A 121,896-nucleotide genomic window follows, 5' to 3' on the forward strand; every position below is an offset into this window, starting at 1 on the left:
GGGAGGCCTCTGGGTAAAGGAAGTGGGAGCGAGGACTCGGATCCTTTCGCTAGCCCACTTCACCGGGGTGGTGCAGAAGCCAGGAAAGTTCCCCACAATAGCGGGACCATTCCCCCGCTTACACCTGCACTAAATCCCCCGAATCCACACACACACACACCCGGAATCCCTGCCCCCGACCTCCCTGTCCCCGTCAGTGAACGCTGCCCCCCTTGGCTAAGGCTTGGAGATCTCTGGTCCGTGCCGAGGGCCTGGGTTGCCCTGGGGGAGGCTGTCTGCTCTCACGCTGGATGATCCGCAGCGACAGCCTCCCGCGGCAGCTCGCCCCCCACCCGCCCCGCCCGGGTGGCTAACGCCGTTGTTCAGATGGAGGCTGTGTAAGCTCGGGGCTGAGCCCTGAGTGCCCTGGGCCTGCCTGGCCCCTAACCCGGATGGATGGCAAGTGGGGACAGAGCTCGAACTCCGGCTCACTGAGTGCGGGGCTGAATCTAGGCCTGGTGGAACCTGCTGGCTGGACAGCCTGAAGCCCTGCTTCCCTGTCCAGGGAGGATCGCCTCTAGGCCTGAGCGGGGAGTCCCGACTGTCGGGGTTGCTTGATCCCTGAGGGGCACGTTAATGGCAAGGCAGATGCTCCGCTGGGACCCGGGTGACTCATTTCACACTCACGGCTGTTTGCCAGGAGCCCTGTTTGGTTTTTACGGCATTAGTCTGTGATGGATTTGAACTGGTGATCTAGAGTCTAAAGGTTCAGTCCCCAGCCCTGGATGCGTGTGTCCGGGCTCCCTGCAGCTCCTTGTAGAGTGATGGAAGGGTTTATTATTTAGAGGAACAATGATGCACGCTGGGAGGTTCCTGTAACGCGTCTCCACACCCCGGCCAGACCCTCTCGCTGCCAGAGCTGTTTACTGTCAGGTTACTGTATAAACCAGGCTTCTCCCTGCACAGACCCGCGGGCTCCACCTGAACCGAGAGCGGGGCCGGGAGGAGAAACACCTTCTGGGGCTTTCCACGTGGAGCGACGCCAGCCCTTCTGCAGCCCTTTCACCCGCATCGGCACTCGGGAGAGGCCAACAAAGATATGTCACCTGGGCCAGGACTGTGTGACGCGGCCTGGGGCCATCTCATCGCCAGCTGATATTTAACCCTGGAGCCAGGCACATCTCCGGCACCTGCCCTCTGAGGAGCCCACCAGCCCCCGGACAAGGAGAGCGTCAGCCTCCCAGCCCCTTTTCACACCACGGGAGACTGAGCTCCAGCCAGGGGTGTGACTTGGCCCAGGCTACCCGAGGGGCTGTGGTAGAGCCAAGAGACAGCCTAGATCTGACCACTTTCCCCACGGGAGCCTCGTTCCCCATGGCGTAGCACATGCACTCCACTGGGGCAGTGGCAAACAGCGGCACAGCGTGCGGATTGCAATATACCCTGCGGAGAGCCTCTAATGGGATACAGATCCTTCCGCCTCTAGGATGCCAGTTCATTCTAGGCAAGGCCAGAGGCGGCCGAGCGCTGTTATGGCCTGACCCCTTTCGGGTGTCCCATGGGGAGTGGGCCTTGGTCTGGTTTTAGTGGACAGGTGTCCACATCTCAGCTGGAAGTGGCTGGCTCCTTGCTGGCGTTCCCAGCCGGGCGGTGGGGCGTGAACAGGCCAGAGAGGCTGAAGTGCCTTGCTGACAACGTGGGGGCATGCAGCTCTCTGTTTAGGATGGACAGCGCAGTGAAAGGGCACCCGGGGGCCCTGCATGGTACCTGCACCCTGACCTGGGGAGATCCGGCTCCGGGGACCACTCACCACGTGGTCGTGCCGTGGAACCACCAATAGGCAGTGCCCATTGCCAGGGGAGAACTAGGAACTGGAGTGAGGCTGGCCATGGAGTGGTCATTAGGTGGCAGCGAGGGCCAGCCCTGGTGCTCCTGGGCCAGACCAGAGCCAGTGCTGACGCACCAGTTAATGTTTGATCAAAGCAATAACAGCAACAAAAATCCCCTTTCCCCCTTTGTGAAAGAGAAAGTAAATAGCATCGGTGTTAGCACAGGGCTGGGGCCCGTGGCGATAGAGATTGGGGTGGGGCTTCATCGGAAAAGGTGCGACCTGGCAGCCAGATGGCATAGCCATAGCGAAAAAGCTGGACAAGCAACCCCTCCTCGTCTAAACACAGCTTACACGAGTGGAATACACCTCTCCTGGCATGTAACTGTCTCTCCACCTGCCACGGGAAAATCACCCCCTTGAACCACATTGCTACAGTGGCACAGATCTCTAGGGTAGCCCTAGCCCGGATGTCTCCCATCTCTGCGAGGAGCCGGTCACTCTGGAGTGCCACTCTTGCTGTGGCGGGGGCATGAGCTGGTTCCCCAGGCACTGCCCACACGGCTTTGCGCTTGGGGCGGCTGCCCACGGTCAGGGAGATGAACTTGCTGCGCTGGTTCCCACGCCCCGGGCTTTTCTGAAAAATGTTTGTCGTTCCCACAAAACCAGCGCGGGAGCCAACGAGCGAACACATGGGCATCTCAGCCATGGGCCAGCACAGCGCGAGACAGGGTCCCCACCGCTGAGCACTGTCCCTGCACCTCCCCCAGCTGCTGCTCGGCCACGGAACCTCCCCATGGTGCGGGCAGAGGGGAAGAGGGCTGTGGAAGGGGCACCCCTGGGACACGGAGCGGCTGAGTTTGCAGATGGAGGGAGGGTGACTGGGACCGTATGTCACTGGCTGGAAAAGAGAAAATTGGGAAGATTGCAGAGGGCCTGAATACACAGCACTGCCGTTCTACCCCGCCCCATCCCGTTACCCCACCGTGGGGCAAAGGTCCCCCTGGGTCACAGAACACCCTCGCAGCCCTGCCGCGGTCCCCAGGTTGAATCCAGCCTAGGGCAAGAGGGCACATATGGCCCCACAGCTCTAGGACCAGCCTCCAGGCTACCACCCAGCAGCCGCTGTAACTAGCCGTAGCTGTGCGCACAGACCACGGGAAGTTCCGCCTCAAGGGTTTGACAGACAGCAGCCTCGTGGCTCCTGATTGACTCCCTGCCCTCTATAAACCCCAGGGGCATTCTGGGAAGTGTCCAGATAATGGTGTGGCTCTTCTGTTGCTGATGTGACTGTTCCCGCTCCTGAATTCCTGGCTTTGACTGTGGCTTGATTTGGACGTCACCTTGGTATTGACCGTGGCCTGGAACCTGCCTATGAATTCTTCCACTCCTCCCAGCCTAGGGTGACCAGGTGTCCCGTTTTCGTCCAGAACACCCGGTCCAAAAGAGATGCTGGGGGCTCTGGTCAGCACCACTGACGGGGCCGTTGACTGTCTGGCTGGCAGGGTCCCTGCTAGCCTCTGCGCCACACAGCTCCTGGGAAGCAGCCAGCATGTCCCCCTCCCCAAGCTCCGCTCCCGCGGCTCCCATTGGCCAGGAACCGCAGCCAATGGGAGCTGCAGGGGTGGTGCCTGCGGACAGGGCAGCGTGCAGAGCCGCCTGGCCGTGCCTTCACAGAGGAGCTGGAGGGGGGGACATGCCGCTGCTTCCGGGAGCTGCTTGAGGTAAGTGCCGCCCGGAGCCTGCACCCCTGACCCCCTCCCGTGCCCCAGCCTGCAGCCACAGCCCTGATTCATCTCCTGCCCTCCATGACATTGACAAGAATACCAGCCAACAGCCGATGTAAGGAACCAGTGTCTGCACCGGGGTGGGCAAACTTTTTGGCCTGAGGGCCACATCTGGTATGGAAATTGTATGGCGGGCCATGAATGGCTGGTGGGGGAGGGGGACTCTACGGGGTATAGCATGGGAGGGTTCTATAAGGGATGTTACTGCAGGGGGAGGGGAGACTCATGGGGTGTGGCACGGGGGGGGGGGGGCTCTACCGGGGACTCCTAGGGTCCCTGCTGGCAGTGACACCAAGGCGGCTGCACCAGGCACCATCACAGACAGAAGCAACAGAGAGTCCTGTGGCACCTTTAAGACTAACAGAAGTATTGGACCATAAGCTTTCGTGGGTGAATGCCCACGACAAACAGAGGCACCCTAGCTGGGATGGGTGCAGCCCCTGGGTGGTTTTGAGGCTCTTGAGGGTGGGGCCAGAGGAGACTGGGAGGGGACTGGGTGCGCTGCTGCGTAGGGCCGGGGTTCCGATCCCGGAAACAGCACGATGAAGTCGCACCTGTGCAGTGCGGCTCTGCGTGCCGGAAGATGGAGCGCCGGGCGAGCGGAATGGGGCAAGCCCCCGATGAGATGGACTAGATGACCAGTTGGTGCCTTCTGGGGCTTCATTTCTGGGAGGCTATGATTTTTGTTTAGTTTGAGTAAAAGCATTTCTTTTGGTTTTCATTTCTTAGGTGAGGAAAAAGGAGGGGGAGGGGGAAGAAAGAAAGGGAGGGCAAAACACACCAAAATCCAAACCGCTCATTGATGGGAATGAAATGAGATTGTTTTTTTCTCTTCATTTAGTTTAATTGAAAAATCTCATGAAAAATGTTGAATGAAATGAAACATTTAAAAATTGTTCAAATGTCCGGCAGAAAACCCTTCGTGCTTTCCGTCCCAGTGGGCTCTGTTAGAAAAAAACATCCAATCTTGATTTAAAATTTGCCAGTGATGGTGGATCCACCACAACCCCTGGTAAATTGTTCCAGTGGTTAATCACTGTCACTCTTAAAAATGTACCCCGTATTTCCTGTCTGAATTTGTCTAGCTTCTATTTCCAGTCATCGGGTCATGCTAGCCCTTTCTCTGCTAGACTGACTAGCCTATGAAATATTTGTTGATTGTGATCAAGTCACCCCTTAACCTTCTCTTTAAGCTAAAGAGACTCAAGGAGCTCAATCTAAAGGTTTGTCAATCCTTCAATAATTTTCGTCACTCTTCTCTGACCCCCTCTCCGATTTACCACATCCTTCCTGACCTGTGGGCACCAGAACCTGACCCAGGATCCCAGCAGCGGTTGCACCAGTGCCAAACACAGGGGTAAAATAACCGCTCTGCTTCTACTCGAGAGTTCCTGGTTTATGTATCCCGGAATCACATTAACCCATTTGGCCACAGCTGGGAGCTTATGGACAGCTGATTATCCATCCCACCCCTCCCTATCTTTTCAGTGTCAGCTCTTCCCAGAATAGAACCCTCCAAACTGAAAAAACAAACCCCAGCGCCGTTCCAGCCCAAGCTGGTTAAGAGAGCTCGCTGGCCAGGGGGTTCCCACCTCCCCATCTGGGGATCCAAACACACGTTTACGGCGCTCTGAGCTTTTAGTTCTGTTTCTCGGCACCCAGCCACATTCATTTTTGTTTCAGCTTCTGAATATTGGCTTGAGTCCAAACATAACATGGGAAAGGGAGCGCACAGAGATGGCTGAGCAAGTGGGTTATCCCTTCCCATGGCCAGGCTGAGGAGGGTCCCTACCATGGCTCCGAGGAGGGCCGTACCCGGCTGTGTGCCCGCCCTGGGGTTAGGGAATAGGATGTGCTGCTCCCTTGTTCCTTAAGGAAGTCAGGAGCACACAGGGCTCGATTATGATGCCGGCTGCTCCTGGGGCCAGGGGAATACTCCGGGAGACCCTGCCCCGTAATGCAGCCAGCAAGAGGCAGCCGTCATGTTGCAGGTGGCGTCTGTGCAGTATTTTGTAAGTGGGGTTAAGCTGGAGCTCTGCCGTCAGTGGGTTTGGGTCTGGCTAGCGAAGGGCAGTGTCTGGGCTTCGTAGCATTATTCCTGGAGTGGGAGGAAGGGGTCTGCCCCAGAGTAGCATGTCCTGGTTGGGCGAGCATTGGCTGTGGCCCGGCCTGCCTGCACTCTGGCAAGAGACTGTGCCGGGGTAGTAGGGGCCTGCTGTTCTACTGTCCTCCCATGGGGAGCTCCCCCCGCAGCACTGCCCGTGTCCCCACTGGCATCCCTGGCCTCCGCAGGCCTCACACCACCCAGCTGCGCTGCTCAGCCAACGGCCTCTCTTCTCCCACCCCTCAGGGGGTAGCCCAGGCCCGTGGAGCCAGGCCCGAGCCTACAGAGCATGGCATTGGGACTGGAATCGAATTCACCGACCTCCTGCTTCGGAGCATGGACGCTGAGCGCAGACACTAACACGGTCCCGGCCGTGCGTCGTTTGAGCCAAGAACGCCCTTGAATGAGACAGACCCGGAGCCTGGACCTGCTCAGTGCTGGGGCCGCGGATGCGGTCTGGAATCGGGACCTGAGCCTGGCTCTGCCCCGTCCCCCCTTCCCCCCTGCCTGTGCAGGACAGCAATTCAACCGGAGAGGAGGGAAAACCTCTCACAGCAGCAAACACGTTTGTGTGTGTGGGGGGGGAACAATAGCAAACAAATGTCCTGCTGCCAAAACCCAGCCTGGAAAGTACCTTCCCGGCACCTCCCCTAGGAGCCTGAGCCTCCAGGAAGTGAGGACGGGCGGATCGGGAGAGCGCACCCAGCAGAGTTCCCCTCCCCGTTCCCGCCAGATGCCGCATCACATGGGCCCGATGGCGATGCCAGCTTGTGTTGCAGTCCTGTCAGTGCCCCCGTCCCTCCCACAACCTTGTGTCTCAGTCCATTGGGGTCCCCACCACCCAGGACACCCCTCCCCGGTGCCCCCGCAGTCCCAGGGCTGGGCCCAGGGCCCACTCACTCCTTGGTCTCTCTGCCAAGACCACCAACGAGGAGGCCTGCTGGAGGCACTTATCACTGTGGGATTTGGGATGTGGGGACTGTCACGGAGTATTGGGGGACTCAGGGCCCTGCACCCCCGGCCTCCTGCGATTCACCATGACTCTCAGCCAGCCAGTAAAGCAGAAGGTTTATTTGGATGACAGGAATACAGTCCAAGACAGGTCTTGCAGGCACAGACAACAGGACCCCCTCAGTTAGGTCCAGCTTGGGGTCCCAGGGCATCCCAGCCCCCCTTGGGAGGTCAGAGCAATCTCTGCCTCCCCACCATCTCACCACCCAGCTTCCCAGACTCTGCCTTCAGCGACCCCTCCCACAGCCTTTGTTCAGTTTCCCGGGCCAAGGTGTCACCTGGCCTTCAACCCCTTCCTGGGTTCTCATGTTACACACTCAGGTATGCGCCTTCGGGCAGTCTCCCATCCCGCAATGCAGACTATCCCAGCCACACTCCCCTGTCAGCATTCACAGACCACAGTAAGAACAGTCCCAGTTCGTCACAGGGACACCCCCCCCACTGGGAGCTAGAGGGAGACCCACAGACTCATTTCCCACAGGGTTTCCAAAGAAGCGTCGGTCTCAATGATTATTCCCAGTCCGGCCAGCTTGGAGCCGGCTCCCCAGTGGTGAAAGGCTCCCCAGTGGTGAAAGACTCCCTGTGCCATCACTGCTCCCCTGGGACCAGCAAACATGGATCATTTAATATCCCATTCAAAGAAACGGTGTGTGTATGTGCAGAAGGAGAGAAGCAGACCCCTGAAACTGACAGCCCCTGCTAGAGAGCGGTTGATTGCCCAAGCTTCAGCCAGTTATTCAAAGCACGAGATCCACACGTGTGCTGCTGCCACTTGTGCATTCACAAGGAGCCACTAGGGGCGAGAGGACTAGAGAGGGGTAGACGGAGTATGGGGGGAGAGAGGGGAGCAGGTGGCTGGGACGGGGCGGCTGCAGATGTGCTGGTTGTCTGTCTGGTTTTTCTATTGGCAAAGTGGTTAGTGCTCCCTGGTCTCTGGAGCTGCTTGGCTCTGGTTTCCGTCTGTTTTCGAAAAGGGGAAACTGGATTTCATAGAATCATAGAATCTCAGGATTGGAAGGGACCTCAGGAGGTATCTAGTCCAACCCCCTACTCAAAGCAGGACCAATTCCCAACTAAATCATCCCAGCCAGGGCTTTGTCAAGCCAGGCCTTAAAAACCTCTAAGGAAGGAGATCCCATCACCACCCTAGGTAACCCATTCCAGTGCTTCACCACCCTCCTAGTGAAATAGTTTTTCCTAATATCCAACCTGGACCTCCCCCACTGCAACTTGAGACCATTGCTCCTTGTTCTGTCACCTGGTACCACTGAGAACAGTCTAGATCCATCCTCTTTGGAACCCCCCTTCAGGTAGTTGAAAGCAGCTATCAAATCCCCTCTCATTCTTCTCTTCTGCAGACTAAACAATCCCAGTTCCCTCAGCCTCTCCTCGTAAGTCATGTGCTCCAGACCCCTAATCATTTTTGTTGCCCTCCGCTGGACTCTTTCCAATTTTTCCACATCCTTCTTGTAGTGTGGGGCCCAAAACTGAACACAGTACTCCAGATGAGGCCTCACCAATGTCGAATAAAGGGGAATGATCACGTTCCTCGATCTGCTGGCAATGCTCCTACTTATACAGCCCAAAATGCCGTTAGCCTTCTTGGCAACAAGAGCACACTGTTGACTCATATCCAGCTTCTCGTCCACTGTAACCCCTAGGTCCTTTTCTGCAGAACTGCTACCTAGCCATTCGGTCCCTAGTCTGTAGCAGTGCATGGGATTCTTCCGTCCTAAGTGCAGGACTCTGCACTTGTCCTTGTTGAACCTCATCAGGTTTTTTTTGGCCCAACCCTCTAATTTGTCTAGGTCCCTCTGTATCCTATCCCTACCCTCTAGTGTATCTACCATGCCTCCTAGTTTAGTGTCATCTGCAAATTTGCTGAGAGTGCAGTCCACACCATCCTCCAGATCATTAATAAAGATATTAAACAAAACCGGCCCCAGGACCGACCCTTGGGGTACTCCGCTTGAAACCGGCTGCCAACTAGACATGGAGCCATTGATGACTACCCGTTGAGCCCGACAATCTAGCTAGCTTTCTATCCACCTTACTGTCCATTCATCCAGCCCATACTTCTTTAACTTGGCGGCAAGAATACTGTGGGAGACCGTATCAAAAGCTTTGCTAAAGTCAAGGAATAACACATCCACTGCTTTCCCCTCATCCACAGAGCCAGTTATCTCCTCATAGAAGGCAATTAGGTTAGTCAGGCATGACTTCCCCTTGGTGAATCCATGCTGACTGTTCCTGATCACTTTCCTCTCCTCTAAGTGTTTCAGAATCGATTCCTTGAGGACCTGCTCCATGATTTTTCCAGGGACTGAGGTGAGGCTGACTGGCCTGTAGTTCCCCGGATCCTCCTTCTTCCCTTTTTTAAAGATGGGCACTACATTAGCCTTTTTCCAGTCATCTGGGACCTCCTCCGATTGCCATGAGTTTTCAAAAAATAATGGCTAATGGCTCTACAATCTCATCTGCCAACTCCCTTAGCACCCTTGGATGCAGCGCATCCGGCCCCATGGACTTGTGCACGTCCAGTTTTTCTAAATAGTCCCGAACCACTTCTTTCTCCACAGAGGGTTGGTCACCTTCTCCCCATGCTGTACTGCCCAGTGCAGCAATCTGGGAGCTGACCTTGTTCGTGAAGACAGAGGCAAAAAAATCATTGAGTACATTAGCTTTTTCCACATCCTCGGTCACTAGGTTGCCTCCCTCATTCAGTAAGGGGCCCACACTTTCCTTGACTTTCTTCTTGTTGCTAACATACCTGAAGAAACCCTTCTTGTTACTCTTAACATCTCTTGTTAGCTGCAACTCCAAGTGTGATTTGGCCTTCCTGATTTCACTCCTGCACGCCTGAGCAATATTTTTATACTCCTCCCTGGTCATTTGTCCAATCTTCCACTTCTTGTAAGCTTCTTTTTTGCGTTTAAGATCAGCAAGGATTTCACTGTTTAACCAAGCTGGTCGCCTGCCATATTTACTATTCTTTCTACACATCGGGATGGTTTGTTCCTGCAACCGCAATAAGGATTCTTTAAAATACAGCCAGCTCTCCTGGACCCCTTTGCCCTTCATGTTATTCTCCCAGGGGATCCTGCCCATCTGTTCCCTGAGGGAGTCAAAGTCTGCTTTTCTGAAGTCCAGGGTCCGTATTCTGCTGCTCTCCTTTCTTCCTTGTGTCAGGATCCTGAACTCGACCATTTCATGGTCACTGCCTCCCAGATTCCCATCCACTTTTGCTTCCCCTACTAATTCTTCCCGGTTTGTGAGCAGCAGGTCAAGAAAAGCTCTGCCCCTAGTTGGTTCCTCCAGCACTTGCACCAGGAAATTGTCCCCTACACTTTCCAAAAACTTCCTGGATTGTCTGTGCACCGCTGTATTGCTCTCCCAGCAGATATCAGGGTGATTAAAGTCTCCCATGAGAACCAGGGCCTGCAATCTAGCAACTTCTGCTAGTTGCCAGAAGAAAGCCTCGTCCACCTCATCCCCCTGGTCTGGTGGTCTATAGCAGACTCCAACCACGACATCACCCTTGTTGCTCACACTTCTCAACTTAATGCAGAGACTCTCAGGTTTTTCTGCAGTTTCATACCGGAGCTCTGAGCAGTCATACTCCTCTCTTATATACAACGCAACTCCCCCACCTTTTCTGCCCTGCCTGTCCTTCCTGAACAGTTTATATCCATCCATGACAGTACTCCAGTCATGTGAGTTATCCCACCAAGTCTCTGTTATTCCAACCGCATCATAGTTCCCTGACTGTGCCAGGACTTCCAGTTCTCCCTGCTTGTTTCCCAGGCTTCTTGCATTTGTGTATAGGCACTTAAGATAACTCATCGATCGTCCCTCTTTCTCAGTCTGAGACAGGAGTCCTCCCCTCTTGCGCTCTCCTGCTTGTGCTTTCTCCCAGGATCCCATTTCCCCACTTACCTCAGGGCTTTGGTCTCCTTCCCCCGGTGAACCTAGTTTAAAGCCCTCCTCACTAGGTTAGCCAGCCTGCTGGCGAAGATGCTCTTCCCTCTCTTCATTAGGTGGAGCCCATCTCTGCCTAGCACTCCTCCTTCTTGGAACACCATCCCATGGTCAAAGAATCCAAAGCCTTCTCTCCGACACCACCTGCGTAGCCATTCGTTGACTTCCACGATTTGACGGTCTCTACCCCGGCCTTTTCCTTGCACAGGGAGGATGGACGAGAACACCACTTGCGCCTCAAACTCCTTTATCCTTCTTCCCAGAGCCACGTAGTCCGCAGTGATCCGCTCAAGGTCATTCTTGGCAGTATCATTGGTGCCCACGTGGAGAAGCAGGAAGGGGTAGCGATCCGAGGGCTTGATGAGTCTCGGCAGTCTCTCCGTCACATCGTGTATCCTAGCTCCTGGCAAGCAGCAGACCTCTCGGTTTTCCCGGTCGGGGCGGCAGATAGATGACTCAGTCCCCCTGAGGAGGGAGTCCCCGACCACCACCACCCTCCTCCTCCTCTTGGGAGTGGTGGTCGTGGAACCCCCATCCCTAGGACAGTGCATCTTTTGCCTTCCAATCGGTGGAGTCTCCTTCTGCTCCCTTCCCTCAGATGGGTCATCTAGTCCACTCTCCGCATTAGTACCTGTAGAGAGAACATGGAAACGATTGCTCACCTGTATTTCCATTGCTGGTGCATGGACGCTCCTCTTTCTCCTTCTGGAGGTCACATGCTGCCAAACCTCCTCACAATCCTTCTGTCCCTGCTGCGCCTGCTCTGAATCTTCAGAACATTGTGGCCATAGAATCATCTCCTGACGTCTGTCCAGGAAATCTTCATTTTCCCTTATGCAACGCAGAGTCGATACTCGTTTCTCCAGCCCTCGAACCTTCTCTTCCAATATGGAGACCAGCTTGCACTTTGTACAGACAAAGTCGCTTCTGTCCTGTGGAAGAAAGACAAACATGGCACAACCTGTGCAGGTCACAACAGCTGATCGCTCACCTTCCATATCACCGTCCTCTTAGGAGCTTCCTCAACTCTTGCAGGAACTACTCAGAGAAACCTGCAGATGAAAGCCTCAGTGCGCTCTCCCCACGCGAACTCCCAGGCAAACTCCCGCTGTTAGCCTCTGCTGTTCGCCGCTCAGATGGTTTGCTGCTGACTGCCCTTATATACCAGTCAGGCCCACTCAAGGCCCATCTGGAACAAAGCACTCCCAATTCACACTTTTCAAACAAACAAGCAAGCAATCAAGCACACGGTCAAACTGACCAACTGTCCCGGCAGCAGACACTCAGATATTCACCAACACAGCCCCCCAATGCAGCACTTAGCGTACCTCCTCTTGGACAGCTCCCAGGCAAACTCCCTCTGTTAGCCTCTGCTGTTCGCCGCTCTTAGCCTCTGCTGCTCGCCGCTCATTGATAGTAATTTATTGCTGTAGGAGGAAACTTCTACTCCTCCTATTTCAGTAGGAGGAAACTTCACTTTCAAGGGAAATTATCGGAGGAGCTCCAGGCTGCCCTGCTACACACACTGGGGGTCCCAGGTGGCGGCTGTGTTACCCTTTCCTGGATGGGGGAAATAGAACCAATACAATACAAAAACCAGGGGCCACGCAATGAAACTGAGGCAACAGGTTTAGTAGAAACCCGAGGAAGTACTTTCTCACACAACGCACCACTAACCTGTGGAATTCATTGCTATGGGATGTCATGATTGCCAAAAAGTATAACTGGGTTCAAAAAAAGAATTGGATGAGTTCCTGGAGGATAGGTCCAGCAATAAATTACTATCCATGACCATTAGCCAAGAGGGTCAGGGATGCTAAACTTCTGACTGCCAGAAGTTGGGAGTGAAAAACATGACTGGATCTCTCCAAATTGCCCTGTTCTGTACACGCCCCCTGAAGCTCTAGTACAGGCTACTGTCAGAGACAAGGTCCTGGGCAAAATGGACCATTGGGCTGACCCAGTGTGGCAGCTCTTAGGTTAACCATGGTCCCAACAATGACCTTCCAAGGTGGGACTGAACGGCTTGCTCTGACATACGTTTTCGGTACCAGGAGCACGGTCAAGGTACACAAAAGCTGGGGATTGTAGTGTAAAAGCCATGAAGGAACCTGGATCTCTGAAATCATACCCTAAGAGATCACCCCAAATCGTACACCCAGGGCACACATCTGAGCTCCGAATCCCAGTGTTAGTATGTAGGCCTGCATATTTGTCTGAGATAGAATTTTGGGTTTTTTTTCACCTTTTAACTTTTGATACTTTTATATGCTTAATCAATTCTTGATTTAGTCCTAAGTGGAGCACAGGATCTGGACCGCTTGGTAATAGTGACCATAATATAATGAAATTTAACATCCCTGTGGTGGGAAAAACACCACAGCAGCCCAACACGGTAGCATTTAATTTCAGAAAGGGGAACTACACAAAAATGAGGTAGTTAGTTAAACAGAAATTAAAAGGTACAGCGCAAAAAGTGAAATCCCTGCAAGCTGCCTGGAAACTTTTTAAAGACACCATAATAGACGCTCAATTTCAATGTATCCCCCAAATTAAAAAACATAGAGAACTAAAAAAGTGCCACCGTGGCTAAACAACAAAGTAAAAGAAGAAGTGAGAGGCAAAAAGGCATCCTTTAAAAAGTGGAAGTTAAATCCTAGTGAGGGAAATAGAAAGGAGCATAAATGAAGTGTAAAAATATAATTAGGAAGGCCAAAAAAGAATTGAAAGAACAGCTAGCCAAAGACTCAATAAGTAATAGCAAAAAATGTTGTAAGTACATCAGAAGTAGGAAGCCGGCTAAAACAACCAGTGGGGCCACTGGACGATCGAGATGCTAAAGGAGCACTCAAAGACGATACGGTCATTGCGGAGAAACTAAATGAATTCTCTGTATCCTTTCTTCACAGTAGAGGATGTGAGGGAGATTTCTAAACCTGAGCCATTCTTTTTAGGTGACAAATCTGAGGAACTGTCCCAGATTGAGGTGTCATTAGAGGAGGTTTTGGAACAAATTGATAAATTAAACAGTAAGAAGTCACCAGGACCAGATGGTATCACCCAAGAGTTCTGAAGGAACTCAAATGTGAAATTGCAGAACTACTAACTGTCATCTGTAACCTATCATTTAAATTAGCTTCTGTACCAAATGACTGGAGGATAGATAATTTTTAAAAAGGGCTACAGAGGTAATCCGGGCAATTACAGGACTGACTTCAGTACCGGGCAAACTGGTTGAAACTATAGTAAAGAACAAAATTGTCAGACACATAGATGTACATAATTTGTTAGGAAAGAGTCAACATGGTTTTTGTAAAGGGAAATCATGCCTCACCAATCTACTAGAATTCTTTGAGGGGTCAACAAGCATGTGGACCAGGGGGATCCAGTGGATATAGTGTACTTAGATTTTCAGAAAACCTTTAATAAGGGCCCTCACCAAAGGCTCTTAAGCTAAGTAAGCTGTCATGGGATAAGAGGGAAGGTTCTCTCATGGATTGGTAACTGGTTAAAAGATAGGAAACAAAGGGTAGGAATAAATGGTCAGTTTTCAGAATGGAGAGAAGTAAATAGTGGTGTCCCCCCGGGGTCTGTAGTGGGACCAGTCCTATTCAACCTATTCATAAATGATCTGGAAAAAGGAGTAAACAGTGAGGTGACAAAATTTGCAGATGATACAAAACTACTCAAGATAGTTAAGTCCCAGGCAGACTGCCAAGAACTACAAAAGGATCTCTCAAAACTAGGTGACTGGGCAACAAAATGGCAGATGAAATTCAGTGTTGATAAATGCAAAGTAATGCACATTGGAAAACTTAATCCCAACTATACATATAAAATGATGGGGCTAAATTGGCTGTGACCACTCAAGAAAGATCTTGGAGTCATTGTGGATAGTTCTCTGAAAACATCCACTCAATGTGCAGTAGCAGTCAAAAAAGCAAACAGAATGTTGGGAATCATTAGGAAAGGGAGAGATAATAAGACAGAAAATATCATGTTGCCTCTATATAAATCCATGGTACATGCACATCTTGAATACTGTGTGCAGATGTGGTCGCCCCATCTCAAAAAAGATCTGTTGTAATTGGAAAAGATTCAGAAAAGGGCAACAAAAATGATTAGGGGTATGGAACAGCTTCCGTATGAGGAGAAACAGAAGCAGGGGTAGTCTTTGCACATTGGGTGGCAGCTCCCAAGGGGGTTTCTGTGACATCATCATAGGACCTAATCACGTCAGCCATACCATCAGGGGCTCGTTCACCTGCACATCTACCAATGTGATATATGCCATCATGTGCCAGCAATGCCCCTCTGCCATGTACATTGGCCAAACCGGACAGTCTCTACGCAAAAGAATTAATGGACACAAATCTGACATCAGGAATCAAAATACTCAAAAACCAGTGGGAGAACACTTTAACCTGTCTGGTCATTCAGTGACAGACCTGCGGGTGGCTATATTACAACAGAAAAACTTCAAAAACAGACTCCAAAGAGAAACTGCTGAGCTAGAATTGATATGCAAACTAGACACAATCAACTCCGGTTTGAATAAGGACTGGGAATGGCTGAGCCATTACAAACATTGAATCTATCTCCCCTTGTAAGTATTCTCACACTTGTTATCTAACTGTCTGTCTGTACTGGGCTAGCTTGATTATCACTTCAAAAGTTTTTTTTCTCTTAATTAATTGGCCTCTCAGAGGTGGTAAGACAACTCCCACCTGTTTATGCTCTCTGTATGTGTGTATATATATCTCCTCAATATATGTTCCATTCTATATGCATCCGAAGAAGTGGGCTGTAGTCCACGAAAGCTTATGCTCTAATAAATTTGTTAGTCTCTAAGGTGCCACAAGTCCTCCTGTTCTTCTTTTTGCGGATACAGACTAACACGGCTGCTACTCTGAAACAAAAGGAAGTATTTCTTCACACAATGCACAGTCAACCTGTGGAACTCCTTGCCAGAGGATGTTGTGAAGGCCAAGACTATAACAGGGTTAAAAAAAGAACTAGATAAATTCATGGCGGATAGGTCCAGGCAGGGATGGTGGCCCTAGTCTCTGTTTGCCAGAAGTTGGGATTGGGCAACAGGGGATGGATCACTTGATGATTCCCTGTTCTGTTCATTCCCTCTGGGGCACCTGGCATTGGCCACTGTTAGAAGACAAGATACTGGGCTAGATGGCCAGTATGGCCATTCTTATGTTCTTAAGGTCTTATTAATATGTGTGAACAAAGAACAAAGACACTGTGTGTTGCATTTCTCACAACCAGATAGGGAAAGATAAGCACAACGAGGAATGATAAGAAATAGAGCTAAAGTGTTGCTGGGTAGTGGGAATGTAACATACGAGTGCACACTTGAAGGACAGTCCTGCCTCAAACTCCTCTCCCGAGATAAGGTCAAGCAACCAGTCGGGAGGGGCAAAGAGGATGGGAGGGGAACATGTAAGAAACATGAAAAGGCCAAAGAAATGCCTGTCCCTGACCGAAGCACAACTTCACTCCCTACCCCTGCTCTGGCGTACAAAAGAGGTGGTGCCGAAGCCCCCAGACTCAAGACCCTCCAAAATGGAACATGGCCATAAATGGTCAGGGGTGGGACTAGGCGCGTGCACTGCTGGTATAATTATGCCTGCTAAGGAAGGGGAACCTGGGACAAGGCTCTTCTGCGTCAGAGCTATGGATAGGTTTGCTTGAAACTAACCCCAATAAACATCCCATTGCCTGTACTTCGGACTCCGGCCTTCTGCTTTCAGCCTGCGTGACAAGAACCAGAGGAGGGATGAAGGGAAAGCCTCGAACACCCAGTGACTGCCCCAGTGACGATGATTTGAATTTCTAGACCAATGGAGCCCAGTGTCCACATATCGATGAGGATGCGTGTTACCCTGGCCCACTCTGCGTTTGCTCTTTCAGGGTGCTGCAGCCACGCTGGGGTATTTGAATGGCGATGATTCATGGAGAGCGGATCCAAGACAGTGCAGACAGTGCAGCAGATGGCCTTGCTGGATGATTGCTGCTTGTTTGAAGCAAAAGATCTCATGCAATGTAGTGTCTTTCATAACGATGTAGCTAATTGGCAGACTAATTTACATTTCCCACCCTTAGCAGCTCCAGGTGTTTGCCGGCTGTATCCAACAGAAACTCGAAGGCGAGCACGGGGAGGCAGGATGTAATTAGTGGAGCTGGAGTCTGCCTGACACACTTTTATTGTTACAAAAAGCAACTCTGGATCTTTCGTGTACAGACTTTCGGTTTTCATTCTCCTGCAAAAGCTGACACATCCACTGGCACCGCGCCCCGTGCCTCATAGAACAGCGAGGTCCAGATGGAATCGGGGAAAAGAGAACTCCTTCCCAATCGGCCAGTACGACGCTCGGAAGCCTAGCACCCCCTCCCCGCCCCCCGGGCTATGCAAGGGCATTGGGGTCAGCATGAATCGCAAGGGGAGCACTTCCCCTACTGAGCCCCCCGCCCCACTCCCTGCAGCACAGTGCCCCATAGTGCCACACTGGGGCGAGCACCCACTCTGGAATCACTCCCCCCCACACCATGCAACAAAGCAAGAGCGGCAAAATTGCAGGGCCATGTATTTGGGGTACAGGTCGTGGATGGCTAAGGACGAGGCTCCGGTTGACAGCCACACAGGCTGTGTGGTGTTCAGGCTGGTTCATTACAGGAACAATCAATTATTCTGTGGTTTGGTCGAAAAGTCCAGCTCTTCTGGGAAAGCGGGATTGAGCCAACCAGCGGGTTCCGTAAAGGAGGAATGATCCCGGGAGGCTGTGTCTGCACTCAGCCCCTCCCACCAGCTTCCCAGGGCAGATCTCCAGATGGGGCTAGTGTAGGCAGGGCATGGGCCTCTTCATTGCCCTGGGGTGCCAGCCTGCTCCCAGCCGCTCCAGGCCTTGCGCGGGATTAATCCCAGTTCCTGTACACGAAGCTGGAAGGGGGCAGCTGTAAATCAGGGCTGGCTTCTTCACTGCTCCCCAAGCAGCCCCGGGCTGTCTAGGGTGAGCTGGCCCAGGGGTGGGAATCGGAGTAAAGCCGTGCCATGTGTGAGCTGAAGGGACAGTGGATGGGATTCCCTGCTGTAAGGTGAGTGTAGGAGGAGTGGGTTAGCTCTCAGCTCGCAGCTTTCTCTAATGCCTGTTGGCTAGGACAGGGGTTCTCAGCCTGGGGGTCCCAGCTCCCTATCAGGGGTTGGGACCACCCTGGCCTCCCCATATTGCTGCATGGGAGGGAGCCTCCCTTGGCTAGACAGAGGGAGATGCTCTGCTAAGAGTTTGGCTTCTGCTATGGAGCCAAATACTTGCCTTGATTAGCAGCCGCAGCATGACGAGCAATAACTCCTAGAGGCCTTGGCCGAGATCAGGCCCCACCGTGCTGGGCGCTGCATAGGCACGCCGCAAGAGAGCTGCGGCCCTACGCTGGTGTCTCCTAGCTGCCCTTTGCTGCATCCTCCTCCCGCACCACTCCGACTGGCACCAAAGTCTTTCAAACCGCACTCAGACCGCGCCGTCCATGACAAAGCCCTGTGCCCCTCCCCGTCCGGCCCATCGCTGAACCAGCACCTCACTGCGGCAGCTGGGGTCACTGCGCTGCCAAAGGCACGGGCCTTTAGGGAGGACGTTCAGTCAAAATATGGCCCCCTGAATGGGCAGGCAAGGATCTGAGGCACTCTGAGGAAGCGTTAAGCTTTGCCTTGGCTAAAATCCCGCCTGGAATCCCAGCCGGCCCAAGTTCTGGTTGGAATTTAAATGACGTGGGGAACAATGTCCTTTCCTCATGCCTGCCTCTACATCTTTGTCCTCTGGGAAATGTGCGGCGGCCATTTTGTGCCTCTATCACAATGTTTCTTTGGATTGTCTTAGGCCCAAGGCAGGCACATTTTTATCCAGCCAAATACATAGCGTGCCACTGTCAAAGGCACAAAATAGCTGGTGCCATGCAATCTGGGAGCCACCGACACTCCAGCATCTGTGAAGTGATTCTAGCCCTTCGGCTCATTCTACGTTGCCCCATTCTCCCACGAGAAACTTTCCTCCAGGGAATCACGGATGTTGCAGCTGGAGAAGACCCTATGGCCTTAGGTCCTATTTTGTCCATCTCCACCTCTGCCGATGCAGGATTGTTCCTTTCATAGAATCATAGAAGATTAGGGTTGGAAGAGACTTCAGGAGGTCATCTAGTCCAGCGCCCTGCTCAAAGCAGGACATGGGGATCCGTTGTGGATTTTGTTTCAATTGCTCAAGCAATGAGGCCCCCAGGGCTCTCTTGAGAGAAAGGTCCAGAGCCTGGTGGACCTCCCAGTGAGGAATTTTCTTATACTAATCAGTGGAAGAGTTGGCTTTGAGTGAGAACCAGCCATTGTCATTCCTCCGCCCATCCTTCTGTTCCTTCCTTGTTTATCTGAAGAAGCTTCTGTAATGCACCTTTCAGCTCTACTGCGATGACCGGCCCAGTGCCACTTCAAAGGAAAGGAGAAGTGTCATCTGGAGATGCCTGGAGCTAGAGTTGCTTTCTTTGCACACCACTGAATAGTTCCACTTTCTTTTGGGGGAGGGATAGCTCAGTGGTTTGAGCATTGGCCTGCTAAACCCAGGGTTGTGAGCTCAATCCTTAAGGGGGACACTTAGGGATCTGGGGCAAAATCAGTACTTGGTCCTGCTAGTGAAGGCAGGGGCTGGACTCAATGACCTTTCAGGGTCCCTTCCAGTTCTGTGAGATAGGATATCTCCATTAACTTATTTTCAGACGACTCAGCAGTTCCCCAACCAGCCCCCTTCCCCCGCTCCCCGCCAGCCAGTTGGAGGAGGAGAAGAGGGTTTCTATACCCCACTGGAAACAGAAAGCAATGGTTTCAGTGCCAAGACTCTCTGAGCGTCCCGAAGACCGTGTCCGCACGGGACGCTGGGACTGAGCAGGCGGGATAAGATGGGTGTAAGCTGCTTTCTCCAGCCAGGCCTATTAGGCGGCTCCATCGCCAAGAACAACAGGCCGTGCGTGCCCGCGTACGAACCCCCAACCCGCCTGAGTCAGCCAGGCGCTCGCTCCCGGGCACGGAGCAGCGAGACGCTGTCCTGTCCTGCCTGGCCTGCTCACTCGGCTGCTGCCAGCCGGGGTCTCCGCAGCAGAACGTGGGAGTTGTGGGGTATAAATAATAACCGGAATATGCAGGGGACGGGATGCCAAGGAGTTTAGCATCAAAGGCCTCTGGACTGCAGCTGCAGCACTTCATGCTGGGATAAATAAAGGCTGCATTGAGGAGGGGGAGCTGCCTGGCAGGACGCTCTGTTCTCATAGCTCTAGACCCTTTCCCTGCCCCTGTCCCCCCCAGGCCGGGGGTTTGTTCTGGAGCCTGCAAACCAGTGAGGTGGAGCCATGGCAGCTGTGAATGGCTCATTCCAGATGCCAGGCTCCCCCCGTGTGTGTGTGTGGGGGGGGACACAGCTCCCCTTGGACCACCTGGAACCCCCAGCAGAAAGCAAACAGGAGGGCGCACGCCCCACTCTCAGCTCCTGCCCGGCGCGGCTCACGCAGGTGGCTTTTGGCCCGATCCTGCCCAGCGAGGTAGACTATGCTGAGCAGGACGGGGAGGACATCTGGTATTTAGCACCTAGAAGCCCCCGCTCAGATCAGATCACCACGCAGACCCGGAGGGAGACAGTCCCTGCCCGGAGAACTTGCACCCTGAACTCCTCATTTCGGGCCCCACCCCGGAGCCCTCACCCCCTCCTGCACCCCAACCCCCCGAGTGAGTGAGTGAGGGTGGGGAGAGCGAGCGACAGACAGAGGGAGGGCGGATGGAGTGAGCGGGGGCGTGGCCTTGGAGAATGGGCGGGGCCTCAGAGGAGGGGTGGGGCAAGGGTGTTTGGTTTCGTGCGAGTAGGAAGTTGACAACCCCACTGCAGGCTCAGGCCCTGAGGGGGGCGGGGGTCTGGCCTGCGCGTGGCCTGGAGAAGGAGGAGGCCTTGTGCATTTTTCTATTTAATCAGCTGGCACGTCCCAGTATTTCCCTTCCCTCGCACATATCTTGGGGACTTGCCTTCCCCCCCCGAGGCCCCGCAGGCTGAGGGGTGGGATATGTTCATTGTGAGCTCCACAGATGACTGCGAGGTTATAACAATAACCGAGCTAGGCTTGTGCGCCCCTGAGGCTAACGGCAGGGTGGTGCCAGGGTCTCATCAAATCCCTGGGGAGAAAACAACCCTACACACGGGAAGGGGCGGGCCATGAAAGAGCCAAGTTCTCTGGGTCCCTGGCTCTTCTTGTGCAGAAACCTTAAGTAAACGCTCTTGAGTGACAACTGTGCCTTGCCAGCCAGCCTGGGCAGCGCCGACTGCCAGAACAAGCCATTGTGTGGCGGCTGCTCCCAGCCGCTTTTGTCTTCTTTGCGTCATCCATTTTATTTGGCAGCGTTTTCCACTCTGGGGATAAACATGCACATGTAAAGATCCACTGCTCTCGGGCGAGAGGTTAAACCAAAGCCCGGAGGGCTCCGTGAACGTGAAATGGTCCTTGGTACTTTCTGAAGGACACCCAGGGCCAACGAGGGGGGGGAAGCCGGTACAAATTACCGGGCCCCGGCGGTCCAGAACGGGGCCTGGGGCCCGGCTTCCCCCAGCTCTCGTCGCCTTACCGGGGCCCAGTGGTCCGGAAGGGGGCCCGGGGCCCGGCTTCCCCCCCCCCCTTGTTGGCCCTGTTTAGCTGGTCCGCCCTTGCTGGGGGGCCCGAACCCGCTCTCGGCGGCCCTGAGGACATTGCCCTGGCCCAGCGGGAGTAGTGACATTCTCCCTGCCTAAAATCCTCTCCACAGTTTCAGTTGGCTATGGGATTCTTTGTGGGTTTTTAATTTAAACTGTGGTCTGGCGTTCCTCTGCCCTGTTAAACAGCTAACACATTCTCCCCTACAAGTGGTTGCATATCTGCGATGAGTGATGGGTGTCTCTCCGTCTCTCGGTGCTGCTGTCTCATGCACACAGAGTAGTTTCTGGAGTTGATTGACTTCATTGGTATTTTGGGTGCACAATGCAATATTTCAATGTCCATCATTATCTCTTGTCATGGCTGATGTATTCCTCACCCTCCCAGGCCAGGCTGCCCTGACGGTCCCAAGTGAGATTGTTCATCAACCCCGGGCAGAGGGAGCTGCATCATCGCTATCTGAGCATCCTTGAGTAGGGATGTGTCCAAGGCTGTGCAGCCGCTCGATGGCTGGAGGACACGCTATGGCCTGAAGGTGGAGGAGATTATTGGGTTCTGGTCACCATCTTCTTCTCAGTGATTCCGGGGAAGGTGGCATGCCCAGTGTGACCTTCCTGAGAGCTGATAAGCCCGCTGCGTGTCTCAGCCTGGTTGCAACTCTGGATCGTGGTCTGAGGAGCCCAGGGGGATTTCTCCATCCATTAGTCACAGGGGTCTGCTTCCCAGAGAGTGATTCAAACCTTCCTGCAAGTCCCTGTCTGTGTGATGGAGCCATGCTCCATGAGGAGTGGGCACGGCGTTCTGCATTACTTCGCTTCTTTGGGCCTTCTGGTGTTTTCATGATGAGAGACGCAGCTACTAGGGGATGGGAAAGGCGGAGGAGGATGACATTGTCCAGACCCCAGCCTTCTGCTGTCCCAGCAAGGTTCCCCTCCAAACAGCTGTGTTACTCATGCATCCATGATCTTTACTCCCTCGTGCCATATTAGGATGGAAGAATCCCATGCACTGCTACAGAGTAGGGACCGAATGACTAGGCAGCAGTTCTGCAGAAAAGGACCTAGGGGTTACAGTGAACGAGAAGCTGGATATGAGTCAGCAGTGTGCCCTTGTTGCCAAGAAGACTAACGGCATTTTGGGCTGTATAAGTAGGGGCATTGCCAGCAGATCGAGGGACGTGATCATTCCCCTTTATTGGACATTGGTGAGGCCTCATCTGGAGTACTGTGTCCAGTTTTGGGCCCCACACTACAAGAAGGATGTGGAAAAATTGGAAAGAGTCCAGCGGAGGGTAACAAAAATGATTAGGGGTCTGGAGCACATGACTTATGAGGAGAGGCTGAGGGAACTGGGATTGTTTAGTCTGCAGAAGAGAAGAATGAGGGGGGATTTGATAGCTGCTTTCAACTACCTGAAGGGGGGTTCCAAAGAGGATGGAGCGCGACTATTCTTAGTGGTGATAGATGACAGAACAAGGAGTAATGGTCTCAAGTTGCAGTGGGGGAAGTCTAGGTTGGATATTAGGAAACACTATATCACTAGGAGGGTGGTGAAGCACTGGAATGGGTTCCCTAGGGAGGTGGTGGAATCTCCTTCCTTAGAGGTTTTTAAGGTCAGGCTTGACGAAGCCCGGCTGGGATGATTTAGTTGGGGATTGGTCCTGCTTTGAGCAGGGGGTTGGACTAGATACCACCTGAGGTCCCTTCCAACGCTGATATTCTATGATTCTGTGATTGCATGTGGCTTCCCCAATGTGCGCAGCAGAAGATGCCAGCAGTGGAGAATGAGATTGTGCAGTCGGGCTCTATAGTAGGAAAAAGCTCATCCTGCTATGATTTTTTGGAGCAGTGGGGGTGGACAATGTTATCCTGGCTGCCTTCATGGCTAGAACGTCTCCCATTGCTGTCGATGGGACTCAGAACAGAACGGATGCCCTAGTCTTCTGCCCTGTGTCAGTGGTCCATGGACTGGTGTAGGTGACCGAGGGGTGGAGAGAGCAGACGGTTGTCCTGTTCTGCTAGCTACTTGGCGTGTTGCTCTTGAAGCTGAGTGAATTTCTCCTCCAGGCTGGTTTGGACGATTCCAGGGTCTAGGCGCCTCTTGGGAGTCAGCTCACTGTCTAATGGGACGGTTGAAAGCCTTGATCTCCATGTCGGAGGTGATGGCAGAGGGAGGAGAGCGATAAGGTTGTTTGTGTCCCAGAAGTCCACCCCAGGGTTGAAGATCAGTTCCCTTCTCAGATTTGATGTAATGTCCTACTCCCGATCTACCCAGCACAGAACGGATCGAGCAGAGCAACCCCAAAGGCAGCCTGGCCATTTAAGACCCTCCAGAGGGACACTCCAACCAGACCCGCGTTCCCCTCTAGGGGATGCCAGGGGCAAAGCCTTAAGACAGGAAAGGAGGAAGAAGCCAACACAATGCACACCTGGGCTGAAGAAGGCTGCGAGGATATCGCCATGCAATCAGAGCCCAGGCTAGCGTTCATTGCGGCATGACACTTAGATACGGTGATAATAGAAAGACCGTAGATAGACAGTATGTGCATGGCTGAGTGGGAGACAGCCAGACAGCGAGGTAACAGGGAGAGGAAAGAGAGAAAGCCCCAGGGAACTAGACCTGCCAGGCCGAGGGGAGACCACCCGGAGACAGGGAGAGGAAGGGACGCAGGGGGAAGGTCCCTGGGAAGAACACAGTGTCCCAACACCATGTTATGGCATTTGGTGTTTGAAGTCACCGGGTGCAGTGGCAGAACTGCGGAAAGTCCCTGGCCTGCTGTTCCATGTTTACTATTAAACTATTTACTATTCTGATATGCTGGACTGGCCTGGCACCGAGCAAGGAGCGACTTGCTCCTGGATCCTTTTTACAAGAAATGGAGGAGAGAGACTTGTGATTAACCCCTTAGCAGGACCCTGTGCTCAGCTGCTGATCTCGTGCTGCCCCCGTGTGCCTGTGGCCAGCTTTAGGAACCATTGCCGAGCTAGGGACAGACCTGCCCGCTGGGGCACCCTCGCGGCTAGGTAGCTTTGACTAGGAGCCTGGGGCTGGGTGGTCAGGGGTGCAGGCTTCCACCAGAGTTGGAATCGGTCCCATAGTTATGGGGAGCGGTCAAAGAGCAATGGGCAAATGGAAAGGGAGTGGGACTCATTCAGTCTGAGTGCTCAGACAGAGCTGTGAACCCCTCCAGCCAGGCTTTGCTGGCCCAGGAAAGCGGGTGTGAGGTCTGCAGGGCAAATCCACACTTGTGAGTATCGGTATTATGGCATATGTTTGCTTGCAATGTATTATTCACACACTAGATGTCCCTGCATGCTGGATCAAGGTCCAGACAGGGCATGGACCCTGGCGAACAAGGGAGACCAAACTGGAACTGATCTGTTTGCAGCAGGCCAATCATACTAAACTTTCGGACTTTTTTTTCAGGTTCTCCTGCTCTAAATTCATCAGAACTTGTAAATTCTCCTTAAATCAAGTGACATACGCCCCTATGGGCTGTCCTGTTTCCTCAGTATTGCCCTCCTAAGAGCCACCAATCAAATCTAGGGGTCCCCTCCCCTGCCTCCCAGACAGCAGAGCAAAGGGGGCAAAGCCGATAGATTCTTGGGGAACACTTCTGTAGGCAGATAGAAGGTAAGGGAGAAAAACATCCAAATCGTTCTCATGCCTGGACACAGAACCTACTCGGTTGACTAAAGCTGTAGCCACTGTTTCAGCTTCAATACCTGCTGGCTTCACGGTATCTGGTGGCAGAATCCAGCACAACAGAAATATCTCTCTCCATTCCTGGAAGGTTTAGTGAGAGGTCCCACAAGATCTACAGAGACTGGCAACGGCCTGTTTAATAATGGGCAAAGGGTCCCTTTAATCTCTTAGACTTCTGGCATAAGGCACTACTCTGACAGTCATCTTTTCCTGTCTCCACTTGGCGAGGCCAATAGAAATTCTGGTTCAGTCTGTCACAGGTTTTGTCCGCTCCTAGGTGCCCTGCAAATGGACGATCATGAGCTACTTGGGACAATTCCCTCCTGTATTCTCAGGTACAATTGCTTGCTTGCAAACCTCCCCAGGATGCCTCTTTTTCCTAGCAGTAGTGGCTGTCTGGATCGCTGCTCACATGGGCTCTTCCTTTGATGATGGGAAGTGAGGAACGTGTGTAGAGTCTTCGAGCGCCAAGTGCCACATACCGTGACCACTGGCTTTGAAATTAGTCTTTTTCTATTAAAGTTCTTCATCTGCCTTCCACAAGGCTTCTCTCTCACCGGATGGGTTATCTAGTGACGGGGGTCTACACCACGTACATGTTTGCTCCTACCTCATACCAGGATACAGCTACGTGAAAACAATGCATGTAACATCCCGATAGTTTTCATGAAGTTTTAACACCAAATGCACGCTTATCCGTTCAGCAATCACGTTGATCTATCTGATACATAAGTGAATGGGGCTGGCTTCCAGCCGTGCATTTGTAAGCATTCAGTGAGACCTGGGGCTTGGGCATGAGCTGGCACCTGGTCTGCCAGCATCACAAATGCTTCCCGTTTGAGGACTGCTGTTCCAACGTAGCATGCCACAGAGCACCACAACCTGCCTGGGGCGGCTGAGGCCGAGAATAACCCATAGCCCCTTCATCAAAGAGCTCCCAGTCGAGGCAGGAAACAGAAAAGCACATGGACGGGGAGGGGAAGAAATTGTCTTGTCAACCCCACCAAACCGCCGTAACAGGGGGCATAGCGCAGGGGGGAGCCCACGGCTGGAATAGTCCCTCCCTCCCCCGCCTGTGGAGAACTTGGCTCATCCCCAGGGAGCTGTTCCATTGCAGAGAGGCCCCCGAGCGCTATGAGAACACTATGAGACATTGCGTTCTGGAGACAGCAGGGTAAACCCAGCCCCAGCCACGCTAAAATCCCCCCTGGAAACCCCAGTCAGGCAGAGAGAGCCGGGCCTCCCCGGCGGAGGAGCAGAACGGTGTTTGGGTGGGCAGAGCTCAAAGCTATCCCGTTACCCAAAGCCATTACTGGCCACGCTGTGTGCATCCCAGAGCCCAGCCAGGAGCTGACAGCTGAGAAAACCAGCCCTGGGAAACAGCTCACCTGCCCACTCACCCCTGGGGGCCTGTGGCTGGCTGTGAACAGGCATCTCCGGCGCCCCAGGGACTGAGGAGAAGGGTTTTGCAGTGGGGCGGCATGGTCCAGCCTGCTCGGTCATGTGCGTGAGTGTGCAAGGCCAGGCCAGGCTGAGTGGGGCACAGGAGGGCTTGTTTTCGTAAGAACCCCGCCTCAAGGGGTTCTGATCCGAATTCTGATCTGACCCAAAACGAGAGACTCCCTGGGGTCCTCTGGAGACAGCACTGCTGCTGTTGATTTTACGTGGAAGGAGCCCAGATGCTGTGGTGATGGGCAGCAGGCTAGAACCCTAAGATAGACAGACACGTTGTCACCAGTTACAGTGGCTGCATTTAGCAGGCTGGTTTGACAACACATGGAGACTGTCCGATTTATCCCCAGTCCAGGCCCAGCCGCACTGCAAGAGCGTTTTACTCCAGCGCTCCTTAGCGTCTCTGCTGCCAACTAGAGAGGCAGTTAGTGTCAATTGCAGAGCGGATTTCTGTGATCTGGGTGACTGAGCCCCGCCAATGCCTCACCCATGAGTCGCTGAACAGCCATCAGATGGGACCAGCTCACCTGGCTGGATTAGAACTGGCGACCTTATCCCTTGTTACTGCTTCAAGCGGTGTTCTGCCCTGTGACCCCAGGAGTGCGAAGTGCTGGAGCCCAGCTGGAGATGGCACTGTGGGGTCATTGGATGCACCCCGCCAGCACAGCAGGGTGGAGGACGCACCGGGCGCTGGGGAGAGATGGTGCAGATCGAGCACACGACTGGAGGGCAGCAGCTCCTGGGGTGCTAATTCCTCCTCTGACACCGACTCGCTGTATGACCTGGGTGTGACACGGTATGGAATATGGGGGACATTTTACGATATTGTTGACACCGACATTATAAAATTGCAAGCGTGTGCTGTGTTTCTGGGTGACGCCCCAGACAGATTGGCATCCGCACTGCCTGGCCTGGTCGATGGCCCATTAAGGGTCATCAGCTGTACCATGAACTCATTGAAAGGAACCAGGGATACACCTGAGTACTCAGCAAAGCATGCAGCGGCAGGCCTAGAGTGGACAGAGGACTCTAAGACTTTTCCATGCCATGTGCTGGACAGTTTGTGCTGGGGACAGAGGAAGTACCAACCACATGGCAAAAGGAATATAAAAGGCAGCTGCATCGTCTCCATCTTATCTTCAATCCGGCTTCTTACCTCTGGAGCAACTTCTCTACACACCGAAGCTCTGAACAAAGGACTGAATGACCCATCCCGGCTGTGGATGTTCCAGAGGGACTTTCAAGCCACAAACTCACCAATCCTGCGAAGAACCTGATCTGTGGACATTGATAGTCTCTGGATGTATGTGAGTGCTTTATCATTTAACAACTCTCGTCTTTCTTTTTTCTTTATAATAAACCTTTAGTTTTAGACACGAAAGGACTGGCTGGCAGCGTGGTATTTTGGGTAAGATCCAAACCTAGACTGACCCGGGACTGTGACTGTCCCTTTGGGGTCAGAAGAACATTTTGTATAGTGAGCAGAGTTTTGAAATAACTTCTCACTGTTCTGCACCGAGGTGCTGATTGGGAGCCAGAGAGCTGGAATGCAGTAAGGAGGCTGTGGGACTTATTTTCTTTCTTCTTCTTCTTCTTCTTCTTCTTCTTCTTCTTCTTCTTCTTCTTCTTTTTTGTGCTTCTTGATAACCAGTGGGGGGGATCAGAAGCACAGTTTGTGACTGGCTGGGGAGTTTAACTCCAGTGTTACTCACCAGTCTTGGGAGTATCTGCTCTTCTTTTTGCAGCCTGCCCTGACTTTGGCATTTTCAGGGAGGGCTACCCCAGGCACCCTGGGTCACACTGGGGCAAGTCACTTCCGGGCTCTGTGCCTCAGTTTCCCTTGCTGTTGGATGGGGATGATAATACTGTCCTCCGGCAGGAAAGGGCAGGCTTGATTAATGTGTGTGCAGTGCAATGATTAATCATCTATTATTTCTTGTTGCATTGAAGTTAGCCAAAGAAGAGAGGAGGGAGCTCAGAAGGAGATCACACTAGAAACACTCCTGATGATTTCTATCGTAATTAGTTGCTGCTCCTAGTCTTAGATTTGCCTGCTGGATGCTGGGAGGAATCACCCCTGAGGCACGTTAAACTGTGGAGAATTTACAAGCGGGCACAGACTTGCTGAGCATGTGGGAGTGATGGGGATCAGCTAATTGAAATATTATTCAGTTGGCAAATTAGATCTTCTTGGTTTGCCCTGAATGCAGGTGTCCTGGAAAGCAGCGTTGTCTAGATTAATATTACATAGAAAAATAACAATGCTCAAAGAACACGACTTGGGGGGGCAAGTCAACAGTTAGGAAATTGCAGCATTAAGGCTGCCTGCGCAACCTTAATTCAGCCCCCTTGAGCATACGCACTATGATACAGTCGTCAGTGACATGATCCCATACCGTTTTTTCCAGAGGTCCCCTGCCTCAGTCAATGCATGGGACGGGCGATCTCAGGTGTTCTTAGCAGAACAGAGCTGAGAAGGGCGCCCTTTGGAAAAGGAGAGGCACGCCGGCCTAGATCCTCAAAGGTATCGTGATGCGCAGCTCCCACTTCAATCAAAATGCTGTTGGGGACCTGCGCCTCAGATATCAGCAGACGGATGCGATTTAAAATGAAGAGAGAGCGTGGACAGACTAGAGGAGTTTTCCATGACAATGTCCCTTTAAATCTAGGCTTTGGATTATGTAATTCTGAATATTTAAACAAGCACCACACAGCTGTATACACCGCAGCCCCGTACAGATGGTAAAATGACTAACAAATGCAGTGCTGCAGCCAATTTAACGTCTTCCTTTTGTCTCTTTTCTTGGAAACATTGACGGTGCTTGTGTATCTTGTACCCAATAAAGACATTAAAAGCCCTTGGATCAGCCGCTAGGTCATCAGCCAGCCAGCCGCACCAGGAAGCTTATCTGCAGATGATATTTAAGCATTAACTGTGGAACTAATGAACAACACTTACGACCCAGCCCGAGGAAAGCAATTTTGCAGCTCCCTGGGGAATTAGCCACAATCTCATTGCACTAAGGCATAAATCGCTGGTGATATTTGCTGTCACATCTCCTTACAGTGAGACACAACCAAATACAATGCAAACACACACCCCCATGGGCGCAGGAACACACCCACCCCTCTGAAAATCATGTCCTTTTTTTCATAGAGTCACAGAGTTTAAAGCCAGAAGGGACCATTTGATTAGTCTGACCTGTAGGTCACAGACCAGGAAATGTCATCCAGGGACCCCTGAAGCAAGCCCGTGGCTCTCCTGAATTCGAGTGCATCTACTAGGAAGCCCTCAAGCAGCCGTGGCGATGAAGCAGTTAGAACTAAGCTGACGCTACGTGGCTCAGAGGAGAGCCCAGGTCACTCTCCCAGAGCTGTGTGGACCCGGGACGGAAAACATGTTTGTTCACGTCCTCACAGGAAAGTCAGAAGCAGCCGGTTGTCCAGCGGCACTCCTTGGGCCAGCAGTGCCGCTCCAGAAACGCGTGTCCGAGAGGGGTTCGACGTGACTTCGATTTGAGCACACCTCATTACCTCTGACTATCCTTTCTGTGACTGTCGCACCAACAGCCCCCACCCCAGACTGCAGCCCCACAGTAAGAGACAGGCCCTGCCCCGAGGAGCTTACAATCCAAACCGAGCGGCCCGGCCAAGAGAAGGAGACTAGAAATGTTACCCCGCTGTACACCTAGAGAAGAGCGACGTGACAGGGCCAGGAACTGATCCCAGGTCCAATGCCTTGACCACAAGCCCAGCCTTGCTCTCGGACAGAGTCTAGACCAGGCTCCTGGGAGAGAATTTGCAAATGCAGCTCCCTCCCAGATGAGAGGCCAGAGTAATGCTCATCCGAGGGGCATACCTGTGTGCGTGCGTGCAACCATCCTCATGTCCTCTCTGGGGGCCTTACATTGATAGCGTCAGCCGATCGCCTGCCTGGCAGGGGAGTGCGTTTGCTCTGGGGTTAGCTGAGGAGGCTGTGGCGGCTTGGAGCTTGGATGTCTTTCGAAAAGATCAAACCGTCCCCTCAAGCTCCAGGGGACGGTAGGAGCTGGAGGGTCAGGGTTAGGCTTACGTGGGAGGCCAGACGAGATGATCAGGACGGTCCCCACTAAAGAACGGAAGGAAGCCGCAGAATGAGGAATTACAGGAGAGCTATAGCATGTGCGGGTGAATTTCACTTCCTTTCCTTGTTCGCCCCAAAATCTGGGTACTGGCTGCAATGGGCAGCTCAAGGTTGTGACGTTACCGCTGGGGATTAGACCCATAGAGCCCTAGGATTAGGAGGGACCGCCAGGGTCATCCAGTCTAACCCCCCGCCAGGATGCAGGATTCTTCCTTTGTACTGTCTGCCCCAGACCGTCCTGCCCTGGCCTTCAAAGGAGAGGAGAGCAAAGGCATTAAGAATAAGCCTGGAGCAAATGTTGTGTTCGGCTGGGAACTCCGAGCCGGCAGAGAAGCCGGAAGGCAAACGGGCGTGAAATGCCCTTGGACAGGGAGTTCCTGGACCTGCTCTTTGAAGGAGACACAAGCAGAGTTTCTGGGAATGGCTTCCCCAGTCACTTACGATCCCCCTCTTTGTCTTTCCCCGAACTCGGAGGTGTTTGGAGCCGGCATCTTTGGTTGGGGCGTATTCTGCTATCTGCAGGCAGGCTGCAGCCACATGGGAGTGTCAGTCCCGCGCCGAGAGGTGGGAAGCGAGCAGGGAAGAGGAGCGTTGCCTTCTTTTCCTCTTTGTCAGAGGGATTTAAGGGCTGCAGGCTACCCATCCTGCAGCCCCAAACCTCCCTGTTTGGCCACCGAATTGGCACAACACAGGCAGCAGGAGTGTGAACTGGCCTCTCTCTCTCTCACACACACACACTTCCCCCCTCCCCTGCCCTGGAGGCCAGAGAGGAGAGTTTATTCTCCCTCTGTCCAGTCCTTGACCTCTCCGTGTAGGTTTGTGGTTGATGCTCCCAGGGGCATTATTACAGGTTACTGAATTAAAGAACAACGGGGGGACAAACTAGTGCCCGCCAGGAATGGAGACCCCAGCAAACCCATTTCACAAAGAGCTGTCGCCCTCTGAGGATGCCTTCCAGCCCCCAAGAGTGCACTGGAACCAGGGAAGGAATTTTCCTCCAGGGTCTCTGCCAATGTGCCCTGGAGATTTTTCGCCTTCCTCTGCAGCGTGAGGCACGGGTCACTTGCTGGAAGATTCTCTGCACCTTGAGGTCTTTAAACCACGATTTGAGGACTTCAATAGCTCAGATATAGGTCAGGGGTTTGTTACAGGAGTGGGTGGGTGAGATTCTGTGGCCTGCGTTGTGCAGGGGGTCAGACTAGATGATCATAATGGTCCCTTCTGACCTGAAAGTCTATGAGTCTATGAGACCTGGAAGTGAGAAGCTCCACATCCCACCGGGTTCCTGGGTCTGGCCCCACCGCCTGGCCCCAAAGGCGGGACCGAGCGAAAGGAAGACACAGGGCGGGGGGGGGGGAGGACCTCAGCAGATGTGAACCCGGGCAGCTGCATTGAAGTCTATGATGCTTTGGATCTGGCCTGGTAGCTGCAAGGGTTATGTACAGAAGCCACAGCCCCCGACTGAAGTCAAGGAGAGGGACAGGGCAGGGAAGCGCGTGCTGGGCTCACTCCAGGGGCGAGGGGGTGAAACTCTCTGGGCTGGGCTGCACCCGAGGTCAGACTCGGTGACAGAATGGTGCCATCTGGCCTTAAAATCTGTGACTCTCTGAATCACTCTCCCCCCACCCCCACCCCCACCCCGCCACTGCAGTGCAGCCACCGCTGGGCTGGGATGCAGCAGCTGCTTAAGGGGAACGTGTGACCCCTGTGCCACGGGTCCTGCAGGAGGGGACGTTGGGAATCACATCTCCAACTGGCCGCAGGTTACCAGGGAATTTTAAAAAGCAACAGAGGGTCCTGTGGCACCTTTAAGACTAACAGAAGTATTGGGAGCATAAGCTTTCGTGGGTAAGAACCTCACTTCTCAGGGAATTTTAGTTAGACGTCCTCTTGGTTCAACCAGGGCCCTGGCCCTAGATCTAGACTCATCTTTCAGAGGGGCCCTGGTTCTGCGTTCCCCAGAAAGGGCTCTATAGCTCCCAGCAATGGCTGATGGGACGCCTCACCAGTGCAAAAACCAGCCCCTGCTGGCACCATCTCCTGCTCCTGCTCCTTCTCCATCTCTGGGGATTTTGCCTTCCAGTGGGGAGGTGTTCACGTCCCACAGCCTGTGTGGGCCGGGCCACCCTTTGCACTGGGGTGGGCTGCCCCCATCCGAGCATGAGTCTGCATGGGACCCGCACATGTTAGAGGGGAGTCCTGCCAGCCTTGGTGGGGGTCTGTGGGGAGCCCTAAGGTGCCCGTGGGGAACCCAGTCTGCTTTGTTCATGGCTGCACCCCGGACACCCCGTTGCAAAAAATCGGAGCGTGCCTGTCCTTTTGCCAAGGCCTTTGGCCTGAGTGGGGCTCTGTGCTGGGTTTCGCTGTGAACTCAGCCTGTGGCATGTCAGTTTCTATTCTCTGACAGTCCTGCCCCTTCCTTCCTTTTCCCATAAAGAAGCCGCTGGCGGGGACTTCCCGCTGAGAGAGAGGCCGTCCAGTGTCGGGGCCCCTCTCTTCCTAGCGGAAGCATGACCTCCATTCAGGAAACCCGAGGGAGTTTTCCCAAGCTGGACTAAACGATCCAAGTAACATCCTGCAGCAGGAAATGTTTGAGGCAAAGCCGTCAGCCTCAGAAGCTTCACCCAAGCATTGCTGAAGGGGTGGGATCACTCACCGCACTTGGAAAGGAAACGTGGCGGCTGGGTTTCGTTTATTAACATGTCAGGTGGTTTTATTAGTTTCAGCCGCAACGTGAACCCAGCCTAAGGCATCTCTCCCGCGGCAGAGCATGCCTCTTCTTTGCTGAAACGATTCCTGCTTTGGCATTGGTTCACACAAACACGTACACTGTCTCACCCTGGAGGGCTGTGTTGCATCACCCCTGTGCCTGAAATTCTCTTTACTGTTTCAATTGGAAATAAAACCCTTCACTTCCCAGCCTAACATCCATGAGCGTTGCCGGGTGTTGCTAAGCAGCAACGGTGTTCCATCGCCGCACTGGCGGCTAACGCTGCTCGGTGAAGCGAGCCCTGGCTCTTCCGAAACCCAACGCACCGTGTTTGTGTAACCGCCAGGGCCTCCTGGAAATCCAGCCCTGGCTGGGGCAATCGGGTGTGACCTCCGACTCACGGCTTGCACACCCGATTCTGCGGTGTCTCTTTGCAGGAGAAAACATCCGTACTGAAGTTCTTCTTCCCTGCAGAGCATTGGAGGCGGTAGCTGCAGGTGGCCACAGCAAACGACCACCTGTGTCCATGATCATTGAGCTTGGCGGGAGTCTGAGCATCGGTCGATGGGTTATTGCTCATGTGCACTGCAGCCTGTACAGAGTCCTGGGTTATACCATCTACCTCCGGGCCTTTATCCCCAGGGTATGAGCTGGAGAAGTCTCTAAATGGGACGAACCCCAGCTGAGAAAGGCCACAGGCCTCAGGCCAGCCGGGTGCTCATGGTCCAATGCAGATCTTAGTCCCCGAGTGTGTATAAAGCAGAATCTCCTCCCATGGGCCGCAGCTCCCCTCATCCCTCTCCAATTGGCTTGATTTGTCTTTCTTAAACATTTACCAGCCCCAGTTACGTTCTTTAATAACTTATGGCCCAGTGTGTTTAAATATGCATCGATAACGAGCAATGAGCAGCTCCAGAGCCGGATGAGAGTTGGTAGAAAGACATCAGTGCATGCTCATTACCAGGGAAGGCTGAGCTGCCCCAGAGGGTCGGCGGGATAAACGAAGGCGAGCCTGGACGTTTATATGAACCGAACTGGCCTTCTGAGGGATGTGCGCCTCTGAGTGTGTGTGCATGCTTGGGAGGTGCGTGCAAGCCCCAGTGGTGTGTGTGCACACTTCTGAGATGTGTGCACCCCTGATTGTGTGTGCACATTTCTGAGGTGCGGGCAACCCCCCCTGATTGTCTGTGCACACTTCTGAGGTCCGCGCACCTCCTCGATTGTGTGTGCACACTACTGAGGCACCTGCATCCCGCAATTTGCACACACACATACCTACATGTGCAGGGCTGCGTGCGCACACTGGAGTCTCCATGAACACAGGTCGAAGTGTGCGCACTTGTGAAAATCTGTCCCTTTGAGCCTGCAGAACGGGTCTAGAAATTTTGCCCTCCAGGCTTTCCCGTGAGTCCCCGATTCTGGCCCCGCTGTCAATGCCATGAGAACGGGCTCCCCAGAGGTACCGCAGTGCTCCAGGCTGTACCCCGCAGTGTCACGGACACCAAGAAAAAGAAGAAGAAAGTGACTGGAACTTCTTTGATTCTCGTAAAAGCTGCAAGGTTTGGCTCGAGCTTGGAGCCAAGGTTCAAGGTGTTACAGGTGTCCCAGTTGATCTAATCTAAGCTATTTATGGTACTTCTCAAACGCCTATCACAGCTTTATCTGAACCCCGGAGACTTTGTTACGCCCGGTCCCACTCTGCGGCTTTTCACTCTTGGGGAAATTGCTCCAAGTGCCCAGGGACGTTGCTAGACCTGGCTAGAGCAGCTGGCTGCCGCTGGCCACCTCATGTATTTCAGCTGCAGGAGGGTTTTATCGGAGCCGCAAGATGCTACTTGACCCATGTTCATTGCTTTACCTCCAGGAGAGTTTTCTCCTTAGCCTCTGCTCCGAGCTAAGGGAGCCAGCGTCTGCAATCGATCGGAAGGGACCGTCTGCCATCTAGTGGGCAAACTGACTGCAGAGGGTAGGTGTACACTGGAGCTGGAGGTGTGATTCCAGTGTGGGGAGACCCCAAGGCTGAGCTAGCAGGTGCACTGAAAGGCTGCGTGGGCAACAGGTGGGCTAGCCCCCTCCAGTGCACACCTAGGCTTTCAGAGGGGGTCGCACTGACCCATCCCACTGCCGGTACAGCTGCACCAGCTGTGCACTAGCTGGATCCGAGCTGGCAGGGGTCTGGCTACCCAAGCTGGGAATCAGAGCTTCGGCTTCGGTGTAGACATACCCTGAGAGGGGCTCACAGCACCATCCCTCTTGTCCTGCTGGGACATTTCTAGGGGCGGCTTTAGGATTTTCTTCCTTCCCCCCCTCACCATTCACTGGCCCATAGGGATTGCCGGATGTAATGCTGCCTGCAGTGACGCATGTGCGGACACCAACCTCAGGCCAGGCTGGCAGGACGCGGGGCACAAACCCCACATTGACTGGGAGGTCTATCGTATGAGCCGCTCAAGCATTATAACAGCCTCACCGTGGAGTCACAGAGGGTCCCCGTGGGTACTCCGATCTGTGGCACCACCAGGTGGGCCTGCCTCTGCGATAGACCAAGGATCACAGCAATCTTCAGGTTGCTCCCAGCCTCAAAGGACCAGTCATTTACTCCCGGTCAATTACACCTTAGATTTCACACCAAAGACAAGGCTTGTAGACAATCCTATAATAAACTATATACAGATCTATTTAATAGGGAAAGGAACTAAAGTTATTTGCAAGGTTAAAGCAGGTAAACGTATATTCACAAATGAGTTACAATCTTAAGTTTCAAAAAGTAATAGAAGCTTCTATAATAAGCAAGCTCTATATGTCCTTTAGAGCTAACCCAGGCTAGGCACTGGGGATCTCTTGCTTATGCTTAGTAAATCTTGCCCCCACTCCCCGAGTGCAAGCAGTAAAGAGATCAGTTCCTCCTTGTTAGGGGTTTTCAATCCCCTTTCATCCTTCTGCTCTGAGCTGCAAACTCAGCTGATGGGAGGAATCTGCTTGCATAACTTCACGGGGGAAGGGCAAATCAGTGCCCTTTGTCCTCTTGACCATCCCACAATAGTCCGTCCGGTGTTGATGGATCTTTCCTGTTGAGCAGGACATAATGCCTCCTGTTGGAGCTCAGCCCTTCCCACTACTTCTCTCCTGCCTGGTGATTTACACAGTCACAGAGGTTCGCCATACCACTGCTCATCTATAACCTTACAATAAGGGATACAGCTGTTATAAGTGAGATTAATGCCAGCAGCAACTCACCAGCATTCAATAAAGTCTAAGCACCAAACACAGGTTTATAACCTTTCAGGGGAGCCAGCCTGATCCCAGCGAGGTATTTGTCAGGGCTCAGGGGCGGCATGGGGACCTTGGCATGAGCTGGCACCCGGTTTGCCAGTGTCACGCCAGACTGGATCAGACCCAGCGTCCATCCCGGCCAGTCTGCCGTTTCCAACGGCGGCAGCACCAGCTGCTTCAGGAGAAGTAGGTGCTTGTGGGGTAATCTGCCTCCAGGGAGAGTTTCCTCTTAATGAGCTTTAGGCGTGAAAGTCCCCAAGCCTCGCCCGCACCTCTCTGCGCTGTTGGCATCTTCACATCCCAACACAACGGCAGCAGCACCCTTGTGAACTGACGGTGCTTCAGTACATGCGGACGAAAGGCTCCTAGCACGGTGAAGCCCCAAATACACATAGGCCTTTATAACTCTTCCCGTCCAGCTGCTGGCAGGAGCCGTGGCAGACCCGGGACAACTGGGAGCCACCCAGGAATTTCAGGATGCAGGGTGAGTGCCCTGGCAGATTCTCATGGCCTCCTCATGGCCTCAGGAAGGGTGGGTGCCTATTGCCTGCCCTTGAGGGTTTCATTTCCAGGGTGGATAACCGTTAACCCTTTGAATGCTGACATTTTCCTGGCTCAGGAGGCTGTGTGGACCTGCACATCCTTCCTTCCAATGAATGGAACCCAAATCCCCAACTGATACGTACTTTTGAGCGAGTCTCACGCGGGACTCAGCTGCGCTCGTGTTAGTAAATACATAGCCTGAATCAAACAGTCATACAGCACATCCGCTAGAAATCGCAGCATCCCTGAGCAAAGGGCATGGGTTTATCCAGGGGATTTACTACTGGAAGAGGCATCCCACATATTGAGTGCAGGGGACTGGACTAGATGACCTCTCGAGGTCCCTTCCAGTTCTCTGATTTTCTGATGTAAAAGGAGATAGAGAATAAGATGGAGAGTATCTTATTGCCCTTATATAAATCCATGGTACGCCCACATCTTGAATACTGCATATAGATGTGGTCTCATCTCAAAAAAGATATACTGGCATTAGAAAAGGTTCAGAAAAGGGCAACTAAAATGATTAGGGGTTTGGAACAGGTCCCGTATGAGGAGAGATTCAAGAGGCTAGGACTTTTCAGCTTGGAAAAGAGGAGACTGTGGGGGGATATGGTAGAGGTCTATAAAATCATGAGTGGTGTGGAGAAAGTGAATAAGGAAAAGTTATTTACTTGTTCCCGTAAGAACTAGGGGCCACCAAATGAAATTAATGGGCAGCAGGTTTAAAACAAATAAAAGGAAGTTCTTCTTCACACAGTGCACAGTCAACCCGTGGAACTCCTTGCCTGAGGAGGTTGTGAAGGTTAGGACTATAAAAGGGTTTAAAAGAGAACTAGATAAATTCGTGGAGGTTAAGTCCATTAATGTCTATTAGCCAGGATGGGCAGGGATGGTGTCCCTAGCCTCTGTTTGTCAGAAGCTGGGGATGGGCGACAGGGGATGGAGCACTTGATCATTACCTGTTAGGTTCATTCCCTCTGGGGCACCTGGCATTGGCCGCTGTCGGTAGACGGGATACTGGGCTACATGGACCTTTGGTCTGACCCAATATGGCCGTTCTTATGTTCTAAAGTGGGGAGGGTGGGCAGAGGGGAAAGATCCTGAGGAATGATGGTAAAATCCCTCAGAAGGTGGGTCAGCCCAGACCTCCGAGATTTGCCAGGAGAAGGCATGGATGGGGGCTGGGACTAGCTAAATTACAAGGGCTGGAAGGAAGAATTGCTTTCATCAACAAACAGGGCCAGGAGAAGAAATGTGGTACAATATTTTTTAAAATGTATGAAGTCTTGTTTTAAAATATTGTGAGGCGCTCCGAGCCGGGGTTGCCAATCTCTTCCATGCCTGGGCCCCACTCCCCAGGCCCCGCACCCATCCAGCTGGGTCCCCCGCCCATTTTGCCACTCTTGACGCCTGTTTGTGACCCCCGGGGAGGTCACAGCCCCCAGGCTGACATGGGCTAGAGCTTGAGACAGGAATCACTGAAGCATCCAGCCCGTGACTTACGGGGGCCAGACACGCAGACAGTCCCAGGCTGCTCCCTGGAGCAGAATTTGTTAACGTTGAAGAGATCGTCCCCGTCACTGACACAGGCCCTGCCCAGCACCCGCTTGCTGTGTGTGCCCTGCCCCGCGGGGCTGGCGCTGTCACGGGCACACAAGCCGGCCACTTCCCTGCGGGGCGCTGGGGGCGGACGTCATCCGGGACCATCCAGAGCCCTGAACTCAGGCCCCGGCAGGCTGCAGCGGCCCCCCAGTGCTCCATCCCGGGCCCTGTCTCTCTTGGGAACCTCAGTGCTGTGACCTCAGCGCCTTGGCGACAGAACCCCGGCACAGGGAACCCTGCAGCTCCAGCGGAGGCCATCTTGGGGTCTCCCCTTAGCGGCCCCATCTCCTCCCTGCTCCCAGAGAGGCCCCAGGTCCCAGGGAGCCGTGTGGGTCGGACGGGAGCTCCTAGCCGCCAGGTGAGCGCCTGGCCCTGGCACCTGGAGCTGGGCTGTTTGGTTGCCAGTCCCACCCTCCCGCTGCGTGCCCATGGCCGGGGCAGGCCGCGCTGCCCGCCAGCCGTGAAATGCATGGAAACCAGGGGGCTGGGGGGGGCTGTTCTGAAGGGACATGTGGCGCCTCCTGCTGGCAGTGGCCATCTTGTGACGGTGACACCGGACAGGCCAGTGCCAGCGGGCGGAGCGCGGGGCTGGGGGGCTCCGGCAGTCGGGCACGGGGTGAGATACGGCTGGAGCTTTTCTCAGGGGCTTGCGCCCAGCCAGGCCAGTCAGCGGGGAGCCAAAGTCCGGACTCGAGGCGGGCGGGACCCAGAACTTCAGATCCAAGCCCCTGGAGGTTCAGATCTGGGTTCGGAGCAGAACCTCCTGGGTCGGGCCCATCTCTGGCCATCACCTCTCGCTCGGGGGCTTATGTGAAACGAGTTGTTGGGTCTCAGGCCATTTCACCGGATCACCACTGGCCCCACCGAGAGAGGCCAGGCCCCTGGATACCTCCCTTCCCGCCGCATCAGCAGGGGGCTCAGACACACCCCACGTCTCATGAGACGCACTCCGGCCCCTTGCCGAGGTGCAGCCCAGGCCCCAGGGATCGCTCATCTGCAGGGCACAGACGGGTGGTGGGCCTGGCCTGGATTCTCCACCCTGGCTGTGGGTGTCTCCTGGAGTCTTTGCAGGCCTGGGAGGGGTGCGGGGAGCACGGTACCCAGGACCTTCTTGGGACATTACAGCCAGCACTGCCAGGCAGAGGATGCAGGTGACCAATCGCACAGTGCAGCCAGGGGCCCGGTTCCTTGGGGCAGGAGCTGTGGTGGGTTTTTGGTTTGGCATGTCTACGGCACCTATCCCGATGAGATCCGGGCCCTGGCTGGGCGTCGCGATGCTACGGGCATACAAATAACAGGACCCGTTGGTACCATTCTCCGTCGCCATCTCAACCCGTAGCCATGGCATGTGAGCTGACCAGAGCCTTTGCCTGCCTCAGGAATTTCACTGGGCCCATCGCCCCGGGCCACGGCCGGGATGTACCAGCTCAAGGTCCAGGCGGAGCCGCCGGCCCAGTCGGGGTCTGACATGAGTGGCCAGGAGCTGAAGGAGCTGCTGTGGTCGGGGGGAGAATGTAACGCCGCCCTGATAAGAGATGGCGCCTTCCAGGTCAGTGGGCGTCAGGCTGCAGCATGGCCAGGCTGGGCAGAGAGAGGGCGCAGGGCAGCTTGCCCTCTGCAGGGCATACGGTACCGTGGCTAGCAGGGCCTTGTCCTCACAACGGCTGCAGCTCCCTTCCCCAGGAAGTCTCCCGCTGGTGCCCTAGCAATGGGGGGAGCCCTAGTTTAGGCAAGTCCCTGGTGTTCTTACCACCACGTCGCACCATTCGCACCCTGCTTGGCACAGGGCTGACTGGCACAGGCGTGAGTACGCCAGTGCCGTACCGGTGCCGACACCAGGGGTGGGGCTGTACTGGACCGTGTTAGCGCTGAGAAAAGGTGGGGTTGGAACCCAGACTTCAGCAAAGTCCTGACCCAAGTGCCGACAGGCACGCTACAGACCAGGACCAGGGCAGCCGGCACTCGTTGTCTAGCCAGCTCCCTCGCCCTGGCGCCACCCGTAGCATAGGCAGAGCCCGCTGACTTTTTAACTCAGTAATGACTCCACTAACGAGGCCCCTTCCTGACCCACGTTACAGTCAGAGCTGGTCCAGCAACAGTTGTGACTGCACCATGTCCACCACCAGCTGGCTCCAGCCAGCATGACCCAGCCCAGCCACTCGGGACGTGAACACCCCGGTGCCCGTATAAAGGGAGCCCCAAGGGAGGCTGGCAGGCGACGCGAGGCAGAGTAATGTCTGTCTGTCTAGATGAGCTAGGTGATACCTACCAACCAGCCATGTACTCTAGCGGCTGTGACACAGAAAGGGAAATGCCCACGCGGGCTCGGTTCAATCCCAGTGTCCGAGCCCTGTCCCCGCTCCCCTCGCCTGGCTCTCATCGGCCATGGCCTCTCCTTTCCCTGCAGCAGAAGAAGCTGGTGCGACAGCTGGTGGAGGGAGGGGAGTGCGAGGAGCAGCTGATGGCAAGAGAGCAGCAGGTAGGGCTGGGGGCGGACGGGGTCTCTCCTCCGGTCTCCCTGCTGGGGACGTCCCCCCGCCCCCCTGGGACGGGACTCTAAGCATTTCTCGCTCTGTTTCAGCCTCAACTCTTCCAGAGCGGCTTTGAGGAGAAGCTGGCGTTTCAGCCGGAGGCGGAGGGGAGAGAGCGCCGCCCCAAGGCAGGGGAAGCACTGGCGTGGCGTGGGGAGGGAGGGGGTGGCAGCATCCAGGGGACAGGACCATGGAGGGCCCAGGTGCCACCAGCAGAGGCAGTGCAGCGGGGTGCTGTGAAGTACCCGGGGCACCGCACGAGCTCGGAACTAGCCGACCCTGCATTTCACCACCCCCCTCAGCGGAACCCAGCGGGTGGAAATCTCTGAGCTCTTGGGGCCCCAAACACCTCGCTTTCCAGGCAACGCCCGCAGAACCCGACCATCCCTCCCTGGGGGTGCAAAGTGCAGGGCTTGCTTGGAGGGGAGAAGGGCAAGTCCCTGCAAGGTTCATGGGCCTGCCACATTGCTAGCTTTGTCCCACCCCCAATCATGGGGGGGGGCGAAGCCCAGGCGCCCCGAGCAGCGCAGGTGGATGGCAGGAGGCCTCACGGATACCCGCCTCGCCAGAGGAGGAAGGGGGTCGAACCCCAGAACACGAGGATTAACCACCCCCACCCACGGCATCACCATGAAGGCAGCAAGGGCTAGTCCCAGCTCTCCTCCTGCCAATAGCCGCCAGGCCCCCTCCCTGCAGACGCTGCTGCTCCTGGCAGCACTGTTGAGGGTGCCCAGCGCTCAGGGAGGTGTTACCCTGCCCTCCGCTGCACGCGTGCCCTGGGATCAGCTGGCAGCTGTCCCTGTTGGCAACAGCAGCTGGTCCCCAGAAGGGCTGTGTCTCCCTGAGCTGGGCTGGCCGGGGCTGCGGCACGTGGGTATGGCTGGGCCGCTGCAGCTCTCCTGTCCCCCCCGCCCGCCCATTGACCCTGGTGCAGGGAGCTGAGCACTGACGCTGACCACGGTCCCTGCCTTGCAGAGGCTGGTGCGCGGCCCGCGGGAGGCCTATCGAGTGATGGACGCGGCTCTCCAGTGTGTGAGTGGAAACCTTCATCCCAGCTAGCGTCTCGGAGGAGCCCCCCGCCCGGGCAGGGCCGGCGCAACCCATTAGGCGGTCGCCTAGGGCGCTACAATTGGGGGGTGGCGACCGCAGCGGTATTTCAGTGGCGGAACCTTCCGCCGCCTCTGTGCGGGCGGCATTTTGGGGTGGGACCTTCCACCGCCTAGGGCGGCAGAAAAGCTGGCGGCGCTCCTGCGCCTGGGGGCCTCTAGAAAGTCCCCTCCTCTGCTCTGCCCTCCCTGACCCCGCTGGGCCTGGCGCTTGCTGTGCCCCTGGCAGCCCCCCTGCCTGGCATCGACACAGGAGAGCGGGGCCAAGCTGGGCACCCCTGGCAGCCCCTTCTCCTCTTCCCTGAACCACGGGGCTATCGGACAGCAAGGCCTCTCCGGCCAGGCCACAGCCCAGCTCGCTCTCCTCCACGCAGGGAGCTGTGCTCCTTCACCCGGCTCTCAGTGCCCCCAAACCCGCTCTGTGCTCTGCCCTGCCCCGGGGCACGCTGCAGGGACAGACAGGGCTTAGCCCTGCGGGTCATGGCGCGGCCTGGGGAGATGGCTCCTCGAGCCGCTGCCAGGCGCCGGGTGCCCCTCTAGGAGAGCTCTGTTCTACAGGCAGGAGAGCTGATGGCGGGGAAGGAGGAGCCGGGGGCAGAGCGCTGGCAGCTGCCGGGGGAGCCCGACGAGGAGGAGTGAGTATCCGCTAGGCTAGCGCGCTGTCAGACGGGGCGGGGGTGGAGATACTGTCACAGCCCGGCGGGTGCGGGGTCTGCCGCTCCCAGCGAGCCGAGGGCAGGTGTGTGATGATTCGGGTGACCAGCAGGGAGGGGTCAGTACGGCTACTCATTGCACCGACACCATGCCCAGATACCAGGGGATGGGCGCCCGGGCAGATGTGCAATCCATGGGGCGCTGGCACAGATCCCAGGACCCACTAGCGCAGCCAGCCTGTCTCCCGACTCGCCCCCGCTGTAGCGAGATGGGTGTTGTCTAGCTGGGCTTTAGCTGTCCCAGGTGTGGGGGACCCCATCATTCCCGTTGGGAGAGGGGGGGCCGCAACTCGCTCCAGCCTGCGTTCGGGCCTGAGAGGCAGATCCATCCAGCTCCACCCACAGATCCATCCATCCAGATCCACCCACAGATCCATCCAGCTCCACCCACTGATCCGTCCATCCAGCTCCACCCACTGATCCATCCAGCTCCACCCACAGATCCATCCATCCAGCTCCACCCACTGATCCATCCAGCTCCACCCACAGATCCATCCATCCAGATCCACCCACTGATCCATCCAGCTCCACCCACTGATCCATCCAGCTCCACCCACTGATCCGTTCATCCAGCTCCACCCACTGATTCATCCAGCTCCACCCACAGATCCATTCATCCAGCTCCACCCACAGATCCATCCATCCAGCTCCACCCACAGATCCATCCAGCTCCACCCACAGATCCATCCATCCAGCTCCACCCACAGATCCATCCAGCTCCACCCACTGATCCGTTCATCCAGCTCCACCCACTGATTCATCCAGCTCCACCCACAGATCCGTCCATCCAGCTCCACCCACAGATCCATCCAGCTCCACCCACTGATCCATCCATCCAGCTCCACCCACAGATCCGTCCATCCAGCTCCACCCACAGATCCATCCAGCTCCACCCACTGATCCATCCATCCAGCTCCACCCACAGATCCGTCCATCCAGCTCCACCCACTGATCCATCCATCCAGCTCCACCCACTGATCCATCCAGCTCCACCCACAGATCCATCCATCCAGCTCCACCCACAGATCCGTCCATCCAGCTCCACCCACTGATCCATCCAGCTCCACCCACTGATCCAACCATCCAGCTCCACCCACAGATCCATCCAGCTCCACCCTCTGATCCGTCCATCCAGTTCCACCCACAGATCCATCCATCCAGCTCCACCCACTGATCCATCCATCCAGCTCCACCCACAGATCCATCCATCCAGCTCCACCCACTGATCCGTTCATCCAGCTCCACCCACTGATCCATCCAGCTCCACCCACTGATCCATCCATCCAGCTCCACCCACTGATCCATCCATCCATCCATCCATCCAATAGTATCTATCTATCTACAGCTAAAGAGATGTCAGCACCTGCATCCAACCAAACATATATTGCCAGCTCCATGGGGCAGGGGCCGTCTTTGCCCTATGGCTGTACAGTGCCTAGCACCGTGGGGTCCTGGTCCATGGCCGGGGTTAGTAGGCCCTACAATAATTCAGCTAATAATAACATCGTTTTCTCCTGCCTGTGGATTTTCCAGGATCTACTGGGGCTGCTTTTACTTCTTTCCTTGGCTCCGGACGTGGAGGAGAGAGAAGCGGGTGCAGCCGTGAAGGGGTACGTAGTGACTGCCTGGCCCTGCACCCCCCCCCCACACACACAGGTGACTCCCCGCTGGGGAGGGGAGGGGAGGCAGGGAACGAGGGGAAGGGCGGACTCAGGATGTAAGGGGCAGCATTGACCTTTCCAGACCCAGCCAGAGCCCTGTGTCCAGACTTTCCCCAAGTGCCAGCTGGGAAGCGAGACCCCAGTGGAGCCCTGCTGGAGGGCTGGACAGCAGCTACCAAGAGGGGGGGCAGGGGCGACCTGCTCCCACTCCCCACAGGGGCACGCCGCGGGCGGCCTTGGCTTGGCTTGTGACCCCAGTGTGAACTAAGTAGCCCAGGGGCTTTTCTGGAGTGACCTGACTGCGCTGGCTCTGGCACTAACTAGCCAGGCCTCCGTCCCCGAAGGGGGGCCGTGGGGCACAGGGCTGGGAGCGGCTCCCCAGATCGCTGCACTCCCGCAGTGTGCCCCCAAGGTGCGTTTTAATCCAGCTCAGTGCAAACGTATCCATCTGGGAGCAGAGCCCCTTGGCCACACGTACAGGGTGGGGCTCCCCCGGGAAGCAGCAACTCTGCTAAAGATTTGGGGGGCGGGGCGGACAATCAGCTGAACAGGAGCTCCCAGTGGGACCCTGTGGCCCTAAACCGGGGAATCGCCAGTAGGAGCGGGGAGGTGATTTTCCCTCTGTACCTGGCACTGGTGCGACCGCGGCTGGGATCCTGGGTCCAGGCCTGGGGCCCACAAGTCCAGAAGGAGGTTGAGAAATTGGAGAGGGGTCAGAGAAGAGCCCCGAGGAGGATGAAAGGATTGGAAAACCTGCCTTAGAGGGAGAGAGCCAAGGAGCTCCGTCTGGCTAGCTGAGCATGGAGGTGGTTACGGGGTGACTTGATCCCAGTCTGAGAGCACCAACATGGGGACTATTTATTAACGAGCGCCTCAGTGCAGCCGAGGCCGGGCTAACGGCAGGCAGTTGAAGCCAGCCAGATTCAGATGGGCGCTGAGGTGTACATCTCTGACAGGGAGAGGAATTAACCATTGGCGCAAGTTACCGAGGGCCGCGGGGGCGTCTCCCTCCCTGGCGCCGTGTAACTCCAGATGGGCTGGGTGGCTAAGACCGTGTTTCTCAACACGGAGTTGGGGTCGTGGGAGGGGCTTGGGGGGGTCACAAGCCGGGCTGGCATTAGGGGAGTAGGCGGCAGGACAATTGCCTGGCTCCACATGCCGCAGGGCCCCCCCAAGCTAATTGACGTGTTTCAGCCCCGCACTGGGCTGAAGCCCCCAGCCCTGTGCCCCGGGCGGGGGGGGGGGTGAGGGGCTGAAGGTGAAGGGGGGTCAGAATTTTTTCTAGTGGGGGGGCATGATTTTTTTTTTAAGTCCAAAGGCGCTCGCCAGCCCCAAAGGCTGCGAAACACTGGGGTAAAAGCTCTGCTCTAGCGAGTCTCTGGGGCAGGATGGTGGGTGCTGGGCAGGGGGGCAGCCTGCCTGGGGGTCTAGGACTCTACTAGCAGGTCAGGATCCTGCAGGAGAGCCAGCGCTGAAGTGCTGCAGGGACGGGGGTTAAGGCAGCCCCCCCCCCAGCTGGGGACATGCCCTCACACTAGCACTAGCCTCCCCAGTGCCCTGGGCGTGGTGTGTCCCCCACAAGAAGGGGTACGTGGAGGACCCGGGGTGCTGGGAACGGGCCCAAGGCAGGGCCTGGGGTAGGGGGGATGCTGGGGCCAGGGAGAGGTCAGAACTGGGGCTGCTTTAATGTCTCTTCCCGTTCTTTACAGCTCGCTGTGACCGGGGGCGAGCAGTGGGCCCCGGGTCCACAGCTCCAGGCCCCAGCCCCTCCCCCAGATTTATATGCAGAGCCGTGCGGCTGCCCTTGGCCCAGCCGTCTCTATTTGCATCTCCACCGCCCCTGATGAGCGCAGCATCCGCCCCTCGGGCCACCGTGAGCCACCGCCCGTGGCACCCCCAGGATTAAAGCACCTGACACCACAGCTCGTGCAAGGCCTCGTGCAAGGAATCGGGCATTGTTTCTGACCCGTCCCATGCAGGGCTGCAGTACCTGCCTGCTCCAGGAGGGGGAGGCGCTGGGCTGGGGCATCAGCCGCTGTTTGGGTCCTTGATGTTACTCTGGGTCCGAGGTAAAGCGCCCTGTCTCTGGGCTGCTCCCCACGGGGCTTGCTCAGGTCTCGCCTCCTCTTGTCCCGTACGAATGGGACGTTTCCAAAGCGCCCTGACTGTATATATACCGGGCGAGTCCGTGCCCCCCTCACACGCTCCCCACCGCGGGCTCTCTCTCTGCTAGGCCGATGGTCAGGCCTGGAGCCCGGCTACGTTCCAGCTTCCTCCAGGGAGATGTTGTGGCCCCTGCCATAGCCGGCCCCCTCCCGCGCCCTCCAGATGTGGGCGGGGGATGGCCAGAGAGCTGTCTGAGGGAAGTCCTGCCCACGTGGTCCTGTCTCTGGGCGTCTAGTGGCCTGAGGGGATGAGCTGAGCTGGGCTGGGGGGGTCTCAGCCCAGTTCTTCCTGGGCATGGGAAGCCCACCTCCCGTGTTGGCCAGCTCAGCCAGCAGGCCCGGCAGGGAGTGATGGGGTCCCAGGGCTCGGACACCATTCCCCCGCACGGCCAGGCCACGTCGGGGTTAGCCGGGCAGACAGCCCTGCCGCCAGAGCTGTTCTGCAGCGAAGCACAGGACTTGTGTGTGCCCAGGGCACCCGGCACGCTGTCCCCCCGCCCCACTGCGTCGCTCACTGGGGAAAGGGCACCAGCCCACAGCTGTAAAACTGGCATTTGGGGAAGGGAAAGTACAAGGCTGGGGCAGCCAGGAGATCCTTCCGAAAGCCGATGGTGCCTGGCGTGCCTGCCTGGCGGGTGGGCCCGACTCCGGTCCCCCATCAGTGCGCACTTGGCCAGACAGCTGCCCGCCTGCGAGACGCCACACTGACGCGCCACCCGCTGTTCAAACAGCGCGGGCCCAGTGGGCAAACCGGCCCCTCCGGCTCGCCAGCAGGACTGAGACCGTCGCAGGCCCAGGCGAGCCAAGGATGGGCTGGTGCACTCTGGCGATTCGCTGGCCGACTCAGAGATTTGGACCCTGCCAGAACAGTTGCTGAGCGCTGAGCGGGGCCCATTTGAGACCCAAGCCTCAGGCAGAACCAGCTCACGAGCCTCCCCAGTGAGCGGTGTCCCAGGGGCCCTGCAGAGCTCAGCTGGGTAAGTGGGCAGGCTCCCAGGAGAGCTCGTGTGCCAGGCTGCCCAGCGCTCTCACACCGGGTGCAGCTGGGAGCTGGCACATGGGAGCTGGCCCGACGGTGCTCGGGGGGCGGGGGGGTGCACCGGGTCGTTGGGCAGAACCTGCCCCCTTTGGGGCTCTAGGACAGTTTGCCAAACCATCCGACCGCGGTGTTCGTGGCTCATCCCAAACCAAGCGCACAGACCTCGGCTCCGAGATGCCCAGTTCAGGGGCAGAGTCTCAGCTGGCAGAAATTGGCACATCCCTGGCGTGCTCGGAGCCAGGCGGCTTACCCCATGCACTGCGGGCGGGTGCTCTGTCCCTAGAGTCTTCCTTCCCCGGGCTGAGGGCTGCTTGCACTTTGCAGGAGCTGCCAGGCGGGCGCCCCGTGTGCCAGACACCGCGGGGGTCCCGGTGGGCCATGCCTGCCGCCAAGCCCTGCCAGTTACAGTGATATAGCCCTGTAAAAATGTACACGTGGCTCAGGCAGACGGGGCTGTGTGGGCCTCACGCTACGTTTATAAGCCAAGCAGCTTGGCTGCCAGGAAGGGGTGTCAGGCTCCAAGCCAGCCCCAGCTGCATGGGAACAAGGCTCGGCTGCTGGTGTTTGAGCAGGGGCCAGCGTGCCCAGCAGGGTGGAGTTCCGGTGCCCCCAGGTGTGCTGGGGCTGGACAGAGCCTTTCCAGCCAGGCCCCGGCCCCGGAGAGCTGGCAGGCTGGAGCATGGCCGGGCCAGGAGTGAGGGGGATAGACACGAGCCCAGCCAGGACCTGCCTCCCATGGTGAAGGAGTGGGGAGGGCATCTGGAGGAGGGCCGTGGCTGAGGAGGGGGTTTAGGGAGGGTTTCCACGCACGGGGGGGGGGCATGGCTGGTGATGGGGGGCAATGGAGCACCGAGGGAGGTGGCACCAGCAGCCCGGGGGGCAGGAAAGGCCAGCGCTGTCGGGCAAGCTCTGGGCACGTGACTTCGTCATGCCTGAGAGCTGGTCTTGCCTCACAGCTCACCAGCCGAGCTGTGTGCACGTGCAGGGAGGGCCCCGGCCAGGCGGGAGCAGGAATTCGCACATGGTGGCTGCATGCTGGGTGTGCCGGAGCCCGTGCCAAGGCAGCGCACGTGTGCTCACTGACGTGCCCAGCCTCGCCGCACGGCAGAGGGCGCTGGCTGCACAAAGCCCAGCTGCAGCCACGTGGCATGTGGCTCCCCCCTAAAACCTGCAGCCTTTAACGAACCGAATCGGTCCTAGTGCGGGAGCACGGCCTGGCCCCAGGCCCCACTGTGCTGGGTGCTGTAACACTCATGCACATGCACACACATACACAGACACACGTGTGCACACGCATACACACACGTGCACATGCACAACATACAGAGAGACACGTGTGCCCATGCACACACACACACATGCGACAGACTCACCGCCTCCCACCCAAGGTCAAAGGGGACTATTTGGGGTGACCTGGGGGCCCATCCCCAGGCTCGGTGTCCCCCTGCCCCTGCCTGAGGAGCGCTGGCCCCAGCCCGGGGGGGGCGGGGCGTTGAAGCGTTTGGCTGGGGCTGGCCACACGCCGGTCAGCTGTTGCTCTGTGGGGTCCCAGCTCGTCCTGCCTTGGTCTGCGCCCTACAGACCTCTCCGCAGGGCACCGGCCGGGCGACGGTGAATGGCCCAAGCGATGCTGCTCATACGCCTCTGCCAGCCTCATCCCTCCAGGAACCCCAGTTCTCCTAGCGCCGCCCTTTGGGGCGCCAGGAACAGCTCCCCGTTTCATGGCACCGAGCCCAGTCACGGCCTTACCCTCTGCTCAGAACGCTGCAGCCCCCTGCGCCAGCTCCCCTCTGGACCCCCCAGCTGGGCGTTGGCCCTCTGGCACGCAGCCACCCAGCCCCGGGCGACGCACCATTGCAGGGGGCTGCCCCCAGCGGCCCCTCTAACTTTCCCCACCCATGTGTGCAATGAATTCTATGTGCGGCACCATGGAGGTGACGTGTGACACATCCCTGTGTGACACATCACCTCCATATTGGTGCACAGAACAAAAGTCATGTGGTGGGGGTGGGGCCGAGGGGTTCAGAGTGTGGGAGGGGGCTCAGGGCTGGGGCAGAGGGGTGGGGTGAGGGGAGTGAGGGCTCCAGCTGGGGGGTGGGGCTGAGGGGTTTGGGGTTCAGGCTGCCCCAGGGCTACAGCAGGGAGAAAGGATTTCCCGCCTCCCCCCCGGGGCTCTCTCTCGCTGCGGCAGCTCCAGGGCTGGGGAGGGAGAGGCACCTTTCCCCCGGCCGTGGCAGCTCCGGGGTTAGGGGAGAGGAATCCCACAGCCCTGAGCGCCTGCGTGGCGCGTAATAGGCTGCTACGCGGCTGCACGACTCCGCGGCTGTGCAGCTTAGAGGGAACTTAGGTTGCCCTGACTGCGCTGGGAGCCAGCACCCAGGACCAGTTGGGTGTAGTGCCTCGCCCGGGCTTTGCTCTGTGCGTACAGCGCTGTGCGGGGTGCTCCTGGCGCTCGGGTGAGCAAATGCCCCCGGCTGCCCTGCGTGCAGGGGCCCCAGCCAGGGGCTCATATCCGAGCGACAAGCGAGAGCCAGGAGCCAGCCTGCCGGGCGCAGGGTTCTGGATCCGCGCCCATCACCGTGGCACGGAGGGATGGCACCTGCTGGTAGGGGCTGCCCTGGTCCTGGCCCGCTCAACGTCCCCAGTCTGTCACCAGCTGCTCCGGCCCGCTGGCCCCTTCCCGCGCTACCTCGGCCGTCGGCTCACTGCCCCCACGCACACCAGGCTGACGCCCAGCGGTTACCGGAGCCGAGGCGTGTCTCCAGCCAGGAGCAGCCCGAGATTCCCACTCCCAGCACCCCGTGGGGCTGGGGCACTGGGCCAGGCTGCACGAGGGTGATGCAGCGTCCAGCAGAACGGGCAGAGCAGCATTGCAATGGGCCTTGCGGGGAGCAGGGCGCTCGGGGCACTGCGCAGAGCTGGGTCCCCAGGGGGGCTGGGCTGGCCAGGCACAAGGGGTGACTCGGGGTGCTATGCTCAGGGCTGGCGCCCGGCTGCTGGCTGAGAGGAGCTCTGGGGAGCTCTCCAAGGAGCCAATGGCATCTGAGAGCCCCTCTATGCACACCCCAGCCGATGCCCATGTCCACACGTCTCTGCTCAGCGCTTCCTTCACTGCAGCGAGGCCCCCAGTGCAGCAGGGCCGAGGGGGCTGGGGAACAGTCAGTGCTGGGACTGAGGAGAGACCCCTGCCCGTGAGCACTTGAGGGGCTCTAAGATTGTCCCAGCAGCATGGGGCATAGTCCTGTCCCGCCCCACCAACTGCACCTGAATGCCCTGCACTGGCAGGGGAGGGGCCGAAGTCCTGTCAATCATAGAATATCAGGGGTGGAAGAAACCTCAGGAGGTATCTAGTGAACCCCCTGCTCAAAGCAGAACCAATCCCCAACTAAATCATCCCAGCCAGGGCTTTGTCAAGCCGGGCCTTAAAAACCTCTAAGGAAGGAGATTCTACCACCTCCCTAGGGAACCCATTCCAGTGCTTCACCACCCTCCTAGTGAAATAGTGTTTCCTAATATCCAACCTAAACCTCCCCCACTGCAACTTGAGACCATTGCTCCTTGTTCTGTCATCTGCCACCACTGAGAACAGCCAAGCTCCATCCTCTTTGGAACCCCCCTTCAGGTAGTTGAAAGCAGCTATCAAATCCCCCCTCATTCTTCTCTTCTGTAGACTAAATAACCCCAGTTCCCTCAGCCTCTCCTTGTAAGTCATGTGCTCCAGACCCCTAATCATTTTCGTTGCCCTCCGCTGGACTCTCTCCAATTTGTCCACATCCTTTCTGTAGTGGGGGGTGTCACGGAGTATTGGGGGACTCAGGGCCCTGCACCCCCGGCTTCCTGCGATTCACCATGACTCTCAGCCAGCCAGTAAAGCAGAAGGTTTATTTGGATGACAGGAACACAGTCCAAGACAGGTCTTGCAGGCACAGACAACAGGGCCCCCCTCAGTTAGGTCCAGCTTGGGGTCCCAGGGCATGCCAGCCCACCCCCCTTGGGGGGTCAGAGCCATCTCTGCCTCCCAGCCATCTCTCCAGCCTCCTTCCAGCCTGCTTCCAGCACTCTGCCTTCAGTGACCCCTCCCACAGCCTTTGTTCAGTTTCCCGGGCCCCGGAGTCATCTGACCTCCAACCCCCTCCTGGGTTCTCATGTTACAAGCTCAGGTATGTTCCCTTGGGCCGGCTCCCATCCCCCGATGCAGACCATCCTAGTCACACTCCCCTGTCAGCATTCACACACCCCAGCAAGAACAGTCCCAGTTCGTCACATCTCTCCCCCCTTCGAGACCGAACTGAGCAGGGTCACTTTAGCCAGTGACCCGGGGAAGTTCGAACCTACCCCCGTTCCCATGGATGCCCCCGCATCCCTCCAGTTCCTTGGTGAGAATTACACCAGGCCCCTCCAGTTTCACGCCCCCCCTTAGGTCGGGGGTGCTTGATGGCACTCGCAGTTCGCATGTGGGAAGGTTTATGCGGCCTGTGCCCTTTTCCCACCCCCATACCTCTGGGGTTCCAACTGGGCTGTGGTCTTCTCCCAGCGCTCCAGTCTGGAGGTCTGTGCTTTGGGCTCTCTTGGTTTAGAGCCGCCCTTTTAACCTTGGCCACCCTCTGGAAAGGATCCTTTATGCTGGGCAAGGGTCCTAAAGCTGTTTTCCCCTTGTCCCAGGCCTTCCTCCCCCTCTGACAGGGGTCACAGGATCCGCAGTACTGTCGGACAGTAACAAAGACCCCAGGCCAGTAAAAGCTCCGTAGCAGCCTCTGCTGGGTACGCCAGGTTCCCTGGTGCCCTGAGAGGGGAATGTCATGGGCCCGGCACAGCAGCTGGCGGCGATACTTCTGGGGTACCACCAGCTGCCTCCTGATCCCCCCTGACTCCATTTTCCCTGGGGGAGCCCATTCTCGGTACAGGAACCCCTTCTCCCACAGGAACCTTTTCCGGCCACCTCGTCCCATGGTCTGTACCGCATTGAGGTCGGCCAGGTCCCTTATCTTCCGCAAGGAGGGGTCTCTCTGTAACTCGGCCTGGAACTCAGCAGCTGGGACAGGGATGGCCACCTGCTCTTTCTCGCCCGCTGGGTCCGAAGCTGCAGCCTCCCTGAGCCGCGTCCCTGGGCGTTCCCTCCCCACCAGGTTAGGGTCCTGCGCCTCAGGCAAGGCACCCCCCCCAAGGCCAGGGCGCAGGGCCCCTCGCCGGCTCTGACTGCGGGTCACAACCAGTGCCTTTTGGGGGTTGCTTGGCCAGTTCTCCAGGTCCCCCCCCATCAATACCTCAGTGGGCAGATACGGGTGTACCCCCACATCCTTGGGGCCCTCCTTGGCCCCCCACTTCAGGTGTACCCTTGCCACGGGCACTTTGACTGGTGTTCCGCCCACCCCCGTCAGGGTCAGGTAGGAGTTGGGCACCACCTGATCTGGGGCCACCACCTCGGGCCGGGCCAGCGTCACCTCTGCGCCCGTATCCCAGTATCCATTGACCTTCCTCCCATCCACCTCCAGGGGAACAAGGTACTCTCTCCGGAGGGACAGTCCCGCGCCCACCGTATAAACCAAAAACCCTGAGTCTGGGGCATCCAGCCCCCTAGAGGAGCTGGCCTGGGGCCCTTCTCTCTCTTGAGCAGTTGATAAGCTGCCAGCCCCTCTTGCGTGAGAAGCCTGCCCCTCGTCCGTCTGGGCCTCTACCAAGTTAACCCTATGCGGGTTCGGTCTGCTCAGTCTGTCCTTGAGCTTGGGGCACTGGGCCCGAACGTGGCCTCTTCGGCCGCAGTAATAGCAGCTCATGTCCTGTGGGTCCCCTCGAGCCGGTCGGTTGTCCCTGACGCTGGGCATTCCCCGTGGGAGGGGATTCCCCATATTCCCTCTTTGGGAGGTCCCAGGGTGACTCTCTCTCTGCATCACGGCGGGCCTGTTCCTTTGGGGCTCCTCCCTGCCACCCCCTGACCGGCTCTTTACAAACTCATCAGCCAGCTGCCCGGCGTGTCGCGGGTTCTCTGGCTTTCTGTCCACCAACCACAGCCTCAGGTCGGATGGGCACCGCTCATACAGTTGCTCCAGTACCAGCAGTTTAATCAGGTCCTCCTTCGTCTGGGCCCCACCAGCCCACTTGCTGGCGTATCTTTCCATACGGACGGCTAGTTGCAGATATGAGATCTCAGGGGTTTTATCTTGACTCCGGAACCTTCCCCGGTACATCTCAGGAGTCAGCCCAAACTCACGTAGCAGGGCCTTTTTGAATAGTTCGTAGTCCCCTTTCTCTGCCTCTCCCAGTTGGCGGTACAATGCCACGGATTTGGGGTCCAGTAAGGGGGTAAGGACCCGGAGTCTGTCCGCGGGATCCACCCGGTGCAGCTCGCAGGCCGTCTCAAAGGCCTCCAGGAAGTCATCCATGTCCTCCCCCTCCTTGTATGGGGCCATGATGCACTTATCAAAGCTCCGTGCAGTCCTGGGTCCCCCCTCACTCACCGCAACCGGGGGTTCGCTGCCCTTCAATCTCGCCAGTTCCAGGTCATGCTGACGCTGTCTCTCTTCATGCTGTCTCTGTCTCTCATTCTCCTCCCGTTCATGCTGTCTCTGTCTCTCTTCACGCTGATGCTGTCTCTCTTTCTCCTCCCGTTCATGCTGATGCTGTCTCTCTTTCTCCTCCCGTTCATGCTGTCTCTGTTGTTCACGATCCTTCAGCTCCCTCAGTTTTAGCTCTTTCTCCCATTCCAGCCAATTCCGCTCCCCGGATGCCGAACGTCGCCGGGAGGATCCTCTGCTGGCCGGCGAGCTTCGCCGGGGGGACCCCCTGCTGGCCGGGGGGGTCACAGCGCCTTCGGTATTTGCTGGGCTCCTCCCCACCCTTCCCCTAGGCATAGGAAGGAGGGGTCTCGGGAAGCCCTCAGCAGCGGGCTGACCACTCCCAGCTGGGACAGACACTGGTGCCTGCGCTGCATTTGCCAGGCTGCTTCCCTGAGACACAGGGATCAGTTCATTCGCGCGATCTTCCGCCTCCAGCTGGGCAATGAGCTGTTCTTTGGTGAGCCTCCCAATGCGCAGCCGCCTCTGCTTGCACAGCTCCACCAGGTCGCTCTTAAGCCGCTTGGCATACATCTTCCTGCTGGCCACTCACCGGCCTGTGTGCTCACAGCTCCCCCCAGTTCCCAGGGGGACCCCTAGTGTGCCAGCCCTTCTCGAGGTCACCACCTCTCTGCCAGGGTCGAGCTGCAGACTCCTCCGCCCCTGGGACCACTCGCTGCGATCCCCCCAGGGGACCCTGTTACTGCAAAAGTCCTTCTCGCTGGTCACACACTCCCAGGGGTAATAACCGTCTCTCTCCCACTCTTCAGCGTGCCTGGTCCCCGTCAATCCCCCTTCGTTTTACTGCTCCCCAGTCACTTACTGCAGGAAGCGCCGTCCACGGGGTGCAGTATATCCCACCGCTGCCACCAGTTGTCACGGAGTATTGGGGGACTCAGGGCCCTGCACCCCCGGCTTCCTGCGATTCACCATGACTCTCAGCCATCCAGTAAAGCAGAAGGTTTATTTGGATGACAGGAATACAGTCCAAGACAGGTCTTGCAGGCACAGACAACAGGGCCCCCCTCAGTTAGGTCCAGCTTGGGGTCCCAGGGCATGCCAGCCCACCCCCCTTGGGGGGTCAGAGCCATCTCTGCCTCCCAGCCATCTCTCCAGCCTCCTTCCAGCCTGCTTCCAGCACTCTGCCTTCAGCGACCCCTCCCACAGCCTTTGTTCAGTTTCCCGGGCCCCGGAGTCATCTGACCTCCAACCCCCTCCTGGGTTCTCATGTTACAAGCTCAGGTATGTTCCCTTGGGCCGGCTCCCATCCCCCGATGCAGACCATCCTAGTCACACTCCCCTGTCAGCATTCACACACCCCAGCAAGAACAGTCCCAGTTCGTCACAGGGGGCCCAAAACTGGACATAATACTCCAGATGTGACCTCACCAGTGCCAAATAGAGGGGAATAATCACTTGCCTTGATCTGCTGGCAACGTGCCTACTAATACAGCACAATATGCCATTAGCCTTCTTGGCAACAAGGGCACACTGTTGACTCATATCCAGCTTCTCGTCCACTGTGACCCCTAGGTCCTTTTCTGTAGAACTGCTACCTAGCCATTCGGTCCCTAGTCTGTAGCAGTGCATGGGATTCTTCCGTCCGAAGTGCAGGACTCTGCACTTGTCCTTGCTGAACCTCATCAGATTTCTTTTGGCCCAATCCTCTAATTTGTCTAGGTTCCTCTGTATCCTATCCCTACCCTCCAGCGTATCTACCACTCCTCCCAGTTTAGTGTCATCTGCAAACTTGCTGAGGGTGCAATCCACGCCATCCTCCAGATCATTAATGAAGATATTGAACAAAACCGGCCCCAGGACTGACCCTTGGGGCACTCCGCTTGATACCGGCTGCCAACTAGACATGGAGCCATTGATCACTACCCGTTGAGCCCGTTGATCTAGCCAGCTTTCTATCCACCTTACAGTCCATTCATCCAGCCCATACTTCTTTAACTTGCTGGCAAGAATACTATGGGAGACCGTATCAAAAGCTTTGCTAAAGTCAAGGAATAACACATCCACTGCTTTCCCCTCATCCACAGAGCCAGTTATCTCATCATAGAAGGCAATTAGGTTAGTCAAGCACGACTTGCCCTTGGTGAATCCATGCTGACTGTTCCTGATCACTTTCCTCTCCTCTAAGTGCTTCAGAATCGATTCCTAGAGGACCTGCTCCATGATTTTTCCAGGGACTGAGGTGAGGCTGACTGGCCTGTAGTTCCCTGGATCCTCCTCCTTCCCTTTTTTAAAGATGGGCACTACATTCGGCTTTCTCCAGTCATCCGGGATCTCCCCCGATTGCCAGGAGTTTTCAAATCAGGGCCGGCTCTAGGCAGCGTTCCAAGCATGTGCTTTTTTTTTTTTTTTTTGCTTGGGGCGGCAAACAACCTGGAGCCGGCCCTGTTTCAAAGATAATGGCCAATCCCCTCAGCACCCTCAGATGCATTAGCTCCGGTCGCAGGGACTTGTGCACGTCCAGCTTTTCTTAATAGTCCTTAACCTGTTCTTTCACCACTGAGGGCTGCTCACCTCCTCCCCATAGCGGGCTGCGCCCCCTCCCCCTGCACCCTCCAGCCCAGGGCCAGCACCCCCCTCGCTTGCTACCAGCGCCCCCGCACCTCCCAGCTCACTGCCACCATCCCCTCCCCCCCAGCTCGGTGCCGGCGCTCCCCTCCCTGCCCTGTTCTCCTCCCCTCCCCGCGCCCCCAGCTCCTCCGCGCTCCCCGCCAGCTCTCAGCTCCGGCAGTTTCCATCCCGCTGCTGCATCTGGATGTGATTGTGGCCCTGGGCCGCTGGCTGCAGCCCCAGCCAGGTGCCAACCCGTGGGAGCCGTTCCCCGGCGTCTGGAGAGTGGCTCCAGGCAGCACCTCGGCGGGGGGAGAGCGGACGGGGAGGCTGCTGCTGCCCCCCCTCACCCCTGCTGCCCCCCTGCCCTGAGCCCCTCTGCCTGGCAGGGGCGGCCCCGTCAAACCTCCCCCGGGGGCCCCTGGCTGCTCCCGCTGCGCTGGGGCCCAGTCGTCAGGGCAAAGCAACCCCCCATGACGCCAGAGCCCCCCTCAGCCCCAGGGCACCTGGAACAAGCAGCAGAAGGGCTGGCGTGGGGGCCTGAAGACTGGCGCGTAGGTGGCCGCCCCTCAGGCCTCTTTTCCGGGGGGCTTGAGCAATAACCAGCCCATCCCCCACTGGCTCTGACCCTCAGCGGAGCTGCCCCACGGCGCTGGGCAGAGAGAGCTGGTCTGGACCCCACTGTCACAACCCCCTTTATTGGGATCCCGGCGCGCTGCCCCAAAGGACTGGACAAGCCCGGGGGGGGAGGGGAGAGTCTCCCCAGCTACAGGAGGGTGGGGGTTCAGGTTGGGGAGGGGTCAGTGTCACCCTCACACGCCCACCGGCACCCCAAACCGGGCTCCCAGTGTCCACGGATCCGTCAGGACCCCAGCAGCAGATGGGGGCTGGGTTGGGGTCCTCATGTCCCCTCTCCATGAGCCCGAGATCCTTGGCGTCGCCCCTGCCTCGCCCCCCAGACTGGTCCCCCCGGGCGCGGATCCGGCTCAGGTCCACACGCTGGCACCAACGGCAGCACCCACGGCGCAGGGACGGACTATGGCACCGACCCCGTCGTCTGCCCCTGCTGCTCCCGGATGCCGGCAGTGCCCTCCGAGCGCCGGGCCCATCTCCCGCCATGCCAGCGAGTGTCTGTCCAGGGGTCCGGGCGCAGCGCTGGCAGGGGCAGGGGGCAGTCCTGGGCTGAGGGCTGCGGTGGGGCGGGCGAGCGGCGGTGTCTGCAGGTCCTGCTACAAGATCTGGGCCTCTGCGGAGAGGGGGAGAGAGCCGGTTACAGGGAGAGGGGCTCAGGGGACCCCCCCCGCCCCATTGGTCGGCACGGCCCCCATTGTCAGCCAAAACCACCCTGCCTGTGAGCAGTGCCCGGCTTCCCGGCCCCCAATCTCAGTGCAGACGCTGCCCCCCGGCCTCACCCCGGCTCTGATCCACCAACTCGCTGCCCCCCGGCTCTGATCTGTCAGCGGGGGGAGGCCCCACAGCCTCCCTCTCAGCCCTGTCTCCCTGCCCGCCCCCGCTACACAGCCCCACGCTGCCCCCCGACCCCCCGACACAGCCCCTCGCCCGCCAGCCAGCCAGCACGCTGCCGCACGCCCGCCCCCCGACACAGCCCCACACTGCCCCACGCCCACCCCCCCGGACCCCAGGTCACTCACTGGGTAGGGCCCTCATGTGCACGGCAGCTGGCAGGAAGTCGTGCTTCTTGGTCTCGTCTTTGTTGGGTTTTCTCAGACGGAGCCTGGGGGCAGAGCAGGGGGTTGGGGGGCGCTCAGGGGTCTCCAGGGGCTGGTCATAGCTTCAGCCAGGCCCCCCGCAGCCCAGAGGGGACCCGGCCAGCTGGTGCAGCCCCTTGCTCTGTAACCCCTTAGCGAGGATTGGTACCCGGTGTCCAGGAACGTCCCCCCGGATCACTAATGAATCCAGCCCTCCCAAGCCCTAGGTGACTCTGGGGCACACGGGCGGGGGGGGTTCCCTCGCATGTGGGGTGACTCTGGGTTGTGGGGTGACCCTGGGTCACAGGGGGGGTTCCCTGGCATGTGGGGTGACTCTGGGGTGTGGGGTGACCCTGGGACATGGGGGGGTTTCCCTGGGGTGTGGGGTGACTCTGGGACAGAGGGGGGGGTTCCCTGGCATGTGGGGTGACTCTGGGTTGTGGGGTGACCAGCCAGGAGGGGTGGCTGGAAGGAGAGGTGCAGCCAGACCCCCGGCCCCGGGGCAGGGGACACCCCAGCCTGGCAGGGATCCAGACCCATTGCCGGCTCCCACTGCGGCCCGGAGACGATTCTCCCGGCCAGGCCCCGCTCCACCCACCCCGGGCTTGGCCCTATCGAGTGCAGCCGGACGGAGGCAGGGCAGGACCCGGGCTGAGGGCACCGGGAGGCAGCCGGCTGGCAGCGGGGGTGGCGACAGATGTGCCCATGGGAGGACTGGGAACTGGGAGCAAGGAGCGGGGCTGGGCAGTACCAGCTCAGGCTGCATCCCCTCAAGGAGTTCCTTAGTGGTGCCGCCCGCCCTGGCTATGTGCCCGCGGCCTGGCATGAGACGAGAGCTCCAGCCCGGAGCCCCCCCGTCCGCAGCCAGCTTCCCCGCACAGCTCGGGCTCTGCCCTCCTTCCAGCCGGGTGCCCGTCCTCAGCCCGCCCGCTGCTGGTGCCTGCCGACGTCGGGGTGCCAAGGGCCCTGCCCACTGAGGTGAGGGGCGTGGCTGCCCTATTTCTCCTACAAAAAAATCACCCAGAGACCCGGCTCGCTCGACCGACTGCCTGCGAGCAGCCCAGGGGCTGCGGGTCGAGAGTGAGGGGCACCGGCAGAGCTGGATGTGGGGGGCACAGGGCTGGGAGAGCAGGGGCTGCGGGTCAGGAATGAGGGGCACCTGCAGACCTGTGGGTATCCCAGGGCTGGGATAGCAGGGGCTGCGGGTCGAGAGTGAGGGGCACTGGCAGGGCTGAGTGTGGGGGGCACAGGGCTGGGAGAGCAGGGGATGTGGGTCAGGAGTGAGGGGCACTGGCAGGGCTGTGGGGGGCACAGGGCTGGGCTGGGCTGGCAGGGGGCTGTGGGTCAGGAGTGAGGGGCACCGGCGGGGCTGGGTGTGGGGGGCACAAGGCTGGGAGAGCAGGGGCTGCGGGTCGGGAGTGAGGGGCACCTGCGGGGCTGGGTGTAGGGGGCACAGGGCTGGGAGAGCAGGGGCTGCGGGTCGGGAGTGAGGGGCACCGGCGGGGCTGGGTGTGGGGGGCACAGGGCTGGGAGAGCAGGGGCTGCGGGTCGGGAGTGAGGGGCACTGGCGGGGCTGGGTGTGGTGGGCGCAGGGCTGGGAGAGCAGGGGCTGCGGGTCGGGAGTGAGGGGCACCGGCGGGGCTGGGTGTAGGGGGCACAGGGCTGGGAGAGCAGGGGCTGCGGGTCGGGAGTGAGGGGCACCGGCGGGGCTGGGTGTAGGGGCACAGGGCTGGGAGAGCAGGGGCTGCGGGTCGGGAGTGAGGGGCACCGGTGGGGCTGGGGGTGGGGGTCTGTGGCTCACTGCTGAGCTGCGTGTGGGATGACCGTTAACCATTTCACTGCTGGTCGGAGGATACGGGACAGGGGCTGGCAGATTCTCTTGCCCACGCTATGTGGGGCAGAGCTCCGTGGCTTCACCGGCGGGTGGGGGGACACGGCTGCATCCTGGCCGAGCGGAGGGTGAGCCCAGCACCCCGGCCCTTACCCGCCCTGTGCTCCCGAGGGCCTGTCCCGGCCGCGGGCGTGGGGCACCTACCAGACCGCGCTGGCGATGCCCAGAACCACGGCCAGGATGACGAACGCGAAGATCCCGAGCGAGATCAGGATGGCCACCTTCTCCATGGGGTCACTGCGATCTGCGGGGATGGACAGACAGACGTCACTGCCAGGGGCTGCCAGGGCATCCCCCCAGCTCCACCACACCACGCGGCGAGGACTAGGCAGGCGGGTGAGCGCCATCCCCTCCTGCCCCTGCCGCGTTCAGCACAGGCCCAGGAGCACCCCCGGGCCTGGCCTTTGGCAAAGAGGCAGGTGCCCCATTCCCGGGGACAGCGGCCGGGCGGCTCATCCGTGCCATGCTGACTGGCATTCATTCTGCCAAGCCCGGCTGCCCCATTGCGAACCTTGGCCCCCCACAGCTCCCCCTGCCCTGGACAGCTCCTCACCCCTCAGACCCCTGGTGCTCCTGCCCCCACCCAGGCACCGGCACTCCGCCTACCTTAACTCCCCCAAGGCCCACCTGGCTGCCAGGCTGCCCCCGCCATGTCCTCTGCGGGACGCAGGGCAGGGAGGGGACAGAGGCCAGGGGCTGGTGGGCCCAGCGGGGGTGAAGTGGGTGCAGCCGGTGGAGAGCTGGGTCCCCACAGCGTGGAGATGGACTCGCCCCATGGCACCCAGAGAAGGGGGCCAGTCTGTAGGCTGGCTCCGGGGCTGCCCTTGGTGTCCCCGGGCATCTCAATCTATGCGGGGCTGGTGTGGGCACGGTGCCCTGCCAGGCACAGGGGGGCCTTGCTCCCACCTGCCAGGGTGCCAGACGCTGCCCGCTGCACTGGCTGGGCCGGGATCTCGCAGCCGCCCGCCTCCACCACGGGCCCCAGTCGCCTTCCCTGGCTCCCCTGCCAGCGCCGCGAAGGGGCCGCTTACCCACGGGCTCAGGGTTGGGGGCCAGCGAGGGCTCCTCAGCCGGGCTCTCCAGGCTGGCGTCAGTGATGGCTTCATCGCCTGGTGTCACGGTCAGGCCTGCAATTGAGGGCAGGAGAGAAGCCGGTTACGTGGGGCAGGGGCCACCTCCAGCGCCACAGGGAGAGCGGGGCAGGGGCCGCGCCAGGCTGGGGGGAGAACAGGGCGGGGGCTGCAAGACCTTCACAGTGAGAAGTGCTGGCCCCTGGCAGAGTCCCCAGAGGTGCTTTCCTGCCCCATCCCCGCAGCCCTGGCCCTGCCACCCCTTCTCACCTGGTCCTGGGTGCCACGGGCGCCCCCCCTCACCTGGCCCGACCGCCCCCCCCCTCACCTGGCCCTGGGCGCCCCAGGTGCCCCTCCTCTCCTGGCTCTCGCCTGTCTACCCCTCCTCACCTGGCCCTGGCCTGGCCGCCCCTCCTCACCTGGCCCTGGCCCAGCTGCCCCTCCTCACCTGGCCCGGGTGTGGCCCGCACCTCGGCACTCCACTCGCTCCAGTTGCCGGCATCCAGGAAGTCCTTGGCACCGACCTGCACCACGTGTTCCAGACCGGAGAAGGCGTCGGTGATGACTTCAGAGAGGTTCACGGTCTCCACCTGGGTGGGGAGCAGGCAGAGGCTGGGACATGAGGCCAGCCAGCCACGGGCTCCCCCGCTTGCCCCCTCCCAAATCCCCTCGGCACTCACCATGGACCAGGAGCCATGCGCGACGGGCCGGTACTGGAGCCGGAACTTCAGCTGGAAGTGGGGTTCCTTGGGCCAGGAGGCCGGGTACTGCCAGCGAACCCGCAGCCGCCGCGGGGCCAACGGGACCGGCTCCACCACCAGGCCTTCCGGAGGGTCCGGCTTAACTGGACGGGGACAGACATGGCTGTGACGTTATGAGTGTGATCTCATATCTCATTGCAAGGGGACAGGGCCAGAAAGAGTTAATTACCTCCCAGACTGACCTGACCCATGGGCGAACTTTAGAGACTGGTTAGGAAGATCTGTAAATGAACAGAGCTTTGAAATGCAGCCGGCATTGTTAGAGATGGAAGGGGAGCTGTTTGCTCAGGTCTTGTGATGTAAGCAAACAAGTCTTGTCTATTGCTATAGCTTTGATTCAAAGATCAAAAAAGGAGTATTAACATTTAGGAAAAATGCTCCAATACGTCTGTTAGTCTTTAAGATGCCACAGGACTCTCTGTTGCTTTTTATAGATCCAGACCAACACGGCTCCCCCTCTGATAATTAATATTTAGGAAGACACTTGAGGGAAATAGTATTATTGTCTCTATGTCTCTTTGAAGGTTGTGGTAACCTGTATCTGAACTGTTTAATGGATAAATTACCCTGTGCTAATTGCCAGGATGTTTGGGAGAAGGAGAGTTAAGCCTATTGTTCTCTCAGGCCGAAAGGCTGCTGGAAATGTATAAGAACCTTGGGACACGATCCTGCTTCATCTCAGATCTGCTTTGGGTTTCAAGAGGGGGAAACCTTAAGCCATAAGGATTGAGATCCCCAGTCACTGACTGGAGCCACCTTGAATATGGACTATGGACTATAACCTCTGGACTATTTCTAATAGGACTTTTGGCAACTACAAACTCATCTCTATGTACCTGAACCTCAAGAATGGAATTCAAGTCTGTCTGTATATTGATCTTTTAACCAACACTCTCTTTTCTTTTCAAATACATTTTAGTTTAGTTAACAAGAATTGACTATAGTGTGTATTTTGGGTAAGATCTAAGTTCTAATTGGACCTGGGTGTGTGGCTGATCCTTTGGGATCGGAAGAACCTTTTCTTTTATATGATGAGAGAAGATTTTCAGTAATCATCATCATATCTGACGTGTGTGTCTGGACGGAGGCCTGGGGCTGGGTACTTTAAGGGAACTGCGTTGTTTGGACTCTGAGTAACCAGTGAGGTAATATAGAAGCTGTTTGGGGCTGGTTGGTAAATCTAAGTATTGGAATATCCACCAGCTTCTGGGGTTTGTCGGCCCCGTTCCGTTTGCAGTTCACCCTCATTGAGTGACCTCAGCTGGCTGCCCCGGGCTCCCTCTGGGCAGCACCGTGAGCCCACACCACTGGGCCGCCTGCCCCCCAAGGGCTCCCCTGGGGGCTCTACCCAGGGGGGAGGGGAGGACCCCAGCACCCTTAGCCCAGTCCACCACACCCCCACGCTTGGCTCAAATCGGCCCCTTGCTGGCAGCCACAGCCGGGCCCCGCTCAGTGCCCGGGGCGGGGGCGGCACTCACTGATGGCCTGCATGGTGACGTCGAGCAGCCGGAAGCTGGAGCCCAGCGGATTCACCTCGGTGACGTTGAGCCGGTAGGAGCTCCAGAACTCACACTTGGGCACGGTGCAGGTGCGCGGGCGCCCGGGGTCCTGCACGCACGGCCCCACCTGGCTGCTCTGGGTCCTGCTGGTGAGAGCACAGGGCAGTCGGTGCCGGCGGCCGAGCCAGAGCTGGCAAACACAGCCAGGTCGGGGCGCCCAGGCTGGGACAGAGTCTGCACTGCAAACCAGGAAAGCTGGGGGTGTCTGTGTCCCAATTGCCCCCCAAAGAGCGGGCACAGGGGGCCCCCTTGTACCAAAGCACTGGGCCAGCCTGTCTAGATGGGCATGCGCCAGGTAACCCCCTGCCCCGGCATGCCCTGCCACACACACAGACTTTTGCTTACCATGTAATGCCCATGCCCCTCGTGCGAAGCCACGCAGCCACCCGGGTGCATGCACGCCCGTGCGTGGCACACTCACAGGCAGGTACGTGCAAATCCTGCGTCAGGCCCCGCATGCATACAGCCTGTGCACTGACAGCCACAGCCTAGGCACGGTCTAGGGCCCGAATATGTGAGCCCTGCAGAGCAGCTGGCCTGGGAGCTGCAGCGGGTGAACAGCAGCAAAGGGAAGGCAGGGCACAGGGGCCATGGGATGGGGCACCCTGGGGATGGGGCAGGGGCAGCGGTTCCAGCCAGGCCCCTTTTCTTCCGGTGGCAGGAAGGTGGGGGCGAGGGCCGGGCAGAGCCGGGTGGTGATTCCCCACAGCGCAGAGCCGCTGCTGTTCTCATGCGCTGGCACGACAGGAAACAGGCTGGGATGTTTATCAGGCTGGAACCTCCCGCGGGGGCTGCAGGCTGACGCGTGGGGGCCGGATCGGGGGCACTGGGCCGTGGGCAGCAGGCAGACAGGCTCTGGCTGTCAGGCAGGGACCCAGCTTCGCAGGCTGGACACGGCAGGCCGGGGGTGAGCGGCTGGGGCTGCACGGACTCCGTGCCGGGGAGAGGCTGTGTGACGTTACTGACATAACCTGTGACCATATAGATCATTGTTGCAACCACTGTTCTATATTTGCAGCTCGTCTTGTACAAAGGGTGTCATGTGAGGTGTCTATGGAAAGGGTCTGGTTTGCTGGTTAGGATTATGCTAGCTGTATGGGTGTATCATTTTTGTATTCGAAATTATGAATCTTGGCTGCATACTCGTTTGATTCTAAGTAGGCTGTAGTGAAGCAGTTGGTCAGCTTCCCGGAGAAAGGAATTCACAAAGTTAAGTGCCCAATCAAGAAGCACTTAAGGAACAATGGATCTCGGAAGGTGCCAATCCACGTAAGAAGTTTTCCTGGAGACATTCAAGATAGCATGTGGGCAGTGGCTGCTGCCTGTAAAAACGGAGTTATGCAGGGACACGTGACTTGCCCAGGTGACTCCACAACTCCATCTTGGATCTGGACTTTGCATAGGAGAGAGGAAGGGTCTCCACCCACAAGAGAAAGTCTATTTAAGCCCGAGGAAGATCCCTCCATTTTGTCTTCAGCTGGCTTAAGAGATCGCCTCACTACCCCCAAGGATACCTGAGAGAAACTGGAACCAAGGGCAGTAACTACAGGGGGTGTGAGTGATTGCTGGACCCAGACTAGAAGGAGACTAGTCTGTAAAAGGAAGTTTACTGGAACTGGTAAGATTTTATCTGTACTCAGTTGGATTAGGCATAGATTTGTGTGTTTTATTTTATTTTACTTGGTAATTCACTTTGTTCCGTCTGGTACTAATTGGAACCACTTAAATCCTACTTTCTGTAGTTAATTAATAAGTAAAAAGTGATTTTATTAACTCAGAGTCTGTATTAATACCTGGGGGGGGGCAAACACCTGTGCATATCTCTCTATCAGCGTTATAGAGGGCGAACAATTTCTGAGTTTACCCTGTAAAACGGATTGATTTGGGGTTTGGACCCCATTGGGAGTTGGGCATCTGAGTGTTAAAGGCAGGAACACTTCTTAAGCTGCTTTCAGTGAAGTCTGCAGCTTTGGGGCAAGTAATTCAGACCTGGGTCTGGGTTAGCAGCAGGCTAGCGGGTCTGGCTCAAACCAGGCAGGGCACTGAAGTCCCAAGCTGGTAGGGAAAGCAGGGGCAGAAGTAGTCTTGGCACATCAGGTGGCAGCTGCCAGGGGGTTTCTGTGATCCAGCCCGTCACAGGGGCTGGCCAGGCTGCCGTGGGTCCAGCACTGGGGGCGGGTCTCTGAGTCCCTGGCAGGGGCTGGGACGGGGGGAGGAGGAAACTGACCCAGGTAGGTGCTGCTCTGACAGCTCCGGAGACTGCAGCCCCTTCTCCCCCCTGCGTGGGCAGTGCCAGGCAGGTTCCCCCGCCCAGCCATGTGTCTCGCCTGCCCTGGGGGACGGGGGTTCCGGCCCGGCCCCACTGCGGACGAGCCGGCTAATTCTGCTTATGCCCTGCCAGGCTGGTCACTGGGCAGCACAGACACGGTGGGCGCTATGGCGTGGATTCAGAGTGCCCCAGCAAGCGCAGCAGTGCTCGGGCACAGTGCCAGCCATCCCAGGGCCAGGGCACCCTCAGGAGCTGGGGGCAGGCAGGCAGGGTCCGGGACTGGGCTCTAGGGGGGTCGGGGAGGGGCCGGGTCCTACCTCCATTTCTCGTCGCCCATCAGCAATTTCTTCCTGTTCGTGGAGAGAAACGGGAAGGCAGCCAATGAGTCTCGGGGCCCAGGAAGGGGCTTTGGAAACGTGCCAGCAAACCCAGCCGGGGGGCCAGGGTCAGGGGCAGAGGAAGGGAGGGGGAGGGCACCGCTGGATACACAGCACCCAGCTGGCATTGGGGGCTCCGGCTGGCACTGGTCCTGGCGCCCAGGCGTGTTTCCGAATCCGGCAGGGGTCGCGGGCAGGGGCTGGAGGAACCGCACGCCCAGCAGAACCCCCCGGGCACTGCAAGGAGGCCGGATGGAGTCAGCAGGGGGCGCTCTCCCCTCGGAGCCAGCGTGGCGCTAGGAGGCACTGTGACACTGGCCGCATCCCTCGCACACCAGGGTCACTAGTGCTCCGCGGCTGGGAGCTTGGCACCAATATTGCATCACCCGCTTTCCGACGTGCCAGGCCTTGGGTCTGTGCCAGGATTAGCCTGCAGGCTCCTAGGGCAGAGCCGGCGTCGCAACGTGCAGCCGCGAACAGCAGCAGCAGCTCCAGCGCCGGGGGCAGAGCCGTCAGCACCAGGATCCCAGGCGGAACCCAGCGCGGGGAGAGGATCCCGCTCGGTCTCTCGTCCGTTCCTGGGAACAGGCCGCAGTTTGTCACTTCCTGGTCTAAACGGCGGTGTGGAGCTGCCCTGTGTTGACAGCTGCTGTGCTCCACCCCAGAGGTGGCTGCATGTCGGTGCTGAGGGAAGCACGCATGTGACACTTTGCAACGTGCCCGGGCGTGAAGAGAAACGACTGCCCCACACACAGCCCGCTGGCGCCTCCTCACCCCCCCGACAGCCCGGCCCCAGCGCCAAACCTCAGTCATGTCACACGTCCACACGCCCTGGGGCAAGTCTGGGAATCCTGGGAGCGGCCCCAGCAGGGGCAGACCCTGCCGTGCACGGCCCCCCTGCAATGCACTGGTCCGGGCTGCTTGGCTGCTGGGGAAGGGACTAACAGGGGCTTGTGCTTCCCAGGGTCAACCCCTGGCCCTGCTCCGTCTGTCTGTCTGCAGCCGGCGGTCCATGCACAGCCCACGGAGCTCGGTCTGCAGGAGCCACCCCCCGAGGGGACGGGGTTGGGTGATTTCACCTTCCCCTGGGCGCCTGTGGGAGCGCCCAGGCCTTGGGCTGGGACCCCTCTCCGCCCGGCGCTAGGCACTGCCCCTGTACCCAAAGGGGGGGGGCTGGAGGAGAGGGGGAGGGGCCGGCGCCCTGCACCAGCTCACCCCAGCTTCAAAGGGACCCGGAGCTTCCTTCCTCCCACGCAGCGTGGGGAGCCGACCCCAGCCTCGCGTCCGCGGGCAAATCCCCCTCCCAGAGAGCCGGACACGGCCGTGGGCCAGGAGCAGCTGGAAGATCCGGCTTGGAGGCCCATGAGGAGGGACAGGCCGGCAGCTTCCCCAAGCAGGCGGCTCGGACACTGGGCCCAGCTCTCCTCTCTGTGCTGGGGAGCGGGAGTGACTCCCCCGGGGTGGAATCGGGCCCCGCAGCAGCCCGGGCACAAGGGCCCTGATTTTGCTGTGGGCCCCTGCCGAGCCCCCGAATGCTCCGTCCCCGCTGGGCCCCGGCACCTCCCCACAGAGGCGACAGGCCCCTGGCTGGGGTAGCCGCTGTGTTCCCCTAACACAGCCCTGAGGATCTCCCTGCCCCGGTGCCCTCACCCCGCTGAGACCCCGCTCCCGGCCTCCCAGGGCGGCTGCTCTTCAGGGACCTGCCCCGCACCCCGTTCCTCCCTCAATCCACTCCGGGGCGGCACTTCCAGCCCCCACCAGTTGGGGGAGCAAACGGCTCCGAGCCGGTCCCCAGCCCCCGGCTACACACGCAGCATCCTGCTCTCCTGTGCTGCGCCCGCTCGCATTACACCGCCAGGGCGGTCCAGCGGGCCGCTCCGGGAGTTCCAGTCCCGCTCTGCCGCCGACACCCGGTGTGACCCAGTGTGCCTCAGTTTCCCCATCGACCTTCCTGTGGCCAGTGCGTTGAGACTGACGGAGGGACGTGCACTGCCCGGACCAGGGCCCCTACTCGCCTCGGCCCCTGGCTGCAGAGCCCGGCCCATGAGGAAAACCATCAGCACGACTGCACTGCACAAGCACCCGAAGGCCCCAGGCAGGATCGGGCCCTGGCTGTGCTGGGGGTGGCTTCGCGGTGAGCTGGGGGCAGTTCCCAGGCGAGCAGACATAACCCACTAGCTCTGACCAGGCGAGGGCACGAACCACCCGGCGCGGCTGCACAGCCGGGGTGCTGGTCGGGTACGTGCCCTGGGACACTCTCTGCACACGCCCGGCGGCGGGGAGAGCAATGCGGCTAGCATGGGTATGGCTCCTCGAGCCAGGAACCCCTCACCCTGCTCACAGCACGGCCGCACCCTATGGAGCCGAGCGTCCCTGGGCAGGGGGGCAGGGGGGCCGGGAAGCCGACCCCACAAGATGGGCTGGAGCTCGCTGGCGGGAGTGGAGAGACGGGCTCTGGGCAGCAGAACACACAGAACAATTGACGGCTGGGCACGTTCTCTGCACAGGAAACAGACGCCGGGTCCCCACGTCTCACAGGGGAGCAGGAAGGTGCCCCAGACAGGTAACCTCACGGGAAAACGGCCTCTCCCATTTCTGCACAGCTCTGCGAGTCACTCCTCAGGGGTTATGTCCCACACAGACCCATCTCTCCAGCCGCCCATCCACCCCCAACACTCTCCATCCATCCCGACACAGCCATCCACCCACGCACTCACCCACCCGTCTCCAGCCACACCCATCTATCTACAGTGCACAAGGAGTTGGATAGGACGCAGCAGGGTGCCCTCGTTGCCAAGAAGGCTAACAGCATTTTGGGTGGCATCAGTAGGAGCATTGCCAGCAGATCGAGGGATGTGATCATTCCCCTCTATTCGGCACTGGTGAGGCCACATCTGGAGTATTGCGTCCAGTTTTGGGCCCCCCACTACAGAAAGGATGTGAACAAATTGGAGAGAGTCCAGCGGAGGGCAACGGAAATGATTAGGGGGCTGGAGCACATGACTTATGAGGAGAGGCTGAGGGAACTGGGATTGTTTAGTCTGCAGAAGAGAAGAATGAGGGGGGATTTGATAGCTGCTTTCAACTACCTGAAGGGGGGTTCCAAAGAGGATGGAGCTCGGCTGTTCTCAGTGGTGGCAGATGACAGAACAAGAAGCAATGGTCTCAAGTTGCAGTGGGGGAGGTCCAGGTTGGATATTAGGAAACACTATGTCACTAGGAGGGTGGTGAAGCACTGGAATGGGTTCCCTAGGGAGGTGGTGGAATCTCCTTCCTTAGAGGTTTTTAAGGCCCGGCTTGACAAAGCCCTGGCTGGGATGATTTAGCTGGGAATTGGCCCTGCTTTGAGCAGGGGGTTGGACTAGATGCCTCCTGAGGTCCCTGCTGTTCTACGGTTCTAGGATCTATCTGATGACTTCATTCACACACTAGCAGACAGAGGCTCTCGGACACTCCTTGGCAGCTCGCTTTGCCTTTCAGTTGTGCCTTTTCCAACACTCCTGGTGCTTTCCATCCTCGCTTCCAAACCGATCCTTGTGCAGATCACACACCCACCCACCCACCCAGCGGTTTGCCTGGGAACGCTCCGCTCGCCCAGCCAGCATTCCATGGGGTGGGGTGATGGCGCTGGGCCGTGGACAGGGCCTTCCCAGCCCCGACTTCCATCGCGGCCAGCAGCCGCCCTGGGCCGGATTTCTGCCTCGTGAAAGCCGCGCTCCGGGCGTGGGACTGAAGTGGCTCCAGGCGCCTGGCCACGAATCCCCAGCTCTGGGGTTATTTTAGCTGAAGGAAAACAGGTTCCTCGAGCATGCGCCCTGCAGCAAGCCGGCAGCAGCAGCCTCCAGAAAACGCCGCTCGGCCTGTTTTAATAAGCAGGGCTGGGTTCAAAGACCCACTGTCGGATAACTGAGAGCTGTGATAATGAAAACACGGGTCTCTTCTATTTCCCCAGCGCCTTTCATCCGAGCGGACCCCAAAGCCCTTCCTGAGCGACAGGCAGCAAACCTCAGTCCCTCCGATCCCAGCCCATCTGCAAACCCAGCTCACCCTCCTGCAGTAGGAGGAGTTTGTATTTTGTATAGCTTAGAATGAAGGCTAAAGGATAATCATGTCGTAGGTATTCAATGTATTGCTGTACGGTAGGGTTGGATTGGATTCTGCCGGCCCCCCTGACTGGAGAGCAGGAAGGAATGGCCCTGGGTAGGGTTACCATACGTCCGTTTTTTCCCGGACATGTCCGGCTTTTCGGCAATCAAACCCCCGTCCAGGGGGAATTGCCAAAAAGCCGAACATGTCCGGGAAAATGCCGGCCGGGCACTTCCCCTCCCGCGGCGGCTCTGCTCCTCCCCGACTCTTCGGCTCTGTTTAAGAGCCGAGCGCTACGGGCTTTGGGCAGCCCCCATGCCTCCGGACCCTGCGCCGCCGGAGCCCGGGAGGGGAAGTGCCCAGCTGGGGGCGCAGGGTCCGGAGGCATAGGGGCTGCCCGAAGCCCGAGCGCTACCGGCTTCACGGTTTGCCGGGCAGCCTCCAGACCCTGCGTCCCCGGCTGGGCGCTTCCCCTCCCGGGCTCCAGCTGCGCTGGGGAAGCGCCGGCCGGGGGCGCAGGGTCTGGGGGCTGCCCGGCAAACCGTGAAGCCGGTAGCGCTCGGGCAGCCCTTTCCGCGTGGCTGGGAGTGGGAGGGAGGAGGGGGCGGAGTTAGGGCGGGGTTGGGGTGGGGTGCCCCGTGGAGGGTCCTCTTTTTTTATTTGTTAAATATGGTAACCCTAGCCCTGGGTCGTTGGAGAAAACTGCCTGGTCTGAACTGCTGTTAAGGCAGGAACAGACCAGAACAGTCCCTATGGCTGATCCTGGTACCTTTGGTTTTAGGAGAAGGTTTCATTACAGTATTTGCTAGAAGGTCTTGTTTCTTATCTGCATTGCAAACAAAGTTGTGTAAAGTTCTTTTGTAACCCCTTTAGTAACCATACAACCCTCTCTAGAATGGGATCCTGTCTGAAATTCTCTGGACAACTGTTCGGGGTGAGTAAAGGACGTGTGCATGGTTAAAGCCATTGCAAATGTGCAGATGGTCAGGAAGAAGTGAGAGACTTGGAGAGACAGCAGGAAACAGTCAGAAAACACCCATTGTATCCGATGCTAAATGACAACCTCAGAGGTGAGGCAGACACCCCTCCCCCCCCCTGCGAGACAACGGATCAGAGATAACAGCGGAAAACCCCAAGATTATCCCCAGCTAAGGACTAAAGATCACGGTATGACATTGCAAAACCCATAGACTAACGTGGGCATTTACACATATAAAGCTGGCGTGTTTTGCCACAGAACTCTGGGTTCAGTCCTGCAAAGCCTCGGATCACACCGACAAAGCCCAGCTCCTCACTCGTGCCCAATCTAACTGGCCATTAGAGTGACTGGAGCTACGACACCCTGGGAAGTATAAGACCATCTGCAGGAGTGTGTGTGTGTGTGATTAAAGGCATATGCTAGCTGTTGTATTTTCAATAAATGCAGCGTGTTGCCTTTTCCCCTGAAAAAGATCCCATGTGTTTCTTATAAGCATAACACTCCCGGGGACGAAACGCCTCCAGGCGTCTTGGGAACCAGCCAAACCCGGAGCCAGTCATCAACAATACTTTTATGCCCCCCCATCTCATTTGCATAAACAAGGTTGGACTCTGCATCTCCCCTGAAATGCAGCCAAGTCTGGGGTGGAACGCAGTGCGTGGGAACGCTACACAGCGCTCGAGGCCAGGACGTGACAAGGAATCCCGTCTGCAGGGAGAACCAAAGGTGTTCCCTGAGCTGAGGCCGGGCGAGGCCGCTGTGGCTAACGCCCCAAAGCGGGTGGCATTCCCCACCACCCCCACCTACCCCGCACACATGGCCCAGCCCTACCGGTAGGTGGTGATGTATCTGGTGGGGAGGAACGTCTCCACACTGGGTGTCCAGGAACAGGAGAAATTCTCGTAGTCAGAAGCTCGGCAGGTGACGGAGGGGATCCCGGGCAGGTCTGGTGCCGGAGGGGAGGAGACATTTAGGGGACTATCCAGGGGCCCCCAGCAAACCAGAGCCTCCCGCCCCGACCCCCTGGGCTTTGGGCTGTGGTATGGTGAGAGGGCACTAGGGGGCGCTGTGCGGCACAGCACTGGGTTGGGTGCCAGTGTCCCGGATGGAGCCAAGGGCGCCCATGAGGGTGCCCGTGTGAACGGATGGGGGGCGCTGCCTGCTGAGGCCCCTCCCCTGGCCATGGGGCAGACGCAGGGAGCAGGCAGCCCACGCCCGGCACGGTACGAAAAGCAGCACGTTCGCCCCGGTGACAAGCTGGTCCAGTCAGGGGCATCCCCGTGCCCAGCCCTGCCCCCGGGGGTCCCGTGTGGGAGCTGACTTACAGCCCAGCCGGAGGGAGACGGAGCGGAGGAGCTGCCCGGTCCCGTCGTGGCAGCTGTAGGCTCCTCCCGCAGCGAGCTCGGCCCGTGGCAGCAGCAGGTCGCCATCCCGCAGGACGCAGCCCTCTGGGAGCGCGGCCGCCCCGTCCCGCCGCCACTCCACCCCCGAGCTGGGGACGAGAGGCCGGGCACTTGGTTAGCAAGAGAGAGAGGGCCTGGCTCCACGGCACAACCGCTGGCACCTGGCGCTGCCACATCCAGACCCATCAGGGCTGGTGTGTGAGCACAGGGATAGCAGGGGCTGCGGATTGGGAGCGAGGGGCAGTGCAGAGCTGGGGGGTGGGGGATCCAGGGCTGGGCTAGCAGGGGGCTGCAGGTCGGGAGTGAGGGGCACCGGCAGAGCTGGGGGGTCATGGTCTCCCCCTCCACCCCTCCCGCTGGGAGCTGGATCCATTCCAGGCCTGGTGTGAGCAGAACCGGAACCAGGACCGGGACCGGTCACCCTCCCCTGCCCAGTGGGGACCTACCGTCCGGGGGCGCTGGCACACGACAGGACGACGTCCGCCCCCACCTGGCCGTACTGCACACCTGCAACGGGCACAGAGCAGAGCGTGAGCGGCTGCCGGGGGGGGTCGGCTCCAGGGGCTGAGCAGCCGGGGTCCGGGCCCAGCATCCGGCGTCTCCAGGGTACCCGGGCGCAGCCCACTGGGCGTGGGACCGGCCGGGGCGAGCTGGACTCATCCCGGGCTAACACAGCAGGGATGACGCCCTGGACAGGGGCGTTGGGCACCCAGGGCCGGCGTTGGGCCCCCAGGGCCGGCGCTGGGCAGGGGAGCCCCAGGGCAGCTGGAGTTCACTTTGCCCCCAGGCTCAGGGTGGGGGTTTGCTCCAAACCTTCAGAGCTGGGGGAAGGGGCCAACCCCCGGGATCGGGGGGCGAAGACCAGCCAGAAACTCCTGCAGGTCAGAGGGTGATGACACTGCACCGCGCTTGCCAGGCTCAGGGAGGAGCTGAGGGGGAGCGTCTGCAGAGCACGGTCCCCTGCCCCGGGACCCCTTCCCATCCCCCCCAGAGCACAGCCCCCCCCCCCGGATCCCCTGCCCCAGGACCCCTTCACAGCCCCCCAGAGCACAGCCCCCCCGGGGATCCCCTGCCCCGGGACTCCTTCACAGCCCCCCCCCGGGGATCCCCTGCCCCAGGACTCCTTCACAGCCCCCCCCCCGGGGATCCCCTTCCCCAGGACTCCTTCCCATCTCCCCAGAGCACAGCCCACCGCCTGCCCCGAGACCCCTTCCCATCCCCCCGGGGATCCCCTGCCCCAGGACCCCTTGCCAGCCCCCCCCCCAAGCCCATCCCCCCGCCCGGGGATCCCCTGGGATAACAGGGGGCTGCGGGTAGGGATTGAGGGGCACCAGCAGAGCTTGGGGGGTGGGGGAGGTAAGGCTCCCAGGGCCCCCGGCAGCCTGGTCATTGCTGGGAGGTTCACAAGGATGGGTGCTCTGTGCAGGTTTCTCATCCTGGCTCTGACCCTGACTCGTTCCAGGGCCGGGGGGAAAATTCACCATGCCTCAGTTTCCCCATATGTAAACTGGGGATGGTCCTACTGAGCCCCCACCCGGGGGGCTGGGAGGGCCAGTGCCGTGCTGTGCTTGGCTTGCATGGCCGGTACAAGCCAAGCCTTCCTCCCGCTCACCTTCCTCTCGCCAGCCTTCCCCTGCAGCCACCGAGGCCGACACAAGGGCTGCAGCCAGAAGCACCATCACCCTTCGGAGGCCGGGGGTGGGAGTGCACATCTGGGGGAAGAGCAAACACCCTGTTACCCCAGCGCAGAGTCCCTGGGCCCAGCCACTCCAACACACAGACCTTTGCTCTGGCAGCGCCGGCCTCCAGCAGTCACTGGCCAGGAACGGGGCTGCCTTCCCCAGAGCCCCCTCCTGCGCCCGGGACCTCCCTGTGTACCAGATCCACAGAGGGCAGCAGGCAAACATGGGCACGGACGCACACAGCCCTGTGTGCGCTCACACAGCCCTACACACACACACACACACACACACACACACGGCCATGAACGCACAGCCCTACACACACACACACGGCCCTGAACACACAGCCCTACACACACACACACACACACACACACACACAGCCCTACACACACACACACACAGCCCTGAACACACAGCCCTACACACACACACATACACACACACACGGCCATGAACACACAGCCCTACACACACACACACACACACACACACACACACGGCCCTGAACACACAGCCCTACACACACACACACACACACACACACACGGCCCTACACACACACACGGCCCTGAACACACAGCCCTACACACACACACACGGCCATGAACACACAGCCCTACACACACACACACACACACACACATGGCCCTACACACACTCACAGCCCTGAACACACAGCCCTACACACACACACGGCCCTGAACACACAGCCCTACACACACACACACACACACACGGCCATGAACACACAGCCCTACACACACACACACACACACACACACACACACACACACACGGCCCTACACACACACACGGCCCTGAACACACAGCCCTACACACACACACATACACACACAGAGCCCTGAACGCACAGCCCTACACACACACACACACACACACACACACAGAGCCCTGAACGCACAGCCCTACACACACACACACAGCCCTGAACACACAGCCCTACACACACACACAGCCGTGTGCTAGGATCCCGAGCCCAGAAACTGAAGACCCAAACCAGGTGCGTTGGGAACCAGCCTAAGGGGGGGCCGAACTAACGCCCCCCCCCACGTCCATCGGGGGCCTCGACAAGAGACGGGCGGCGCCAGCTGACAGACGAGAGACGGGGAAGGAGGGAGGTTCCTGGCTCCCACCCCAACTGTCTCTGGGACCGGGCTCCTTCTTCGCCCAAGTCCTGAACGATGTCCTGAGCGGCGCGGGACCCAGACGCCATCGCACCTCCACCGCTCCGGCTAAATCCCACATGTGCCCCCCCCCTGTGTGTTCACTCCTCCTTCCCCCCACTTCTCGCTCCGACCCCTCTTCTGCCTCGGGCTCCCGAGCGCCTGGCTTAGCCTGCGAGCAGAGAGGCAGCCGGATGCCAGGCCCGACGCAGGCTGTGCCGCTACATCGCCGGGTCTCGGTGTGGCGAGGCCAGAGACGGACGCTGCAGGCTCTCTCTTGGCTGTTCTTTCCTCCCCCCTTTTGGGTGGGTTTGTCTGGGTCTAGAAAACGGGATCCAGGCCCATCTCAACTAACTTCCCGATTGCCCAGAAGGGCAGCTGGCCCCCTCTGATACCAGCCGAGAGCCGCCAGGCCAGGGGGCTTCCTGCTAAACGCCCCCCAGCTGACCAGGGCGGCTGTCAGAACGAAAGCCGGACTCAGCCCTTTACAATTCAGAGGCTGTCGCTGCTTTTCCTTTTCTCTCCCTGAGAACAGATTCAGACAGCGCTACTCCGACCTCAGGGGTTCGGGATCCACATTCCCCCGTGGAGCCAGCCCAGCGGGAATTCACTGCTCTAGCTTCATAGTCACACAGCAAGTTGGGGAAACGAGATGATATTCTCACTGCCAGGTGTGACGAAGGGAGACTGTTCGTAATGTTTTCCTCAGTTTCCCCTATGCAGTTCTTAAGTATCTAGGGGGTGGGATAAGGGTGTATGGTTGCTGCAGAGCAAAGGGCCAGGGCACATAAATGCCCGACACTCTGTCTCCTAGCAACTGATGGCCTGGGCCCCTCCTCTGCAAAGGTGCCAACTGAAGGTGTTGGAGACAAAGGGATCAGGTGATCTCCTGGCCCGGGAAAGAGACAAAGCCCAGAGAAGGGGCTGGACGGGGGTTGGAGTTTGGAGCTAGCTGGGGACTGGAAGGGAGAGTAGACGGGGATCTGCCTTGCTGGGCCCCAGAATGGACCCGGCCGAGGGGTCCCGTTCGCTGGACCGACAAGCTCTGTTTTAGACCGTGTTCCTGTCATCGAATAAACCTCTGTTTTACTGGCTGGCCGAGAGTCACGTCTGACTGCGAAGTGGGGGGTGCAGGACCCTCTGGCTTCCCCAGGACCCGGCCTGGACGGACTCGCTGTGGGAAGCACACGGAGGGGCATATGCTGAATGCTCCCAGGAGAGACCCAGGAGGTGAAGCCGTGTGAGCTTCTTGCCCTGAAGACAGTCTGCTCCGAGGGAGAGGAGGCTCCCCAAAGTCCTGACTGGCTTTGTGGGGAGCAGTTCCAGAGCATCGCCCGGGAACTCCATGACACCAGGGTGCTAAGCAGGCCAAGCTCAGTTTTCCAAGCCCTGGGCCACGTCTGACACTGTTTGATCCCGGACAGCTTCAGGGTCACGTTACCCCTTTGACTGTCTGGGCCCATCGATCCCCCTACAGCACTACCAGGTCACTCTCGCCAGCGCCTCCTCGGGCACCGTGACCAGAGGCTAGCCATCCGCAGCTGCCTGGGCCCTGCCCGACCCACCCGGGGAGCTGGGGCTGCCGAGGGGAAGCGGTTGGAGCCCCAGGGCGGCGGAGGGCTCGGCTCTGGCCCCGTGTGGCTCTCCATGGGTTTCTGGCTCTCCTTGCCCCCGGGCACGGGCGGAAGGGGAGCAAGGAGCCATGCAGCACTCGGCAGCTCAAGTGTCTTTCCTGGCCCAGCCCCCATCTGCCACGCGAGGAGAGCAGCCCGAATGTATCACTGCTCACCGCACACGGAACATGTGTGTTGGGAACATGTTGTCACGGAAATTAATCCAACCTAGGCGAGAGGTCCCCGCTTCCCACCATGAGCCAGGCTGTCTGGGGGCCTCTGGCTGCCTCTCCCCCCACGGGGCAGAGAGAGGCTCCCAGCAGACACGGCAGCATTGCAACGAGCCCCCCCGTGGGGAAGGATGCCTAGTGGGCGGAGCACAGGCCTGGGCGTCAGGAGATGTGGGCTCCATACCTCAGACCTGTCCGTGCCCCTGGGCCTCTGTTTGCCCCCCGCCTCCCCCCACCCGCCCAGTGTCTGTCTCGGCTGTTGAGACCATGAGCTGAGCAGGGCAGGGCCCCAGGTCCCACTTTCAGTTCCATCACATACCAATAGCGCCGACAGCAGCTCAGCTCAGGGGAGGGGAGGAGAAAGGGCTCCTGGGACATGCTGTGCTCCATGGTCTGTGTTTGTCACAACCGGGGGCCGGGGCACGCGGGTGGGCTGGGAGTTCCCTGCGGACGTCTGCCAGGTCGCTCCGGGGAGTGCACGGGGCAAAGGTTGGGCTCCGGGAAGGAGGCGGCGGAGGCTGCACTGAATTAAAGTCTCTCTCTGGAACTTGGCTGGCTGCCTTGGCTGGCCTGTAAATCCCGGGCCGAGAGCAATGCGAGCGGCGCAGGGCCCATGACTCACGCCGGGAGCCCAGGGAATCGGTGTGCTGCCTGGGGGCAGGAGGCACCGCGTAGGCCATTCCACAGCGCTGACAGGGAAACAGGAACCCGGCTGCCAGTAACCTTTGCACTGCCGTTAGAGATGTGTCTGCCATCCGGGGCGGGTGGGAGCATTCCCTGAAGTGCGAACAGGACGGGGGCATCTTTCGGGGCAAGAAGGGCATGTAGATGACCCCACAGTTTATTATCGGTGGCGCGGGCCTGCCCTGGACCGCCAGCCACGGACCCCATGGCGCCAGGCGCCACACACAGACCAGCAGCTAGAAATCAGCACTGTTTGTTCTTACAAGTTTGCTGCTTGATCCAGGCTTCCATCCTGTGCCAGACACACAGGCCTGGATTTCTTAGTATTAATACGTCCCCTGCAATGGCGGCCAGAGGCACCGATCAGCCCAAACTCCTCCCTCGGGGCAGGATCGGGCCGGGGGCCACCGAAAGGTGGCAACGTACAAACGGGACTGGAGGACGCAATCGCTCTAGGTCTTGTTTTGCAGTCCTGGCACAGCAGGTTGGCGGGGGCAGCCGGGGGAGTGGAGGGGAGGGGGGAAAATTAGAAAAAGATGTGACTGGCGTGCTTTGCACTGGTGAGGTTTCATTTCTCTGGCGTCTGTTCTTGCCTGGCTCGTCTGTTGCAGTTGTGAGCTGCCGGGGAGGGGGCGGGGGGGGAGAGCATGGCTGGCTGCACTGTGCGTTCATACAGCACCTGGCTTCATGCCTCACAGGGGCCTCTGAGTGCGAGTGGAGTACAAGGAACGAGTGTGATAATCAGACAGGGTCATTTAACGACAATTACACACCTCCTGCGTGCAAGGACAGCATTTGTACACAGGAGCGGCTCGGGGCGAAATCAACCGCCCCGTGTGCTAGGTACTGAACAGACACGTAACTATCCCAACCGTCAAAGGGTGGGAAGAGAAACTGAGGCACAGAATGGGGATGTGACGGAGCGCAGCATGCGGCAAGATCCCCCCCTCAACCCAGAGAGCCGCACGCTACAGCTGGGCGCAGCTCAAGGTTTCCAACCCGCCGGGCCCAACTCGGAACGAAACGGTGACATTTCCAAACACAATTCAACTCAGAAACACTGACCCAGCCTTGTCCAAGCGCATGCATGCGACCGAACGGCCCCCGGACGTCAACGTCCCCACTGCCTTCTGCGAGAGTCGGAACAAACCCCCTGGACTGGAGAGAAACACAAAGCGTGTGGATAATTTCCCGTCGAAACCCTCTGAAATCGATACGAATTGGGAAACGTTTTGGCGTTCGCCGCGGGAAACTTCCGACTGGTTCCGGTCACCGCCCGGAGCCCTGAGCAGGCAGCGAGGTCGTGCTCCCTCTGGCCGGCCCCAGCCGGGCGCAGGGCAGAGCACCGAGATATCTGAAATAGTTTGACATGGAAAAAGCAACAGGCAGCTCCCGTACCCGGGCTGGAGTGTTTGTTTACCCAGATTCCTGCGCTTAGCGCGCGGGGATGGATGGCAGCAGCCAAGCCAGGCTCCATGCACCGAAACATGACTCAGGACCCTCATGAAATCCACGAGGCCGCTGGGTCTGATGCTCACTGTCTCAAAGAGGCCAGGGAAGGGGAGGGTGGGGGGAGATTCAGATGGCATCAATCCAGAGCAACACTACATCCCTTTTAAAGAGAGCCCCGCTCCGCCCCCACCGGCCGGATCTCGCCTGCACCGTGCGTCCGAGCTCGCGCTGGTGGGGGTCGGTCACACCGGCAGGGGCAGGCCCAGGTGGTTCCCAGAAGTACTGGAATGGCCGGGAATGTGCGAGTGGCCACCCCATACGGGTCAGCGTAAGTCCAGCCCTCGGCCTGACATCTGTCACAGCCCCGAGCCACGCAGCTGTGTCGAGGAGTTGGCCTGGCCTGAGTGCCCCCGGATTTCTCCCAGCCCCACCGGAGGTTTCGAGTTACACCGCGGGGAGCTCGCAGGGCAGCAGAGCCGAGCCGAGCCGCAGTGACGCGGCGAGAACGGCCTCTGAACCCAGCTCCAGCACTGTGCCAAGGGCTCTCGCAGCCAGGATCCCCCCAGGCACAACCAGGCCCTGGCACCGCGCTGACCAGGACAGTGTCCTGCGGAAAATCACGCGGCTGGCGCTGCCTGCGCCCACTGGCCTTCAGGCACGGCAGAGCTGGGCCGGGCTGCCCCTGCCCTGGAGCGCAGCAAGGGCCCCCGGGGGGCTCGGCTCGGGGCCGGGGTTTGCTCGATGCTGTTTATTATTGGCTTGTTTGTTTATTGTCCGCCAAGGCCAGGGTTTTCTTTTTCCACATCCTGCTCTGGGATTTATTTGGACAAGCTGTAACCGGCGATGTTTGGATTTCTTCTCCTAGGGCAGCACCAGAGTCCTTGACAGTTACAGATTAACCCTGCCTCTGACGCCACGTTGCCACTGGCCAATGGCAGGACGCTGGGCAAAATTCAGAGGGCCTGGAAACCGGGGGTTGCATTAGCAACCTCTGGACTGTAGGAGGCACCACCACGCACATGTGCACCCGGCTCCACCATTAGTGTCGTGCTGCAGCCCAGCCAGCGTGCTGAGGTTGCCCCCGTACCCTCCGCTCTGGCCCCTGGCTTTTCACTTGCTCTGAACTGCCTAAAAGATTTGCCTGCAGGGCTGAAAATCCCCAGGTGTGTGTGTGCCCAGGGGGCAAACGGGTGTGGAAGGTTTGAGCAAACTCGGGCGAGCTGTTACGGAGCAGGAGGAGAGCGAACCCCACCGCCCCCGGTACTAAACCAACCCAACGGGTAGGGCTGCAACCACAACGTCCGGTCAAAAAGGGACCTGGCAGCTCCGCTCAGCACCAATGACCGGGCCGTTAAAAGTCTGGATGGTGCGGGGCTGGCAGGCTCCCTATCCAGCTCTGCAAGGCATACCAGAAGCGACAACACGTCCCTCCAGCTCCTAGCAGAGGCACGGCCAAGTGGACTCCGTGCGCTGTCCCCGCCCGAGCACCGGCTCCGCAGCTCCCATTGGCTCGGAACTGTGGCCAATGGGAACTGCAAGAGCAGTGCCTGCGGGAGCGGGCAGTGCGCAGGGCCCCCCTGGCCACACCCTCCACCTAGGAGCCAAGGGACATGTCACCACTTCTGGGGAGCCCCGCCTGGAGCCCACTCCCCAAACCCCCTGCCCCAGCCCTGAGCCCCCTCCTGCACCCAAACTCCCTCCCAGAGCCTGCACCCCCTCCAACACCCCTGCCCCAGCCCTAAGCCCCCTCCCACACCCAAACTCCCTCCCAGAGCCCACACCCCACATCCAGCCCTGCACCCCAACTCCCTGACCCAGCCCTCTCCCAGAGCCTGCACCAAACTCCCTCCCGGAGCTCGCATCCCGCACCCTCCTGCACCCAAAACCCCTCATCCCCAGTCCCACCCCAGAGCCTGCACCCCCCAGCCAGAGCCCTCCCTCCTCCCGTGCCCCAACCCCCTGCCCCAGACCTGAGCTCCCTGACCCACTCAAACTCCCTTCCGGACCCCACACCCCCTCCAACACCCCAGCCCTGAGCCCCCTCCTGCACCCAACTCCCTCCTGGACCCCACACCCCCTCCCAACCCCCTGCCCCAGCCCTGAGCTCCCTCCTGCACGCAAACTCCCTCCCAGAGCCCACACCCCACATCCAGCCCTGCACCCCGACTCCCTGACCCAGCCCCCTCCCAGAGCCTACACCAAACTCCCTCCTGGAGCTCACATCCCGCACCCTCCTGCACCCCAAACCCCTCATCCCCAGCCCCACCCCAGAGCCTGCACCCCCCAGCCAGAGCCCTCCCTCCTTCTGTGCCCCAACCCCCTGCCCCAGCCCAGAGCCCCTTCCTGCACCCCAAACCCCTCATCCCCAGCCCCACCCCAGAGCCAGCACTCCCAGCCAGAGCCCTCCCTCCTCCCGTGCCCCAACCCCCTGCCCCAGGCTGGTGAAAATGAGCGAGTGAGTGAGGGTGGGGGAAGAGCGAGCGATGGGGGGGGGGGGTGGCTGGAGTGAGTAAGGGGTGGGGTCTTGGAGAAGGGGCGGGGCAGCAGCAGGGCCTTGGGGAAGGGCTGGGGCAGGGGGGTTCGGTTTTGTGCGATTAGAAAGTTGGCAACCCTGCAAACGTGGGATCTTCGTTTTGCACAGCTCGGCCGCCCACGCGAGGTGCAGACCACGGAGATCTGGCAGGAGAAGGGCCCTGGCCGAGCGAGAACTGCCCTGGAGAATTCTAGCGAAAACAGCTCTGGATTTGGGTGAACGGCACGCCTGGAAAACCAGACTTCAGGCCGCGCAGCCGTGGCCATCAGAAGCTGGCTGGCCCAGCTCGCTCTGTTCGTGTATTGACAGAGTGAGAAGTGTTTGACTTTTTCTCTAGCTAGGTTCTCAGACGGGCCTGGCCGCTGGACATTTACCCACATGGAACAGAAAATGCATCACGTGAAAAACCTGGGAAAAGCCAAAAAACTCCATATAAAAACACTTAGATGAGGTTGCTACATGACAACAACAGCCTTCTTGATCGGCTCACACAAAAAACTCCAGCACTTAATGGCAAAGGCCTGGATGGATGGTTCAGGGCGTAGACCTTCGCCTATGCAGATAATCAACATAAACCCGTTTTTCCTCCCCGCCGCACCACAATGCCTATTTCCCACAACACAACGCCCAGCACGTTAGCTTTTCCGTCACTCGTCTCACAGTATACCTGCAACACAAAATCCTTCGGCAGCCTCCACGCGTAAAGAATTCGTCCATAACAAGCTTTTCCTGTTAAACCACACCCCAAACGTTATTCTCTAGACACAGCAGTTACCAGACCTCTGCCAAAAACGTTCGAGTGACAACGGACATGTCAACTGGCGCCATCCACACAATGAAACCGTTCGATCCTGAAATCAGAACCAGCCCCTGGGCCAGAGCTAAGGTTGTTGTGATGTGACAAAATGCATTTGCATAGTGGTTAGGCACAGGGCTGTGTAACATATTGGATGTCTGGAGCTATCCGTTCTGCTGCCGAGGGCCTGGCTTTTGTAAATGCTGTGATGGGAACGCACCCAGCTCTCGCTCAGCGAGCCAACCTGCTCTGCTTTGGGGAGAGGCCGGGCATGCACACAGAGCACTGATGAAGTTTTCACTCTCTTCTTAATCCCCTTCCAGGGCTCCCTAATCACCTTCAGGCCAGTTCAGCTGGGGATTTATGCAAACGGAGAGCTCAGCAGTGCCTTGCACCGTAGCTTGGAGATTACCTAACGGAGGGACACCACAATTGCTGGGTGGTTTTGCTGTGGTTACCCGCCTTAGCAGAGCTCCGCTAAAGGTTAAGATAAAGAAAACCCGTCAGGTTAACTCCTTGGTGGCTGAAGGCACTCGCAGCTCCCAGGGAACAGAAGCAGCAGATGAGCTCACGGGCCCAGTCACCACATGGCAGCGGGTACAGGGGGCAGCACCTATGGTGGGGTTTGCCCCGTCACTGGCCTGGCAGGCCTCGCCGAGACAGCTAGTTCAGGTCCCCGAGGCAGGCCCAGGCTGGCACTGCTTTGATGGCGCTGGGGTTGTGTGGCAGGAAATATTTTTCATGAGTTTTTGCATATGTCACTGGGTGCCAAGGGCACTTGGCTTCACCACAAAAGACACTGAAACTTCCCCAGAACCCCTCCCCTGCGGGCCCAACCCTGGCTAGAGACTTGCAATTTTCTGCACAACACAATGTGTGTGTGGGGGGGGGGGGTGCAAAAACCCCCACTCAGAACTTGGATACAAGGTGAAAGCTACACACAGAACCACAACAGCAATTCAGAGATTCGAAGCCCAGCTGGGACCATTAGATTGTCTAGTCTGACCTCCCGTCTAGCCCAGGTCCTCCCATTTCACCCAGTTACCCCGGTACTGAGCCCAAACACTTGGTTTGGCTAAAGACCCTCCAGAAAAGCCTCCAGCTGGGTCCGAAGCCAGAAAGAGCTGGAGAATGTGCCCCGCCCCTTGGCAGTCTGGTCCAATGGTTAGTCACCCCCCCCCCCCCCCGGTTACACATTTGAGCCTTATTTCTAATTTGTCTGGTTTCTGCTTCCAGCCGTCGCTTCTTGTCCAGCCATTCTCTGCTAGACTCGAGTGACCTTCAGTCCCTGGGAGTTTCCTCTGGTGAAGGCAGCGATGCACTGACCAAGTCACATCTCCATCTGCTCGTTGATAAACTCGACAGAGGTTTAACTCCGCCTGGGTGTATTAACCCCCGCTTCGCTTTTCACGGGCCCAGCTGACGCAGCGACCCCGATCGCTCTGGGTGGCTGCCCGGCCTCGTCACTGTTTGCCACTCCGCCAATCTTTGTGCCAGACGCACCTTTAACCAGCCGGGATTTTATATTTACTGCCCGATGGGGGCGGGGGGACGGGGCGATGTTGACAAGCGTCAGGCCCAGGACCGAGCCCGGTGGCATCCCGCCAGGACCCTATTCGATGAGGCTTCCCCCTCCCGTAGCCAGCCCTGAACCGGTTCCCGGTGATACTGCACAGCGAGCGCTCGCTTTCACTGTCCGCGTCTCCGTTCCCGGCTTCTCCCTGGCTGTGCAGACCATGAGCTCTCTGAGGCAAGGACCGGCTGGGTCTGGGCAGCGCCTGGTGGGACCCGATCAGAGGTGGGGCCTCTGCGAAGGCAACATCCCCATTCCAAGCCCCAGACAAATGACGAGCCCGCGGATTCCAGCAGGGAAATCCCACCGGGCAAGGGCCTGCGGAGGTGACCCTGACCCCCGCTAGGAGCCAGCCCAGAGAGCGAGGGATCGAAAGAGGCTGACAGAAAGGAGCCAGGAGAGGGCACATGCCTCGTGGGGGGCAGAGAGACGGAGCGTGGGAAGCCCTGTGCCAGCGTCTGAGCGCGGCGCCCTGCCCTGCTGTCTGCATGCCAGCCGCTCTGCCCCTGTCGCTGCTTCAGGCCCCCCCGCCAGCGGGCAGCGGCGCTGGAGCGGCTAAAGGCTGGCAAACGCCATGTGGCAGGCAGCCCCGGTGCCAGCGCAGGGCACGGTTATGAAAGCCGGGAGTGCGTGACCACGTGCAGAGCCAGAGCGGCTCAGAACAGCCAGGTCTCTGTGCCTCTCCTGGCTCCTCTGGCGGGACCCCGGCGCTGGCCGCTCCCAGCCCCGGCAGCGAGGAGGGAGAGGGCTTTGTGCTCAGAGCCCCCTGGGGAACCCTGGGGAGGGGCTTTCCTTAAACGGGCAAGGCGGCCGCCGAGGGGCCTGTGGGAATTGAGTCGGTGGGGTCTCAGGGCCATACCCTAGGTGCCCAAACCATAAAAACGAAGCCAAAAGGCACCTGTCCTGGTATCGCCCGGAGCACCCGACGTCACCGGAGTTTGCCAGGCTTTGGGACACCGCACGATCCAGGCACCCGCAGAGGAAGGGAGCGGGCCCGAGATGGAAGCGAACACTACAACATGACAGCCCCAGCTTAGCTCTACGCAGCGTCCCAAGAGAACCACGCTGCCACCCTCAGTGGCAGCGCCCGGCCCGAAGAGGCCGAGAGCTGCCAGATCGAAAAGATCTCGCCCCGCTGCAAGGACAGGAGACGCAGCGCCGAGAAAGCCGGACGAGGGAAAAGCCTGCCCCGGCTGTGCCGTGTCGCCACCCCGAGATCCGCCAGGGCCCAGCCCAGACGCAACAGGCAGCTCTAAACTCAGCACGGCCCAAGCAGTAACACCCAGCGACTCCGACAGGGGCTTCTCCTCTGCCGTGCTCAGGGCGCATTGCCAGGGAGAGCCGCGCCTGAAGCCAGGGGGCTCCCAGCGTTCGCACAGAGTGAGACACGTCTGAACCCTGCGGACGAGCGCCCAGGGTCTGCCCACGCCGAGCCTTCCTGCAGAGCAGGGCCTGGGAGGAGCGGGCAGGTGCGCTCTGGTCTAGCCCGTGCCTGGGGAACCAGGCAAAGCAATAGAATAAAGACACCGTTAACGCCGTTCATTCCAAATAACTGGCATGAAATGCCACCCGTGGAGCTGCACAAAACTTGGCAGCCACGAATCTACATACAAATGACTTCATAACCTCTACCCGAATGGCCCCCACGACTCCGCCCCCCGGCCGCCCCATCCACCAGCCAACGAAGCATCCGTGAGCAAAGCAAAACCCACACGCCTTCCCCAGGCAGAATCATGCCCCCAAAGAGGAGAAAGACACACACACACACACACACACACACACACACACGGAGCTCACAAAGGATCCACTGTGGAGTTTAATGTGGACGGTGCCTAGATACTACAGTGATGGGTGGCAGGATTAAGATAGATAGATAGATAGATAGATAGATAGATAGATAGATAGATATAGATAGATAGATAGAGGGGGTGGATGGGGATAGATAGATAGATAGATAGATAGATAGATAGATAGAGGGGGTGGATGGGGATAGATAGATAGAGGGGGTGGATGGGGATAGATAGATAGATAGATAGATAGATAGATAGATAGATAGATAGATAGATAGATAGATAGATAGAGGGGGTGGATGGGGATAGATAGATAGAGGGGGTGGATGGGGATAGATAGATAGATAGATAGATAGATAGATAGATAGATAGATAGATAGATAGATAGATAGATAGATAGATAGAGGGGGTGGATGGGGATAGATAGATAGATAGATAGATAGATAGATAGATAGATAGATAGAGGGGGTGGATGGGGATAGATAGATAGAGGGGGTGGATGGGGACAGACAGACAGACAGAGCGAGCTCCACAGACCAGAGCCAGGGGCAGCAGAGGGGGTCTGGAGAGATGACGCTGGCTGGATACAGACGCCCCCCTTCTATATTTGCTCCAGCGATGACCTAATCCCCAGCGCAGGGAGTCCCCAGCCGGGCAGTCGCGGAGCCAGGCCACAGCAGAGGAAACAATGGGACACTTTCTTCCTCCGCTCGGTGGATTCCTCGGCTGCTAATTACAGAGCCAGAGGCGTCTGCTGCCCACGGCCTGGTGCAGCCGGGGACCTCCCCAGGCCATGACCGGCCTCACCCCAGCCCAGCCCGGCGTTGCCCGGCAGGCGGGGCTGGCTCGGCGTTGAAGTGCAGCAGCTGCTCCCAGCCTTCCCCGGGCGTGGGAAGCTGTGCTCAGCGCACACAGAATCAATGTGGTGCCTTGGGAGGGTCAGCGGAGGGGGGGGGTCCCCATCTTCCATTGCACGGCGCCAGGGCGACGGCCTGAGCCAGCTGCCCCCCCCCCCGCATCCCAACACCCTCCATGCAGCTGGAGGCTAGCGTGGGTCCAAGTAGCTTCCTCCCGCTCCCCGCCCCCCCATGCTGAATCCAGCCAGCCAAGGGGCAGCCTTGGGACCCCAGCTGGGGCAAGCCGCCAAGCTGCTGGCTGGGGGCGACTCGACCCTCGAGGCACCAGCCTGTCCGGTCCCCCTGCCCCCCACTGCTCCGTGCCCCTTGCTTTGCTCTGAATGGAAGGACTGGGCGCGGACGGGGCCGCCCTGGCAAAGCCCAGCGTTGGCCCAGAGCTGTGGCGAGCAGGGGGGTCGTTACCTCTAGACCTGCTGGACGGCGCAGGCGAAATCCCCGCTGATTCCGGCTGACCTGCGCTGGCGGCAGCGACAATTCCTGCGTGCAGACGTCTGCCGGGGGCTGGCGGGGCAGCAGACGCGGTGGGCAAGGCCAGCCAGCAGGGAGCTGGAGAACCCCGAAGAGCTCAGGCTGGCTGGAGTAAAGGGGGCTGGGAATTGCCCAAAGCGCCCAGCGTTGGCCTAGCTCAGACGTGGGCAAACTACGGCCCGCGGGACCGTCCTGCCTGGCCCCTGAGCTCCCGGCCGGTAGGCTAGCCCCTCCCCCACAGCCTCAGCTCGCCGCGCGGGCAGTGCTCTGGGCAGCACGCCGGCGTGGCTAGCTGCAGCCGGGCGGCGCGGGTGCAGGGGGGTGGATAAGGGACAGGGACTCCCAGAGGGTCAGTCAGGAGACAGGGAGCAGGGGGTGGTTGGATGGGGCGGAGGTTCGGGGAGGGGCATCAGGGGACGGGGAACAGGGATGGCTGGCTAGGTGTGGGAGTCCTGGGAGGCCTGTCAGCGGGCGGGGGTGTGGATAGGGGTCAGGGCAGTCAGGGGACAGGGAGTGGGGGCGGTTGGAGGTTCTGAGGGGGCAGTGGGGGGCGGGAAGTGGGAGGGGGCAGATAGGGGGAGGGAGCCAGGCTGTTCGGGGAGGGACAGCCTTCCCTATCCGGCCCTCCATACAGTTTCGCAACCCCGATGTGGCCCTCGGGCCAAAAACTTTGCCCACCCCTGGCCTAGCTGCTCCCAGCCAAGCTCCCCGGTGTTTTACTGCTCACTTCAGCGAGAGCTGAGCTGGGCCGATGCTGAGCGTGGTCCAGAGCAGTGTGACTCACTCATGGTTTTCTCACAAGCCTCGTAGCGTGGGGCGGTTGTCTTACAGCCCCACCTCCCGGAGTCCTGGGATTCGAGGGGAACTGTGGCTTGCGTTAAGCAAAGCAGTAAGTTTCCAGCCCTCCTGGCTGCAGGGAGAAGCTAGGGAACGTGACCCCTACATCCTTGAAGCCCAGAGGACGACTGACCAGACCCCAAGTGGGTTACTTAAAAAGCCAAAAACCTCATGATTTTTCAAGCCATTCTCGTGATTTCTGGGGGGCCCGACTCATGTTTTTGCAAGGTTTGAGGCTGGAAACACGGTGCGGATCCCAGCTGATCCCGGGGCGGGCAGGGAGCTGCTAACACAGCCCTCCACAAGAACCATCCCTTTTCAAACGACGCGAGCCCGACTGCCCTGGCTTATTCCCGAATGCCACGCCACACAACACCCCCTGCAGGCCATCGAGTGACCGGGCACGCCGCCACTCGGACACAAGTTAGCGGTGTCACCCCATCGGGAGGCTCCCACTGGCTGACCGAGCCCGAGGACAGGGGAACGGAACCTAGCAGCTCTCGCTTTATAAATGATCCCTTCCAGACAGCGTGTCTGTGATTTCCCAGCCTCCCTGGGCCTATCTAAACGCAGACCTGATCCACAAGCACCTCTTGGGGGCCTGAACCAGCCAGCACCCCAAAACGCCCAGCAGTCATGGGCAGGACCTGCTCCCGGCACACGGCCCTTGGCATGGCCCATCAGCACCCGGTGCCCAGCTCTGCCCCCATCCACCGGCCAGAATCTCTGCTGGGTTTGCTGCGTGTTTTGTTTCCTGCTGAGGATGATGAAACACACGCACGTGCGTACACATGTGTACACACACACAAACATGCATGCACGCACACACAAACACGCACGCAGAGACACATGCACACACACACACGTGCACGCACACACACGTGCACGCACACACACGCACAGAGACACATGCACACGAGCACACGGACGCGCGCACTCGTTCTGTGCCATGCCCCACAGTGGCCTGGCAAGGTGATGGCAGGGATTCCTGGGGGAGGCACCAGGGCCGGGCCAACTTTCCACTGCACTGAGTGCTCTGTGCTTGGGGGTTTTTTGCTTCATTTGATGTCGCTCTTCAAAGCGAGAGGGAGACGCGGGCAGAGATTGGGCGGGGAGGGGGGAAGAGACGCTCAGGGACTGGGGTGAGGACAGAGGCTGCTGCCAACCAAGCCAAGGCGCCATGGGGGCCTCTGAAGCTCCCTGCTGCCACTTCTCCCCGAGGGTGGTCTAGGGCAGACCCAGCGAAGTGGCGGCACAGGGAGCCAAGTGGGCTTGGCAGCTTCTCCCCCTGCATGCTTGGCACGGGCCTGCCGCCTCCAGGGTCACCCGCCTGCAAACACAGCGTCAGCCACCCTGGGTGCTGGGCAACGTCTCGCCCACGGCACCCTCGCCAGGGCAGAGGGGTCCAGGCTGGGCTGGGTGCCACGTGCTGGGCGACCAGAACCCACACGCTGACGTGCCTGGATGGGGCCGTCAGCCCTGGGGGGCGTCCTGGTGACATGCACCCGGGCACCGTCTGGCTGCGGCCGCAGCTGCAGACGAGAAACCAACGGGCTTCCAGCCCGACTGGCTGGTGAGAGCCCGTCTGTGCCAGCCCAGGACACGAGGCACAAAGCTACTCGCTGCTTAGAAGACTGATCAAATGCTGCGCCTCGCTCTGGGCAGCGCCAGGAACATTCCCGCAGCCGCTTCTGTCTCAGAGCTGTCCAGGGAAAGCCCCGTCCCCACGGGCCCACCCATCTCTCAGCCCTGCACCGCGAGAGGAGGGCGCCCGGCCCGGGACGAAGGAGATCAGACAGCCCCAAAGAGCCTTGAGAATTAGCTATCCATATTCTGGGCTTGCCTATCCCGACAGCTGCCGAAGTGCTTCCCAACCCGGGGGCTGCCCTGTCAGCTGTAGATCTCCATCGCCTCCCCCCACGCTCTGCACCGGAGCTGGGGATCTGCCCCTCCGGCCCTTACTCCTCAGGGACAAGCCATCCCGGCAAGGGAACAGTTCAAACCAAACAGCCTCATGTGGCCCTGTCCCAAAGAGAAACAAGCCTGGGGGAGGGGGTCCCTTAGAGAGCCCTGGGGCGATGGAGTGGACCCTGGAGGGCTCATGGACACGGCCCTGTCCGAGACAGGGATCCGAACACGCCTTCCGCCAGCGGGAAGCCTTTGACCCGCATTGCAGCAGGGGTGCGCGCACCGTCCTACCTACACAACCACAACTGCCTGTGCACGGAGCCCGGGCTTGGGGGTGCAGTGAGCGCACGTCTCGCTGTGGGTCCACCAGCCGGGGGCTGCAGTGGGGCCTGACCCCCCGGAGCTGCGAGGACTTGCACCAGGGGAGGGGCTGGCCCAGGTCAAACTCCAATTTGCCCTCCCAGCTGCAGAGCTCTGGCGGGAGGTGGCTGGGGCTAAACCCCCATTCTGGACCCAGGCCCAGATCCCCAGTGGGGCCCAGGGAGCCTTACCTCTCCCTGCCCAGTCACGACCAGGATGGAACGTGTGTCGGACTGTGCCCGTCACCCCCCAGCAATACCCCTATGGCCCGGCGAGCCTCGCTCCCGTTGCTTTCTCCCTGGACCCCGACCCCAACCCCAAATGTATGGGGGGGACACAGACTCCTCCCCGCCTCGGCGCGCCCTTTGCATGGCCCATCTTTAACACTCCCCCGCTACCGGCCCTAGAAGGGAAGCGGTTTCCCCCCCCCGTGAAGATGCCAATTAAATCAAGACAAACTCTCTGCAAATGCTGCCCTCGCTCTGAGCGCCACGGCAGAGCCCTGGAGCCACGCACGAGCCGGGAGCCCAGGTACGCCCACATGGGCTGCAGCCGAGTGACCCCAGAGGAGCCTGGCGCCCAGCGCGTCCCCAGCGCCTACCCGCCAAGCCAGGGCCAGGTCTGCAGCGGAGCTGACAGAGCTGTGCCCATGTGCCCGCTGCAGATCTAGCCCCCAGTCGCTCTCCCGCCAAAGCTGAGCGCTTCTCCCAGGAATATCCCCTCCCTGCTAACACCCATGCGGCTCCGCCAACCCTGCAGCAGCGTTCTGGCTTGGGGGCTCCCACCGAGGTATCGCACGTAACGGCAGCCCGAGGACCAGCCCCTTCCTTGCCTGCTTCCGCAGCGGGGTTCTCCTGGGTGCTGGGGCCAGAAGGGACCAAGGCGACCACGGGGCTGACCCGCATAACACGGGCTGGGGCATTTGGGCAGCCCCCATCGGCCATGCGGCTCCCCTCAAGTGGCTGACCCCTCCTGGCCCAGTGGGCCTGGCACGCAGGGGCCCAGAACAGATGCAAGAGGTGGACCTGGCCCCAGCCAGGAGCCTGCTCCCCCGTCCGCTCCCCGTCATTCTGCCGCTAGCTTCAGTGCGTTTACACTGGAGTCACGGGGGGCAGAAACCCTGATCGCAAGCCGGTGTCAATCCGCAGAGAGCCATTAAAGTCCATGGAACGACACCGACTTACCCATGTGTGCGTGTTGCCATGCCCGGAGCAAAGCCCCTTCCCCGTCCCAGCCGTGGGCCGTGTCTAGGGACCGGGGAGCCCGCGAGGGTTCGGAACGACGGGAAAGCACTCGAACGGCTTCCGTTCATTTGTCTGTTTGTTGGAGGGACGCGTTTGTGTCCCCCAGAGACGGCTCTGAACCCCGGCGCTCCGAGAAATTCAACCCCCTCCACTGCAACAAGCGCAGGGCGAGTCAAGGCGGACAGTCGCTCCTGCCTGGCTTTTGGGATCAGAGCTGCACCCCTCACTAGGATCAAACGGAGAGAGCGTCCCCAGCTCCGCTCACACCGTAGGGCCCCCGAATGGGCCGAGCCCAGCCGGCGAGGAGACCAACACTGCCAGCACGTAGTGCTCCTCCTACGGACAGGAGCCAGCAGCAATCCCCCGGCAATGGTGACATCCAGCGACCGGCAAGCGGGCCGAGTGCCTGGCGCCGACGCCAGCTTGGGCATACCGCGGCTTGTAAACACCAGCCAAGTTGCGCTGCCCAGTTGCCGGCACTGCTGCCACAGAGCGTGCCCAAGCACGGAACCGGCCAGAGAAGGACATTGTGCCACTCCCCGGTGCGGTGCCGTGGTGACACGAACCAGCAGAGCGCTGTGACCGCGCCAGCTGTTCTGGTCTCCCCAGGGAGAGAGCGGGGAGGTGGCAGAGGGGTGCCAGTCCCTCGTCTCCCCAGCCAGGCAGAGCTCACCCAGTGACTGTCGGCGGAGCACGCCCCAAGCTCCGTCAAGCCGTCTGCTCCCCCCCTGCAGCAACCACACCGGGGCCGGATCCTCAGCTCACGTCAAGCAGCCCAGCTCCACTGGACCTGCTGGAGTGTGGCCGATTCACACCAGGTTAGGACCTGGCCCCACACACGATTGGGTCGAGTGGAAAACCCATGATGGGGACAAGGTTCATACAGTCACCATCAGGACAGGACCAGGGGCCAGGTTCCCACCTCAGCTACTCCACCAAAGTCAGCCGAGGTACACCGGCATTAAACCAGAGTGACTCCGGATTGGCCCCGGGGGCAAGCAGAACGTCCCTCGGCAATCCCCTCTCTGCCTCAGGTCTCCCCCAGAAGCGGGACCCTCCCTCGGACGGGGTGAAAGGAAGGGCTGTGTTTGTTGTGAACGCCAGCAAAGGCCTCCATCCGGCCGGCTCCGGGCACGGACAAAAATAGAAGACAATAGACATAAGCAGCCAACAATGTTAACGCAGACAGATTAACGAGCTCCCAAGGCAGCTGGGGAAATCTGAATGAGCCCGTGGCTGGCCAGACCCACAGCTGGCGTAGGGGGGCACTGGGGTGGCACCAGGAGAGGGCTCTGATGGGAGGCAGAGCAGGAGAGCCTGGCGGGAGGCTGGTGCGGGCACCAAGACCACAGCAAAGGCGTTTACACTGCTGCTGGGTTCCCCCCGTTCGCTCACAGGAGACACCCGGCCCCTGCTGTCCCCTTTCCCATCACAGTGAGCTGCAGAGAGTGGCTGCTTCCCACCTGGGGTGCCCTGCCCCCCTCACATTGCATGGGGCGGCCAGCCAGGGACGGAGACAGAGCCCCCGTCCCTCTGACACAGTGACACTCACCCAGGGGACGGCCGGAGTCACCCCATGGACTCAGCCGGGGCAAACCCGGAACACCCCCACCTTCCCCAGCCGACCTGATCCGGTCACACTGGGGCAAACCCAGAGCAGCCCCCCACCCCTGATCCAGTCACCCCAGGGCAAACCCAGAACAGCCCCCCCCACCCCGGTCCTGATCTGGTCACCCCGGGGCAAACCCAGAACACCCCTTCCCCAGCCAACCTGATCCGGTCACCCCGGGGCAAACCCAGAACAGTCCCCTCCATCCCGTCCCGGATCTGGTTACCCCGGGGCAAACCCAGAACAGCCCCCCCTGCCCCAGCCCGACCCTGATCCGGTTACCCCGGGGCAAACCCAGAACAGCCCCCCGCCCCTGATCCAGTCACCCCAGGGCAAACCCAGAACAGCCCCCCCCGGCTCGACCCTGATCTGGTCACCCCGGGGCAAACCCAGAACAGCCCCCCCTGTCCCAGCCCAACCCTGATCCCGTCACCCCGGGGCAAACCCAGAACAGCCCCCCCCCCCCCCCCGGTCCTGATCTGGTCACCCCGGGGCAAACCCAGAACAGCCCCCCCTGCCCCAGCCCGACCCTGATCCGGTCACCCCGGGGCAAACCCAGAACAGCCCCCCGCCCCTGATCCAGTCACCCCAGGGCAAACCCAGAACAGCCCCCCCGGCTCGACCCTGATCTGGTCACCCCGGGGCAAACCCAGAACACCCCTTCCCCAGCCAACCTGATCCGGTCACCCCGGGGCAAACCCAGAACAGTCCCCTCCATCCCGTCCCGGATCTGGTTACCCCGGGGCAAACCCAGAACAGCCCCCCCTGCCCCAGCCCGACCCTGATCCGGTCACCCCAGGGCAAACCCAGAACAGCCCCCCGCCCCTGATCCAGTCACCCCAGGGCAAACCCAGAACAGCCCCCCCCGGCTCGACCCTGATCTGGTCACCCCGGGGCAAACCCAGAACACCCCTTCCCCAGCCAACCTGATCCGGTTACCCCGGGGCAAACCCAGAACACCCCCCCTGTCCCAGCCCGACCCTGATCCCGTCACCCCGGGGCAAACCCGGAACGCCCCCCCTGTCCCAGCCCGACCCTGATCTGGTCACCCCGGGGCAAACCCAGAACAGCCCTGCCCCAGCCCGACCCTGATCCCGTCACACTGGGGCAAATCCAGAGCAACCCCCCGAGCCTGGTTCCGGTAGCCCTGGGGTAAATCAGTTTTACCCCCATGCCCAGTCAGACCCAGCACGCTCACAGGGTGCCTGGCTGGGGCCCCAGCCCACAAGCACCAGTCGGGTGGTCGGACGTCCCGATACTATCGGACCATCCTGATATTAGGGACTTTGTCTCAGATCCGCAACTATTCTCCCCCCCGGCCCGCCCGCCCCCAGCAGCGCCCCTGGCCCAGCACAAACCAGCCCTGCGCCAGCCTGGCTCCCCGCCCCTCATCCTACCTTCAGAGCCGGCTGCCTCGGCCGCAGCTCCCCATGCTGGCCGGCGGCCCCGGCCCGGCGCTCGGCTGCGGAGAAAAGGGGCGATTCTCCCCCCTGCCTGCGGCGGGAGGCTCGACAGAGCACACCAGAAACCCCCTCGCGCTGGCCCTCCCCCTGCGGCGCCCCCCCGGCCCCTCTGCAGGGAACCAGAGCCTCTCGCTTCCCAGCGGTAACCTGAGGCGCTGGCAGAACTGCACACAAGGGCACGGAGAGTGGCCGGCGGCCAAGCCCGGAGTCGCTGCCAGCTGGGAAGAGTTTTTATTCCAAACAAAAAAAAAAAAACCTTCTTCCCTCCCCCACGCCCTCTCCCGCCCGGGCCGCCCGCCCCTCGGCCCCCAGCCACGCCGACCGCACGCTCCAGAAATTCCTAAAAATAATCTCCCAGCAAAGTAACAACTCAGCAGCTGGGGGAGCGGGGCGATTTCAGTCCCCAGGCAGCCGCAGGTCGCCAGGCGGACAGGGCAGCCTGGGTTCGGGGCGGGGGGGGGACCCCAGCAGCCAGACGGGGGGCCCAGAGCTGCAAGAAGCAGGGCGAGGCGCTGGTCCAGCAGTGAGCCCCCTCTCGCTCCCCACGGGATAAACACGCGTGGCACAGCCTGCCGGGACCGGCCGGGAGCTGGGCTCCGGGTGTGGGACGGGCCCCTCTCCTCATTAACCTCTAGGACCCCGGGACAGACGCTCCTCCAGCCCCCCTCCAGGGAGGGGGAGGGGAAGGGGGAAGGGAATGGCCCACGCACAGGAGAAGGGAGAGATGCAGGCCTGGGAACCCCAACAAGAGACGGTTCCAAAATGGATCTGAACCAGGCCCCCAAACCCGGCCAGGAGGGGATGTCAGTAGCTGGCCTGGCCATCATCAGCCCTCAGTATATGAAGTTTGCCAGGCCGGGTGCAGACGGCCTGGGGATGAGGGCTCTGGCGCTCCCGGAGGCTGAGAGTGGGCGCTGCCCAGGCATGGCAAACTGGCCTGCCTCACGACAAACTGGGGTACCACCAGCTCAGTCACCAGAAGGAGCAGCCCTGGGGCTGTGATGGGGCTCACGACCCAGCCAGGCAGCGTTCGCAGCCTGAGCAGGGTACCAGGGCAGGAGGAATCCCAAACCGCACCATGCCCCTGTGCCCAGCGCGTGCCAGCCACTGGTTCGCACCTACGCCAATTCCTTGGCCCCCACTTAGCTGCCTCCTTTGGAGCCCTAAATAAATCCCACTACAAAACCACCGTCCACTTTGCCCCGGTGGCACGCCCGGGTCCCAGGTGCAGGGGAATGCCCTCTGTCCCTCGCCTGCCCGCCACCGTGACTTGCCCCCAGCTAGCCCCACGGCACTTCCTCCACCAGCGGGCAGGGGAAAGGGAGGCGGGTCCCAGGTGCAGGGGAATGCCCTCTGTCCCTCGCCTGCCCACCACCGTGCCTTGCCCCCAGCTAGCCCCACGGCACTTCCTCCACCAGCGGGCAGGGCAGAGGGAGGCGGGTCCCAGGTGCAGGGGAATGCCCTCCGTCCCTCGCCTGCCCGCCGCCGTGCCTCACCCCCAGCTAGCCCCACTGCACTTCCCCCACCAGCGGGCAGGGGAGAGGGAGCCGGGTCCCAGGTGCAGGGGAATGCCCTCCGTCCCTCGCCTGCCCGCCGCCGTGCCTCGCCCCCAGCCAGCCCCACGGCACTTCCCCCACCAGCGGGCAGGGGAGAGGGAGCCGGGTCCCAGGTGCAGGGGAATGCCCTCCGTCCCTCGCCTGCCCGCCGCCGTGCCTCGCCCCCAGCTAGCCCCACGGCACTTCCCCCACCAGCGGGCAGGGGAGAGGGAGCTGGGCTGGGAAGCTTTCTGGCAAACGGCCTCCGCTCCCTTCCAAGCACGAAGGCTCCTGGGTCAGCCAAACGCTGGAGCGCGGCAGCTCCAACCCAAACAGCCGCCGTTCCTGCTGGCCTCCGGCGCTGGGGCACAGGGGAGCCTGCAGCCGGCCATGTGCTGTCCCTGCCTTTCAAAACAAAGCCCCTTTGGGCACCCGGCAAAATCACAGAACTGGAAGGGACCTTGAAAGGTCATTGAGTCCAGTCCCCTGCACTCACCGCAGGACGAAGTACTGTCCCTGACAGGTCATTTTTGCCCCAGATCCCTAAATGGCCCCCTCAAGGATTGAACTCACAACCCTGGGTTTAGTGCGCGCACACACACACACACCCCTCTCCTTGGCACCTGCAGCAACCTGGGCCGGTTGTCAGGCCGCGGCCGCTCACAGCAGAGGAGGAGCGACACAGAGCTCTTCTTCGGCGCTGGGACCCACGGGAAGGTACGCCACGCCGCGCCACTCAATGCACATAGCTCACCGGACTGCAAGAGACATTTGAGGTGCAGCGGCCAGCGAACAGCTCAGTTCCCAGACCTCAGGAGGCGCTCTGCGTATCCCCGAAAGCTTGTCTCTCTCCCCAACACAGGTTGGTCCAATCAAAGTTTTTCCCTCCCCCATCTTGTCTCTACCGTCCGTTGCCACATTTGCAGAATGAAATATTCCCAGTGCTCGCTTTGAACTGGCTGATTTTACACAATGGTGCGTCTCAGAACACGTGGCGTGACCACAACAGGTTAAAAAGGAAACATTTCCATCAACCAAAACTTTGTTTTTAAATTTCCCCTTGGAAAATGTCGACGTTTTCACGTTTCGCTCTGATTCAAAATGAAGCCGAGTTTCAAAATCTCCAAATCCTCCACGAGACGCAATTCCTGGTTCTCTGCCCAACTCTAGCTTTGGACAACAAAAACCAGGGCCCACATGCTGTGAACAACAGGCACAATTGCTACAGGGGGGCAGCAGGGCTGGAAACCTGCTCTAAGCTCTCATCATTTGCAGGAACAAAGGCCTCTAACACTTGAGCTAAAGGAGCATATCTGTAGCTAGTAGCAGTAGTAGCTCTTTTATCTTCCACTAGTGTCTTTCACGCTCTCTCCGACCCCATCGACTGCAGCCGATTGTAATGTTGTGTAACTGCACAAACGCTGCAGGAAGAACACAGGCATTTTGTAGATCTAGCCCCCCCTCAACCCTAAGCGTCTCTGGCTTCCCCATGGGAGCTGCAGGCTCCAGCCCGAGAACGTCCCCAGACCGTCAGACAGGCTGGGCGAGAGCAGGACGGTGGTGAACGACCTTCTGTTTTGAAAGTTGAACCAAGTTAACGTTCGGCCAGCAGGAAGAGGGAACCTGGCCCCGCGTGGGGGCGCATGTGCCATATTCCACAGCTGGCACACAGCCAGTGCAGGAGCGGACATGCATGTGATGGGGCAGGAGACACTCTCGCCCAGTAGGGGGCAGCGCTGCATAGGCAAACTGTGGCCCCAATCCTGCAATCAGACCTGCGTGAGCGGAGCTGCTCGGTTACCCCTGACCCCGGGTAATGTTCCCTGTCTCTTTGCTCCGGCAGGGGCAGGATGTGCAGCTTGGCAGGCGGTGCTCCCCGGGGTTCCTGCCAAATCCCACAGACCCGGGCGCGTCAGGGAGTCGATCTGCAGAGGGCCCTGAGCCGCAGCCAACAGCTCGGAGGCTGATCCAAGCCGGGCCGGGCCGCACGCTCTGCAGGTTCGCTCGGCACTACCCTCCGGAGAGTATCCGGCAGCAGACAACGCTCCCTCGTTGCCCCAGGCGGCTCACAGCTTTCCACGAGGAGCTGAGACGGAGCCACTCCCCCAGAGGCTGCCCCAGCTTGCACACTGCTAACGATGCTTCCCCCTTCCTCCAAGGGGGTCGCAAACCCGAGTGCATCTAGTCAGCCAGTCACTCTGCACGCAGGGTCGGGGAACTAGGCTCAGGACACAGATGGGGAAACCGAGGCACGGGGCGACTAAGTGACTCGCCCACAGCGAGCCACCGACAGAGCTGGCAATTACTCATTAATAACAAGAAGAAGAAATGACTCGCTAAGCCCCAAACGTGCTCTGTGCCGTAACGGGCATGGCAGGAGATTAGGCAGGGCCCCTGCCCCAGCGAGCTCAGCCTACGTGAGCGTTTGGTGATGGAAAGCAGACCACTGGCTCCCAGGCCCGGCCCGTTACACAGCCCCCTTTCCTGCCTAGGTGGGGCGGAGGTTTTGCGGGGCCCACATTCCTGTCGGGGCTGCAAGGGGCCACATTTTCAATAGTAGATCCCCACCCGATACGTGCGCTCAGCCGGACGAGCCTATAAACCCCCAGATGGCTGGAGAGCCGACGCTGCCCAGCTCGGAGGTACCTAGTACCTGCGGCAGCCTGGGGGGACGGATCAGCCCAATGTGAAAATCAGGGCCAGGCCGCGGCTCTGTTCTCAGCTCTGGGTTTCACGTCTCCGGAACGACCCCCACACGACCATCGGCGGTGGCTCCGCACCGTCCTGGCACGTGCCCAGACGCAGCCCGGCCATACCCAGCTGGTGCTGCCGCAGCCCCGGCCTCTCGCCTCCCTCACACAGACGGCCCTTCATGGGACGCACGCAGCTGCTGCAGCGCCGGGAGCACCCCCCCGATCGGCACGGCTGGCCCCTCTAAAAGAGGCCAGATGCCGAGCTGGTGTTCGGGAGGGGAGCGGCAGCCGGCGGATGGAGATTGTAAAGCAAGCCTCCCTCAGGTGCGTTTGCCTTGGCCACCGCTCAAGCCAAGCCAATTAGGGCTACAGAAAACAGCTATTAAAAACCAAGGAGAAAAATCAGGTTCTCCCCCGCTGGGCCCCGGGTCCTCGTCAGGCTGAGCTCTGGCGCTATCGGGCCCAGCTGGCAGTGGGGCGGGAGGGGCTGTCAAAGGGCAGCCTTGTTTCAGAGCGAGTCTCTGCGGCACTTCCATCTCCCACATGCCCGGCCCCTGGGCTGGGGAGGCGCGGGCTGGGAGGACAATGGAGACCCCATCCCTGTCCCCCAACTCCCCCCGCCCCCCCAAAACTGCTGGGAGCCGGAGGCACTCAGCTCTGGGGGAAACCTGGCCCCAGGTGCATGGCACTGCGGAGGGGACGTGGGAACGGGGGCGGGGAAGGAAGGATCTAATTCATACCTGTAAACAGGACAGCAAGAGTGAGATCGCCCCGTCCCCACCCTCCGGCACTCCTTGGGCAGGTTAAAAACTACAACTCAACCACGGCACACAGCAAATGGAGTAAAAGCTGGCGAATGGCTCCTTCCCGAAATGGAGCTGTAAAGGGGTGTGACGAAGTGGGGGGTTCTCTTGGTTTTTCCAATGGTTTGCATGCAGAGGGGGTGGGACTCAGTGTCCCTGGGTGTTACTGGTTTCACGAGGGGAGGGGAGAGGGAGTTGTTGTTACAGAGGACCAGCGAGGGAACATGGATCCCAGGCCAATGGCCTGGAGCATGGAGACCCCAGCGACTGGTGACCTGGGGACTGGGAGGCCCAGCTCGGGAGTCACAGCCGGTTCTGGCCAGTGGGAGGACAATGGGCTGCAGGGAGAGGACCCCGGTGTCCTGACCAGCCGGTTCCAGCCAGAGGACAGAAAAGGGGAGAGGAGGCCCAGGCGACCCTGTTTATCTGGAGAGAAGCCAATGGACAGAGGTGGGGCTTGGGGGAGGTGATCTCAGATGCCCAGCTGGGAAGCAGGGGAGCTCTGGGCTGAAGAGGGGGAGCAGGCAGAGCCCACCTGGATGCAGGGAGACTGGGATGTGCTGGGCTGGGGGAGGCCAGGCCCGAGGCCATGAGAGTTTCCTGTGCTGTGTTCAGATGCTCAATAAACCTCCTGTGTTACGCTGGCTGAGAGTCGCTTCAGGCTAGAGAACAGGGGGCATTATTCCTTCTGGGAGTGGAGGGCCCGGGGATCCAGAGCGAGGGGACTCCCTAAGGGGGCCCACGGCAGAGACAGACGTGCTAAGGCTCAGAGAGGTGCGGCTCCAGGAGGTGGAGGGGCCTGACCCTGAGAGAGAGTGGACCCCCGAGAAGGGCTGTCTCACTGAAGGGGGTTCCCCCCAGGGACTGCACGGGGCCAAGAGTGGGCACGATCTGTGAGTCCGTGACAAGGAGGATCCTCATCCAGAGGGTCTGTTTCCAGTGGGGTCCCGGCCGATAACATCCAGTCCTCACTGATCAAGTCTACAGCTGCCACGCAGGTTAGGGGAGGGGTGAATACCGCACAGGGCAGGTTACTGATACCAAGCGATCTGGCCACTTGGTAAGCAACATAATACGCATTTTAATACAGCAAAATGTAAACGTATCTACATCTGGGAACCAAGAATGCAGGCCAGACGTACAGGCTGGGGCCTGTCTGCTGGGAAGCCAGGACTCCGGACGGATAATCAGCAGACCAGAGCTCCCAGCATGACATTGGCCCAAAGGGCTCATGCGATCCTGGGATGCATCAACAGGGGAATCTCCAGCAGGAGCAGGGAGGTTGTTGTACCTCTGTGTTTGGCACTGGTGCAACTGCAGCTGGATTCCTGTGTCCAGTCCTGGGGCCCACAGTTCACTGGGGAGGGTTCGGAGAAGAGCTACGAGAACAAGTAAAGGGTTAGAAAACCTGCCTTAGAGTGAGAGACTCACGGAGCTCGGACTATTTACCTTGACACAGAGACGGCTCAGGGGTGACTTGATCGATAAGAACCTACATGGGGGACAAGAAAGGCCTCGGCAGTCCAGCAGAGGAAGGTCGAACACGACCCAATGGCTGGAAGTTGAAGCCAGACAAATCCAGGCTGGAGATAAGGCACATTGTTAACGAGGGTCATTAACCACTGGAACAATGTACTGAGGGGTTCTCCATCCCTGACCATTGTTAACTCACAGGTGGCTGTTTTGCGAAGAGATCCACTCTGGGGAGTCTGGGGGAAGGTCTCTGGCCCGCGTTCTGCAGCAGGTCAGATTCAATGGTCACATTGGCCCTTTCTGGCTCTCAGGGCACCGTACAGAGAGCAGAGAACCCGGCCAGCCCCCCGGGCAGTCAGGCGGCGTCTCCCCCCTCTGACAGCAGAGAGAACAGAGATGATTTGCCCAAAGTCACATAGAGAGTCAGTGGCACGGGTACAAATAGAACCCAGGAGTCCTGGCTCCCTGCTCTAACCACTGCACTACGCTCCCCTCCCAGAGATGGGACAGAACCCAGGAGTCCTGGCTCCCAGTCCCTCTGCTCTGCCCTCTAGGCCCAGACACAAAGTACGTGGCTCTGCTCTCTCCTTCCCCCCAGCCCCTCTGATCCCTGCCGTGGCAGCGGCCGTGCCCGGGGAGTGGCCAGAACCCAGCTTCCCCAGCTCAGCGTCCTGCTGACAAAGGCAGAGGATGGAAAGGGAGCCGCTTTCAGCACAGCCTTGGCCAGCTCCGTGTTGTGCTTGGCCCCAGGTTCGGGTCTCGCCCACGTTCGGGTCTCTCAGGGAGCAACGCAGCCTGCCAGCCGGGCGCTGCCAGCCAGGTGACCAAGTGCAGGGATCCAGGGGGAGGGGCAAGGACCCCAATCACAGCCAGCACGGGCGCTAACGCAAAACGGTGAGACACACGGGTGTGACCCCAGGGCGGTCAGTGACATTACACCTGGCCTGTTTGCGCCCGGCGGCGCCCTGTCCCTTTAAACCAGGCAGGGAGGGCGAATCTAGGGGGCAGGGGCCCAGAACAGGTGGAGTTTGAAACCTAAGAGGGTGCAGCAGGACAAGAACTCAGAGCAGCCCATGCTGGCACCGTCACCCTCCAACAGCCCTGATGGAGCCAGGACTCCTGGGTTCTCTGAAGCTCAGTGGCCTTGGCACATTCCCGCCGTTTCTCCGGCTGTGGCCCCCGGGCACTGGGAGCTCTAGGCACCGGCAGCAAGGCCCCGCGGCGGGGTGCCCGGCTGGGGGCGTCTGCAGCAAGGAACATTACAGAAAAGTCGTTCTGAGCACGGGAGCGTTGCTAGACGCAGGCCAGACGCATCGCAGTCCCGGCCCAGCGTGCCAGGGCCCCCAGCTCGAATGTCTGGCCCAGCTGGGGGTGGGGGGGTGGGGGGGTTGTTCTTTCCAAATCTAACCAACCGCGGCTGAGAAACACAACACAACATTTGCGTGTGGCCCCAGTAAGGGGCTCCCCAGACCAGCCTTCGCTCTGCAGGGCACAAAGTCCCGTGGCTTTCTGAGAGGAGAGCGGTTGGGAGATGGGGCTGGGGCAGTGGGTGTGCTCTGCTCAGCCGCTGGGCCGTGGAGGTTGGGGCTGGGGGCTCTGGGCCAGGGGCCCTGTGAAGGCAAAGCAGGCCTGCAGGCAGGGAGGGGGGTGACTCTGGGCTCCAGGGGGTAGACCAGCACCCGCTCTCCAGCTGGACCCCCCAGCGCAGGTCCCTGGCTGTCAGTGTCGTCACCCAGGGCTGGCCTGAGCGCCCAGCTGCAATGTTTATAGGAAAACTCTGGGGAGCCCCTGCCGGTGCCTGATGCAGAGGCTGGGTGCTCTGGGCTAAGGGGCAGGGGAGCCACAATCCCCCTTCAGTCGGGTTCCCCCGCCCCGGCCCTGGGCTGACCGAGGCTCTGTGCCGTGGGCTTTCCGCACCCTCCTGCAGGCAGCCAGCGAGGAGCTTCACACGTGCCCCTTTGTGTTTGCTCTGGCTCCCCGGACCTCACGGGCAGGGACACCCCACGCACCCCCCCTTAGGAGGCTGGGCCCGTGGGGACATAGAGAAGGGGGGGCTGGGCTCCAGGCAAACACCTGCCAGCGTAGGGAGCCCAGGGCAGACTCCTGGGGACGCTCCAGTTTTGGGATGAGGGACCCGTGGCAGGACGGCCGAATCCTGCCCCTAGCCCAGTTCAACTGAACTCACAACATCCACCTGGGATCTGCAAGAGTTGAACCGCATCCCTTTAAAGACTCGTCTTAAGTAAAGCCAGTTCCTGTCACCCCCCCTCCCCTGCCCTCCCCCAACTAGCACGTGAACGGCTCTGGCTCCACCCCGCCCCACCAGCCCAGGTGTCTGGACACAGCTGGGACTTTGCACCACAGTTATTTCTGCCCCGCTGGAATAGCGGGCGCAGCGCCAGGGAGAACAAGCCTGCAGTGTGCGGCGGGCGTTTAACATGAGCTTAGAGCAGAGACTGGGCTCCAGGAGACCTGCCCTGCCCAGCGCTACCTGCCAACCCCAAACAGCCTGGCCCCACCCCTGCTCCCTCCGTCACTTGCTCTCCCCCACCTCACTCACTTTCACCGGCCTGGGGCAGGGGGTTGGGGTGTGGGAAGGGGTGCAGGCTCTGGCCTGGGGATTTGGAGTGTAGGAAGTGGCTCCGGGCTGAGCCTGGGACAGGGGGCTGGGGTGCAGGCTCTGATAGGGAGTTTGGGTGCACGTTGCAGGCTCTGGGCTGGGGCAGGGGGTTGGGGGGCAGGCTCTGGGCCGAGGGGTTCGCAGTGTGCAAGGGGGCTCTGGGCTGAACCTGGGACAGGGGAGTGAGGTGCCAGAGGGGGTTCAGGATCTGGGAGGGAGTTTGGGTGCAGAATGCGGGCTCTGGGCTTGGGCTTGTCGTACAGGAGGGGATGAGAGGGGCAGTGCTTACCTCCAGCGGCTCCCAAAAGTGACAGGTACATCTTTCTGGCAGCAGCTCCTTGGTGGGGACACCAGGGGGTCTCCACACGCTCCCCTGTCCACAGGAACCACCCCCACAGCTCCCATTGGCCGCAGTTCCCAGCCAATGGGAACTGCAGAGCTGGCGCTCAGGGCAGGGGCAGCACACAGAGACCCCCTGCCCTGCCCCCAGGGCCCACAGGGATGGAGCTGGCTGCTTCCGGGAGTGGCCCAGGGCCAGGGCAGGCAGGAAGCCGCCTTAGTCCTGCTGTGCTGCCAGACGGTTAGTGCCCAAAATCTCCCAGTTTGGCTTCAGCAGCCTCTGGGAAATAGGGCCTGATTCCAGGAGAGGGCCCAGCCTCCCGGGGAAGGGTGCGTGGGGCGTCCCTGCCCAAGGGGTCCGGACAGCTAGCAGAGGGTGGCCAGGGGGGGAGCGCGTGCCAGCCAGGGGGGACGAGGGGCTAGGGTGGCCAGGTGCCCAGGTTTCGACAGGAAAGTCCGGTCGAAAAGGGGACCCGGCAGCGTCCAGTCAGCTCTACTGACCGGACACCCAATGTCTGCTTGCTTTGGGCGGTGGAGGCGGGGAGATGTCGGGTCATCACCCGCACCAGCCCATGCTCAGCTGGGGCCACCTCCCACCTGCAGCAGGCGGCTGTAGGGTGACCAGATGTCCCGATTTTATAGGGACAGTCCTGATTTTGGGGGCTTTTTCGTATATAGGCTCCTATTACCGCCCACCGCCTGTCCCGGTTTTTTTACACTTGCTGTCTGGTCAGACGGTTGCAGCCCCCAGCCCCGGCTCCGCAGGCGAGTCCCTCCTGACGCGGGGGAAGAGAGGGAGCAGTGAGCGGGGGGGGGGGGGAGAGAACTGGATGGGGCGGGGCCTCGGGGGTAGAGGCGGGGCAGGGGAGGTTCCTGCACTCCTGCTGGATTGGTTTTTAATTACCACCAAGCTGGCCCCCTCCAAGGGGCCCTGGATTTTTAGCCTCTTGCTAGCCCTGCGGCCGGCTGGTGGCCAGAGCCCAGCTCTGGCCCTCTGCAGCTTCCATCCCGCGGGGCTGAGCGAAACCGGCACTGAGAGCGTGGAGCCGCAGCCCAGCTGGTGCTGTGTCCGGACCGGCCTCCCTCCCTCCCTCGGAGCCCTGAACTCCCCCAGGCCTCGCTTTCTGCAGCCAGCCTCCCCAGCTCCCCCGCTGGGAGCAGCCGCTGGTCTCTCAGCACAGTCCCTGCCCTTTCGGGCTTGCCAAGCGGCACCTGAGGCACAAGGCCGGGGTCCTGGGCTCTGGACCCAAGAGCCCCCCACTCCCCAGCACCTCCCCTTCCCATCTGAATGGGGGAGCCCGGGCCCCTGGCCCCAGCTAGGCCTGGGATGGAGCTGGGGTGGGGGGGGGGGCATGGCTGGATAGGAACCAGTGGGTCCTGGGTGGGAGAACAGAGCTCCGAGCCTGTGGAGCTGGGACAGGCGCCTGGGCGAGCCCCCCAGGGCCTCTTCCAACAGCGCCCGTGGGACGGTGCTGCCCCCCCTCCATTCTCCCTTGGCTCTCTGGTGCCCGGGGCATCCCCCTCACACCCATGCCAGAGGCTCAGGTACCCCACACACAGGTGGGCACCCCCCCCCCCGCTCCTAGGCTGGCTCTGGTGCCTGGTTCAGAGAGGGGATCCCTGCCCGCACACTCTAGCACCGGCCTTGGGGGAGGGGGAGACCACGGACTGGGGCCCCCCAGCTCACAGTGCCGGGACCCTGCCCCCCTCTGCGGCCCAGCCCGTGTCTGCGTTAGCAGCTCAGGCGGGAGGATTAACTCTCAGCCAGCGAGCGGGTGGCCCTGGGTCTAGCGGGGTCCTGCCACTGGCTGCACTCCCCGAGTGGGTGAAGTCACGTCTGGGGAAGGCTCTGAGCCCCCTGCTCCTAGCACAGAGACTTCCTCCCTGCCCACCCCACGCGCCCGGCTCCTGGAGGGGAGTGTGCCAGGGCCCATGCCAGGTGGAGGTCAGCAGGACGCCAGTCAGCTGCTGCCTGGGCACCTCCAACACCTTCACCCAAGGGGGCACGGTAGCCTGACTCCCTCCGAGCCCTGGGCTGTGCTGGCGGGGGAGACCTCACCCCACAAGCTAAGGGGGGAGGGTGCTTCGTGCCCACGGGCTGGGCTCTCAGGAGCACCCCCTGCCAGCTTCCCTAGCAGAGCTGAGGGCTGCAGGAGAATCTCACAGGCTGCAGCTGGGGGTCCCCCAAACTCTCCCCCTTTCTCCCTCCTGACCTTCCTCCCCCTCTGCCCTGCCTTTCTCCGTCTCCAACCCCCCACTCTGCTCGCTCCCTGGAGCCTGCCAGGGGATGCAGCGAGGGGCTCGCTTTGCAGGGCCGTGCAGCGTGCGAGGCGGGGTGCGCGTGAAGGGCAGATGGGGGGGGGGCGCGCTTCCTGGCCTGACGAGAACCATGCAGGGCCGATGATGGATTCCTGTGGGAGCGGAAGCTGCCGGGGAGGCCGCGCCCCAGCGCACGCTCGTAAATCTCTGAGCACCAGCGAGCAGAGACCTCTGGCCGCCTCGTGACCTCTCTGGAGCAGCGCAGCCCCAGGGGAGCGCAGGAAGCGGTTAATGCCCTGTTCTGCTATTTCCTGCAAGGGGAAGCGACTCCGGCTCACCCCCCTGGCGGGGGGGGGGGGGGAGAACAACAGATGGGAAGTCTGGATGCCTGGGCTCTATTCTTGGGTCTCCCCCACCCCCCTGTCAGCTTGGTGCCTCAGTTTCCCCCATGTGAAATGGATACGTAACCTACGGGGTGATGCACTGTGCGACCTAGGGCTGGCGAGATGTAAAGTATAATCACGGCCGAGAAGGAAACGGCTCCCCCCGGGGCCCTCTGTGCAGCCTCCGAACTGAGCCGTGGAAACGCAGCAAAGGCGGGTGGAGCGACCGTGGATTTTCTCATCGGCTCTTCGGAGGGGGGCTCCCAGCCATTTGGACCCGGGAGGCTACACCATGGCCTCCACGTATCCGCCCTGCGGGTCACCCTGGCCCTAGCCCCCCCTTCTCTGCGCTGGATTTGTGTCACTAAATGCCAAGCCCTCAGAGCTGACCCACTGCATGTGGTGGGGTGGGGTGGGGGGGAACACAACACGAAGGGCCAATGGTCCATTGGGAACAGCACATGCACAAACACACATGTGCTCACACCCACCTGCACAGCTACCACCACTGCACCTGCTCCAGGGCACATTGGATGGCAAAGCCTTCGTTTGCACACGCGCTGCAGGGCCTATCCCAGGGGGAATTTGGCTCTGGCCTCCATAGACGCTGCATCTCCCGGCACGTTTTAGAACTAGTCCAGACAGAATCCAAACCCCATGCAGGTGCCGGCAGCTGCTCACGCTGCCCGTGGCATTCACAAGCATTTGCACCGGCCCTGGGTACGGGTGGAAGATATTCACCAGACCCCACATTTTCACAACAGACTGTTCTGCTACAAACCCCCAGGGGAAAGCACGCTCGTCTATACGACCTGGGGCACGTGCCCAGCCAGGGAGCACCCCACGCACCACAGATAGGGAACAGCCTGTCCCAACTCCTCAGCGTGCATTCACCAGCGACGCCCCAGCTGGGCCGGCACCTGAGCAGCCCTGCCCGGGGGGAGGGTGGCCACGCGTTGGCCGGACAGCAGGCAAGCAGAGGAAAGCCGGTGTTAGCCGTGCCCAGCTGTGTGACTCTCTCAGGGCCCCTCCAGGCACCAGAGCGGGTGTTCGTTAGGGTTTAATTAGCTTCCTTTCTCTGGTCTCTGCGGCCGCGGCTCTCCTCTGCCCACGAGGCCACGGGAACCACAGGGAGTGTCCCAACCCGGGGCTCCCGGCTGAGCGGGCCCGGGCGAGCGGCTGCCTGGGAATTTCACAGGGTTACAGCTCGGGTCTTAAAAAGGCAAATGCTGTGTTTAGCAGCCCCATGGACGGCAGGCACTGGGTGACTCAGCGATTAACAGACCAGCCTTACCCTCCTGGAGACCTGGGTTCAAAAGAAAGAGAACCGCTTGCTCCCATCCCTTCCCCGGTTTGTTCCCAGCCAGGTAAGAGCCGGCAGGATCAGTACTGCTCGTGTGTGAATGGCCCAGGATTGGAATAACAGGGTGGCTGCGGTTTGGGACTGAGGGGCAGAGCTCAGGACTGGTGGGGGGCTGAGGGGCACCAGGAGAGCTGCAGTGAGCAGTCCCGGGCTGGAAGGGCCAGGAGCTGATCTCCCTTGGCAAAGCCGGAGGGAAAGGGCAGATCTGGATTAGCTGTGTGTGCTGCTGGCCGCCTTCGGGGGCACCGTGCAGACTGCCTGTGGGACGCTGGCACAGGGGCTGCCCACACGAAACCTGGCTCTAATCCACAGTGCCCGCTGGAGGGCACGCGCCGGCACCCGCGAGCTCACATCAGAGCGAAGTCAGGAACGTGACGACTTTCTGAGGGCAGCCCTGCCACGTGCTGTGGCGAACTAGCAGGAGGCACTGCTATGCCACACCTGCAAGTGCCCATCTCTAGTGCAGCGCTACCATTCTCCCGTGCCACCCGGCCCTCAGCATGGAGTCACCGCGTCGGGCAGCAACCACCTGGCCCAGAGAGAGGCCGCGTGACAACGCAGTGCTGCCTGCCGGGCCCCTGTGGCTCTCCCAGCAGCGGCCATACCAGCACGTCTGGTGCAGGGGTTAAGCGCGCTCAGATGTGTGCCTGGCAGGTGGGCAGCTCCCAGCCCTGACCGTCTGTTTGCAACGGGCTGCAGAGCTGTGACGCTTGGCATCAGAGCAACAGCAGGAACTCACGTCCAGCATCCCACGCGCCAAGGGCAGGCTGGGCACTGGCGGGCAGGCTGCCGGTTTTCTGGAGCGCATCCGCCCAGCTGCATTAAGCACCCTCGCGGCAACCCTGCACCAGTCCCAATCTGGGTGAGGAGAGGGGCCCTGTCTCTTTAAACCTGGAGCAGGAAGCGAGCTGGAGTGGGGCTAGGGCTGGGGAAGCAGAGACACAAAAGGGCTCCCCCTGGTCTAGGAACGTGCCTTGTTTGGGGTTCAGCTGGGGGGGGGGGTTAACGTCACATGACCTGAGATCAATTGATTTGGAACTAGAATAAGAGTAAAAGACAATTTCTGAAGTTCACCCCTCCCCATGGACCTGCCCGCAGGGAAAGAGCCTGCCACCAGCTTCCAACCTCCCTCCCCCCATGTATGTACACTCACACGTACACCCCCCCGTGCACACACCCCTGCTCCCTGACAGGTGCCACAACCACCAATGCACTCAGCCCCCAGCCTCTCTCACCTCCCCTTCACCCCCATTCACACTAGCCCCCCCAGCGCTGACACTAACCTACCCCGAGGGATGACCGTGCGGAGCTCCAGAAACCGCAGCTGCTCCTCCGAGCCGAATCCAGCGCCCTGCCCTCGTCACACGCCCACGGTTCTCTAGAGGACGTGGCGCCCGGGAACACATGGCTGGTAATTGCGGCTGGCATCGTAAAGCTCAGCGGGCTGAATGAGAGACCCAGAGCTGGAGCAGGACGGGGCCAGAGCGACCCTGAGAGTGGGGGTGGGGGGACTGCAAAGGATGAATGTAAAAAAAAAAAACCCCACGAGCATGGAGGGACCAAATGAGAAAGGCCGAGGCCCAAAGTGAGATTAAAGCGGCTAGGGGCGTAAAGGGTGACAAGCGAACATCTCACCAGTACATGACAAGCCAGAGCAGGCCCATTACTCAGCGAGGAGGGAAAGCCAATGACAGACGAACTCAGCGATGGCCGAAGGGTTAAACGCCTGGTTTTCTTCTGTTTTCACCAGAAAATGACAGCACCGGCGACTGGACAACTAACATAGTGACCACCAGTGCACGTGGGGTAGGATCGGAGGCTAGGACAGGAAAACAAGCTCAGGACTTGGACAAGTTAGAGGTCTTAGGGTCTGTCTAGGCAGTAACTAGCCACCCGCGGCTAGCCCGGGCTAGCCGACTCGGGCTGCGGGGCTGTTTCATTGCTGGGCAGACTTCCAGGTTCGGGCTGGAGTCCCGGCGCTAGGACCCTGCGGGGCTGGAGACATTCCCTTCAAATCGGCAGGGCCTGAGGAAAATACACCCTGGAATACTTGACGAACTGGCTGGAGATCTCGGAGCCATTAGCAATTAGACAGGAGAGATCCAAGATGACTGGAAAAGGCGCATGGAAACCGTGCGATCAGCCCAGGTCGGTCGCTGGGGGGTCCAGCCGGGAGGGGGTCAGCGGGTTGGCGATGCTGCTAGACCTGCATGGTGCGCTGGCCCCTGGGTGCGGAGAGAAGATGCGATAGACGCCCCAGGCTCAGGACGGATGGAGATGCCCTCTCGGGCTGTACTGGACAGGAGAGAACAGGCCTCTCCTGATGAAAACTGGACAGATCCAAGTCCCTGCTCCCAGCCCATCCCTCCCGGCCGGTGGGAGCGCTTCCCGCTGGCCAGTGAGCCGCTCCCACCAAGCCCCCTCTCTTCTGGGGGGCAACTCTCAGCAAACGCCCCGAAGGGGGCAAGCGGGGGGGGGGGGAGGAGAGGACTTGGGACCGAGCAGGAAGATGGCTAAGGGCCAGATTCTGCTCTCTGGCACTGGTGTAAATCCGCAGTGGTGCACACGCGTGCGAAGGCAGGATCCCACCCAAACGCTGCTTGCGTTGAACCTTCTGTTTGGATTTCTCTGGGATGAGGTCACCGCGCCGGTAGTTTTTCCACCAGGAGCTCAGTTACGTCGGCCGCGGTGGGGGCCAGCGGGGAGGCCGGAGCCTGCACAGGCCAGCGCACAGGCTGCTACTCCAGGACCCATCTAGCTGCTGCCCTTCGCCTGTCAACTGAAAAGCATCTGGCAGGTCACCCAGGGGTCACTAGCTGCCGCATGCGGCTGTTTGGGAAGACGGGAGATGGGAGACGGTTGAAATGCCAGCGGAATCTTCCGGCTGATAAACATGGACCCCCCCCGCGCGCCTGCAGCTTTGCTGACTTGATCTCGGGTCCCTGGCCTGGCTCTGCCGAGGGCCTGCCCTGAAGTCTACTAACCTCACAGCGAAAAAGTGACCAATGGATTCTTCCCGGCTCGGGTTGAGGGCCTCTCTGGTGACTGGGGAGGATTTGGGGCTCTCCCAGGGTGCTCAGCACGGTCATGAACATCTGGGCACCTCCAGGCGCTGGAAGGGGCTGGACACAAGCTCACCCAGGCAGCCTGCTGGGTCCCTCAGGGCTGAGACTTTTCTCACGCACAGCTACAAATGTTATTGGCCGGGGGAACCGGTTCTGCTCCTTTAAAAGGTCCAGCGCCTGCGTGTGCCTCCCACCACACCTGCCACACCAGAAGGGCCAGGCCGGGTCGGCCCGGGAGCCTGGATGTTGCTTCCCCTGCCAAGCGCTGGGCGGTTTCTGGAGGCGTTACGACGGTCCGCCATTTTAAAGCAGTGGTCCCCAATGCGGTGCCCATGGGCGCCATGGCACCCACCGGGGTGTTTATGTGCACCCGCCTACTGACAAGGGAGCGCGGCCGCCGGACAACCCGCCACTGAGGCGCGCGGCCACCAGACAACCAGCCGCCGAAATGCCGCCGAGAAGCGGCAACGCCAAGAAGCGTCGCCGCTGAAATGCCGCTACTTCTCGGCGGCATCGCTTCTTGATGACGCCGGTTCTCGGCGGCATTTCGGCGGCTGGTTGTCCAGCACCCGTCACACTCTTCTGGGAACATGAACATGCTATTGCAACAGAAAGGTGTTAAAGCATTGGTCTGGGCTGCAGCGAGGCCCCGGCTGAAGTTCCTGAGCGGAGTCTGGGGAACTCGGTGACTGGACCTGGGCTCTTTGAAGCATGTTCAGAGCCAACTAATGGGAGGTCAAAGTTCCATGCTCGGGGTCACTTATCTCAGGCCGGGGAGATTGTACAGCTGCAGCGATGGGACACTGCTACAATCGTCCCCTGAGGGCAGACTGGACTTCACACCCGGCCAGCCACGTGTACAGCAAACCCAGGGATCAAAACCACACGGCAGCCGAACCCAGCCTGAGATCCTGCGCTGGGTCGGGACGCGGCTAGGTGGGGTTTGGGGTCAGGGTAACGGTCGGTAAACACTCAGAGCAAAGCACGCCGAGGAGGGAGGGAACTGGGACCGGGAACCTGAGGCTGCCTAGGTGCGGCTGGGGGCGGCCTCGGGCCATCAGTTGTTCAGCTGAACTGCGCCCAGAAATCAAAGCCGATGGCACTGGATGGGCCGGGGAGGCTGCGGACTGGGGCACGGTGGGGACAAAGTCCCGGAGAACGCACAAAGGCATCGGCTCCAGGGAGAGGGGCTGAGCGAGAGCAGGTCACGCCCATCTGCAGCGTCTCTGATCTGGGGCTGGCTCCAAAACCCATGGGCGCCACTGGAGAGACCCGAGCCTGCAAGGAATGAATTCCGAGCGGGTGCTGCAGTGGTCTCACACACAGCTCAGGGCAGGCCCGGGGCTTCTACGGGTAACAGCCGAGACGCCCCAACTGGAGCGTTACGGGAATGGTCTGCACTGCGTCCTCTGCATGGGAACGAGCCCGCACGGCCCCCCCGTGCTGCTCGTCACTGCTCTCCTCATCTGCCAGCCTGCAGCGGAGGGCTCGCCACGGCCCCAGGCTGCTGTCAAAGTCCTGCTGCTCCTCTTGCTAACTGTGCAGAAAACACTCGTCTCAATCGCTCTTTTTTAAAAGCACAAGAAAGCATAACTGGGTTTGCAAGAGAACTAGACAAGTTCCTGGAGGACAGGTTGTCACAGAGTCCCCCATCCCCAATGTCACTGCCCTGCTCCATCACACCGGTCCATCAGGGCTGTTAGCCAGGACGGGCAGGGATGCAACCTCATGCTCAGGGTGTCCCTAGCCTCTGACTGCCAGAAACCGGGACTGGGCGACAGGGGATGGATCACTCAACGATTCCCTGTTCTGTTCATTCCCTCTGAAGCACCTGGCACCGGCCACTACTGGCAGACAGGACACTGGGCTAGATGGACCACGCACTGACCAGTCTGGCCGTTCTTATGTTCCTATATCCTCTTCCCTCCCCTCCCCACATGTACCAGGGACTAAAACAACTTCGTTAATAATGTCGGGGCTGAGACGACCTGTGTGGAGTTTGAGCCCCACAGGAAAGTGCTGCAGAAAGGTCTGGGTGAGTCAAAGCAGGAATACCATTCCACGGACTTCAGGGGGAGCCGGCCAGGCCTGTACCCAGTCCCCTCTCCCACCAGTGCCCCACTTCGGAGGAATATGGCATACTCCGAGAACTGACCATATGCGATACATGCGTCCGGGGGACGTTTCTGTCTAACCCTGTCAGACAGTGGTAGGTTTGTATCCTAAGCTATAGATTTGGTACCCCAACACACATCACTATCCTCACTATTCGGGGTTTGAGTCCCCCTAATCTCTTGGCTGGAGCGATATCTTGTGGCAGTGAGTTCCACGGGTTCATCACATTACTTAAAAGCACATTGTCCCGGGTCAGTTTTGAATTTGTTGCTTTTCAGTTCTGCTGAACGTCGCCTTGTGCCTGTGTTACAAGACAGGGTAGAAAGAAACGCCCAGTGACTCGCGCCCCCCCCCCCCCCCCCCTTCACGCTCTGTACCCGTCCACAGCACTCCTTGCTCAGTGAGATAGCCCTGATCTTTGCCAGGCTCCTCTTAAGGCAGCTCTCCAGGCCTGCAATCATTTTTACAAGCCTGTTTCTATTTCTGCTTTATCCTTTTTGAGACGAGGGGACCAGAACTGAACACGCTCTCCCATGTAAGGGCATCCCACCGATTTAGAGCTTCATTCTCCAGCCCTCTCTCAGTGGGGACTAACAACTTACCTGCATGTTTGCCCACCGCTGCAAACATCACCGAGCGGCCCACAATGATGCCTGGATATTTCTCCTGAGTGGTTACAGTCAACTGAACCCAGAACCGTGTGTGATCGTTTGAAAGCATCCTTCCAATCTGCCCTCCTTGCACTTGTTTAACCAGCCGTCACACTGCCCAGGCACCCAGCTGTGTTCAGATCCTCTGAAGCTCCCCACGCAGTCTTGTCTAGAGCTGACCCTGGTCCAATTCCCGCTGCAGTCAACAGGTGCCTTTCCACTGACTGCAGCAACAGCTAGCCCAGGACATCAGCAAAACAACTGTCCGACATCGGCACATTTTCCCACCTTCATAAGTGGCGGGGGGAGAGAGACGGAAATGTGGCTGAGGGGTGCAGAGATTCTGTGAGGGAGAACCTGGGCTCACCACATTAACGACAAGGGCAAAGGCAGGAATGCTGCAGCTCTTCCCACAGGAGTCTGGGTGAAACGCGATTCAGTAGTGCCGCAGTCACGTTAGGAGGTGCTGCACAAAGGCAGAAGAAAGACGGCCCCCACCCCCAGGAGCGTGTATGTCACACTGCGGAGAAAAGGTCTTAGAGCCCGTGTCAGAGTTTTCACACTGTTTGGAGGGGAAGGGGCCGATTTTCACATCCCTCTGCCCGTGTCCCCTGTTCGCCTCAGAGCGGGCTGCTTGGAAAACAGGGCGCATTCCCCACAAAGCTATCTGAAGAAACAAACCATTTTCTTTTTCTTTGAAAACCAAATGCTGTCGGGCTTTTAACAACTGAATGAGTTTTGGTTTTGCATCCAAAAAAGGAAAGTTACAAATGAAACGAACATTTTCGGCGAAAGGGTTTTTTGATTGGTTGGTTTTACAAACACAAAAACAGATGGAAAATGTTCAAACAATTGTCACTCACGTTACAAAAACATCACAACTTTGAAAACTCTCTAAAACCAGCCCAGAGATCCCGGGTTTGGGCAGAGGCTATTGTACTAGGCATTTGGGGCTGTCCCTGTCTGCACCCCAATTCCTGGCCCATGTCTCTGGAATGGACAGAACCCAACCCCTGAGATCCAGACATGCCCCGAATCCACACCCAGCTCAGACTCCTCTCTGGAAAAGAAAGAAAAGAAAAAGGGAAGCGCCAAGCTGGGGCAGATGGAAACAAGGGAAGTTCCTGTCCTGTGGGCACAGCCTCCAGCCAGCCAGTTCCCCTGAGAGGGATTTTCCTTCAGTGGAACAGAGCAGAGGGAAAAATTGATGGGGGGGGGGTGGTAATGCATGTGCACCCCCACGTGGGTCTGTGTCTGCGTGCACCCCTGGGCTCCCCCCCTCCCCCCGCACATTGGTCCATGTCCGTGCGTGCTCACAGGCATACCCCCCCCCATGGGTCCGTGTCCATGCACACCCCCGGGTGTACAGCCTCCCTGTGATGTTATTGACAAGAACTGGGACCGTATAGATCATTGTTGTAACCAAAGTCCTGTAGTGGCACCAAATCTTGTATAAAGGGGGTCAAATGAGGTGTCTAAGACAAGGTTATGGTTTGCTGGTTATGATTACGCTCTCTGTATATGTGTATCATTTTTGAAGTTGAAGTTATGAATATTGGCTCTATACTGTCTGTATTTCAAACTTATGCTATGCTTCTGGGTGACACCCCAGACAAGTTGGTGTCAGCTCTGCCTAGCCTGCTTGATGGTTCATTAAGGACCATCAGCTACACAATTGACCCATTGAGAGAAGGCAGATACGCCTTGCCTTGTGACGCAGCAAAGTATGCAGGGACTTGCCCATGTGACTCCAAACTCCATTTTGCTGTAATTTTCCACAGTGAGAACAAAGAGGTGTTCTTACACCTGGAAAAGACTATAAAAGGCTGATGCCTCATCTCCATCTGGTCTTCAATCCTCCTTCTTACCTCTGGAGGGACTTTGCTACAAACTGAAGCTCTGAGCAAAGGACTGAGGACCCATCCCAGGAGACTTGATTTGAACCTGCAGTTTATTCTATCTCTGCTACAAGCCTGAACCAAGAACTTTGCCATTACTGTATGGAATTGATTCCATTTAACCAATTCTAGCTCTCATCTCTATCTTTTTCCTTTTATAGATAAACCTTTAGATTCTAAAGGGTTGGCAACAGCGTGATTTGTGGGTAAGACCTGATTTGTATATTGACCTGGGTCTGGGGCTTGGCCCTTTGGGATCGGGAGAACCTTTTTTCTTTTACTGGAGTATTGGTTTTCATAACCATTTGTCCCCATAATGAGTGGCACTGGTGCTGATATTGGGAAACTGGAGTGTGTAAAGGAATTGCTTGTGTGATTTTTGGTTAGCCAGTGGGGTGAGACCGAAGTCCTCTCTGGCTGGCTGGTTTGGTGCCTTGGTGTGCAAAGGACCCCAGCCTTGGGCTGTAACTGCCCTGCTCTGAGCAATTTGTCCTGAACTGGCACTCACAGTTGTGTCCCGCCAGAACCAGCATCATTACACCCCCATGTGGGTCCGTGTCCCCCCCAGTCCGTGCATTCACGCATGTACACACACAAAATCAGACTTTAGACAAGTTTCTGATGGGACGTTTATAAGCGGCTGCTCTCAATCCAAGCAGCCTTCATCCCGACCGAGGCCCAATGCGCCCCCCCCATCTCGCCAGCGCTGTACGCAACATGGTTCTGTCCGGTCGCAGACGGGGCTGCCTTGAGAACCGCGTCACGAAATGATTGCACCGGCGTAACCAGTGCCTGGGCTCATCCAGAGCCACCGCCGACCCCAGCCAGAGCACAACACACGTCCTCTGCCCCCGCCCCCGATCTCACGCCCCACCCCGCCCTCTGCTAGGGACACTCAGCCACCAGCTGGGGACGGGGACGGGGCACTTATGACACTCAGAGCCACTCCGCTGGCCTGCACCTCCTGCGTGACGTGGGAGCCATTACCCTCTGAAGCGCTTCCCCGGGGAAACCAGGGGGATGGAAGGGCTAGTGGATGGGGCACTAAACTGGCGCCCCAACAAACCTGGATTCAGGTCCCTGCTTCGCCACAGACTTCCTACCTGATCTTGGGCACGTCCCTTAATCTACTCTGTGTCTCAGTTCCTGTCCGTACAATGGGGGCACTGCCCTGCCTACGGGTCAATACGCCAGCAACGGGGAGGCGGTCAGACGCTCTGGCGACAAGGGCCGCACTGGCACATGGAGAGAGGCGCGTCCATCCCACAAACAGCGTAACCATCCACTGTCAGCCAGCTGCATACGGGCACCCGTGGGGAAGGGATCCGGGGTATCCTGACCCACTGAGCGAGATGGGGCCCGCCCAGCTGGGGCCCGCCCCGGGGAGATGAGAGCGTGCCTCTACCCGGCGGGCACACACCCAGAGGTGGCTATGAGCGCCCTGTATGGCAGTGCCACTGATCCATTCCTCCTGTAGGGGGCAGCCCCACCCCACATACACCAGGCACTTGGCCTAAGACTCCCCATCTAGTGCCCGTGGCTAATGCCCAGGGACATTCCGGTGTGGCGGGGGCTCCAATGTACCTAACACGTCCCAGTGGATACCCAGGAGCTGGGCTCAGTTCCAGTGGATGCCTGCGCTAGGCAGCAGGCCTGGCTGGGCCCTTTGTGTCCCAGCCCTGCAATGCTTCCCACGGAGCCGGGCTCTCTGCCGAGCCAGCGCCGCCCCCAGGCAGAGCCCGGCTGGGCACAGACAGCAGAGCTGTCGGGCAGGGCTGGGGCCGGCTGTGCTCCTGGATGTCCTGCAGCGGAAGGGCCACAGAGGGTAAACTGAGTCCAGGGGCTTCCCATAAACCCGGCAGCTGCACCGGGGCTGGGTTGGAGTGTCTCCGTGTTCGGAGTCTCCATCGGCACGAGTCACTCGCTCATCTCTCTCACAGCCGGCCCCGCGCAGGCCAAGCGCCCTTCCCCCGTGCCACCACCACGCCCAGGGACTTCACCCGCCGGGGAAAAACTCGTCTGCGCGTCAGCTTTTCCCCCTGCGGTTTCTGCAAGAGTGAAGAGCTGGGCACAGCGGGCAAAGGCGGAGGAAGGGCTGGGTCAGCTTCCCACACCCGACTGTGCCAGTGTTCCTGAATGCTGAGCCATGACCCCCTGCTCTTCCTGTGCCAGGCTCCCCCCACGGAGCTCCTCCAGCACCCCACAAATCCCACCCCCAGCCCCTCAGAGCCCTCCACTCTGCCAGCTCCCGTTTGAGATGCCCCCCGCCAGCTGGCCAACAGGGAGGCGTCACCGAGCACTAGATCCACGGGCCCCGGAGCTTCCCACTGCACCCAGCAGAGACCAGGTGTCTACGAACCCTTCGCGACGGGGGTTCTGGTCCTGCTCCCGCTGCAGGTCAGAGCGAAACTCAGCCCCCGCCCCCCCGCGAGCCCCCTGCGGCCCGGCCTGACCCCCAACACCGGGGCCGGTCAGGTCTGGGTCAGCTCCAGCCCCACCAGTGGCACCTGGCAGCGGAGGCTTGTCCCTGGGGCGGGTCTGACCAGCCCTGGGCTGCGGGGAGTCTGGTCCCAGATCGCTCCAGACACCGGCTGCCCGGCTCCCCCCGCGGCCAGGACGGGCCGGCGCCGCACGCAGGGACCGGAGACGGCCGCGGGGGCTGCCCAGGGCTCGGACCACAAACAGCGGCGCATCGCTCGTGTTCCCCACGGGCACGTCCGCCAGGGCCCCCCCGGACCGCGCTGGGGCCGGTTGTCCCGGGGAGGGCAGTGGGGGGAGCCCCGCGGCCCGCTCCAGCCCCCACCGCAAACGGGCCGGAGGGGGGGGGGGGGTCCGGCAGCGCACGGCCCCTGGTGCCGCCCGGCGCCCCCTCTGCGCCCATCCCGGCGGTGTCCGGGCGCCCCGCTCTCTTACCTTCCCCGCTGTCACCGGGCCGGGAGCCGCATGGTGGCCGGGCGCGCTGCGCTGCGCTCCGCGGTTCTCACTGCGCGCAGCGACCCTCCGCCGAGCCCCGGCGCGCTGCGCCCCTCGCCATGGCGCGCCCCAGCCGGGCTGCGGAGCCGCCCGCCCGCCCGGCACGTCGGGGGAGGCGCTGGCCCGGGGCGGGGGCTCCCGCTGCCCAATCGGAGAATCCCCCTGCCTGGCCCCGGGGCCCGCCCCTGCGCTGCCCCGCCGCCACGGGGCGATCGGCGGCCGTGGGCCCGGCGGGAGCTGCGGGGACAGAAGCAAAATCACCGGTTGTCAGAAGAAAGTTTTGTCGTTTGTTTGAAGTGGTTCCCCAAACTTCGGGTGTTGTCAGGGAAACTTTCACCCCCTTTTTTTTTTCATTTTCGTTTTGTTGGGCAAAATCCCACATTTCCTCCCGCTTGTTACAACTTCCCCCCTTTTCTCCCGCAGGAGAAGGGGGGGGCACAAGATGAGATTTCCACTGCAATTTAAAACGGGGGGGGGGGGGTTACGGTGTAACGGTCCTCGCCAGCCTGGCTGGGTGCAGCCTCCGGTCCCGCCCCGGGGAGCGGAGCCGCGTAGGGCCACAGAGGTCACGGGGAGGCCTGACGTGCGGGGGTGGGCACGAGAGGCCGCAGGTCTGCCAAGGGCCCTGGCAGGAGGCGTGTTGCTGTCTGCCAGACGCTTAGCTGGAGCAGGGCTCCCCTGGGTGCCAACTGGGCACCCGCCACCCCCAGGGGTGCCCACCGCAGCCCCGGCTGGAGGAGACGGTGTTAAACCCAGCAGGGCCGGACACCAGCAGAGCCCACTCCCGCCCTGTGCCGTGCCACCCGAGGGGGAACCGGTGCTCTGATAGCACTGGCAGCTGGGTGCCCTCCGTGAGGGGCACTTGCCCGCGTCACGGAGCCCCCAGACCCGCTCCAGGGCTATCGGGGCAGGGGAGGGACCGGACAGGGGGGTAGTGGGGTGGGAGTGAGCTGTGCTGGTAATCACTGTGCTGGGGGAATGCGGGGGTTGGGGTGGGCGCACCTCAAATCACCAAACCCAGCTCTCCCCGAGACACAGAAGCCGGAGGTCAGGAGCCTTCCTGGGAAGCGGCTGCCGAGTGAAGGAGGCTGGGGAAGGGGTTGCAGCTCCCCTGCTCCTTGGTAGCCCCCCAGCATCACTGCAGTGAGAGGTGGGAGAGGGCGGGTTGGCAGTCCCAGCGCCCTGGGCACAGCATTGACTCCACGCCCAGCAGCCGGCCCTGGCTGGCAGCTGGCTCCATGTTCGGGTCAGGGGGTTTCCCCAGCGTCGGATGGCGCCTGCTGGGTTGGAGAGACCAGCAGAGAGAGGGAAGTGGGAGTGCAGGACGGCTGCATCAGGCGAGATCTGCACAAGCCCAGGCCCCTTGGGGGAGGAAGGGCAGATCTGGGCCCACAAAACCTCCCCCTGCCCGAGCCTCCTCTCTCCTGCAGCCCTGCCGGCCTCCTCTGGCCCTGCTCCTGGACGAGGCCAGGGCCCAGCTTGGGTAACTGCTCCCAGCCGGATGAGAGCCCCGGCGCGCTCAGGGCACGGTACCCTCCGGCGACGCAGGAGCAGGGCGAAGCGGCTTGAGAGAGATGCCTCTGTCTGCGGGCTGGGCCGGGGGAAGGGCTGCCCGGGAGCAGAGCCGGCCGCCCCACGGGACTGGGGGTCTGGAGCGGTGAAGGTGCCAGAGGCAGCACTTGTAGGCGATACATTCGAGGACGTGCCAGCTGCAGAGTGCACGGAGGTAGATGGGTGGCAGGGTTCCCACTGAGGCCAATACTCACAGGTCAGACACAGGCAGTGCACCGCTGGGCATGGGGCACCATAGTAGGGATGCGACCCGGGGTGAAATGGATTTGGCAGAGCTCAGCCTGTGGCCTGCAGACAGGCCGCGGTAGCAGAGGGACCCAAGATGGAACAGGCTGTGTGGATGGAGTCCCCTCTCCTTCCAGGGCACGGCTGGGACAGGCTGGCAGAGGGCACTGGGGGAAGCTGGCACTGTCTCCTGTGCAGATTCTGGGCAGGAGGCAGAGGCCTCAGTGTCCCAGCCCCGAACCCGACACAGGGGTCCCCCCAACAAGGGTGAGGCAGGGGAAGCCATGTATTCTGGGGCCCTGTGCCCCGGGGACGTGCCGGAGGGGGCATGGCTG

At 59.7% G+C, this 121,896-nt stretch overlaps 1 protein-coding gene across 9 annotated transcripts; it reads right to left on the minus strand.

Moving 5' to 3' along the window:
- Positions 1–55,111: 55,111 nt before the first annotated feature.
- Positions 55,112–119,886, minus strand: IL11RA (interleukin 11 receptor subunit alpha). 9 transcript variants are annotated; one of them, XM_065598648.1, is made up of 14 exons: positions 119,705–119,886; positions 101,918–102,005; positions 74,862–74,961; positions 73,696–73,756; positions 73,172–73,338; positions 72,678–72,792; positions 66,722–66,754; positions 64,055–64,221; positions 62,496–62,659; positions 62,264–62,405; positions 61,777–61,872; positions 60,890–60,989; positions 58,798–58,880; positions 57,823–58,391 (listed from the first exon to the last, which is right to left on the minus strand). In XM_065598648.1, the coding sequence occupies exons 3-14, from the start codon at positions 74,959–74,961 to the stop codon at positions 58,375–58,377; spliced, it is 1,245 nt and encodes a 414-aa protein (XP_065454720.1). In that variant the 5' UTR covers positions 101,918–102,005; positions 119,705–119,886; the 3' UTR covers positions 57,823–58,374. The 9 variants fall into 9 exon arrangements, with proteins under 9 accessions (XP_065454717.1, XP_065454720.1, XP_065454714.1 ...); XM_065598642.1 differs by lacking the exons at positions 101,918–102,005; positions 119,705–119,886 and adding exons at positions 79,711–79,803; positions 80,066–80,137 and having other exon boundaries at positions 64,055–64,218; XM_065598641.1 differs by lacking the exons at positions 101,918–102,005; positions 119,705–119,886 and adding exons at positions 79,711–79,803; positions 80,066–80,137.
- Positions 119,887–121,896: the final 2,010 nt, after the last annotated feature.

The sequence above is a fragment of the Chrysemys picta genome, chromosome 6 (genome assembly GCF_011386835.1).
Source record: "Chrysemys picta bellii isolate R12L10 chromosome 6, ASM1138683v2, whole genome shotgun sequence".
NCBI classification, from domain to species: Eukaryota; Metazoa; Chordata; order Testudines; family Emydidae; genus Chrysemys; species Chrysemys picta.

Excerpts from the sequence above, each read along its gene's own strand:
- IL11RA (XM_065598641.1), bottom strand. The coding sequence starts at position 80,134 with ATGTTTCGGTGCATGGAGCCTGGCTTGGCTGCTGCCATCCATCCCCGC. Across the intron at positions 73,757-74,861 it reads GGAAGGCTGGCGAGAGGAAG|GTGTGCAGTACGGCCAGGTG; the intron begins GTGAGCGGGAGG and ends TGCCCGTTGCAG. Across the intron at positions 62,406-62,495 it reads CGCATGGCTCCTGGTCCATG|GTGGAGACCGTGAACCTCTC; the intron begins GTGAGTGCCGAG and ends CTCCCCACCCAG.